The 144,179-nt window shown below is 35.5% G+C and overlaps 2 protein-coding genes and 1 non-coding gene across 8 annotated transcripts; all 3 read left to right on the top strand.

Annotated features, from left to right (window-relative positions):
• Positions 1-3,949: 3,949 nt before the first annotated feature.
• Positions 3,950-4,031, top strand: Trnas-gcu. Its single transcript has one exon. It is a non-coding gene; the product is annotated as a tRNA-Ser (tRNA).
• A 25,489-nt stretch (positions 4,032-29,520) lies between these two features.
• Positions 29,521-74,003, top strand: LOC115453231 (dedicator of cytokinesis protein 1). Of its 6 annotated transcripts, none has more exons than XM_037439974.1 (38): positions 29,521-29,680; positions 36,988-37,159; positions 42,558-42,660; positions 42,802-42,947; positions 43,575-43,698; positions 44,171-44,377; positions 44,585-44,679; positions 44,940-45,077; positions 45,558-45,681; positions 46,355-46,564; positions 47,229-47,327; positions 47,735-47,911; positions 48,372-48,564; positions 49,168-49,316; positions 49,595-49,758; positions 50,215-50,416; positions 50,760-50,890; positions 51,315-51,489; positions 56,312-56,416; positions 57,544-57,732; positions 58,084-58,304; positions 58,595-58,833; positions 58,975-59,127; positions 59,357-59,663; positions 59,946-60,117; positions 60,399-60,647; positions 60,945-61,107; positions 61,380-61,523; positions 61,636-61,734; positions 61,851-62,015; positions 62,218-62,367; positions 62,700-62,812; positions 67,017-67,138; positions 67,419-67,484; positions 68,440-68,521; positions 68,855-69,031; positions 70,814-70,937; positions 71,478-74,003. In XM_037439974.1, the coding sequence occupies exons 1-38, from the start codon at positions 29,635-29,637 to the stop codon at positions 71,741-71,743; spliced, it is 5,961 nt and encodes a 1,986-aa protein (XP_037295871.1). In that variant the 5' UTR covers positions 29,521-29,634; the 3' UTR covers positions 71,744-74,003. The 6 variants fall into 6 exon arrangements, with proteins under 6 accessions (XP_037295871.1, XP_037295872.1, XP_037295870.1 ...); XM_037439975.1 differs by having other exon boundaries at positions 44,168-44,377; positions 70,826-70,937; XM_037439973.1 differs by having other exon boundaries at positions 44,168-44,377.
• A 20,984-nt stretch (positions 74,004-94,987) lies between these two features.
• LOC115453312 (sodium-coupled monocarboxylate transporter 1) lies at positions 94,988-125,587 on the top strand. Its single transcript, XM_030182002.2, has 10 exons — positions 94,988-95,145; positions 109,737-109,951; positions 118,001-118,143; positions 118,889-119,091; positions 119,403-119,534; positions 119,857-120,216; positions 120,408-120,538; positions 120,849-121,099; positions 121,436-121,566; positions 121,733-125,587. The coding sequence occupies exons 2-10, from the start codon at positions 109,744-109,746 to the stop codon at positions 122,118-122,120; spliced, it is 1,947 nt and encodes a 648-aa protein (XP_030037862.1). The 5' UTR covers positions 94,988-95,145; positions 109,737-109,743; the 3' UTR covers positions 122,121-125,587.
• Positions 125,588-144,179: the final 18,592 nt, after the last annotated feature.

Raw genomic sequence — 144,179 nt, 5'->3', positions numbered from 1 at the left:
CAGTCCCAAACTCCCAACTTTCCATCTCGTGCGAAACGATCGCACCGATGGCCCTAAAGGTGGCACTCTCATTTACTACAAAAGGTCCCTGCATTGCATACCTCTCGACCCCCGAAAGCCTGAGCAGCATTGAGGCTTCAGTGTGCAGGCTTTCTATGACAGGACACCCGCCGATCACTCTGATCTCGGCCTATCTCTCTCCCAGTAAGGAGCTTCACTCCAACGAACTTGTAACCCTACTTAGTATGGGGGAGTCCGTCCTTCTGGCGGGCGACCTTAACGCCAAGAACACTCTCTGGAACTGCAACTCTACCAATGGTAGGGGTGCGGTACTCGAAACTGTCTTGACGAGATTGACATGAGCATTCTGGTTCCTTCTGAACCCACGCACTATAGCTTCGTAGACGATAGTTACAGACCAGATATTTTAGATATAGCACTCGTAAGGAACGTATGTCTCAACGTGCGTTCCCTGCGAGTGTTACACGAGTTAGATTCAGACCACAGACCTGTGATCCTAGATCTAGGCCCCCATAACGGTCCCTCAGACACAGGTCCTAACGACAGGGTGAAAGTGTCGACGAATTGGCGGCTCTTGAGCACCAAACTCGCCGATACTTCATCTAATGCTCTCTTCTATTCCGCCCAACATCGTGACTCGCGAGGAAACGACCGGCGCGATTCGCTCCTTCACCAACCATCTACACCACGTCTTGAGCGAAAGCTCCGAGAGGGTGCCCGAGACCGGCAACGGTCAAGGGCATCTTCCCGATGACGTGAGATGGGTGCTGAGGAGGCGAAACGCAGCACTAAAGGCCTGCGTGTCTGACCCTCCCCGGATCGACGGCGTCTCGCGCGTTACCTCCAACGTGAGGCCAGACGTCGCGTAAAGGACGCCGTCGATTCGAGGTGGGAGCAGCACTTGTCGGAAATCCAACCGACCCACATGGCCTTTTGGAAGCTGGTCCGCTCTTTCAAGAGAAAGGATGTGGCCTCTTTTCCCCGCTCAATCGTCCGAATCAACGCCCGCGTTTGACGACGACGAGAAAGCGGAATTATTAGCCTCCACCCTGCAGTCTCAATGCTCGCTCGAAACAATTCCCGTAGACCACGATCATCTTGTTGCGGTAGACACTTTTGTCGAAAGTAGGAACGCGATCCCTTCGCCGCCTATTCCGCGACCATTTCAAACAATCGACCCGGACGTCGACGCGCCCCCGACCCCTCGCGCCGGTGACGATCGAAGAAGTCGTCACTCTGATCAAGGCACTAAATAGGCGAAAAGCCCCGGGGCTGACGGTATCCCCACTAGGTTACTGAAAATGCTACCGGGGCATCTGGTCAAGATTCTTGCTGACATCCTCAATGCAGCATTCCAGAACTGCTACTTTCCTGAGGCCTGGAAAGAAGCAGTCGTGATAGGAATTCACAAGCCGGGTAAACCCGCGTCAGAACCGGCCTCTTATAGGCCCATTAGCCTACTTAGCACGATAGGGAAACTTTATGAGCGGATCGTCCTCGACCGTCTCAAAATAGTAGCTCACTCCCACAATCTGCTCCCTCCAGAGCAGTTTGGTTTTCGAAATAGGCACAGTTGCGTGCATCAGATACTCCGCATCACGGAGCATGTCTATTCCAGATTTAAGTTAGGATTCTATACCGGTGCTCTCTTCTTCGATATTGAGAAAGCATTCGACAAAGTGTGGCACAACGGCTTGTTGTACAAGCTGTACACTCTCAACGTGCCCACACAGCTCGTGCACATCATACGAGAGTTTTTGTCGAATCGCGGTTTCAAATATCGTGTCGAGGGCACCCTCTCCTCTCGTCATACCATCTCGGCCGGAGTCCCGCAAGGCTCCGCGCTATCACCTTTCTCTTCTCGCTATATACTAGCGATATTCCTAAATACAAAGACGCCCATCTGGCGCTCTTCGCGGACGACACGGCGATCTACGCTTCACGTAGAGAACCGGAACATGTGGTGCGCATTTTGCAGGCCGCCGCCGACCAGCTCGGCGAGTGGTTTCGCAAATGGCGCATCACTGTCAACCCTCCAAAGCCAAGCTATCCTATTCCATAGGAAGCTTCAGAAAGAAGCGCCTAACGCTTCAGTTAGATTGTCTGGCCAAATCATCCCTTGGACCCATAAGGTCAAATATCTAGGTGTGATCCTTGATCAGAGGTTGACCTTCGCCCCACACGTAAATGCGGTACGCGCGCGAGCCGCATTCGCGATGGGCCAGCTCCACTGGCTCTTAAACAGAAAAAGTAAGATGTCTATCCGCAACAAGATTAGGATCTTTACTACGTGCGTTAGACCGATCATGACGTACGCGTCCCCGTATTCGCGCATATACCGCCTGCTCGACTTCAGCGTCTGCAGGTGTTACAAAACAAATTCCTCAGACGTGCACTCGATGCCCCGTGGTACGTTCGCAATCGCAACCTCCACGTGGACACCGATATGCCGACCATCAGGCACTTTATGCACATGGCCAGCAGACGCTATTTCGATAAGGCGGTCAATCACCCGAATCCGTTAATCCGACTAAATTCTAAATACACTCCATTTGACCGCGCCAAATGGAGAAGACCGCGTTCAGTCTTATCAGATCCAGAGGACGATATAACTCTGGCAATACGTAGAAAGCACGAGCTGCTTAAAAGCTCAAACACTCAACACGACCGCTGCTCCGTCCTCGCCGTCGAGGACCTCGCCGCGTCCCCGTCCTCCCGACCCTTCTGATAATTCCGGCCCGGGCGCCGATGTAAACATGTTAGACGGTTAGGTCGTTTTTCGCTCCTTTCGCGTTTCCATAATCGCTGATGTCCCCAAAACATCCTCTCTCAGTGGCCGTCCTGAGCCGAGGTCGTGACCCTTTAGAGGGTCGCCCTCAGCATGGTCACTTAAGGGCTCGCAGTGCCTAAAGCACGCACCCGCAAGACCGGTGTGTTTGTATAAGCCGGCCCTTGCCAGGCTAACAAACGTAAGACAGGATCAAAAAATGCGTAGTTTGTAGTTCGAGGCAGAATAAGAAAATTAGTACGAGATAAGCAGATTCGAAAATAAACCAGTGAACAAATCCGTGGCAGTTTTAATACAGTCCCCAACAGTCTCATTTCATTAATTTCGCTGAAAAAACGCTAAAATCACAAATTGCGTCCGAACGAATTAAGACGCATAGGTACTCTCCAGTATTATGCCAGTGTGGACACTGGGTGGGTGTATGGCACAATTTGGCACGACGCCAGCAAGTCAGGTGGCCTCTACCCAACGCGTTGCCAGGTAATGTGTCCGCAGTAGCACAACCTATATTTTTTTAATATCTGAAGCATGACATATTTTTTTGCTGACCGTATTTGCCATACCGTGAGCTCCCTTCTGTAGGGAAGACATAAATACAATCAGGGATCGTTGAGCCCGTCTCATAATATAAACCAAGCATGTGACACTCCCAACAATGCCTGCCATTCCGCGTCAGCTTTAAGAATGGAATTACGCTCACTTTTGATCGTTCGTCCTGAGTTTTACGCCAGTATTTAATGGGTTTTACAATGTAATTATTCTGACACTAATCCCATGTAAATGCGGCAATACTGGAGAGTACGTTCCAAAAATATAACACTAAAGTACAATTTCCTTACAAGTACTTTACGCAGGATTATGTCTTCTGAAGTAGGCATCTACTATACATTTTCAGCAATTAAAACCCTAATATATTAATTATATTCATTTCAGAATGCAGATTTAGAACGCAGGGATTTGAGAAATGGCTGAAAAACCTAACTCCGATAGAACTATTTTAGAGATAATAATAAACCGAAAGGACAAATTTCTAATGACACAAGTAACAGACTAGAAGTCCGTAAAGAATGTAAGCTATTATATTATCAAGGCAATTTTTTTTAGAGCATCCCGTTACCAATTTCCACGACAACCTGACATGACGAGGTGGCCGAGAGGTTAAGGCGTTGGACTGCTAATCCAATGTGCACTGCACGCGTGGGTTCGAATCCCATCCTCGTCGATATATTTTGTTTTCAAAAGCAAATTTGATTTATAACAATGCATTTTAATAACCTACAGCATAATTTTAAATGCTTTGAATAAAACATTTTTTGTTTTACAGATAATGCTCGCATAATTCTACAGTTCTTCGTCACGAATCACGACTCACGGTAATCATAATATGATACGAAGCATTAAATATTTAACATTCACAAACAATGAACTTGCATTTCTGGTGCGACTTAAATTCAATATAACGACATCTACCGGAAACCGCTTGAAATACTCTTTTCCAAGAGCAAAGCTGCCAACTTTTGTCCATTCCAGTATCGGAAGAGGCTAAGGGTTTACTAAAAATATTTTGATTTTATAAAAAATTAGTAGGCATGGATAAAAGTGGACGTACGGAGCGACATAGTCGTGAAATAACGACCAAGCTCCTTAAATAAAGATTAAAAAAAAAAAAAAAAACTGCCAACAAAAGGCGTCATAACTTTGCCAAGGAAACAGCAACGTGATTTACGACCATTTCACACTAGAAAATATACATGCGATACGACTAAAAACATTACACAGTTGTTTTACTGCATTTTTAACTCTCGTGGATGGATGTACAAGCTAGGTCCGCTGGCTGGCTCGTTTTAATCCGTGACCCGGCAAAGTTACATGTACTTATTACAACGCCTAATAAGGCGGACTGTACTGCTGGTATTTTGGTAACGCACTGATAAATGACCTTAAGTTTATAATATTATGCTTAATGCTGTTTGTTTGGTTTCAATAAAAGCTGAAAGGGAGTATACCACAACGGTTTATGCCTTCAAAATCTTTTCTAGAGCACCAGAATCGCTAATTATGAATCGCAGAATCACTGGTGGTAGGTCTCTCATTTGTGAGAGTCCGCCTGGCAAGATACCACGGCAATGTCTATTTCTGCCGCTCAGTAGCATTTTGTAGTCCCTGTTGTGTTCAGGTTTGAAGAAAACTGACTTAACATCTCAAGATGGCAAGCGCAGTAGAATACCAAACAATACTTTTTAATTCATGGTGTTGGAAGGTGTTTCTACTATTGATGGGCGGTCGCAACTCTTACTGTCAGGCGAACGGCAAGCTCGTCTCATCATTCATAGCCATAGAAAAAAATATATATATTCGTAAAATAATATTTGTGAAGCATAAGGTATCAACAACATTCCATTCGAATGTAACAAAGGCACCGAGGTCTCACAAAAAGAGCTATCTTTGGTATTGAAATCGTAATGCACTTGCTCGCCATTACGAACAGCAGTTGGACGGCTCTCAAACACAACTACGATTTAGACAGTCATGCCCGATAAATGACAATAAACTTGTCTCGTATTAAATTAATGAATCCCTTCCAGCCGAATTTCGGCACGATGGCCAGTCTCTACGGCGATCAGCCAGGTAAGCAGAAGGTATTATAGTGCACAAGTATGTGCACTATACACAAGAGCACTCTCTGCTCCTTCACTCTCATAGTCTGGTGAGACGGCAATCCGTCATGACCGAAGAAATAAAGCTCAGGACCAACGGCTTTACGTGGCACGGGAGTATCACACCGCCAACTGCCTAACTCCGAGCTGCGATTGAGTAATTTTTAATATGGAAAAATATAGAACAATGGGTGTTAGTTATCTATTCAATACGAGCGCAATATTATTACGAATTCCGTGCCAATTGCGAATAGCCAACTATGAAACGGAAGGCCATTGGTGAGATTCACATTAGGATGCAAGTTAACTTAGTAAATAGAATTTTAATGTAAATAATTGTCTGTACCTTTCCGAAAAAAATGGGTTTTTGGAAAAGCGGAATATAATGATTTTATATAGAAAATTTCTAAATTAATATTTAGACGGAATAATTTTATGAAGGTTCGTTAAGGCATGGTGACATCCATAAAATCATGTACTTACGTAGATTTTACAAGGAATACACATGAAATAAGCCTTCAGTGATTACCACCGCATGCCACGGCATACTCCACAGAGTTTATGTAAATATTCCCGATTTATGACCCCATAACGTCGAACCCTACGAGGCGCTTTTTAAGTTTATGTAACTGGACTCAGTGTGCCAAATTGGCGAATGTCCAGGGCACGTAGACCGCTCCAAAAGTAATATATATTTATACACCTTTCTGCTAAGTTTGGAAACACCACTCATGAGTTTAAGAAGAATTGAGACTTGATGTTAAATGGTTTTAGTTGCATGTTTATGGCGGCACTCGAAGATCAAAGCGATAACAATGTTTTCGGAAAACAATTTCTAGATGCGATTTATTACTGGCATGTTTATGGTTTATTTAGAAGTCAATAAAACCTTTAATTACGTTTAGGAGCTATAAAGTCAAATTTTATGGCTGCTTTTTAAATACTTCACAATATTTTAAACATTGGATTTGAAATAAAATTTAAAAATTCAAGTTCTATCTTATATCTATTTCAAGTTAAACAACTTTTATGAATATTTCATAAAATTCCTTTACTCATAACAATAAGGCCTGTTTGAATATCTACATAAAATACTTAAACAATTGCCGTATTTGTCACAATACAGCCGTGGTGTACTTTCCACGAGTCTGTTAAATATTCCGCACGGGGCGCTCGATGCTCGCTTAAAAATAAAACCAGGCGACACACGTAACTTGGCAAGCTCCAGGAAGGCCTGCAGTTTAACACTATGATTTTCGACTAAGGATTTGGGTACCGTGTGTTTACTTGGCCTATGTGTGAGTTTCTTGATTTGGAAAACATTTGAGCTGCTCGGAATTGGAATTAGATGTGGACATAAACTTTCATGTAACATGTTTAATATAATACTTGTTTTTAGCCCCTTTTTTAAATTCGATAATTTTTTCATATAATATACATACACACTCACAGCTTTTATACTTGAAGGGGTAGGCAGAAATGATGCAGTCAATTTCCGCCGTGTGTATTCTGTCCCAAGATGTGATAGGGGATGAGCCTATCACCATATCGGGTATAAATCCTAGACTCCTAGCTGATACTGAAGGAAAAAAACCAATATTAAAGGACAAAGGCCCGATCCAGAGATCAGATCAGAGACCTCAACATTTTATTATATGTTTGCAAAATAAAACGCATTGTGTGTTCTCTTCATAAAAACTTAACAAATCGTAAAAGTGTATCGATGTTTTCCAATCTACATTCATTAAACAGCAAACCTTACAGAAGAATTTAGTCTTTCGCAGGATTTGTGACATACCCATTGTGAAGAAATAATAGAGATTGATGATCCACGATGCCATTACAGGGGACCACATTTATTGGCCAAGGAGTGACACAAAGCATAGGCTACATTATAAATTGGAATACACATGGATTTTGATTATTTTAATCCACCAAAAGATTTTGAATAGTTCGAAATCGGGAGCAAAAACCAATGATAATACTAATAATAATAATAGTTTGACTGCGTTACTACCATAACCAGTTGTCTATAGTTAAGACAGTATAATGAAAAGCCTTTCACATCTTGTCACACTACACCAATTTTTTAGTTAAAATTCCATTGGAATCGTAACTTTCCTGCTGCGGTTGCCTTCGAAATATTTCGGTTAGAGCCGTGGCAGTGCCGTCCACGTATAGAAAAGAAACTTGTTTTGTTTTCACCTTATTTTCACATGTCGTTTTCCAAGTGAAAAATGGTTTCGGGAATGTAGTGCCATATTCTGTCATTTAATTTCGTATTTTGTATAAGTAACTGTTGGGGTACAATTTTCTCACATATTTTGCTACATACTTTCATAGAAATAACCGTACCAAGACGCACAATGTAATTAGCTAAAATTGTAGATAAGTTTATACTTTAAACTAGGTAAAAAAAAAAACAAACTAAAACCAATTAAGTATGTACAATTAGTAAGTTCGTAGTTGACTAACCTAACCTATTGTGTTGCTCTAAGTGCAAATGAAAATTTACTTGATGCTATATTTTCATTTAAGTGTTTTATACTGAACTAGGACTTGCACGCGGCTTCACCCGCGCTCAAAGACTTTCCCGCACCAAAAATCCGCTAAATCACTGGAGCGACTCATAGCGCCATCTGTCGGACTTCAGCGGCATCAACTTAAAATTAATTAAATTTTCTAGACTACAAATTACTGTAACACCAAGGCTATGTTAATCTAGACATGGTCTATCCTGCCAAATTTCATTCAAATTAGTTCAGCATTTTCTGCGTTTACTTCTATGCGATACAGACATCTACATAAAAAATCGTTTTTATGTTAGTAAGATGTACTTACTTACTTAAGTATAATATAAAATAATTACTAGAAAACATAGTTTTAAGTTAAGTGAAGTCACTTTTAAAGGCTAGTGCAATATACAAGATAATGTAAGCAAGCCGTACTCTAGGTAGATTATGCGGGGCTCAAAAATAATAATATATTCTAGGTTGTGTCAATATTATAAGTAACTTTTGGTTGAATTAAAATTTCGTGAGGCATAAAGTCACTTTATAGCTTAACATATCTCCTATTGCATATCTTGTTTTTGTTTTCAGACTCACATTACTATGTGACTGAAATAAACTCAGAAATTAGTGGAGAAACTATTGCATATCTGCCTACACCATCTGGAATTCTACAGGTTTTCAAAACCCTTTGAGTCCAAATTTGCTTGAACAATACCGCATCTAAAATATTTTGTTATATGTAACCTCGCACTCCAGCACTATCCCTGACATAAGATTTAATGGAGGAACCACTTGCATCTCTGCGTATACCATTTGGAATATGGGACCGGCCTATGCTTGATTTTGTACATTATTCTATATGTAATGGTTAATAATACGAAAAAGAAGCACTCCTGCGAAAACTGCATAACAATTGGTTAAAAAATGAGCGAGTAATTCATATTTAAAATATTGTAACGTGCAGAAGTGGGCGCGATGTGGGGATATCGCTTCATCTGTTTTTTCGCACGCGTCGTAATTCCCGATGACGTCACATGTGGATATTTCGTCTCTTTTCTGTTTCTTGTTAATTACCCCTTCCACCGAAATTCAAAGACTTATAACTTGTTGATTTTTTACCGGATTTCAATAATTCCTTCTGTGTTATAATTTATATTATGTAAATATTTGATAATAGTAAAGAACAAAAATGAGTCCGGTACCCTATTCTACAATTTCTCAAAAGCCGTTGCGTCCAAATTTGCTTAGACAATACCATATCTAAAATATATTATTATCTTAACATGCACTCCAGAAGTGTCCCTGTCATACGATTTAAATATCGAAAACTATTAGAATTCGATAGCATCATCCACAAAACCTCACTCAATCCCGCCCACGTTCTAAAGACAGAGTACACTTTGGGACAAGTTCAAAACAAAACAAAAGTCTGACGTTTGGAAAGTAAACAGTATCGTTATTTCATGTACACTGATTTGTTAAAGTCGTATACACACTATAAATTACATTTTGGAATATGATATTTACGAGCTAACCAAGTATAAAATTTTGTTACGTAGTTAATAATGTGGAATACGTTATCTTAAATAATGTGTATTGAAGACATTACAAATATTGGTAAAAATATCAGCTAAAACTTAGAGGCACTTATAGCACTCAGGAGTGATGTAGCTTCCTATTAGTGACAAAAAAAAACGGTTTAGTATTTCCTGAGATTAGTGCTTTCAAACAAAAAAAAAACAAGTTCTTCAGCTTTACATTAGTATAGATTTATAAAGAATATCAAAATCGTTATTTGTGTTATTACTTGTGTAACATTGACTCCTCAAATTTGGCACAAATAATAAACCATATTTTCAGATATATTATTACAATCTAAGATTTCATACGACTAAAACAATTATCTTCCAATAGAAAATTTATTATGGAGTAATAATAAACGGCAAACATAACAAAATTCCTAAATTATGTTATCAGGAACTAGGTAGGTGTTAATTTATGATAAGTATCACATGCTCGCAGCGTTAGTGGGTTAATTATTTGGACAAACACAAACCTACGATGATAATTATGATACCTGCAAACGGTTGGAAATAAGTCGAGTAACTTCGGGCACATTCGGTTATCTACGGAATTCAAGGATAGCTGGACAGCTAAGATTACGATTTCGGCTTTTGGGGGAAAAAAATTCTTTCATATCTGGCGAAGGTTGTATAATTACAAGTATTAAGATAACGTCATTAAAGATTAAAGAAATTTAAAGTAATGGTAACAAAGTGTTTTTATTCTGATAATAAAGACTCTTTTGTGATAAGAGGTGTATGAGAATGCTTACTTTGGTCATTAAGTATACAAATCTTCTTCTCTCACTTCATATATATATATATATATATATATATATATATATATATACTTAGGATTAACAAATGGTATTAAGGTATCACATAAGGATACCGAATAAGGTATAGGTATTCCTATACCTTCCATAGGCTATTAAATAGGCCTAAGAATCCGCTAGCATCTATACTTATAATAAATCTGTAGAGAGGTCAATTCTGTACATGCAATATATTTCCAAAATAACTATCAGGGGGTGATTAGGGATCGATACTGATGCCAAAAATGCAATTCATAAAATTTTTGTCTGTCTGTCTCTCTGTCTGTATAACCGTTATAGAAACAAAAAGTACTCGACGGATTTTAAAGAAACTTGGTACAATTATTTGTCATACACCTGTGCTGGTTATAGTATACTTTTCATCACGCTACAATTAATAGGAGCAGAGCAGTGAAGGGAAATGTTGGGAAACCGGGAGAAGTTACTCCATTTTTAAAGCTTCCGTCGCGTGTGCAACCTTAATGGTTAAAGCTACACAGAAATCATGTATGACGGAAATGTTCTCCTTAAAATTATGTAAAAAATATCCTACGACAGCATATGTCTATCTTTTATGGTTGACTCACAATAACACGTGTAACTCCCGATGGCTTAGCAGTTCGAAGTTTTCTCATTATATTTGTCTACTCTTACGTTTATAACACTCTCAGTCATCCCTAATTAAAAAAGTTAACATTATTAAATATTCCATAAAAAAGAATCATAGAAATCGGTATAGAAACACCAATGTTATACATGAGATACGCTAATAATAAGCCATCATGCGTGAACACTGAATCATGCTATATGCTTCCTTCGATTTCACCAGGATCCCATCATTAGACCCTGACCGGACAATCGGACCACCTGCATACCACCATACATTAAAAAACATCCCGACAAATTGAGCACCTCCTCCATTTTTGAAGTCCGAACTCCACGCGGGCGAAGCTGCGGGCGGAAGCTAGTATTAAATAAAAATATAAACTTGTCTGTGTAGTGTTAAATAATCAAGATCGGCGATTTCTTACTAAACCAAAAGCTGAACTATGTTTAGCATAAAAATATTTTGTGACAATGGTCGTCTAAAACATGTTCCGAAATATTGGTAAAACAATTCTGTATATATTTTGGTGATATCCATGAATGGAGCTGTGTTTTTGTACACGTTTTCATTGATGTTTTTCCTTTTTTATATTTTTGTCTGCCGTCTGTTGTATGTGTATTTTTAGTATTTTTTTATTCTATTGTCATTTAATACCCTTGTTTCTACTGTATTGACATTTTAGTAACACAACAAAATCCAGTCTTATTAATACGAATGTAACTGTTTCTCTATGGCTTCACGGCTAAACTAATAAATCAATTTCGATAAAATTTGGTATGGAGATTGTTGGATATCCTGAGAAGGACATAGGGAACTTTTTATCCTGATAAAAATATATAGTGGGACTTGGATCCCGGAAAAACTTTTTCTGGCAGGCGTTGCAGCGAGCAGAAGCTAGGTAATCTATAATCCGTAACGCATAGATGTTATCAAATGTGCTATATCAATAAGAAGTTTCCAACAAGCATTGCCGAAGCACCAATGCCGCCGTGATCATTTAATTTCAACCAAATATCTTACTCTAATTGAATAGGTATACAATTTTGAAAAGGGCACACCTCATAAACATAATATCTATATGTATATCGAGAAATGTACATAAAATAACAACAAAACTACTACTTTAGAAAATTTCCATTCCCTGAACATTTTACATTTTCGGACATGTGTCCTTTTCGAAATTGCGTATTTAATTATTCCTATCCATAATCTAATTTAAATTAAATTCATCCTAATAACACACTTATTCAGACACGTTGACGTAACTAATTATTACCAACATAATATAATTATTCAGGTAGGCTGATATCATAATTATTGACGATATCCGTACATTTTATGGGATAAATCACTAGAAATATACATGTGTTGTTTATGTTATCTTCTATTGTGAACGAAACCTAACAAAATATTTTCGATTTTCTCGAGAGGTAAGACAACTCGATCGCTGTATATCTCCTCAAATTTACCAGAGGTTGTAGACATTCAACACATTAGAAACTCAATGGATGTTTTTTTACCATAGTTTCTACGGAATTGGTGACAAATATCTGACATAGGAGTCCTAAAAAACATACTTAGATTTTTAATAACATAAAACATATTAAATACGATTATTAGTCTTTTTTTGGAATCGTGCCTGACATATCTATAGACAAGAAACAGAATACACAAGCGAAAAGTGAATGCTCTTCTGCCTACCCCTTCAGGTATAAGGGCGTGATGTCTGTTTATTTTATACATTTTTTTTCGCATAAATTTTACGTGGTTTCGTCCGTGTGTAAATACCTAAATCCGAATAAGTACCATCTTAGGTAAATAAAATTATATTTCACGCAGTAAATTTACTCGACAGTTGTGATCCTTTGTTGTAAATGTAGCTTAAAGAGAAAGTATTTCTATAACCAGTGAATTAAAGGTTGTGTGAACAGCGAGAGTTTGTACCAAAATGTAAAGTTTTCGATGCTTTATTAATAAATTCTGAAAGGGTCGCTGGGTTTCATAAAGTTTTTTCTCGACCATTTCAATTTCGACTTGGTGCTATTAAAACCGTGTGAAATATTGGACAAGTCCGATATGACATTGTTATATATGTACCTCGGTGGCGCTGACTGCCTCGGTGGCGTAGTTGTATTGCATGCCCGGTACAATAGCGCTCTGAGGTCCTGGGTTCGAATCCCGGGTCGGGCAAAGTGATATTTGGGTTTTTCTGCTCAGTATCAGCCCGGAGTCTGGAATTTGTGCCCGATATGGCGATAGGCTCGCCCCCTATCACATCATGGGACGGAACATACTTGGCGAAAAGTGGGTGCCCTAGTTGCGCCTCTGCATACCCCTTCGGGGATAAAATGTGTGATGTTATGTATTATGTTATGTATGTATGTATATATGTACCTACATTATGATATGGCTGCAGTAGTTTTACCTACAAAATTACGGTGTGGGAGACATGTGGGTAATTTGTTTTTTATTGCTTTGTATGGCGATTGACGAGACGAGCTTGCGTTTTACGTCAAGTTATGTCATTATGTGAATATAGTGATTGCTTATTATTAATAATGACATAAAAACAATACCAAAAAGGTATAAATCTAAAATATGATTACCTATGTATACGCGAATGTTCGACTTCGAATTAAAATTATTTTTCGGATTTGGCGCGGTTTTTTATATAACAATTTTAAAAGTTGGTTATATAAGTAAGTGTAAAATATAGGTAGATATTGTACTTAACTTTGACTTTTCGGACGTCCAACACCTTACTCCGCCTCTTGACCATGAAGGCCGCAAAGTTACCGAAACGTCAGGAGAAGACCATAATATAAAAAAAACCGCAATAGAAAGCGAAAAAATATTTTTATTTCGATGTAATAAAAAACATAAAACAACCACTACATTGTCTTTTGCTGTTCCCACAGCTGCAGTGTTTAATGTTCACGTACTTCTGTGTTCCTGTTTGAAAGGTTTTGCACCAATTAAAATATATAGGTGTTTATCGCAATAAAGAATTGCATGTCCCTTAATAAAGTACTTTACTGTCTATCAATGAACTCTAAATTAGAAAACATCTACACTTGAAGCAGACATTGTTTATAACTTACGGACTATGTCGCAATAATTAAGCTTTATCTCTGCAAATATTATGGTTTAGAAAAAAATTCAATCCTAAATTAATACAGCTAAACAAAGGCCTTTTGTTTTCTTGTTTAAAAATAAAATTGTGTGACCCTTTTTCTGAGTACGTTCCCTTGTACGCAGTACGCGCATTTTTAAAACAAAAACAATCTCAGAGATACATTAGCTTTCATGGTAAATTATGCGGTCTTAATTTTTTCCAAAGGTCACAGACGCAATTCTTTTATAAAATTTTTAATGAGATAATTACGGCATTGGAGTGTTTTCGTTTAATATTATAATGGAGTGCTGTGCTAGTGCCTTTTAAAGGTGAAAAGTGGCTAATACACGTGTATGGGCTATAAATTATTAACCGATCTGACTGTTAGCTACAACTTTTTCTAAACGGCATCAGTCAGATGTCAAACCTTCAAACCAGATATTCCGCTACGAGAAAGTAAGTAGTACTTAAAAATAATCATCATATTTGAAAATACTAATTCACAATCTTGAAAAGGCACGAAATGGTTCGTTTTTACCAGTCTCCTCACGTCTGAAATTACCTATTTTGGCCAAACGTTATCACCACGTAATGTACAAAATAGCCTTGTGCTAAAATCGTATTAATATTATTCCAAAGGTATATTATGACGTTATTTATATTGAATATTATCCACACGATCCAAAACTGAACAATAAATTAGGTGAACCGGGGAAAGGCGGTCCAATGCGATGGGTTTGCGGCGGAAACAACGGGCCGCGGGTCTCCGATCTCACATGCTCGAGACATCTCATAAATATCCTATTTAAAGGGAGCTGGTGTCATTTTATAAATTCTTAATGTGGAAACGTCGGTTTCGCCTGAATTGACTTTAAATAAAACAAAATTAGATTTTTGTTGATACGGTTTTGAAATGTAAAACAAGTAAAATTATTAATCAACTAGCTTTTGTTCGCGACGTGAATGAGTGCTCCTGGTTAAAAAATCCGCTATATATTTTCACGGGATAGAAAGTCTATAACCTTCCCAGAGTCTTAAACCATTTCCATGCCAAATTTCATAAAAATCCGTTCCATAGATTTTGAGAAAATCGATAACATACAGACAGAAAAGCGGACTTTGTTTTCTAATATGTATAGATGTGTAACTTCGTGGCGTGTTATCCATCGTTCATTATTATACTAAAAAAACTTTACCAGTAACAACAAACGTTAATGATTTCTTCTGTTTACGCGAATGTTAAACATTTAAATCCACAAAATAGATTTATTTTAACAAACATTAACTATTGGTTTGAATGTATGGGTACCCATGCACATAAATATAATATACCGTGTTAGACCCGAACACAATACTTTTAAGTGTTATAAAGTTTATTATGTAACTATACATAATTATTGTAAGTGTAAATATTACAAACACACACTACTAAAGACTGAAAAATTGCTATTTTTATCTAGATAGTTTTGATAAATTACTGCGCCATACTTCAGACGACGTGCAGTATTTCAAGACGTCCATATGAGACTGTGACGAATCGTTAGTCAGTTTTAAAATCTTTTCATTCTAAAATCGCTATTTCAAATGTATGTAATCGCTATTACATACGTTTTATTTTTTAAACAATAGTAGAATCTATAAAAGGGTTTTACAGTAGAGAAATAGCAATTATCAAGTTTTGATGTTTTATTTACTTGTAAAATACAATTATACCCATAGGTGTGTTTGTTGTGTGTACCAGTCATGTTTGTATGAATAATAAATATTCAATTTGTTATGAATACAATTCTTCTGAATGCAGATTGACAAACTGCTTAACTTGTCGATGACACGTATACTGTTTTCCTATATAATATTATGCAGTAATTTCAATACATAATTATATAGAAATATGACCTCCAGGCTTATTTCTTTCGATTGTAAATAAAAAATTAAAGCTTCTTCATTAGTACCATCCTAATATACCTCCATTTAACCCTCAAAAATAATGCAGGTAAAGCCGCAAACATAGTAAATATAATGTAATATGTTACAATTTGCCCCCAAGAATAATTATTATCAATGCCGATTCTTAGAATAGTGGCCAGCATGATCGGTATTTATGTCGCACGCAGCCCACACCTGTCATGTCTAAGAACATAGCGGAAATTGAATTGCTTCTATCCAGCTAAAGCGTTTCTATGGTGGAATATTCTTTGATATTTCGGTTATTTTGTATCGTCTCGTGCTGAGTGGACATGTGATGTTTATTGATCCATCTGTCTAAATACTTCTAAAGTGTTTGATTGACGCGCTTCGAAAAACAACCGTTCATATTTCTACGTTATTTTGTCGACTATGAAACTACCAGAATTGTTAGGGTTGCCATCTTTGTTAGTAGAGATTAGTAGAGATAAAATAAGTAATAAACTACAAATTTAATTTTATTTTTTCGCTTATGAACATAGTTTTCGTTACTTTTCACAAAACACGAATTAAAGCTTGTTTCGATTCGACGATGACAATTAAAAAGCATGTTTTAACAATATGCCATCAGGTTCATTTAATACTTGCTGCCATTTTGGTATCATTACTTGCTGCCGTTTCTCGCAAAAAATATTACGAACAATCCCATAGGAATCAAATCATGGAAAAAGTATTTTCGCGTAGGTACTTTATTTTTCTCATAAAGTATAAAGTAGAATTATCCGAAATAACATACAACACTTTATTATAAATTACGGATGGTAACTCTGATTGTGATTAATAACAGTATTTGTTACTTATTCTCACTAATATAAAGTTGAAAGTGCGATTGTAATTATTTTTACGTAGTATCGGATCGACGTGATCTTATATAAAGATAGATTTAGCCGGAGACTTACTTAAGCCGATTATTCCGGAAAATACAACCTCTATTTGACTTTTATTCCGGTAAAGATTATCACGCGGTTGCTTCGAGCACAAGCTAGTTTATAGGCTAGGGGCCCTATTCCGTCTACTTAGGCATATCCGTCTATGCGTAATCACGGGCGTTCTTATCGAAGAACAACTATGGTATCCGTGTAAGTAAAAAATCTCTTATTTACCTATACGGCTTTCAAAGCTGACCTTTAATTAGAAAGCCCCTAATTACAAAAAGACGCACTTGCCCTCATAGTCAGAATACATAGAGCGCTCTGACTTACAATTTTTAAGATTTATTTTCCCGTTTATTGAATTCCGTAGTGCCAATACAAAATGTAGGAAACATTTCATCCTATTTTTATTTTCGAAACATTCATTACAATGACAGCAACAGAAAGCCACACAGAGGAGCTTTAGATAATTACATTTTAAATCCACTACGACTCGTTTCATTTTTGTTTGCGTTAAATTAATTAATGTTAGAGATTGTAGTTGTGTTTGTTTTGTGTTGATTTGCCCCAAATTGATGTATAGTTTAGTTATCTATCTCAGGTTTATGCTAACATTGCCAAAATTGCCTACATACACATACAGCGTTAGTTGTACTAGCGTACAGCGTTAGCTACTTGGGTACAAAATTAGTCTTTTCGCTGAAATTGCCTATAACTAGTTATAGTTATAGGCAATTTCAGCGAAAAGACTAACTTTGTACCCAAGAAGATAATAATCCTAGATATATAGTAAAAATGCAATCTGTATAAGACGCAGATATACCAATTTTATTTAATGAGAAATACATAGAGATGTACATACGCACAAGGCCAGCGTGGTGGACTAAGGCCTAAACCCTCTCAGTAGTAGAGGAGGCCCATGCCCAGCAGTGGACAGTATATAACACAGGCTGATATTATCATTATTATTATATTATACAAAGAGAGAATATACTAAGTATTAATATAATATAGTACAAGCAAAGCCAAATAAACTAAGTGTAGCATTTCTGTAGTTAATACTATGCTGTTAATACTATGCATAATTTTCAAATATATTTTTATATTGTTTTATCATATTGTATTTTTAAAACAGCTATAAACATGAAATTAAACAATATTTTACCGACGTTTATACTCAATTCCAGCGGGAAAAAATCCAACAATATTTTTCTCGGAACGCTTCAATAGAGCAAATAAACCGGGATGAGAACTTTGCTAATAGGGTACCCGTATTACCGAGATCCTTCGAGCGGCCCAAGATTTAACGATATTTTAGCGATTGCTTTAACTTTAATGCAGTTAATTGATTTGAAAATCGAATGTTTATAATGAAGGTCAGTAGATCGTACTGTTATGGAAGTTTGTCGGAAAGTTATTGAAGTTTCAATTATTGTGATATGTGCAATTGATTTGATCTCTTTAGAATAATATTAAGCTGAAGAGTTTGTTCGTTTATTTGAACGCCCTTATCTCGGGAACTATTGTTTCTAATTGCTATTAATAAGATTCTATACCTATCCTTGTGTTCTATAAGTACTTACCTACTCTTATCTGTTTAAACGCACGTCGAGCCACTCAACATAACATCAATCAAATTAAAGTATGCATATGCTTAATAAGCAATATTCGTTGAAAGGTTCAAGCGAGCTCATTCCGCCTGAAACATAAGTTATTATGAGCACTAACACCGAAACTAGTGTGAAACTTCTCGATTCAACGGAGCTATATCCGTACAGCTTACTCCATAAATCAGTGAGGTTCGGTCACACAGGGATGGGCCGTCAACGACTAAGTTCTACTCGATTTGATGCACAAGTTGCTGTATTTTTCATGACCTCGCGCCGGCTAAAGCTACACGAAATTGACGGCGGCAAATTTTCGGTTAGTCCTGGGTGACCAAAAACCCAAGTTAGGCTACTGGGTAGGAAAAGCGTGTTATGTTATTTGTAGTCATGTAGGGCAGGACGGTCATGAAACTTGTTGATGTCTAATGTCTATAATATGTGAAACTGAAGAGTTTGTTTGAACGCTTTTATTTGAGGAACTATTAAACTGATTTTGATTTCTCTTGCTAATATGACGCTGTATTACTCCTGAGTGCTATATGCTTTTTTTATCCCGGGAAAATTGATCTCGGAAAAATTTTAACGCGGGCGGATCCGCTGGCAAAATTAAAAATAATACCCATGGAGGTAGAAATTTAAGGTGGCACTAACAACCGTCTAATATAACTTACTCACAGCAGTGGCGACGGATCCATTTAACCCGATTCCTGCCGGATTCCCTTTATCTAGAATCTAATTATCATTAGAACGATTTTCACACTGTGTTTATCTATTATATTACCTATGTGTTTTCGCCACTTACACTAATCAGAATTATTCACATACAAAACATTCAAGATATCCAGTGTTATTTCACTATTTCATAAAAGATCTGGGCGTCAGAACAACGCATAGTGTGAACAGGATCCTAACAGGAAGAAGTTTGTACCGTTTCAGACAGAGTTGGCAAATGATCGGGCGCTGCGCTGAGCCGATGTCTCACTATTGATGACTCCACCACGATTGAACTATTTTGTTTCGTTTACCTCTGCCACTGACGCTTGCACTGAAGCAACATCTTTAATGAACGCGGAGGAATTAGGTCACATTTTCGGAATATCGCCCTACCAGTGGGTAATGATATACCATTAATTTGTTGAGAAGTAGCGGATATATTTGTTGTTTGTTGTAAAATTAAAAATAATATTTATTGTTAATAAGTTTTAATGCCCGTTTTCTAAGGTGGCCTTACTATTTAGGGAAGATAAGTATTACGATAAATCCGATGTTGAGCAAAAATGTGTTTTTAAAGAAGTATTTTTGCTCGGACCCTAACTCTAAATATTACTTATTATTCAAATTTCATCGACCAAATTCAGATTATAGCAAAGACTGTATATTCATTAAATACTAATAAGAAATTTCTATTTTTAACAAGGGCAAGCATTTTCATTAGCAAAGTAATAAGAGATCACAATTTTATTGGTACAAACGATAGTAATTAAAGAAGGCCTTTTCGGGTAATGAGAAGGCAAAAGCTGAAATGAGGATTAAATTGAGCTTAGACAGCGAAAGTGAAACTCAGACGAGGACAAAAGTTGAGGAAAATTTGACGAACTGGAGAACTCGGAGAATATTCTCGATTGTTACGATGTTGAATCTATATCTATACTATTATATAAAGCAGAAGAGTTTGTTTGTTTGAAAGCGCTAATCTCAAGAACTACTTGTTCGAATTGAATAAATCATTTTGTATTAAATAGCCCATTTATAGAGGAAGGCTACAGGCTATATAACATCACGCTATGACCGATAGGTGCGGAGCGTCAATGAAAAAGGTTTCAAAAACGAGAAAAAATTATTCCTTTTGAAATCTTCTGTTGCGTGCGCTGCGTAAAGGTTTAAAGTTACGCAACAATCATATATGACTGAATTGAAAAGTACATACATAACATACATAACATCACGCATTTATCCCCGAAGGGGTATGCAGAGGTGCAACTAGGGCACCCACTTTTCGTCAAGTATGTTCCGTCCCATGATGTGATAGGGGGCGAGCCTATCGCCATATCGGGCACAAATTCCAGACTCCGGGCTGATACTGAGCAGAAAAACCCAAATATCACTTTGCCCGACCCGGGATTCGAACCCAGGACCTCAGAGTGCTATTGTACCGGACATGCAATACAACTACGCGACCGAGGCAGTCATAATATATTTTTTAGTAATTGAAAAGTACTAAAAAATATATTATAGAACAAAGTCCCCGCCTCATCTATCTGCCAGTCTGAACGCGATTTTAAAAAAATATCTTACGGATTTCGATAAAATTTGATATTGAAATAGTTTAAGATCGTAGGCAGGATGTGGGATGATTTCTATCCCCGAAATATATATAGCGGGATTTAAATCCCGGAAAACTTTATCTCGAAACATCACGCGGGCCGAGCCGCGAGCAACTGCTATTGCATTATTTTGAATAATAGAAGCAAATCTCAGTATTATAAACGCAAAAGTTTGTGACAATGTTTGGATGATGTAAAATGATGTAAAAACACAGAACCTGTTGACCGAGCTTAAATGAAAGGCAAAATAAACCATGCACTTGATTAACATGTACATAACACAACTTTGTAACAGTAATATTTTTAACCAAAATTTACACGGGAAATGATTTCTCAAAGATCTGACAAAGAGATGAACGCAAATATAGCTATAGAGAATCGGTAATGCAATAAACCAAACTTATAACGTTAGCAAATACCAATAACAAACCAACTAAAAGACCAACTAAAGTTTCCAAACCAGATATACAAGACACCGACGAGATTTTGGCATCGCGCAAGTTTGAAGAAGCGAGTGAGGAGCGAATTGTAGTGAAACTTACACAGTATTGAATAACTTGACGCCGGTAGGACCTAATGAAATCTTCTTGGTTCAAATATAGTTGTAATGAGATTTATGAGGCATGTAGCTGGCAACATTTAATGTGTTTTCGAATTCCGAATAGTCTGGCTTTGGCTTAATAGCTCTGTGCTTTGAAGGAGTTAAACTGTCTGGTATTTCACTTCTAAGCCATCAAAAAATCATTAGCTCAGAACATTAGAGTTCAAAACGTAGGTTATCAAGCCAGGTGGATGTCTTTAAATACACGTATACAGTACACTCTTGGTTTTTATGTCTTATTATATTTATCCTATTACAAAAATTGCACTTTTGTCTACTTATGCCTTTTATTTCCGAAGAGGTAGGCAGAGGCGCGATGAGCATACTCACTTTTCGTCATGTGTATTTCGTTCCCTGGCAAAGTGGCGAACGTTCCGCCATATCAGGCACCAATTGCAGAGTAATCCAATATCACTTTACCCAACTCGGGAATCAAACTCGAAGCCACAGCAGTCGAACCGCAACACAACTACACCATTCAGCAAAAACTGCACTAAAAGGAATTTAGTATGAAACAGCTTCGGTATAGCACATATATGTAGAATGACCGCACCGCGGCGCGCTTCGTTACGCTCACACAAAGGGTAGCGATTGCTGATTCAATTAGTTTAGAAACTCTGCCCGAGACGGATGCTAACGCTTCGGCCACACTGTTTGTGTATTTAGTGTAAATCTTGTACGTTTGATTAATGCTATTACTTTGGGAATGTAGATTGTTCTTGTGGGCACGGTATTGGGTAGAAAGTTATTACAGTTTCGAAACTTCAATCAAGTTCAGGCAAGTAGTGGAGTACGAGCTTGTTTTGTAGTCAAATCCTCCGTATTGTTTACTTTTTTCTTGATTAATTATAACTGTCTTAAAGCGAAATACTGCTCTGGTTTATCATTGTTAAAGTGTTTGATTTAAAATTTGTTCTTGGATGGTATTCTGTTGAAAAATCTGCATCATTTATAAACTTGTCTATTCCATTGTGGATTCCGAACTATAAGAGCGGGTGAAGGTTTTAGTTGCCAAACACAACGTACGCTAGATGGATGACCTATTAATGTTCTCGGAAGTTGTTCGAAGAGAATATTGGGTAGCGCTAAGCGTTTAGATGGGGAATACCAGCCGTGTTTTCTTACCTGCAGCAAAATGTTTAGCATCATATCGCAAAGGATTAATTATTTTACCGCTGAAGGGTTGTGAACTCTCTCTAGCTCTGACGTTTTAGTTTGTACTTACACGCCTCGCTATATCAATATAGTAAAGGACCATAGTTTATGTACACTCATTAAAAACGACGAAATATATTACAAAAAATAAGTATTTTTTGTACGAACGTAAGAAGTAAGTATGTTTAGTTATATTATTAAGTAATAATATAACTAAACATACTTACTTGATGGGCGGGTTGATTGTAATTTTGTGGATCGCTGGATAAATTAAGTGATTTTGTGACAGGCAATATTCCCTTTATCAAATCAGTGAATTCAAAGTTATTCGACCGATAAAAGTTATCTCACGAATAAAAATTGAAAAATCCGTCCATAATTTTATTGGCTATTGACAGAAGAACCTTCGCCAACGTAATAAGACGCCGCTCCGTTCCGATCTTTTAAACGAGAAATATACCGCATTTTCTTATACTCTTTTTAGACCCACAAAGAACAGTAATAACAGAAAATAAACAACATTACAAATGTACCGACTTCCTTAAAGAAATACCGTTATGTTTGTACGAAATTCATTTAACATTAAATAAAAAGCGCTCCAAGCAACTAAGTTTAATGTCACAGGTCTTTGGTAAAATTAAATGTAAATTTTTAATTACGTTCTACGATAAATATTTTTAACGAGGATACGTGCTGGATATGCTATCTGGGATCTCAATTCTTAGGTCATGGTGTTATAAACTCCGTGGTGACTACCTAAGCTCAAATGTCTTCATTACAATATAGAACTCTTGGGACGTGTTACAAACTTATTTCACTTTTAAGTAGGATCTTGTAGACATTTAAAGTATTGAACTATTTAGTAACAATACTTGAGCTTTCAATTGAGCGCCTGTCAGCTGATTTGGTGCTGTATAATAATCAAAACTCAGCTGTCAAAATTCATCACATGCTGTGACTCAAGATATAACTTGAGATGTTGTTGCTATCTGCTTTTTACATAGTGTTAATTAGACAGCGCCTCAATGCGACCCTTAGACATGAGATGTTTCTTTAATCTTATATCAGTGGAAGTAGGAATTAATAGGAAGATAGGTGCAAGCACTATGTTGATTAAAATTTTGTGAAGTGAACATAATCATATTACCTATGTTGAAATATGAATCATTTATTTTCCAAAAAAATTGGCACAGTATGGTTTCTGTTCAATCAACTTTTGTAAAATTTATTAACATGCAATATTTATGTGCAAAATAAATGAAAAAGTATTTATTAGTTTAGGGAATGCAATGCATAAAATAATTGTTAATGTTAGGTTGGAATTTGGATGTCGATTTAATTTTAGATTATGATGTCTATTATATCGTTAATTTAAAATGTCACAGATCATCTTTTCGTACTTATATTATATAAATTCAAATATGAAAAATGCGTCAAATAATTCATAATAATTATATTATTCTTAATAATTATATTATGATACGGAAAGTACTTAGTAGTTAATTTAAATTTTTCTTTTATCCACATTTCAATGGCAGTTCCCTAATCTCAAGCGTAAAATAATTTTGCCGCTGTAACTGCTTCTACTAGGTAATTAATGAAAATTATATTCAGTGTTTGTTAGCGCTTTGCGTTGTGCCTATTTGTTCTGCCTTGGCTTACGTTCTTTGTTATAGTGTTTAGAATGTTAATTAGTGGTACTGTGCTCATAATGTTTATGAATACAGTTTCTAGAAGATTTTTTATGTAAGTTTTTCTTTATTTTAACAAGTATTTAAAATTATGGGTGCTGTCAAGTGTCGGATAAATAGTAAATCATGAGGCGTAACAAGGACATTTTAATTTAATAATTTAATTTGTAATCAAAATTAATTTGTTTAATACTATTTTGGTGGCATGGTTTCTGGATTATTATAACAGCGCCTGGATCTGCATTATTATTGGCCAAAAACTGTCCCGCGTAAACCGCAAATTACGGGCTGTATAACAATCAGCTGGCTTTACTGTCGGCCTTATATTATCAAGAAGTCATATTAGTAAAAATAGTAAGTATCTCCTATTATATTAGTAGTCATGTAGGCCTACGTAATTGTCTATAGCATTCATGAGTTGGGTGGACCGGCACCACTGTTTCATGGAAAACCAACGAACCGGGAGGCGAACCGAGCAGTCGCCCAAAGGCTCGCGCGGAGCCTTAGAGAACCTTTTTTACGATACCGACGAAACTAGTAAAACCGGGGAACTTTTTGTTTGCTCCGCCCGGGGCCTTGCATTTTTTTTTACTTTCGCCTGGGGCTCGCATCCTTTAGGGCCGCCACTGCCTGTAACATCTCCTTCTGGTATTACGGAGTTTTTAGATGGGAGAAATCAGTAGCCTAACATTGATTGAACTCGTTAAATGAAGTTATCTACAAAAATGTTTATTCGCTTTGGTTACTAAAGTAACGATATCAAGAAAAAAAACTCTTTTACTCACTATCAAAGAAATGTTTACTTATTAAGATTTTTTACACATTTAATAGTCTTAGACCGCCACAATACAGTTAAAATATTTAAATTATCTTTTATCCTTACTTCTCAAATTATACCTTATGTTGAGCGAGTGAAGAAGCGAATGTGGAAAATGGAAATATCTTGAATTCTTACAGGCCATGAACATATTCGGGCGCAAACTGCGAGGGTCCATAATGACAATTTGTAGATTAAATGTTGAACTTAGGGAAATTCAATCGAGTGTAGGTGAATTTTCAAGTTTGGATTGTTGGTAGGTTTATTTTAATGATATTTATTTTTATGTTAATATTAACAGTAAACATTTTGCTTGCGGCTCCACCCGTGTTAAAAAAAAATATCTGGGATAAATATTTTTCTGGGATAAAATTTTCCTATAGAGCTCACGAGTAATGTTATTTCCGAATAGTAAAAAAACAAAAAAATAATAGGTTTAGTAGTTCCTGAGACTAGCGCATTCAAACAGATAAACAAACTCTTCAGCTTCACGTATAAATATAAGTATTTATGAATTATATTTATATCGTAAATCGTGAAACTACCTAAATAAGTATAATATTGTAAGAGTGTGTAATATTTTTGTGTAGGTACTTTAGAAGAGAAAATAAGCCTGCATTTTTTTAGTTATATTTTGGTTAAACGACTTACTTATTATATCTTAGAATATATTCATTAACTGTTACATTAATTCGTTTGTTTTAGACATTAATAGGTACCTACTATCCAATTGAGCACGTAATGGGTACCTGCCTATTGTTAAACGCAGCTTTTTAATCAAAATATTCTTCTTTATATATCGAATCAAAATTTTCTCTTATATATTTTGAAGACGCCGAATTTAAGTATGAAAAATGTAAGGAAAATTCCACGGCAGGGAACGTCTGTCGGGAACACTCCCTGTGCCAATCAGTCCGTGTGATTTATAAGCACCTGTACCTCCCATTCTGACGACCTTAGAACTATATCCCTTGAAACTGTTCATATATTATTATGTAGGTAAGTTGGTATAGGTAAATAACCTGTAATAGGTTGTGTTTAAATACCTACCTATTTAAAAAGCAGTAGCGAAAGGCTATATAACCCAATTCCTGTCAGCTTCCTTTTATGTTGAATTTATGTTGAATCTAATTAACATTGGAACGATTTTTGACCGCATTCATGCATATTATTATCTATTGTGTTGTGCGAGGTTCCCTTTCAGGAAATTTCACCTTTCGCCACTGTTAAACAGTTTGTAATATAAAATGTCACACAACACAACATCACGCATTTTATCCCCGAAGGGGTATGCAGAGGCGCAACCATGGCACCCACTTTTCGCCAAGTGTGTTCCGTCCCATGATGTGATAGGGGGCGAGCCTATCGCCATATCGGGCACAAATTCCAGACTCCGGGCTGATACTGAGCAGAAAAACCCAAATATCACTTTGCCCGACCCGGGATTCGAACCCAGGACCTCAGAGCGCTGCCGTACCGCGCATGCAGTACAACTACACCACCGAGGCAGTATAAAATGTCAGGCAGTTAAGTATCTACTTATGATGTTTATTAAAAAAATTTAAAGTGTTAACATGCTAAATGACCATACTTAAAGCTGTTACACAATGAAGATTACGATACCGAAAAAAAATTTTGGTTGGTATCCTACTATTTTACATCTTAGTATATTCAGATACTTTATTTTTAGGACGCCTAAGTAGGTAGCTTACCCAATGTACTTACATTACTATATAAGATAGAAATTCATCTATAAAAATAAAAAAATAATATTTTATGAGCTCGCACAAAGCCAGACTGTTTCAGTTTCAGCGCTTAGCATTGTAACTGAAATCTGAATATTAAAGAGAGTATATAATTTTACAATCCACACGGCTCGTAGTCACATAACAACTGATTCAGCATATTATGCAGTGCTATTAAAACTTTCTGCATTATAATGTCATTCAAATTCATATTATTGTATTTATCCGGCAGCGCCTGAACAAACATGAATAGCAATGCAGCGAAATATGCATATTGCTCGTCGAGTTAAACGCGTTTCGCAATTTATGCTCTATTTGTTCTGCCAACTTCATGTTATGTTTAGTTAGTTTGGGACAGTTTGTCTGGTCAAGTTGTCTCTCTTTAGAGGAGTTTGGCGTATACGTAGGTAGGGACACTAAATTTAACGTAATAAGCGACTAACCCACAATCAATATTTACGACTGTATATGTAGTTTTCTATAATGTTTCACCTGTGTAATGATTTTTTCCTAGCTTTTACTTGGGAGGAGGCAAATTCCTGATTTTTGGTCCAAATGGCCCAAATTGGGACTTCTTTATAAATAGAATGTGCCATATATTTTAAAAGAAGTAAAAACATATCAACACAATACACAATACAAGTAGCACACCGAGTCAACATACTGTAAGTAAAATTATTGGCTACTTCGGAATAAGACGTTCATCATCCTGTGACATTAGGTACTCAAACGTAAGATATTAAATGTCATACCTATTGCCCACTTTTTCTAATATAACGGTGCATGCAAGCTGCTGCTTGGCTGCAGAATATATACTTAGTCATTGGAGACTTATACAGTACTAGCTTTTGCCCGCGGCTCCGCCCGCGTTATAAAGTTTTTCAGGCTAAAGTTTTCCGTTATAAAAGTAGTAGTTTCCCGAGAGCCCATGTTCTTCCCAGGGTCTCACTGTCTCCATACCAAATTTCATCTTAATACGTTGGGTAGTTTTTGAGTTTAACACGTTCAGGCAGACAGATGCAGTGGAGGACTTTGTTTTTATAATATATTTTTTAGAACTTTTTAAGAGGAACAATCCCGTCATACATCATTGTTGCATAACTTTAACCGTTTACGCAGCGCACGCAACGGAAGCTCTCAAAACTAATAAATTGTTCCCGTTTTTGTTTTTGCAACATGTTTCATTACTGCTCCGCTCCTATTGGTCATAGCGTGATGATATATAGCCTATAGCGGTCCACAAATAAAGGGCTATCCAACACAAAACGAATTTTTCAGTTGAAACCGTTGGTTCCTGAGATTAGCCATTACTGCTCCGCTCCTATTGGATATAGCGTGATGATATATAACTTAGAGCACTCTACAAACAAAGGGCTATTCAACACAAAAATGTTTTTTCAGTTCGAATCGGTAGTTCCCGAGATTAGCCATTACTGCTCCGCTCCTATTAGGTATAGCGTGATGATATATAGCATATAGCACTCTACGAACAAAGGGCTATCCAACGCAAAAAGATTTTTTCAGTTTGGACCGGTAGTTCCTGAGATTAGCCATTACTGCCCCGCTCCTATTGGGTATAGCGTGATGATATATAGCCTATAGCAATCCACGAATAAAGGGCTATCCAACGCAAAAAGATTTTTTCAGTTTGGACCGGTAGTTCCTGAGATTAGCCATTACTGCTCCGCTTCTATTGGGTATAGCGTGATGATATATAGCCTATAGTACTCCACGAACAAAGGGCTATCCAACGCAAAAATAATTTTTCAGTTTGGACCGGTAGTTCCTCAGATTAGCCATTACTGCTCCGCTCCTATTGGGTATAGCGTGATGATATATAGCCTATAGCACTCCACGAACAAAGGGCTATCCAAAGCAAAAAGAATTTTTCAGTTTGGACCGGTAGTTCCTGAGATTAGCGCGTTCAAACAAACAAACAAACAAACAAACTCTTCAGCTTTATATAATAGTATATAGATTGAATAAGTAGACGGAATCTGGGGAGAAACCTGACACATATTAGACATAAGATAATTAAAAAGCCAGCATTTTATGAGTTATGGTTTATGTTTAAAATATTTACACGGTTTATACATAGTATATTTTTATTAACTTATGGCATTTACCTACTGACTCTGTTAGGCACGGGTTCCTTCTATTGTTTACAGAGAGAATATTGATAACTATGTGGTGTCCAATGGACTGCGCGACGAAAGATCTATGGGTATAAAACCTAAGGCACAAACTTCGGAATTTCCGAATTTACACGTGTATCATTTGTCAATTATTATCGCGTGCAGATATATATCGATACAGATGTATCGTGTAGCTATTGTAAATTGACCAAAACGAGCAAGTCGCTCGATCCTAGCCTAATAGTATTTAACCAGATACGACAGCCTTTATACTAGCAACACCATATCATTGTATTTTATTTGTATGGTTTGTTCAAGTAGTTATTTAGATATGGGGTTAAAAACAAATTTTAAAGCCATAACTTTAGAACAAAGATTGGAGTTGTTTCACGAGCTTTTTCAATGATTTTTTAAATACTTTTAAACGATTATAATCGATCCTTACATATAGACAATGATATCGATTAACTAATATAAAACGTAATTTTATATGGTAACATTAGAAAAGATCGGGCAACATTATAATATAAGTAAAATACTGGCAACACTAGTTACAGTTGTCATGTCAAATAATAGTTCGAGATAAAAATGACGAGCTTACTGAATTTCGATTAAAAATAAAATAAGAATTTGTAAAATCAGTCATGACAGTTTGGGAGAAACTTGATAATGGGGAATGCTACGCAGTTGGTAAGTTTCTTATTAATAATCAACATAAATTTGTTACGTAAAAAGGAAAAATTGTTATCGAAACTCTTCCGATTGTTACCTCCCGCGAAGTCAGATAAATATAAACATTGTCTCAGATCATGACAAATATCGCATGATGAACTATCACTAATAGTTTCCTTGTATAGTTTTATACTTAGCTAACATTATTTATTATACAACATTAAAACATTTTAAAACATTACATTGGCCACTCCCTTCTGATAATAGTTTTGTTGATAACTAATTTTATATTCTCTGTGTTAAATAACTCTCCCCTGCTACCGCTTTTATTATCTCTAGCTGTGTTATGGATGAAATTGATAATAGTTGCCACGGAAGAAGTCTGTTTCCTATTGTTTCATTGATATAGTTCAAAGTGCTCTTAGAATATTATTTTCATGTTATTTGTTTTTATGTTATTATTGAACTCTCAGCATAACTCTGTTAACTTTTGGAAAAAAATATTTATTAGTATGTCTAAATTATTATTTAAAATTGCAATTAAATGAAATAATATTCTGTGGATGATAAGTATTATAATTGAGTGGTAATTTTTTATTTTAAACTAATTATATATGTGCAATATTGTAGGAATATTATATTAGAAATTTATTTTCATGATTTAATTGAAGCATCATGTTTCCGAAATATGTGTGCGAATGAAATTTCTGATAAGAATAAATATTTTATATCTGCATTCTTGAGTTGAATCATATATTATGATTATTTATTTTTACACTACACATACTTTATGTACTATAGAAAACCCCCAACTTAAGTAATCTAATATTTGCTTCATACTTTGTGTTTAAGATCACTTCCTAATAGACACAGCAAACAAATCCCGAAATCATACATTCATAATAGTATGTATGTGACATAGCTTGCCTTGTTGAATGAACAGAGGTCAAATTGTAGAATGATGACTCGCTTACTATTGACATTGTAAGGAAATATAGTGACTCAAACTTTGATTTTGTCATTGATAGTTGTTTTGTATATTGTTTATAAAATGAAAATAGTTATATAAAACATACATGTTCATTTTATAGTAAATATTGTTATTAAAATAATGTATATTTGTGTGTAAAAATGGTCTTATGTCTATGGATTTTTATTGCATTATCTTTAAAATTATAAATATTTTTCATAAATTTTATTATAAATAAGATTTTACAAAAGTACACATGTCACATTTGCACCAGAGATTTTAGTAGATCTTAGTAATTTTGTAAACTTATGTTTGAGACTCAACACAATTGCGAATGTCTATGTTTCTGCTTTTACAAATGTTGAAAATTAGTATATAAGCATATAAATATTTGCAAATAATACCTAAATATAAATGTTACATCTCTGATGACATGACATGTTGCATACAATATAATAATAACAGAGCATATGTTTTCTCACATTATCCTCAAACAATTAAAATATGAACTCACATCATTATTTTATGCGAATTCAGACCCTCCAGAACTATAGCTTATTACAGTATCCCACAATTTATTCTCCCAATATTATTAATCAAACAAGTTGGGGCTTTTTAAGTTTATTAAAAAATAATAAGAACTGCATTTTTCGTTTTGTGTTTACAACCCCTATGAAATTCCAATGAATGTCATGTATAAAAAAAAAACGCATTTTGAACACCCCATTGAATCCATTGCCACCAAAATAAAAAATATTGATGTAAACATACATATGATAGCACAGTCAGGGTATAATGGTTAAATAATGAGGGCCTGAAAAATGCTTATTTTAAAACTTTCCACAACTCTATACTGTACTGACTGGCATTCAATAAAGTGAAACAGTTGACTGTTTATATTTACCAAGAAACCAAGGATAATATAATTAATTTCCCTATATGTAGTTTCCTCTTCAAGTGTGTATTGTGTCTCTTCAATACTAGTTTACAAAGTGCTACTTGGTCTAGCAGCTTTTATGTGTTTTGAATAGGGGGATGTGGATTCGATTTTTGGCAGTGGTTTATCCATATCGGAATTCCTTAGAGAAATTAATGTTTCGCAACTGGCGTAACATCATCACGAGACTTCTAGTCTGAGTATTGTTTAGTCTCTATACTGTTATGTGTGAAGAAGGATGACACAACTTATGAGACTACAAACTAAAATGCCTTTAATGGCATATTATTGAAAATATATGGGTCAGTCAGGATATTTTATTTCATAAAATGTTATTTGTAGTTGACTGCCTAAGTGGCGTAGTTGTAATTGTACAAGGTACGACTGCTACTACCACGCCGATGTCCTGGGTTCGAATCCCGGGTCGGGCATAAAAATAATTGTGGCTCGGTTTTTCCATTAAAAAAAATATTCAGTCGCAGCTCGGAGTAAGGAAGGTGGCGGTGTGATATCCCCGTGCCTCGAAAAGCACGTAAAGCCGTTTTACTTGCGCCTGATTTCTTTCCGGTCATGTCGGATTGCCGTCTCACTGGACTATGAGAGTGAAGGAACAGAAAGTGCACCTGTGTAATGCGCAAACACTTGTGCACACATCTCCTGTTTACCTGCCTGATCTTTGTGGAGATTGGCCGCCGTTACCGAAATTCGGCTAGGAAGGAAACAATCATTTGCAGTTTCAGTTCGCGTAAATTATACTAACATTCAATAATAAGTAATACAGCTTAATTCAAGAAAGAATTAAGAAATATCCAGAAAAGACAATAGGGATAAAAATACACACGATGCTATATTGCGCTACTAGAATTCTTTATTTCTCATAATAATGCCGCAACATTATTTTTCCCAAGAAACATTTGTTTGAAATGATCGTGTGACCCACATAGTCTTGTCGGCGCGTTTACTTATTTGGCGCGTGGCCTTCCTGTATGAGTTTTAATAACGTTGTAATTAGCTAAGTGATCACATCAAAGTCTAAAGAAATAAATTTATCTAAACTCAATCGTTAAACAGTATCATAATAAAACTGGAATTTAAGTTATGTGTCGTTAGTATCCAGAATTTAAAGGGACTTTCGGTCCTACAACGGCCTGACTTGAAAGAAATAATTGTCAATTACATAAACATTTTCTCAGTGTTAGGATCCAAATTATGGCTTCTCCTTGATGATTTGGCACTCAGCGTATTAGTTTAGCTATGGCAGTTTATAACAGATATATAAACCTTTTTTGCTAAAAGGGTTCCTATGTTTATAATTAAAAAATAGATCGAAAATAGTAATGAGTCATTTTCTTCGTAAACATTTTAAACTAATTACACATTAGGCCCAATAAAGAAAAGAGTACTTACAAGTACTTAATAGCAGGGTTTTTGATACTGTCCCTTTAAAAGCTATTATTACTAAAAACGTAGAAACAAGAGGAATAAGCATTGTTTCTGAAGTGCTAATGAATCCTTAAAAGAGAACATGAATTTAAAATCGTTGTTGTGCTTGGTGGTAACATTTACGGAATTCGCAGAAAACTGACAGATTAGTAAAGTTCGCGTGCAGTTGTAAGCCGCCTCCTATTTCAGTCTTAATTTGTCTAAACATCGCGGAATGTCGTAATTGTATCATAATTGATACTAATTTCTTTCATATTTGCAATCAACCATGTTCGGCACACAGCATACCGGATGAGCCATAAAATTAAAATTAAATAACTGTCGCTGATACAGACGGTTACATACATTATAATATGTACGTATGTAAATACTGTATGTACGTTTATCGACGCTGTCGGCCTCTCCCCTGCACCTGAGGAAGTCCAATTAAAAACTGTCAAAAGCGGGAGCCCATAATGTGATTCAATCGTCGCGTCTATTGGTTTTAACTCGCCAAATTTGTTCGTGTGAATCTTTGTATATGTTTTACTGCATTATTCAATCAGTGAGTTACAGAAAATGTTTTAGTAGTCAATACGCGAATTTGAGAAGCTGTAAATAAATGGGATTCTTTTTAAGTGGCATCGCATGTGATGTAACGCTTATAGCAATTTAAGATATATAAAATATTCCATAACGTGATCAGTAAATAACTGATTAATTGATTGTACCTACACCCACACTGCTTGTTCTCATCAACTTGTAATTGATGTTATTACATCTTTTTAACGTTATCTAGATAATTTATCATTTTCCCCATGGTATATGGTATAGCATCAAATATAACTAAAATCCATTTTTCACGATTTTGTTTTATAATGTTTTTGTTGATCTCTGCTTGTCCTTCTCACTTAGTCTTTATCATAACTAATGGTGTCTCATTACACTCAAGTGTAGCGTAACAGGTGCGCTACGGGCTCCGATGTCTGTGTAGATGTATAAAACTGACAGATACGGCACTTTACGCATCAATTTTGTACCGTTGTAAATTGGATCGGATTTAGACGGGGTTTCGTGTTTGTAGGAATGTTGGTTGTTACTTTAATCAGGCTGCGGGAAACTGAAATTACTGCACACATACTTTAGATTCCTAGCCCAAAGTTTTCTTTCTTTTTCCTAGTTCCTATGTATTTCTATAGAATGAGTTCAGCAGTCTGTACATGTAAATTGACAATTCTACGATCTTGGATATGTGTATTCATTTAAATACGTTGTAATATTTTTAGTTTGGGTCTGCTGTGTTGCAGCTTTTGTTATTGTTTGTTCAAAGACATCTTTCTCTTTTTCGGTTAAAACAAGCAATGCTACTTTATCTTTTTCGCTTATTATTTCTCACCGGCATACATTCAGTCCCTAAATGATAATTGTACCGTAGTTCCTAGCTCCAATGCCACTTCTATCCATTCCCATAGTAGTGTCCCCACGATCAGCATTCGAGTCTCGTTCGCTTGCGATTTGGCGCGCGCGCATGTGTCGACGTGTGACTCACGCATTCCGCTCCCATTGTTCCTGTTTAATTGTTAAACCCGTAAGTAAGCCTGAGAAGAGTTTTTTTGGACAGTCAATTTGTTGCGAGTGTTTTTAAATATTTCGTAACCCGTTAATATGTCAAAAATGTTTCAAACGTTGCGTTTCTATGGACATTTTGTATCGTAGTTCAAGCTTAATCTGTCTCATTAGTGCAATGAAGTCCGTTCACACATTAATTAAGCGTTTTAAGTTGCAGTCATTTTTAAACCATTCAAAAATATTCTTTACAAATGTATTTCTTTCGTACTTTTTTTACTTAGTTCTCAACCGTTAGCTTTTTTGGAGAGTCCCCTAAGTAGTTTCTTTTTTATTTGTTTTGTGAATGGTGTTAACGAAGTGTCAGCATCTTTTTGTAAACGTCTCATTCGTTCGGGTACTTGAGTTCGATTTTTAAACGTTCACAATTTTTTCAAGTATCATTTTATTTCATGTATAACAAGAATTAATTGTCGTTATTATTAGATTGTTTATGCTTGAATAGATTTTTATAGTAGGTAGCGCTACTATTCTATTCCGTATTTTAGTTACTAAGAATGTTTTCATCATGTCTTTTGCTCATGTAAATCACTTTGGTTGGTCTAAATGTTTGTTAAAAAAAAATACCAATTTACAATTTGCAATACATTGATCGTTGACAAGGCAATGCTTACGTATGTCGGTGCCAAATTAGAAAGCGGTGCTGTACATGGCGCAGGATACCGTCGCCAAAGCATAAACGTTAACAGCACAATTATGTCATTTGCATGTGTTCTTAGTTAACGGTTTCATTGTTAGGACGGACTATGGCGTTCGCGAATAGGTATGCGAAGTTTTAAATGCTTCAGCTCTTGTGTGTCGACGTGTTTCTAAGGATCATGGCAATCTCATAAGGGACCAATTAAGTAACAGCTTGTTGCGTTTCCTCTGGCAATTGGAGTCAAAGATGCGAATACTCCTTTCCTTTTCTCCTATTACATCTCTTTAAGGCGATACCTCAAGGTCCATTTTCATACATTTTGTTTCACCTTTAATCTGGGTAACTAAACAAGTATTGGCAAGTAAAGAATTTAAATTCACGTCTAGTTAGTGATTAGTTCTCGCAGTTGAAAGAAAAACGTAAAAATAATTAATAATCATGGATATTTCTGCCTTTAAAATTTCGTCATATTAAATTTTAATTATCGCCTTAAGCGATATTGCATCAATGATCTTGCAGAAGATTTCTGTAACAACAGTGACCCACTTGGTACTTTGTTGATTGATTATATATCTATTATACAACATGGTTATTTTTAATGTTTATAGCTTTTAGACTGTAGCTTAGAGGTCATGGTTCGTGTAATTTGTTGGCTATTACTAGTATTGTAAACATTATTTTTAAACCCACAAGAGCAGTGACCACACCAATTAATGTATATTTACTCGGTTTAAGTAGTATAGTAAGAGTTGTGCGGTTTTAAAAATAAATCCTTCATAATAATAATAGTATACATCACACAGTGCAAGTAAACAAAAATTTAATAACATATTATTATGTAAATTGTTTATTAATAGTGAAAAGGAATTACGTGTGAGTCATTGCCTTTGCAAAACAATACACAAAGAATATTACACACTAAGTTTACTTGAACAGCTTTGACTAAAGGCTAATATTGAATTGTTCAGTATGAAAGAAATTCATACAGAAAAGTTTAAATCTATGGTCAGGAACATTCCATTTCATTCATTGAAGATCAGATGCTTCTTCTTCTTTGCATAAATTTGCAGCGAGTCCATCCGATATTCAGTCATTTATTTTACCATTGGCATTTTAGATATTTGAATTATATAGTATCTGCTTCGTTCCATTATTCTATGTCACCATGATATGAGACACCTATTATGATAGGCGACCTATTTATTAACCAGGCGATCATTAGCCTGATAATTTGTTCACCTGTAAGCGGTCACATGATATTTGTCATAATAATATTCCGTGCCTGGCTCGATTTAAAAGTTTATTACAAAAATATAAGGCAGTTATATCATTATTTCCTATTCTTATACGAATTTTAGACATCGAAATAAAACTATTTTTCAGATTTTATCGTGGTTTTTTATATTATTATTGATTCTGACGTTTGGAAAAAGGCAATTTGGTTATCATAACTATTACTACTATACTATATAACTATTATCGTACCAACTTTCGAAGAAATTGTTATTCCGCTTTAGAGGAAGTCAACTTATTGTTGTAATTTAGTACACAATAGGTACTAATTAAAAATTGTTTTTTTAGGTCAATAATGTTTTTAGTTCTATTATGATTTTTTACCCGTATGTAATATGCTTACGGGTAGATATTTCTAATAATTATTTATTTTTGCTTATCATCAAGGACTAGATTTAGATACTAGCCTTTTGAATTTAGACATTATTTTTTTCCAGCTATATACAACTTCAGCGGCAAATGCCCGTCGCAGTTGTCACTGGATGTGGGCGAGCTGGTGCACGTGGAGGGCGAGACTCGGGACTGGTACTGGGGAACGAGTCTGCGCCGTGACTCCCGCGGCGCCTTCCCCAAGAGCTACGTAGTGATCAGGGACTGCATCGTTGACAAGTGAGTGGATTTTGCTAACGTAAACTGGCCGTTAAAGGCGGGCATTAGGGTTCAATTTGTGTATCTGAATTCGTTTGCGTCGTAGGCGTCACTATGGTCAAAAAGATCCTCAAGATCAAGCATTGCCCATTAACTACATGGCGAGATTAATTTTAAAAAAACAGTGCTTGGTAAATGCTGCTAAGCCGCAGAAATTGACACTGCAGTAGCTACCTAAGAAGATTCTCACATACTCAGAACCTTTTTTATATGAGCACGATAAAGTGACCCAACTGCACCTGAGGGCAAGTGGAGTGGAGTCCAAAAGATGATTGCCCCAAAGTAGTCGACACTATGCCAGCCTGTTGGAACTGGATGTACCGAGGCTGATCCCGGAACGCGACACACGTGCGACACTGGCGGGTTTTAACACTGTGTGTACGGTTCTCGCTATCCGGGCGGATATGATATATATCCTACTACCAGCAAAGCTGTTAAGGCTGCCACATGTAAGATCTTTCGACTGAAATGCTGTATGTTTATAATGACTATTATATTATAGTTTAGAAGCGGTGTATCGCTAATTGGCCATAGCGAGTTAAGGTCGTAGGCGTCACTGATCACGCAGAATCTATGCTCACACAGTCAACTATATTATGTAGTTTAAGTGGTGTTTACCTTGACATATTGTAGGTAAGTACTATATTTCGGAAGGCAAATGTAAACAAATAGTATCCTTAAATGTATGCCTTTGTTAGGAGCGGACGTTACACTACAATGGATATAGTAAAAAGTGGTATTTACAGAAACTTTTATAATTAGATTTGTATAGTATTTATTAAATTTGATCCATCTCTTAATTATGAATATCATAAAGATAAAAAATTGTGAGTTTGTTTGTAAAGGTTAATTTCTGGAACTACTTAACCGATTTGGAAAATTACTTTACTAATAAGAAGCTACATTACTCCTGAGTGTCATACAATCCTACAATCCAGGATAAATATTTTTCTCGCATAACTTTTATCACGCGCGCGGACTTGCAGGCAATATTCTTAGCGTCGCACATTGATTAAAATTATATTATTCTCTTAATCAACTGATAGGTTGCTTTAACTTCGTAGTTTATCTAATACACAGTATTTTATTTTTATAAATAACTAGCTTCCGCCCGCAGCTTCGCCCGCGTGGATTTCGGGTTTCAAAAATGGAGAAGGTGCTCAATTTGTCGGGATGTTTTTTTAATTTATGGTGGTATGCAGGTGGTCCGATTGTCCGGTCAGGGTCTGATGATGGGATCCTGGTGAAATCGAAGGAACTTTTAACCATTAAGGTTGCACACGAAATGACGGGAGCTTAAAAAATGGAGTAACTTCTCCCGTTTTCCTACCATTTTCCATCACTGCTATGCTCCTATTAATTGTAGCGTGATGAAAAGTATACTATAACCAGCTCAGGAGTATGAAAAATAATTGTACCAAGTTAAGTTAAAATCCGTCGAGTAGTTTTTGTTTCTATAACGGTTATACAGACAGACAGACAAAAATTTTACTAATTGCATTTTTGGCATCAGTATCGATCCCTAATCACCCCCAGTTATTTTGGAAATATATTTCATTTACAGAATTGACCTCTCTACAGATTTATTATAAGTATAGATATGCAAAAGTAGCTCAAAAATTGTCCATAACGAAAACATGCATTTTAAAGTAAAACAAAAGAAATAATATCGTGAAGCCAACCAAATAACTAATGATATATTAAATTTTGTGACTGTTCAATTTAGTCGGGTCCGCGATATCACTTTTGTTGAGTTTCAGAACGCGACATTACATTATTATATTCTGTGCTCCAACGCACACTGCTTTGATGTTAGGAACACACCTACATTGCTTAGACAACAGTGAACTTTATACAATAGCAATAAAGCTCAAATTGACTCTACGTATTAGTTAGAAAACGTTTGTATGGGAAATAGAAAAATGCTGTTTTGAGGATTTTCCCGGCAATTATTCGATTTTTTCTCACCTTTTAAACCTTCCCTAGACCTCCACGAATAATTCAAGACCAAGATAAGATAAATCCGTTCAGCCGTTCTCGAGTTTTAGCGAGACTAACGAACAGCAATTCATTTTTATATATATAGATTCTGTAAAAATTGAAACGGGAACGCAACAAGAAGTTTAAAAATCTAATACCAAGACAATAAACCTCGTACGTCACGGCTTTTTTATAATATCAGCCGGTATGAACAGAAGCTTTGCCCCACGCTGAGTCCTTCAATATATCCCTAATAAAAAGTGACTATGTTAATATTTTATTACTAATTGAGCGGGTCGACGAACCGCGCGCGATAGCGACGGCTTGTACAATGAATCACACCCTATGCACGACATATTAAATGTTCAGTGAGGTGACTACGTAACTCCCGTGCGTCTGTTACGGGAATTTGATTTGATTAATGATGTGATACATTCCGGATCTATTAAGATCTAAACTTTGTACGTTGAAATACTTTAGGACCCACAGATATTAAGGGCAATCGATAAAGCACACGTAGATTATAATGGTTTTGCAAGTTATTTAAAATGGCAATATTGCCAAATGCAACTTTATTGAACGCGTGCTGGTAAAAATAACATTAAAGCGTACGTTCCTATCAGTACGTTCTAGCATAAAAACAATATTAAATTATTGTAATAGACTATGAAAACAATACTCTTCGACCTTCGCGTCGGTCTGTCAGTGAAGATTTTTGTGTATTGTTGTCAGATTGTTCCGTTTTACTAAACTTGTTACACAAGCTGCACGGTTAATGATGTCATTTGACGGTGAAAGTCGGTCTCCAAGTTGAGAGTATTAATAACGTTTTATGGTTCCAATATTGCCAGGTAAATAAATAAATATCGAACAGTTAGTTACAAGTCGTCTGTATTTTTTTTTCCATAGCATTTTTGACTGACTTTTATAGTAATGATATAGGTACTTACTTTTGCAGATATACTTTATAATTATAAAACCAATATTAATGTATACATAGTTATGAATTCATTCAAGCAGTACAGCAGGGAACACTCCTTTTATTATAAAAAAAAAAAATAAGTTATAGAGTAAGGGAACATAACATGACAAATTACAATAGTGCATGTAAATAAAAATAATCTGTACACTGTACAGAGACTTTACCGTGTTGTGTGCGTATTCGCGTCCCGTCTGCGTAATTGAAACATTATCGCTTCTGTCGCATTAGCTACTGTACGGCACGGCCGGTCTGGGACAACTGCCGGCTCTAATAACAATAATTATCATTATTTTTTTTCTTTTATTGCCACGGGATATTGGTCCTTAAAGCCCTCATAAGTTACTTTTGTCACGTGTACCAAAACATGTTGAAGTCATAAGAGATGTTTTTTTGTGGTTGGCGGGAATGCGACTGCGTGGAAGTCGCAATCCTGTGACACAGTTGCGCTTCCTGACACCTTATTGAGATAAAAAGTAGTTTTTACAGTGAAGCTATGAAAGTAATCATGGTTGGCATGAATCATGAAATTCATATAATAAAATTGTACTTTAATATTATACAATTGGGTACTACGCGAATCAGACTTAAGCATGATCCATTGCTGGACTATGTAGATTGGTCATTGAGGTGATGACGATTTGAAACGTCATTACTTCTAGTAAATCCCCGCATGCGCAGGGAATGTCCATCTAACGTAAATTATTTTAAGGGGATTTTATTAGAACACTACTATTATTTATCCACAAACAAAATGTGCACACTTGCCAGACACTTGCTATATTAAGGATAAAACAAAATGTAAACAAATATCTACGCAATGTTTAATTATCCCTATAATTGTTCGGTTAAATTGATAGATCTGAACAAAATATAAATTTAAAAAGAATGTTTCTCCCGAATGTAAACAATAGCTTTTATTACCAACACCTTAAGGACCTAACCGCGATATTCCATTAAAAAATAGGGGCGAGCAACAATTTGTTTTCGCACACATTGCAGTCTCAGTTGGGTCACACCACCCCAGGCTGCTGGTTGATAAGTCACTTGATATCATAATGATTTAGAGCCGCCTTTATCGACGTGTATTTATGATATTCTCGGAGTAATGAGCACCGATCGGGATCAATACAATCGGAACGGATGACTGCGCTTCATACATACACACATAATATCACGTCTCTATCCCACTGGGGTAGGCAGAGACTATGGATTGCCACTTTGCACCATTCTGGCATACTTCTATATTGCATAATATTTTATAGGTTTATGAGGCTGTATAATGTATAGGTATAGTGAACAATATTGGGCATGAGATGAAAGGTGTTTATTATAGTTGAGCCTTTCTGACGGCTCCGCCCGCGTGAACAACTTTTTCCGGATTTTATCGTGGTTTTTTAAATTATAATTTTATTCCGACGTTTCGAAGACTGCAGTCTTCACGTGGGAGGACTGAGGTGTTAGTCGTCCGAAAAGTCAAAGTTAGAATATCTCCATTGTATGATTATACAAAATTTTGTATAAGTAATAAATTAAAAAAAACACGATAAAATCCGGAAATATAGTTTTATTTCGATGCCTACCATTTAATTTATACGAACAAGAATATCGTTAGGAGAAAAATGATAATTCGTGAAGTTAAATTCCGTCTCGCTCGGATTCTAAACGGAGCAAATTGTCTTGTTTCTACGTATAATAAGGATACTTGTTCTTATTTAACTAGTCACTTTTAGTTCACGTCCTAGAAGTTGTTAACTGGGTTATTGTTCCGTGATAACGTTTGACAAACGTGTACAAAGTGATTATTTATGTAACGCTACGAACTTTGAGTAAATATCACTGTTACGAAGCTTCCTAGAGATTTACAATAATTGCTATACAGTTGTTAATTCAGTGTGAAATAGAACAGCTAACACAAGGATTGTGACTACACTAAATAACAAGGTTGAGGACATATATATTGCGTATTACAATTTACATAATTACAATCACCAAATTCTTAAGGTTTTCATTGTTTTTCGCTTTTCATTGCCAGACGTCAATTTTACTTTAATCGGTGGTAGGATATATTTTATATCCGTCCGGATAGCGAACGCCGTACACAGGGTGTTAAAACTCGCCATAGTGAACCACGTAAGTGTCGCGCTCCGGGATCAGGCCGTGTATGTGCGGTTCAAACAGGCCGGCATAATTGTGTCGACTGCTGAGGGGCAATCATCTCTCGTCAGTCAACATTTCATTGGACCCCACTTCACTTACCATCAGGTGCAGTGGGAGCACTTTCCCGTGCACGTATTAAAAAATAACTGTAATCATCAGTGATTTCCCGATTTCGCTTGGAGCTCTTGTAAAATTTTATCACAATGTAGAACAGAATGTAACATCAAGCTTGGGTTTCAGATGTGGGGAGACGGTGCTGGCGTCTTCGGGCGGCGGCGGAGTGGTGCACGACATAGCAGTCACACTGCGTGAATGGTTGCAACATTGGAAGAACTTGTACATTGTAAGTAATGGAAAATAATAAATAGTTTTTCTGTAACATATTTTTTCTTTGAGTGAGATCTATGTTCAGTAGTGCCCTTTCTGCTCTTGATGATGTTAATGTTATTGTACGAAAATAATAAGTAAAGATTTTATTTTCCAGAACAACGATGAGCAGTTCAAGTTCATGGAAGTGAGCATGCGCGCGCTGCTAGAGTTGCGTGCGCAAGCGGCGAGTGGTGCGCTGCCGCAGGACCAGCTGCGACGGGTCGCTAGGACCTCAGTCTTCACTATCGATAGAGGAAACCGGTACGTAAGATTATTCACTTTTATATGGTAGTGGAACGAGTTGCCGAGACGAATGTCAGCAGGTTCAAAACCCAAAGGTACGTACGGCCTCTGACTTTTCTAAAGTTAGTGTATTCTTTGTGAATTATTGCTTCAGAAGAAATCAGAAATCACTAACTTTAAGCGTGTAAGCACACGGCGAAGGAAAACGTCGTGGGAAAAAACCTGCATACCTGAGAAGTTCTCCATAACAATTTCTAAGGTACGCGAAGTCTGTCAACCCGCACTAGGCACGGATGATGGTGTACCTTAACTCTCTCAGTAGTGCAGGAGGCCGTGCCCAATAGTGAGACAGTGTATAATATAGGGCTGATATTATTTTGTATCTTAGCGTGGTGAAGAGACTGACGCAGTCCACCATCCAATATCAACTAACTCAAATTATAATTGTGTACTTGGGTATTGGGTGGTTGGCTTGCCGAGCCAATACACAAGGTTGTTAAGTGTATGTGGTGGTTCATAGTGGGGCAAAAACCTTATAGTCCTTACTAAAATTTTCACTACTGGTAAAGGATTCTCAACCTTCATATCTTTGCGTAGAGTTATTTATGAATGCAAAGCTATACTGTATTTTTGTTTCACATCCAGAACACTAGGAATGGAGTTGGCGGTGCGAAACGCCAACGGCCAGTTGGTGGATCCCCTCAAGATGTCTTCATATAGACTGAATGCCCTCCATGAGGAGGCCAACACTAGGATAGTCAAGAATAAGGTAAAGTTATGTTATAATGACATGATTTACATAAAATAAGTATATGGTTAATAAAACTTTTTTAAGTGAATAAAGGGCATATTCCAGACCACTATCGTGAAAAATGTACCCAATTATAATCTAAATCGTCTGCTTTCATTACATACCTCAATTACCATCACTCAGCGGTAAATCAAAAATGTCAATATTGTCAGAACCTAAAATAAATTGGCTTGTTAAGGTTATAGCTTAAGGTTCAATTTCGTCGTATTAAATTTTAAAGGCCGAAATATCCATGCATATTAATTATTTTTACGTTTTTCTTTCAACTGCGAGAACTAATCACTAACTAGACGTGAATTTCAATTCTTTACTTGTCAATACTTGTTTAGTTACCCAGATTAATGTGAAACAAAATGTATGAAAAATGGACCTTAAGCTATAACCTTAATGCAATATTTTGTAAATAGGTAAACTATAATGTTGTCAGCAGGAGTCGACGCCCGCGACGCCGCCGCCGGGCGCGGGCGCGGCGCGCACGTACACGGCGTGCGTGCGCGTGCACAACTTCGTGTGCCGCGTGCCCGAGGCGGCCGAGCTGCACCTCGCGCTGCACGACGCGCTCGGCAACAAGCTCACTGAACACCTGCTCCTGCGCTGGCCCCCGCCTCATCTCGCACCCACCACTGTCTTGTTCACGGTAATATATATTAGATAATTTTAGCCTGTGTCATCTGTCAGTTAGTTTAAGTTATATGATGTACCATAGTTCTATGATGTTTTACAAATAATTTTGTAGTATTAGGTAATGATCGATAATGTATTACATTTTCTAGGCTATTGAGTAGGTTGTTTGATTATGCATTAAATTGTATAGAAGATGTAACATTTGAATGTTTGTTCACAGGATTTTGGCAGTGATATTATGAAGAGCGAAAAGATCTATTTGGTGTGCTACGTTGTTCGGATAGGTTCCATGGAGCCGCAAAACGTTGATCACAGGTGAGTAGACAGAAAGAATAGATGTGTGAACATGGCCTTATACGGCTAGTCGTAAACGGTTACCTTGATAATCGTAAAGTCCAAGTGTCCAATAATGCTTGCCACAATTCTTTTATGTATGTCTGATTAAAACTGACTATAGTCTTACAATAAGGTGACAGATGCAAGATGCTACGCGGCTATTGTAAACATTTTTTTTTTGTACATTGCGATCTCAAAAATCTTTGAAATCGAATGTTGGATATTTGTGTTGTGCGCAGGCGCAGCTCAGTGGCGGCGGTGCCGGCGCCGGTGGCGGCGGGCGGCATGCGGCGTCCGTTCGGCGTGGCGTGCGCGGACGTGAAGCGGCACCTCGCCGCCGACGAGCCCGACAAACATCTACAAGTACCGTTTTATGCGTCAGTATTGTTTCATTATATAATTTATTTATGCACTGTTATTTCCCAATAATAATGCAATACTTCAGGATATAGAAAAATATATATATCGACGGTGGAAAATCATTTTTTTTTCGAAAAATTTTAACTTGTTTAAAAAAAAACAGAAAAATTAAAATTATTGTCGCGAAAAAAAGTTGCTTGAGTCAATCAGCCTTTCAATCGTCGATATGTGTAATATGAAGAAATAATATCTATTTACTAAAGATTTTATTGAAAAGAATATAATCAATGTCTACGTTTTATTTATCCTTTCTTTCAAAATGCCTACGGTATATGTTCCCAATAAAAAGGGAAAATTAAAAAAAAAGCATGCGGTATACGCTATATTCATCTACACATTTGTAAACATAAAAGCAAGTTGCCTTATTAGCTTTTTCTTTAAGGATAATTTAGGAAACAAAATCTTTTGCTGTAGTCAAACGTGTTAAAATATTGCAGTTATGAAAAGGAAAACTTGGATACGTTATTGAAGAAAGTAATCGCGAACCGTGACCTCAAAGATGCGAAACACTCACAAGGATTGTGGGTGTCGTTACAGTTGGTGGAAGGAGATTTAAAACAGGTAAAGTAGCTTCTCATTAATGCCAATTTTTTTAATACTAAAGGGCTTTTTAAGAAAGGATTCCAATCGTTAACGTCGGATCGGTGGCGAAAAGAAACAAATCAAAGTAGTTGTTTGATATACTTGAGATGACTTGTTTTGATTGGTTCATTTTAACCAGTGAAGAAGCGATAAAATTTCTATATGGTATACCGTTACTAAAACTATGAGTTACGGGTAACAATCGAATTGAAAGCTTTTTTGATTAAATGGTTAAAAATATGTTTAGTTCGTATTTACTAAATTAGGTCAAGAAGTTTACGTAGCTCATAACGTCGTAACGAGTTAATAAATAAGTAAGGAGTAAATCTTTAAAAAGTGAGCGTCTAAATAATTTCATTTTATACTCTCAAGTCTCAACTATGTACAATGGTACATGTGACGTTCAGCCACTAGCTTACGCAGCGCCACACATAGGCACTTGGCGTAGGCACGAGCCGGTTAATGTACGAAGCTTGGTGGCACGTTACCGCTCTCTTCCGCAATGGCCTTTGTACTATACTACTATTATCAATATAATTATGTTGTTACTTATGTAAAGGTATTAAGTGATTAACATGTCTGTAATACTAAGGAAAATACATCAATGGACTCAATGTATCCTTTCAACAAGTTTTTTTTTACTATAATTCAGATACGTGAAGAGAACCCACACATAGTGGTCGGTAACACAGCTATAGCCCGTAAGATGGGCTTTCCCGAAGTGATACTGCCGGGCGACGCTCGCAACGACCTCTACGTGACGTTGTGCAGCGGCTCCTTCTCCAAAGGCGGAGGGAAGACCACCGAGAGAAACATCGAATTGGTCGCTCGTGTGGTCGATAAAGATGGCCGAACTATACCTGTAAGTGATATCGAACTAATAATGAATGCGAAAGTGAAAATAATTAGTTGTTTGTTAGAAATAATATTTGGATGAAATTTGGTACAGTGATACATCATGTCGTGGATTGTAGGCTACTTTTTATTCCAGAAATTTACTACCATGATAAATTGTGGAATGTTTATTTAGATTCTGTGAATAGATGGCGCTGGTGTCGTACAGATGACTCATTGGTTGCTGCAGTGTTTTAGATACTTATGTAGTTGGAAAAGCTTTTCACGCTGGTAATGTCATGAGCAACACCTATTTTGTGATAAGCAAAAGAATTAATTTTATATGAAGTGCTTTTTGATGTGTACTTTTAGTGATGAGCAAATCAAGTTTTTAGCTTGATGGTAAGCGTGACAATTGGGGCCTTATTCTCTATGATGGTGTAAACTTGTAACACGGCCGTGTTACGTTATCTTAATGGAATTATCCGTGGAATGGCATTCTGTATGCCAATATATATTCTTAAACGCGACGAGGGCATTACGTGCTTGTTACGCACTGACTAAATAACGTGTGGCATAGAGAATAACGCCTCTGATCCTAAACAGAAGTAATATTTTTTAATAATTAGTTATTTATACAATAGAAAATATTTTTGTACTATTTAATATTGTGTTGTTTTTTTTTTCTACAGGGTGTTGTGTCGATTGGTGCCGGGTTTCCACTAATGAACGAGTACACGTCAGTGGTGTACTACCACGACGATCGGCCGCGGTGGCAAGAAGTGTTTAGGGTATGTTTTAACATTGCTTCTTACCATGTTGCTTTTTACTAACATTATAAATGCGATAGTTTGTGAAACAGATGAATGGACTAAGATAAAATTTGGCACTCATATAGAGAGAGATGAGAGAGAGAATGTCCTGGTTAAATACATTTCTCACATTTTTTGTCCCGGTAATTTCTATTGGAAATTGGAAATTCTTGTATTGATGCTGTTTGTATACAGCTTTAGTATACAATTCGATGTCATCAGCGCGATTTTATATTGCAGTATATTATAATCATAAAAGAGTCTTTCCTTAATTCATACAATCTATTTCTGATATATCATTTTTTTTTTTTTTTAAATCCAGGCCTTTTTGGGAATCGAATAGTTAGTCCACATAACTCAATATATTTAAACTGTTATGTGTCCAGGTGTCGCTAGACATCGAGCAGTTCAAGGTGGCGCACGTGGTGGTGTCGGCGCGGCACCGCAGCTCCAACGAGGCGAAGGACCGCTCCGAGCGTCCGTTCGCGCTCGCCTACCTGCGCCTGCTCACGCGCGAGGGCACCACCGCGCCCGACGGCACGCACAACCTCGCCGTCTATAAGGTCACTTTTCATCATCATTTCAGCCTTGAATCGTCCACTGCTGGACATAGGCCTCCCCCATTGAGCGCCACAGGGACCGGTTCTGCGCCGCCCTCATCCATCGGACTCCGGTGACCCTCACAAGGTCACTTTTGCTTATGAATTAATCTGACCTACTAATGTAGATTGTGTGATTAGAAATACTGTAATGGCCGTGATCGTGGTTGGTTGAGGCCAACATGTGACTGACACGTTGGCGTAGTGACAAAGGGTGAAAACAAGCGTAACCACTCTATAAGACATTCTACCAAATAAAAGAAATGGGTGGTAATAGTATTTTTCTAAGAGCTGATAGAGACTTGATATGCCGCATTTGGTACCAATTTTGACAAGTATAGATCAATCTAATTTTCAAACAATTATAATTTTTGTATAATTTTTGAAATGACAAGTTCATTTCAACATTAGCTTCTTACCTTAGATTGACTACAAACGCGCAATGACCACCGACGTGGAAACGGAAGCGGCGGCGGCGTGCCTAGGCTTGCCGTCCAAGAGGGACGAGCTTCCAGCCGGCGCCGAGCGGGGCCTGACCCGCGGCCCGCTCTCCCTAGTTCACAGAGACACCTTGACGATCGCTACTAAACTGTGCTCCACGAAACTGACGCAACGAGGTACTGTGTGCTCTATTGACTTGGGTACATGACATATTTTTGAGTGTTAGGTAATTGGTAATAAACTCGCCTCCTATGTGAGATCTAACGGCTGCTGAAATGTGGGTATTTGATTCCTGCAAACCCCTGAAAAGGGGAAAGGCCTGACGCTATCTATGATTGTTTCGGGGGCATAGTTGCATTGCGCCCGCGTACGCGTCCGGTACGACACCGCTCTTAGATTTTGGGTTCGAAATGTCGTGCAAAAATGATATTGGGTGTTTCTATTCAATATCTGCCCGCGATCTGGAATTTGTGCCCGATATGGAGATAGACACACCCCCCGTCACTTTATGGTATGGAACATACAGGTGAAAAGTGGGCACCATTATTGCACATTTGTTAAAGGCGTGATAATACTGTGTTATCTGTGTATTTTTAAACTATTAGACAATCAGACGCGGTAGCTCTTCCACTACCACGTGCCGTGGCTTCTCAATAATTAGCAACAGTAATAATTTCGCACTGTATCGAACGACAGTGCAGTGTGTTCGCCTCGATGTAATTTTCCATTGTCTAACACTCAGCTACGTCATAAAGCATAAATAAACGTTTAATTCCCAGAGGAGATCCTCGGCGTATTGAAATGGAGCACTCATCACGCCGAAGGCACGCTCCGAACAGCGCTCCAACAACTACTTCAAGTGCCCAGTGAAGAGTTGGTTAAATTCCTTCAGGACATATTGGACGCGCTGTTTTGTATATTAACACAGGTAATTGTTTTTAGAACAGAGTACAAGGTATTAAAGGACTATTGGGTGGAATATTAAAATTTACTTTGAATTATTACATAAATGAGATAAATCAAGCAAGATTTTTTCATTATAAATGTATGTATTTAATGTTATCGAATCGAGTTGCTACCAGCTATTCTCAAGTATGAAACGCCGCTTTGTTTCTAACTTCTTTCTTTTCCTAATATGAATATTATAGAATTTCTATACGACATTATTTATTAACACCTTTATTAAAAAATTATGAAAATTTTCAGGTAGAGGAAGACGATGAGGTATATTCAGACAGAAGCTATGGAGTGCTTGTACTGGACTGTCTGCTAAGGGTGATATCTCTTGTAGCAGATCATAAGTACCAACACTTCCAGCCGGTGTTGCACGTGTATATAGACGATATATTCTGCGACGCTATGGCTTACGAGTGAGTATATGTATATACTAGCTTATTCTCACGGCTTCGTCCGCTTGAAAGTTTTCCGGGCTAAAAGTGCCTTTATATTTTCACGGGTTAGAAAGCAGCATATGTCCTTTTCAGTATCTAAAACTATCTTCCATTGAAATTTGTTGAGTAGTTTTTAAGTTTATCGCGTTCAAACAGGCACATAGATGCCGCAGCGTACTTTATTATGAAATATATTTTTAAAAACATTTTAGGAGTAATATAATTCAATCATACATGTTTGTTGCGTAACTTACCGCAGCGCACGCAACGGAAGCTCTTCAAATATATAATTGTTTTATAATTGGTTAACCAAAGAGATACTTTCTTCTCTTGCTAGTTGACATTTTCCTTCGGCTTCACTTCACTTAACACCAGTTGCAGTGCGAGCCACTACTAAAATAAAAAAAAATCAATCAATTGTGTTTCTGTGTACAGACGGTTACTACCAGTAATGTCGTGGGTGGTGCGTGAAGGCGGCGCGGGCGGGGAGGCGCCGTCCAAGAGGTTACTCGTGTGCATGAAGTGTGTGGAGAGCTTGGTGCGCGTCGTGGCGCGCTCGCGACTGCTGCGTGCCGCCATGGACCACCACCACACCAACCTGCACCTCGCCGATCGGAGATTCAATAAGCTTTTCGAGGTGAGATGGAATCGATTAATGGTCGACAATAATCGTAATTCTTGTGGAGAAATTAATTTTAAACTTTAGCCATGTCATCGATCGCTAACGGAAATGGTGTAGCAAGAAAAAGATGTGGTCTGTTAATATGTTATTTATTTTGATTGGTGTGTTGTCAGTATCGAATACTATTGATTAGCTGGTGTATCAAGATTTTTTATTAATTTCAGCAGGTAGACCATAGTTTCTTTTTGAAGCGTTATACTTCCAAATTACCTGAATATAACAATATATATAAAATATAAAGAATAAAATATTCACATCCCTCGGTGATATCGATTAAGATTTCTCAAATATTTTCCAGGATCTACTCGAATCTCTAATATGGCTGATGCGCTGCGGCGACCACGCGCTCACTTGTCAAGGGTCAGCGTTGAAATATTTCCCTCACGCGGTGCCGCACGCGATCAAAGTGTTTCCAGAGACCGAGTTGTGGTAAGAATTATACTAAGATCGAACTATTGATTATCGATAAATTATTAGGGCTGATATCGATATTAAGTTTGATTTACTAGACGTTAGTATCTATAAGTAAGTGGCTATTAAATTTGTCGAATCTTAAAACTTTAATATCTTCAATAAATATCACGTGCGAAACATTACAATAGGTTTTTTCGGCTAAAATGATTGATTACGGGATCGTCCTTTTAGGCTTTAGTGTTTGTTTTAGAGGCTTCTGTCGATTTTGAGATTGTAAGACTATGTTTTATGGGCTTTGCAAACTCATACCACATGTATTGCAACAAAATTGTATACATGATATAGTTAACTGTGTGTGTGTTTATTTTTTGTTTTAGCTTTTTGTGTGCGTAGAAAAATAAATATTTTAAATGGTAAAAAATCCCAATCAATCCCACAGTGCGTCAATAGTCCGCGCGCTAGAAGCCCTCCCGCTGGGCCGACTGAGCAAGCAGCGCATGCTCGCGCTGCTGGAGCTGGTGCGCGGCCCGCTGTGCACGGCGCCCTCCGCGCGCGCCTATCTGTTGCCGCACCTCGCCGCCACGCTCCGCGCCTTGCTGCGGGACAAGGCAGAGGTAACACTCTACTTATGTTGTACAGGTTTTAGTTGTGAGTGTATCCTAGCATTTTTGTGATCTGATTATTAGTGATTTTAACTGATTATATGTATGAAAGTAGTATATTTGGGAATTTTACTTGTAAGCTGGTGTAATTGTCCCTTTGTTTTACTTTCTTTTTTATTAATATTTCCCATAAAGTTTAAACATTTTTGGGGGCAACATATCTTTCACTGGATTATCGATAACTTTTCCGTGGGTTTGATTTTTAAAAATTCTCTTTTGAATATTATAAAGATGTAACTTCAATGGATACATGAACAACTAAAACTACTTTAATAATGAACAATGGTGTTTTGGGAAATACAGTCTGAAATTGGAATTTTAGCTTTGCAAAGTCTTTTTTTTATAGCGCTTTATTCTTTATGCAGCATATTTTTTTTACTTTTATCCTATAGTGTACTGTGATTTTTCTTACTAAATTTGGACTGTATTTCCGTAAACTAAAAATATTAAAAAATGAAAAAAATAATAAATTGTAACATTTATTTATGCAATAAAATCAAGTTATATTGTACACAATTTAATTTAAGTTTATATTGTCTGTGTCGGAGTATATTGTTTTGTTGTGTTCTATGTTGTCCTTAAATAAGGTATGTTGGCATTGGCCAGTGTGTGTGGGTGGAGAAAGATTATCCTTTTTTTTATGCATACTTGTTGAATTAGTTTTTGAAATTTGGATCGATTTACCGCTGTTTTCAACTAACAAACCCAATCTCTTCTTTCAATCCATCGCAAAAATGGATCAATTGAAACAAAGTTTTTTTGACACGCTGACAAATGACTTACTTTGATTAGTTTATCTTTGCGGATCGAAGATTATGATTGAAACTGTTTATTGAAAACGGCTTGTCAATAACTATTATTGTAAACTTTTGTCATAGTCAAACGCAACATAATATGGTGGGACAAATGAGTGAATGATTATAGATTATCAAAGAGTATAACAATTTTTATTGGTTTACCATTTAACAGTTCTATTCTCGTGTTTAATCTGTCTCCACCCACATAGTTTAGTTCTGCTAAGGATCGTGAATAACACTTGTGTACGTCTCGTGTTCGAACCCACACTGTGTCATGGTATGTACGCACAACACCATAACAGTCGATCCGTGGTAACTATGTGGATATACTGTTGGAATGGGTGAGTTTTAGACGAGATATTCGATAAAAAAAAAAACTATTGATGGGGCTTTTTATGTTTTATGTAATTCATATATAGGCTAAAAAAAGCTTTTGTCATTAAAAAATTACATGAATACTTGCCGTTGATTTCAATAGACTATCGTGATCGCTCTTTTTCGATCGATCGCAAAATGAACCAATCAGAATAAAGGTTTTTTGACATGTGTTACAAATGACTTATTTTGATTGGTTTATTATCGGAATCAGAGCAAAGATTAACATTGCTATAGTTTATTGAAATCGACCGTTAGTAAGACACTTTGGTTTCGCGAAATTTTGCGTATAATCAGCGTTATTCCAAATTAAACTCAATCAAAATGTTTCCTAAAGTCCATTCTCGTCTGAAACTCGCCCACGTCAGTACAGAAAGCAGCGAGGCGCGGGCGCGTGTCCGTCTTGCGGTCACTACATGGAGGTAAGCACAGCACGTCGATGCATGCCGCCCGTATAGCACTTGTCCTTTGTTTATGTTGTACGACACAAAATATATTCAGGGATACCAAACTACAAATGAAAATGAACTTATAAATCACTGTTCTTAATCAGTGTTTTGTAGCTCTATCTATCTATACGGTTTGAGTCGATGACAGAATTTTAGAGACGAAGTGATTAGAGGATTACTGATTAAAAATGTAATTTGTGTAATTCCTAGTCAAAAAACGAGTCAGTAACAACGAGTAGTCAAAAAAAAATATCGTAGGAAATTGCAATTCTAGTGAGGAATAATGTAACATGAGTCATTCGATGACTTGAAAGTATAGATACATCGAAGACATAAATAGATAGAGATGAATACTTTTGATTAAAATTTATAAGAAGCCTGTATTTGATGTTTATTTAATTTAAATTATAATAAACAATTTTAATTTATTTTCTGTGTTCTGCCTTGTTGGCTTAATTTAAAACACCATAAAAATGACATATAAGTAAAAAAATATTCACATTTTATAATTTATAGAGTTTGAAAAAAATCTTACATCATTTAGTTTGTATTTGAATTATAATTAAAATGGTGTGAATAATATTATCATATTAAAGAAATCTGAAATTAATAAATCCTCTGTCTCTGTCAAAATTCTTATACATTTTCGAGTAATCATAATATTCTCATCGAATATCGAGCATTATTGACTCGATAAGTGACGCTTAATGTTGGTTGCATGCTGTAGTTAGATTGTGTGATACGCTTACAATAATTATTACGAAAGAAATGCGTCTGTAAGTTTTTATAATATTCAATAATTAATGTAACAAAAGATAATTTATTTACCTCACTGAGTAATTCAATAAAGAACAGAACTATTACATTTTTAATGTAATCTTTATTTTTAAATCATCGCGAATCTTACAGATGCATTTTTGTTATTGTCTTTGGGAATTTTACTACTGATAGAGTAATTTAAAATTTTACTTAGTTGAAAAAATAAATAACATGGGAAAAATATTTTTCATTGATACACATATAGATTAGTAACAAATTATAATCCATTATATCGTTTATAATGTCTCTATCATTTTAGTAAATAATGCATTTAAATTATCACTATTACCCCCGGTCGCACCCGCATCGTGAGATGTGCACACAAAATCGTGATTTTAACTTCACACAAACAAAATAAATGTCATTTTTATAATTCACTGTATATTCTTTCACATATTATCACATAATATTGGATCTATTATGTATATATCTATGACTAACACCACTATGTTTTTATGTGTGTGCGTGTGTGTGTGCATGTGTTTTCACGTGTGTGCGTGTTGTAGATCAGACAATGGTTTTCATAATGGTTCACAATGTCGATATCATCAACACTTACCGTATTACAGGGCTACCAATATTTTATTTGAACGACATCGTCATTTTTACTGAAATGTCCTTCACATGTTATCTCACGGTGTTGGACGACGCTGGATTGGATAGATTGGATTTGAATAGAAAACGACTTACATTTGTCTGCTAAGTTTCTTTAATGTATGTTACATACATTAGTTACATAAAAATAGTTATCAGTTATAATCTGGCATATATTATTTCTCCAAGGGTTTTCGCTTATTTCTACATTATGAAATACGTTACCAAAACGCCATTAGACCATGTTGTATAAGCAGAATTCGTATGAAACTACAGAAATTAATACGAGAAAATATGGAAATGATTTATTTTATAAATTGATGAATAAGCTCTATATAGAGCAATACAGATTTAATAATCCCAAATTGAAATGCCAAGGCGCTGGATAAAACAAATGCGGCCCATAGGCAACTCACACAAAATATAATAAAATAAACATTGTACTAACATTCGGCTATTTATTATTTTATTAATAGATTACATACAAATCAATTTTACATATTTATTTATTCGCTCTAGAAGGACCACTGAGGTTTTTGTTACATATTGTTTAAATCTCATTCGAATCGATTTTAATTCTAGGACCATACGAATAATCGATTAATAATTTTATCCGTGAATCATATCGAAACTCCTTCTAACTAGACGTGTGCTTGAGTGAACACCTGTTACTAATCCACTAAAATGTACCGTCACACGTTATCGTCCGTCTATGTTTTATATATTGGCTTTATTTAAGTAGACTATGGTATAATTTTTAATTTATCTTTAATAATTATTTTTATTTATGTCTTTATAATTGTATGTTATAAATCTTTATTTCGAAGCGATAACGGTGAATTACTTCTTTCAAAAAAAAGTAACATGCAACGATTTTTATTTCGATGTTTCAAAACAAAGTAACAAGCGAGCTTTTCGATGTCGCTTGACCACTAAATTGTGTGCAAACTCTTGATGTGTTGCATGTCGCCGCACTGTCGGGCTGTCACCATGACGTATATTTGTCAATGTGACAGTGACAACTGACAGTTTGTTGGTGTTGCTGACTGATCATTATAATTATTTTGAAGTAGAATTTGTTTAATTTATATTCGTCGTTAACTATAGCTGAAAATATGGAATATTTTATAACTTGCTTTTTTTTTTCAAAATTAAAAATTATAATGATCGGTCCATAATGTTGGTGTACGCTTGACGTCTGCCCGATATGACAAGATTACATTTTAACTCAATTTGGTACGTTACGACACTTTGAGTTGTATTGTCTTACAATGAAACAATGATTGAAATGCTAGATCAAATAGGGAGTAGTTTTGAGAATAAAATATTATTTATAATTTGTGGCCTGGCATAAAAAAAAATATGGATCGCAACCCGAGCATCTGATATTGGGTTTAGGTATTGCTGAGGTAAAATCATATTTTTTTTGATACTGATATATTTACAAAAGACAGTAATTGTACAATGCATTTTTCCGCATTTATTTTAATGTTATTATAATTTAATTGTTTTAAATCAGCTCAAATTGTGAAAATTTAATTGGTACCAGTTCTCACTTGTACCTGTATGAGAGTATTAAAATTCTCGAAATCAATTTATTGAACAACTAAAGAGATCAAAATAGCTGTCTACTGCTTTCTGTCATAACGAGTCGTAACGTGCCAAATTATCGACCATGGTCGCAAACCACGAATGTCGGGCACGCGTCCGCGCACGGCAGCATAATGTCGGGTGTGGCAGTGGGATCGCGAGGCGGCGCTCAAGTCGCGCTCAGTGGGAAAGGCTGCGCGTCTACTCGGCGAGGACACCGCGCGGCTGCACGACCACACGCACCACCGGCAGATCGTACGTATTAGAACGCTTTTTAAACGATAATTTATAAAGAACGAATCGGATTTGATTTGTACTAGCTTCGTTGCGAACTAGTTCGTTTAGTTCAACTCTACATTTGTGAAATTGGTTTAAAAGTTTTATTTCTTCGTTTAAAATTTAAGAATATGTATTGCCGCTGGAATTTAAAACAAAAATGTTACGAACTAATTCGCAGAAGTGAAACCATCGTTATATAAACAATATGTTTCGCGACATACGCTATACTAATTTCCATTAGATGTCGAATTCAATGGAGAACTATGTCAATATTTTACGTCAAACGATGTTTTTTTAAGTTATATTTTTCTTTATACTTAATTAATAATTGTTTTTATCTAATAAGCAACAGTTCCTTCATCGAACGCGACCTAATTCAGCTACTCATCCTTGTATATCAACATTAATATGTAATGCTGTATATTATGCAATTTATGTCCTAGGTAGGTATTGATTTCATGCGAGCTTTTTCAGTTTTATATTTTTGTATATTTTTATTTTGGTACGTAAAGTATTAACGAAAAAGCAAGCATGAATCGAACATGAATTTGATGAATGATTTTTAAAAACTAATGATTTATTTTTCATGCAGCATCGACGATGTGTCTAAGGTTGGTGGTAGGTGTAGTAAGTGAACGATTTTACGGGTAAATTTGTTGGAAAACATAGAAGAAAATTGATTTTTTTATTACTACAATTGCGTTGTTGATCTTCATACGCGAGCCTGTTGCAGGAAATGCCATCAAAATTTTATAACTGAATTTCATCTATATTTTATATCCTAACATTCCAATAGACCTGTACCTTCTGCTCAGTAATGTATAATATTGTAATGACACTTTATGATTTAATATTTAGTCAAATAGAACTAAATAACAAAGCCTGTAATAAAATATTTATAGGTACTAGTACATGCCTAATTAATTCAATAGTTCATTACTTTAATTTTTTATTAGACTTCAAAATTTTAACAGTATTATTAATCCTTTTTAATCAAAAATCGAAACTACATCAATCGCACAAACATTTCTAGATAACTGGGTATTATTGGGTAATATTCCCTCACTATCACACACCACTTATTGTTCTATCAACACTAACAGTTGGAGCTCTGCGTGGAGACACTCGGCGAGGTGATGACTCTCCTTGCGAGAGACGATGTCGGTCCTGTGGAGGAAGATCGCGCGGAGCTGGCCAGGAGGCTCATGCCTACCGTGCTGAAGACAGCCGCCTCGATGCTGAGGGAACGGAAGGATGAAGAGCACGCGGTTGCTGCTGATGAGGCTATGTTGGTAAGTGGAAAAAAAAGTAAGACTTTAACAGAATTGGGGTGGGGCTATCAGGATTTTCACTGCCAGGGCAAAGCCAGGACATAACATAAACGTTTTCGTTATATCTTGCTTTAAGAAAAGATTGTGGTGCCGATTTCATAGTTTGAAACAAACAATCAGTGATTTTTATGACTGGCCTCTTAGCTAGTTATTTATAAAATATTTTTTGAAACAGAGCATTCCGTGCCGAATACAATGCATATATTTTTATCACTACTATTATTGATGTAATCTTCGGGATGACACTACACTTAGCTTATAAAACAAGATAATCTTTATATTTTTTTACCATTCTGTGGCTATTTATTGTAGAGACGAATCATCGCTGTTCTTCTGGATATGGTTCACCAAGTATCCGAAGAGCAGAACGCGGTCATAGTTCGAGCATTGGAGGCCGAGAGCGTGGGCAGTGCGGGCGCGCTCGTCAACGACGCGCTCGCGCTCATGCTGGCTCTGCTGCAGCGACCCGTGTACCGACCCCACTGGGCTGACATGCTGCACTTACAGCATTATATTATGCTGCATGCGCTTCGGTGAGTTATATCTAGGACCCGAGCTAATCTTAACATTGGGTAATCCAACAGTTAGTACTTACCTCCAGTGTGGACGATATGTTATAGCTTTAATAAAGCAAAAACCGATTTATTAAAAACGGAATACGCACTATAGATATGTCAAATCAGTAAGCAAACTTTTTAACTTAACAGTTTCAGTGTGAGGACTTCGCAATATCATATCAATAATGAAAAACATGATAAGCAATACCGGAATTCTTTAATAGAAAAAGGTGGAATTATTTACGAATAACAAATATTAATTACAGATTAATATCAAAAACGTTGTGCGAAGTTCTGAGCGTGACAGAGCTGTGCGACACCGAAGCGGTGTCAGCTGTCCACTCGCAGTGCAAGGAGTGGTTCGCGGCGGGCGCGGCGCTCGCCACCTCGCCGCCGTTACAACTCGAGACGCTCTCGGCCGCCCGGAGGCAAAGAGTGGCGCAGCTCTACGGAGACATTCGGAGGGGGCTCGCGCACTGCATGTGTGATATGTGGTTTAATTTGCGTGAGTATTTATATATTTGACATCGGATATTGGTGTATGCTCTACATTCTCAATGTATAGAACTCGTGGTTATTTTTTGAGCATTAACCCATTAGTTATAAACCTAAAAGAATAATGTCAATATATTTTTTTTTTATACAGAAAATCACAAGCGCTCGTTCATCCCGTGTCTGGTGGGTCCGTTCTTAGAAGTAAGCTTCCTTTGCGACGAAGAAGTGAGGAACACCACCATACCGATATTCTTCGACATGATGCAGACAGAGTATAACCACAGTGTCGCTAACGGGGACAGCGGTAAGTTGGTTACAGCAATAAAGAAAATGACTCTAGAATTTCGATTAAAATAATACTTCTAGGTTGAATACAGCAATAAAAAATTATGGCTACGAAATTTCTACTGGAATAATACTTCTAGATATATTTTTTTAATTAACCATTATTGGTGAAAATTTTATGTAGCTTTAGGGATCAGTTTGTTTAATATGGTTGCAACAAAAAGATTAACATGCATTGTTTGTCTTAGTGGAAAGCCACCTTAAAGAACTCGAAAGCGAACTGATCGACAAAGTGGACGTCCTCGTCGAGCGTGGCCTGTGCGACGCGGCGTGGCGCGCGCGCTTCGTGTCCCTGTGCGGAGCGCTGTGCGCCGCCGCACGCCCTCCGCTGCGCGCGGCCGGCGCGGCGCTCGTGGCGGCGGCCGCGCGGCAACTCGACGCGCTGCTGCAGTACCGCGCCGCCGCACGACACGCGCCCGCGCCCTGCCGCATGCACCTCGCCACCGCCGTCCTGCACTTCTACCAGGAGATTGAGAGGCCGCATATGTATATACGGTAAGAGCGGATACAGCGTGCTTAAAATGTGGTAAAAACACAAGACTCCGTATCGTTTTATTGGAATTGGTTTTGAGACTGTGTTGTATTGACGCATTGGTTTCTCGATCAATCACAAACATCAAAATGAAATGACGCCCACTTAAAAGTCAAGTTTTCTTAGAACATTTTACGGGGGCAGACCAAAGGAACGATCGCGAGCGATCTCGAACGCGTGCGTGAATGTTTCATCAAAGTAGAATTTGCGATCCCAATCGCCAAAATGATTTGTTACGTGCGTAGTTACGTGCACAAGCTGGCGGGCATGCTCCGCGCGGCGCAGCAGTGGACGGAGGCGGGGCTGGCGCTGCGGCTGCACGCGACGCTGCTGTCGTGGGCGCCGGACGCGCTGCCGCCGCGCCTCAGGCACCCCGCGCTGCCGCCCGCCGCGCAGCACACGCACAGGGAACTCAAGGTATTATCACCGCAACGATTACAGCCTAAAAAAGGTCATTCAAGTATTTTGTATATTTCAAGCCAATTTTAAAATTACTCCAGTCTGTGTTCAGTGGTGTCCTATACTACCATTTAAAGTCCTCATAATGATTGGTGTTCACAGATTTTATTCTTGATAATAATATCTTGAAATGCATAGCAAGCATGTTGTAAAACATGAATAACCTTAAGCTTTGCAGAAAACTGACAGTTGTTATTAATAAATGCCACTTATATTAATAAAATTTACCTATTTCTCAGGAACACCTCTACCTAGAAATCGCGGAGCTACTAAACAGCGGACAGCAATGGGAGCTGGCGGTGGAAATTGTCAAAGAATTAGTATCGGTTTACGAAGAGGAGGCGCTCGGCTACGGACCGTTAGCAGAACTGCACACTCAGCTGGCCCAACTGTATTCTGCGATGCTGAGGAAGCCCAGATCACATCCTGGATATTTTAGGGTCATATTCCACGGGAAAGGATTCCCCGAGCAGTTGAGGAAGCCTTTGGTGAGATTTAAATTTTTGACCACTGTTTCCATTAATAATTTCTCTATTCAGGGATAGCGGAGATGTTATTACTCCTACAATAAATGTCGCCTGCATCATTAATGTAATGGGAAGCAAGCACCTTGCTACTAATTGAGGCCATCGTTCCTGAGTCACTAATTACCGCTTCGTGGATTGAATCAGGGTCCTCAGCAGTCATCACAACAACTTAACAATACAACTACACTACCTAGACACTCCTTTCTGTCTATAGTTATGTATTAATAGCAAACCTAATTGCTATGATAATTTTCGCAGGGTCCAAGAAGCACTATGCCATCTCAAGGCTTCGTCTACCGAGGTAACGAGTACGAACAACTGTCCGACTTCAGAGAGCGGATGCTGGATGAATGGCCTGATGCGGAGATACTGCTGAAGCTCGACCCGCCTGGAGAGGACATCACCGAGTCTGATGGACAATGTATCCTTTTGAATAAACAACACAAACAAATATTATGTGGTTCATGGTTGATTAAAAAAAACACAGACACACACACCGATTTAAGTAACTTATTGGGTTAAATACTTATTTCCATTAGGTGTAACAAACAAAAAAAAAATAGGGAACTATATTAGTGTAGAGATCAATATTTGGACTTTATGAGTACCATAGACATTTATTTCCGGGTGGGGATCGAACGAATGATCAAAAGTTCTTGTAATCGATATTTTCTTGACCATAACGCACATTAGATCTCCAGATAAACGCAGTGGACCCAGTGATGAGTGATAAATTGAAGCGATTGTCCGGGAAGCCGATCGCCGAACAAATACTACAATACTATAAACACAACAATGTAGACAAATTTTATTTCTCAAGACCGTTCCATAAACCAGGTGAGCTTCAGCCTTCTCGAATATGTTACACACTTATGGTTATTGTAAAAAATATTCAAACATTTCATAATATCGTTTGAGCATTTGTGGAATATATTTTGTCTCGTTACAGAGGAGTCATTAGGATCTAATGATGATTTATCGAGTCAGAATGAATTTGCGACGAGATGGCTCGAGAGGACAGAGATAGAGATTACAGAAAAATTGCCGGGTAAGTTTTGAATTTTGGTATTTATGTATAATGTAAACCTATTTTTCAAACTAGGTGTAGCTAAAACTGAATATGAAGCTGTATTCAGCGTTGTAATAGTATGTTTTTGTTACTAGGCATCCTACGATGTTTCCCGGTGTCTATGTCGCGCACGTACTCTATGGCGCCGGTGCAGGCCGCCACGGAGCAGCTGCGCGCCGCCAACAGAGAACTACGCGCATTGGCGCTGGCTGCGCGTGCGCCTGACGTGTCGCTGCAGCCGCTCACCATGCGACTCACCGGTAACATTCCACTACACCATACCGTATTACACTGCTAACATACGACTATTTCTGTACCCTCGTATGTTTAATTACACCGTTATTCAGACGAGATCCTAAGCATCAGAGGGCGCTTATATCCATACAATGATTCAGCTTTAGTGTGCCAGGGTAAAAAATAATTCTATATACAGCCAATAATAAACACAAATATTATCCGCAGGCATCCTCGATCCAGCGGTGCAAGGCGGCATAGTGAACTACGAGCGATCGTTCCTGACGCCGCAGTATGAGGCGCGTCATCCCGAGCACGCGACGGAGCTGGCAGAGTTGAAAGAGCTCATCGCTGATCAGATACCGTTGCTTAAATTCGGTAAGAAAGCTCCTTATAACATATCAATAATATAAGTAGATGAAAAAGTTGGTCATTTGATGGAAATATACACCTTTGATTATAATCAGTAACATCGGAAATTTAAGTACCTTGTCGAAGTTTGTTGGGCATAGAGACAATGAGGGTATATACAAAGTATAGGCGATTGCAGAATAAAAGTGTGATACATCAATTTACATTATCATCATGTGAACCTGTTGGCAAAAACCAAGCATAAAACTAGGTTACCCTCTAGTTTACTAAGGGAATATTGATAATATAAGCGGCATTGTATGTGAGCTATGATAGAGATAATACGCACGCATCGCCAGGTCTGGACGTGCACGGCAAGCGCGCGCCGCCCGAGCTGGAGGAGCTGCACGCGCACCTGACGAAGTGCTTCCGCAGGATACAGCAGCACGTGCACCAGCGCTACGGACGGAAGGTACGGCATGCACACCTACAGCACCTTACATTAACTGATTAGTAACTTTGCTAAATGTTTTGCAATTTTTAACCTCAAAAGTACTTAAACCTCTAGTGGTTCCATAGACTTATAATTCTTATAAACAACAGGATCGATTGGCATCGAAAAAGGACATTGTTCTGTGCCCATACATAATTCGCCCTGGAACCAACAGCAATGGAAAAATGTTTGTAATATTTAGAATCATTAATAAATTCTCATGACATATTATTTATAAAACGGACAAGCTGGGATATCGCATCGATCCAAAAAAACGATGAGATTTTGAGGTTATAATTGATAGTAAACATCGAAAGCTTTTCAATGTTCAAGGTAGATTAATAGTCCTTACATTTACGCTTTAAATATGCTTTTTATTGATATAAGTACCTATCTAATCTAATATATATAAACGCTAAAGATTCATCACTATGTAGCTATCTGATTATTTTTTACTTAAATCAGGCTATTTTAAGACTTGATTCATATATTTTTTTATAAGTAAAAAGGTACCTAATTATGTAGTTATAGTATTTACATCCTCTAAGAGTACCCTTCAGATTTTATTTATTTTCTATACGTACGTCGTACGTATTCCCCGAAGAGACAGACAGAGGCGCACTGTTGAGCATTCACGCTTCATCAGAAGCATGGCATATTTTACACACTTTTGGTAGACTCTTAGGGCATGTAGGCTTAAATTAAACAAATAAAAAAATATTTTTAGTTCGTATTATTTATTTCCTCATCACCTACATTGTTTTATAAAATATTATCTGAGTATTGTGCAGGAGGGTTGTTGTTATGTTATTATTTATCAATTCAGTTTTGCCAATCACAATTACCGAGTCCGGAGTTCCAACATTCTATTACAGAGCACGCAGCTTCTACTAACATTGTTACAGCTGAAGTATGTATAGGCTCTTGGGCCGTGGTCCAACATGCTGTACATATAAGATCAAGGGCTACAACCTGAAAAAAAAAAAAACAAACAAACACATTATGCTCAAATTAGAATGGCAATATATTAATATTGTGTCACACGGAAAACAGATTTATGTATTCAAATCTTCCAGCTGAATTAAATGTAAGAAACCTTCAAGCATATGACACACATTTTTTAATCAACAATATACTTGCTAGTTTGCTCTTAAGTTGCCACAGCCACATGCTAAAGTATGTAGTAGGTAGTATACAGACTCTGTTCGCTGTTTCCACGCAGTTACCAAGAACAGGAACTGAGGAACGAACTAGAAGTTTGGCGGCAGTTAAACTTGTACGATTAAAGAAAAATGTGCTTACCAAACGAGGCGCTGTCCATTATTGTATACAATGGCGAATCTGCTCGTTCTCCAACACCATGGATCCGCCAGCAGAGCCACAATTAATGCAAAAAGTAATTTCCATTTCGTATCCCCTATCAATGCCAGGTAAATTGTTACATCAGTTCACAAAGTCCAGAAATCACAGCCAGTGTATGTCGATATCGTAATCAATCGCACAGAGTCTTTATAATAGCCGAATCGTCAATGATATAGTGAGATTCAGAGAATTATAATATACTAGCTTTTGCCCGCGGCTCCGCCCGCGTTATACAGTTTTTCAGGCTAAAGTTTTCCGTTATAAAAGTAGTAGTTTCCCGGGAGCCTCTCAAACTGTCTCCATACCAAATTTCATCTTAATACGTTGGGTAGTTTTTGAGTTTAACACGTTCAGGCAGACAGATGCAGCGGGGGACTTTTGTTTTATAATATATTTTTTAGAACTTTTTAAGAGGAATAATCCCGTCATACATCATTGTTGCATAACTTTAACCGTTTACGCAGCGCACGCAACGGAAGCTCTCAAAAGTAATAATTTTTCCCCGTTTTTGCAACATGTTTCATTACTGCTCCGCTCCGATTGGTCATAGCGTGATGATATATAGCCTATAGCACTCCAGGAACAAAGGGCTATCCAACACAAAAAGATTTTTTTCAGTTCAAACACGGTAGTTCCTGAGATTAGCCATTACTGCTCCGCTCCTATTAGTCATAGCGTGATGATATATAGCCTATAGCACTCCAGGAACAAAGTGCTATCCAACACAAAAATATTTTTTTCAGATCGATCTGATAGTTCCTGAGATTAGCCATTACTGCTCCGCTCCTATTGGTCATAGCGTGATGATATATAGCCTATAGCACTACACTAATAAAGAGCTATCCAACACAAATAGAATTTTTCAGTTCGAACCGGTAGTTCCTGAGATTAGTCATTACTGCTCCGCTCCTATTGGTCATAGCGTGATGATATATAGCCTATAGCACTCCACGAATAAAGGGCTATCCAACACAAAAAGAATTTTTCAGTTTGGACCGGTAGTTCCTGAGATTAGCCATTACTGCCCCGCTCCTATTGGGTATAGCGTGATGATATATAGCCTATAGCACTCCACGAACAAAGGGCTATCCAACGCAAAAAGAATTTTTCAATTTGGACTGGTAGTTCCTGAGATTAGTGCGTTCAAACAAACAAACAAACAAACAAACAAACAAACAAACAAACAAACTCTTCAGCTTTATATAATAGTATAGATTATATGGAAAGTGAGAGTCTAGTTTATTTGTCTCTGATGAGTGAAGTGTGAGTGACATTAAATTGAATTGAAAAATGAAGTAAGAATTAGGGATACTACTCGACTAGATTCTGGATCGACTATATCGATCATTTATACAAAAATCGATTTTATTCAACATAGGGTTATTTTTATTCGGAAAAATATTTAGCGGGACCCTTATCCCGGAAAATCTTTCACACGGGCGGATCCGATAGTAATTTAATATGGAGAGAGTTTGACGCCCCCGGATGGAGGGAGAGAGAAGAACGCTACTTTTTATATGTATAATTCATAAATATTTTGTACGGAAGAAAAATAAATGTTCGTATAATATATTATGCTCTGTTATCTGTACGAAGCCAGGGCGGGTCGCTAATATAGAATCTAAATAAATAAAGTAAATCAATATGAATTAAAAATTAAAAAAAACTTTTTTTCATAGACGACTTCATCTATAATCAATTTAGTCTTAAAACTTATTTATTTGAGACGCATCCACTGCTCGATTAAATATTATTATAATAATTAAAGAACATATAGCCTCACAAATCGAATATATTAAAATGTTTCAATAACTAACTATCGGTAATTAGATTTATCGTTTTGTCGAACCGGTACATCTCTATACACAATTAGTTGTAAACATGTCGGCGACTTTGACTTTAAGGCGATACCTCAAGGTCCATTTTCATACATTTTGTTTCGGCTTTAATCTGGGTAACTAAACAAGTATTGGCAAGTAAAGAATTTAAATTCACGTCTAGTTAGTGATTAGTTCTCGCAGTTGAAAGAAAAACGTAAAAATAATTAATAATCATGGATATTTCGGCCTTTAAAATTTAATATGACGAAATTTTAAAGGCAGAAATATCCATGATTATTAATTATTTTTACATTTTTCTTTCAACTGCGAGAACTAATCACTAACTAGACGTGAATTTAAATTCTTTACTTGCCAATACTTGTTTAGTTACCCAGATTAAAGCCGAAACAAAATGTATGAAAATGGACCTTGAGGTATCGCCTTAAGTCGTTACAATACTTTTATATATTCATTTTGGATGTAGCAGCTTGTCCGTTTTATACACATATTTGCAAATAATATAAATAAATACATAAATAATTATGGTGCTAGTCACACCTTTGTTGGTTCTGGGGCCGTTTTCGACAATGTCCTTTACTTATAAATTATATTTTTTCTGACGACTGTAAATATATTTAAAATCAGTGAACCTATACAAATACAGTACAACCAGTAAACCTATACAGATTTTAATGTCTTCAAAAATAATGGACAGCCTCCCAAGAAAGTTTTTTCGTAGTCGTAGTTATAGTAGTAAAGGAAGTTGTCGTTGCCTTATCTCAAAAATCCATCGTGTTAATCATAAGGGGCGTAACTTGACCCAATACGGCGACTATATAAAACGCGCATCTTTGCCTAATAGAAAGTACTAGGCACATACACAGCTCTCCAGCGATTCGTACAGTCGCCTAGTTGCTCTAAGAAAAAAATATAACACATTGTGAAATGGTAACACCATACCAAACCTTATTTTTGTGTAATTAGAATTCCTTTTTGCACAGAATTGCGATATCGACACTGAATCGCAAGAGGTGCAACTGCGGGTGACGGTGCGGGACAATGTGCTCTCAGACTCTACAAATTCGAGCAATAATCGGATATCAGACGTCTCCACTGGCAATGAGTAAGTTCTCTTATGATTGTTACTGGTGGGGGAGGTGAAGGGGAACGGCGTATGTCCGATATGTTTTGTAGACTGTACACGAAAAAAATGTGACAAAAATTAGCATTGATTGCTACAGTTGCTTTTATTATTAATTCGAAATTAGGTATAGGTAATATCCTGTGTGACGATAGATTTCAAAAACATGCATTTATATTAGATTTGATGTGTATCAAACAGAACGAAAATACAATGTTTTATGTAATAGTTTGTTCATGCTTATTGTTTTTTGTTATTTTAGCAGTGTGTCGTCTAAGAGCGCCGGAAGATTTTTCAGTTTTAACAGCGCCATAAACCCTCTATCAAGGTAATTAACATCAAATTATTATAAAGACAACTCCAAACCGATTAGCTTCTATTAGGAAATTTCGAGAAATTTGTTTAAGTAAGTATACTTCATAAGTTATATTCGCCGTAGAAAGTAACCCCCTTATTTATAGACGTTATTTATCTAAGGACGGAGTATCGCTGTGATAACAAGTCTGTTTCTTAGCTTTGTTTATCTGACATCTTGCTGTTTGTTCAGCTTTGTTTATCTGACAGCCAACTAGATTAAAGTTGTATCTCAATATTAGCCAATCACAACGGCCCTCGCACTGCAAGAGCTGCCATGCCGTCAGCACTGAGAAACATTTGTTATCACAGCAATGCCCAGTCCTTAGATAAATAATGTTTATGAATACAGGAAGTCTAAGCCCAAGCAGTTAGACGACAGGCTGACATGATCTAAATAAATGAGTGCGTTATGTATGTATTGTTTTGTGTTGCGCGTCTTCATTGGGAATGTGAAAAAAATATTATGTTGTAATATCAGTTTGGGGTCGGTGCAACATGTCTATTAATAATTTGTAGAGAATTAATCTTGGTTTTACAATCGTTTTAACATTAATTCAGATGTATATATTTTTTATTTTATTGGCAAAGTTCGGGTTCGATCTCCGGTATAACAGTCGAACATTTCTCGATTCTCGACTAGTTGAGCACTAATCGCATTTTGTGCCCAAAGATTTAGGGTATGCGATGCGACACCGCCTTGAGTTATTTTCAGTTTTTCTACTCAACATCAGCCTGGAGTCTAGAATTTGTACCGGATAGGGCTATAGGGTAGTCCCCTACTTCATAAAACGAAACACACACGCGAAAAGTGGGCGTCATGGTTGCATCTCTACATACCCCTTTACGGATGAAGGCGTGATGTGTGTGTATATTTGGGAAAAAAGGTGTGACCTATTTGGATGTTCTTAATGATGATAAAATTGCAGGAATAGCAGTGGTGGTGTGGGCAGTTACTTTGGAACGCTACAAAACTCTCCAAAGAGACGAAACAAACGGCAAGTCAGAAAGGTAAATGATTCATGAACTATTGTTACTAAGAAAAATATATTATAGATGCCTATGATCTATTTTGGAGTAGGTTGTACTGATTGCCATAAATTACCCGAAGACCAATGATCAGAATAGAAAAAACCGAAAACGTGTCAAAAAAACAGAGTATAGAACAGTAGTCTTTATAGAGGATTTTATATACCAATAATAATAAGTAACCAGTTACCTTTATTTAGTAAATGTAACCTAATATAAGAATTTAATACAGTTTAAATAAACTAATACACGGAGTTACATATTTTCATGTAAAAATATATTACCATTGTAAACGTTATTTATATCTGTTAACAGAGCGAAGTTGGCACGCAAGCGAGCGGCACGCAGAGCCAGTGGTACACGTCGCACGCGCAGAACGGCACCACGTCCCCCGCGACATCGCTATACAGCCCGACGTCGTCCGTGTCGGCCTCCACCCCCGTCCCGCCGGACACGCCCAGCCCCTCACCGCTCAGAGAGCTACGACAGGAGGTATGTATCACAATTAACACTTTGAAAAGTATATAGCATTTGAAAATATTGGACCGTGTTGTACAGTAATCACCCAATCCTTTTAATATTATTTGTATATCTATAAATATTATAAAAAAAATCCTCTTTGCTGTCTGTCTGTATGTTATCGATTTTCTCAAAATCTTCTGAACGGATTTTTATGATATTTAGTATGGAGATAGTTTAAGACCCTGGGAAGGTTTATAGGCTATTTTCTATCCCGAGTAAATATATAGTGAGACTTTTAACTTGGAAAACCCACGTGGATGAAACCGCGAGCAAAAACTAGTATAATAATGCAACAGCATGCAGTGTCTCTATGTTGAATAATAAGAAATAAAAAAGAAACTGGGTTTACTAAAGAAGCCAATAGAACACAAATCAGCGATGCTTTTATTCTTTTCTGTCTGTTTGTTTGTTTGTTAGCGCACATCTCCGAAACAACTAAACGGGTTTCCATGCAGTTTTCACAGGTTTACAGGGTATCGGAAAAAATGTAATTTTAAAGATATTTGCTTATTTCTTTATTTAAAACTGTTTGAAATTCTAGTAAATTATAATAAAAATGGTAGATATACTGTAAAAGCTCGCAAACTGGGGACTCGGAATTGTCCTAAATAAAACGATAGCATAAATTACGGTTAAATGACAAATACTAGGCTGTCTTTTGTTTGTCGCGTTTTAAGTACGTCAACTCTTTTGTACGACACGTCAATGTGTTTGTGTGTGTACGGAACACTTTTTTCGTTTAATTTCTTAGAATATGGGATAATATTGTATAACTAATAAATATTGATCAGCATGTAGGTTGGTACATTTCTGCACAACACGGTCCAATTTGAAGATGATTGTTCTAGCCCATTTTTCAGTGGTATTTGCATTGCCTACTTAATTAAGTGGCAGCAATTAAAGATTGGACTAAGAGGCCTTTGGTTCGAATCCCAGGCTGTGGGCATAACTAACTCTATCTACCCGAGGTTGGATGCTGTAGAGGCATTGACGTAAGATAAATCCCGTTTAGGCCAGAAGAGTCAAATTGTTTCACTTGGGGAAATAAACTTACTGATTATTTTAGGTTATATTAAAAAAAAATGTTATCAAGTGCCATACTTTGAAATGACTTATACTGTAAGTAAGAATTCTCGACCTATGTTGTGGCACATTAGAAAACGAAATTAGTCACTTAGTAGATTTTGGATGATATTGAACTGGATGTACGTTTGATGCTTGCTAGTGGGGGACTTGCTTGGTGGCGGGTACTTGTTTAAATAGAGTATACAGACTTAGTTATGAAATTCTGGTTGAACATTTCTGTTGAATATTAGTGCGAGCATATATATACACTATCTTACCTACTTTGCCGTGCTAAGCTCAAAAGCGGTAACTCTCAAAAAAAAGAACAAAATCTTGATTTTTATGTCGTCAGATAGCTTAAAGAAATACCCATCCAATGAACTTATTTAAATAACGGTGTCTTGTTTAGAACTTGTTTAAAAAAAAAAACCTTAGAAGAGTTTCTCTATCTCAGTTTTACATACTAAACTATAAAACTCTATTTACAAAACTTCGATTATCTCGAAATAAGTTTTTCCTGACATACCGTTTTTGCGCTTAGCACGGCAGTATTATAGTGAAAGAAAGCTTAAATTAACATAAGTCCCGCATGTGACCCTCTAACCACCCTCAGCGTAGTGTTGTAACTAACACTTGTATGTTGAAGTAGTTAGCCTGTACAGATGTTATGCAATCAGCCATGTGCAGCGTTGTTTGCAGCTGGTGACGGAGCGGCCGCTGCGCGCCGACGTGGAGCGCGAGCGCCGTCTGTCGCAGCGCACGAGTCTGCTCACCACCTCCTCCGCTCCGCCCTCCAATAGAGACTCTATGGGTGAGTACCGCACTCTTTTACTTAGCTAGTCTGTTTCAATGAATACTTAACATTGACGTATATTCTATAGACACGAACGTCCATATAAACTGCTTGTTTAAAATCAGGAGTTAGAACTAATATTCGCTGCAGCGCTAAAATATCAATCATTGCTAAATAAACTTCTAAAACATGTAGCGCTAAAGCGCTTCAAATAGCTGTCAATATTGACACCATTATAAAGTCAGTTTGAACGGATTGCAGTTCAATTCAGTTCAATACAGTGAGTGCTCGGAACGCCACATCTAGTACGTAGTACATATATATCGACGATACTTAATATATCGATATAATCGATACACATTATACGCTAATCGATTGTTATGGCTTTTATTTAAATTAAAATATTTTGGCAAATACAGTGATTTCTTGCTCTTGTAAAATCATATACATTGACATCTTATTATATCACGAATCACGATGTATACGAAAACTAGAGTAAAATAATTATTAGTATCGACTTCCTAATATAATATGTTGTAACGATTACTTCACCACCAGGCACAACAGACTCCAACCAGGATGAGGAAGAGCCCCCGCCACTACCAAAGAAGTACGCGCACCGAAGTATGGACCTCGATAACGACACGAACAACAACAGTAACAACAATACGACAAACAATGGTGACACGCCAGTGCCAGCCAGGTATAATTACGACACAGTATGGGCGCCTCGTGGCTCCTTCTTGTACACTTCGCTGGCGCATAAGAAGAGCAGTGATAAGGCGCCCACACCACCGCCTAAGAAGAAGAATGTCCAACAATAAGTTCTATAGCAAAAAGACTAATACAATAGAAAAAAATATCCAGCATCTGATATTAATGCTGGCATGATAGGAATATTTATACAAATAAAGAAAAATATTTTCTATTTACACCGATGTAGATTCGATTTTCCCGAACCAATGAAGGAGTGTTTATTAATTTCGGTAGAGGGGTACTGTCTTCCATGTAGAAAGTACGAAGCAATTATGGAAATTCATGTAATTAGTATGTGTATATTTATATAGCAATATTTGAACTAAATATTTGTGTATGATGTGCAAACATTTAGGCTACGTTCACACGATACTCGTGTTAGGTTGGTTTAAATTACCGGTACTATGAAATGGCAGGTTGTCAAGTAAGAATCCCTACATTTTCCGATGTTGAACTGCGTCCACTGTGGCCTTAAAACAAATTTGATACAAAACATAATCGATTTTCGTTTTAATCGATGATAGCGAAACTGGTTTGGGAAATATATTTGTGTGTAATAGAGCGGTGCTATTTACAAGCAAATCGGATAAACACATACAATAGTTATTTATTGTCATTAATTCATGTTAAACCATTCATCAGATGAGTATTTTTTTTCGTTAATTCGATAATGTAGTTATATTTAAAATTTAAAAACATCACAATTAACAGTTAGTATCGATTAAAATGTCATAATTATTTGCAAAAAAAATCGATATGTGCAAAACGTATTTTCAGTTTTTCTTGATAAGAAATTACGACTTGGATTAAATTATTAGATAGCTATATTTTCTCTGCTTTTGAAATACTGGAGTGATTTGTTAAAGGGAGACTTAAAAATACTTATTTTTTATATTATCATGGTTTAAATACACATCAAATACCTGTCAATAAGTGCCATTTTAGTTAATATTCCAAAGATAAAATTCCCTCTATAAACATATTTTTGAATATATTTTCGCGGTTATAATTGATATTTACAAGATACCAGTCAAAAGCAATGCGATCGATATAATTTGGCTCGTGACGTGATTTAATAATTTAATTTACTGACACACGTTAGTAATCACGATTATATTGTATGGTAAATTCATATCGATTTAGATTTATCGATAATCAAAGTTATCTTGTACAAAACATTATTGGTGCTTAACCAATGCGGAACTAGCAAAATGATGACTCATATCATTGGTTTGTAACTTTTTTATTTGACTAATATATACCTCTATCTATCCTGGTTTACAGAAATTGCAATAACGTAATCCACTGCCTACCCTACCCTACCTAGGATATCCTAGAATACCCTAATAGTGTCGGCCAAAATGTTCAGTTACCCTATTCAGTTACCCCAAGTACTCCAGAAGAACAAGTCTTTTGAATTCCTCTATTGGTTAATCATTTTACTAGCTCCGAAAAAAAGGAGAGTGGAAAGCCCGGAATATAGTAATATCCTACCGACGATCGACTCTTTTCGAATGGCTATATCGATATTTGTATAGTTATTTATAAGAAGTCTTTACCATGATAGTTCTTTATGACACTATAATTTATTTATTTTGTATTGAAACTTATGAAAATGTCGTTTTCTAGTCAAAGACTGTGTGTTACTGAAAACGGCAAAACAGAAAAGACGTAGTAAATGCTCGGCATTATTTAATCGATATACAAATATAAAAATAACAATATAGTATGTGTGAAAGTATGAGAAATGTGCTTAAATCATTACCTTAGGAACTTCATACATGCATATACATAGAGAATAAATAATACTCTGTGGCCATAAAGCACCAAATATGTATAACATTGTTTATTTTGTACATTGTATATTGTATCTTAAGGACACTTATGGAGGCACTTGGTAAACCTAAAATTTTTGAACATGTTTCCGTTTTTTAATCCAAACTTGCCAAATTAAAAATATTGTAAATATCTACATGAAATTGCTTTTTAATGTTTAAGAAGCGTGCTATTACCAGTATTAAATTAGTATACGTTGAGTTAAAGTCGACATCAATTCCAAATCCGCCTTTATTTTATTTAGGCCATCATTACTGTCACATGTTAGTTATATTTTTAAAAAAACTTAACACATTCCCGCCGATTCTGAGTGATTTTGAAAATATAAGGTGCCTCCAGTGTTGTTTATACATAGTGTTACCGATATTGTAGTCGTAAGTGATAGCGTAGTCTGTTGTAGTTATATGACTGACAAAGTGAATACGTAGTGAAAATTCGTATAGTGCATTTCAGATTTGTGCCTATTGATATTAAAAAATAATTTTTCGTTAATATTGTTTTATTTTTTAACTCGCCTGTATTAAAATTAAACTATTTTTCGCATTTTTTCGTGGTGTTTTTTCTTTTCGCGGTAAAATCCGAATAGTTTAATTTTAGTGTCTAAAATTCGCGTAAACATAAGAAATGACCTATATGACTTTATCAGGTAAGGTATTTTCAATAAGGTAGTGATCGGAATTAGAGTGATTTATTGCTCAATGCTCATCCCTAATTACGTGGTTCGCGAAGTTTTATTAATCATCGCAGAACCGCTAACAAATTCAAATTCACTTTGGATGAACATTCTTTGGGAAAATTAGTATTCAGCATCAAATATGCCGGTGACAAGATAGCTTTATCATAGGATTTTTCGACAGTTGACATAATTGTGTCGACTGTCGAACAAAATCATCTCTCGTCAGTCGACATATTGGACCCCACTCCACTCACCATCAGGTCCAGTGAGGTCACTTTGCCTTACACGTATGAAAATAAGACTCAGGGTCGATTTTAGTAAACGACACTAGATAGATCCCAAAAATAAATAATCAGATAGCATGTTAAAAAAATCTATTTGGCCCATTTTCGCTATAAATCTGTCGGTTGCGATTGCGGTCGTACATTGAAATCTGCTGTTAGTAGTTAATGACTTATTTGATTTTTATTATGATATTTTATCGATTAATTTATAAAGAGTTGATGCGATAGACTCGTTGGAAACGGAACGGATTGTCGAGACGAATGTCCGCGGGTTGAAATCCCAAGGACACACCTCTGATATTTCTAAAATGATGTGTGTATTCTTTGTAAATTATCACTTCCTTTGACGGCGAAAGAAAATATCGTGAGGAAACCTGCATACCTGAAAAGTTCTCGATAGGAACTTTGAGCGTGTGTGAAGTCTACCAACCAGCACTAGGCCAGTGTGGTGGACTAAGGCCTAATCCCTCTCACTAGTAGAGGAGGCCTGTGCCAAACAGTGGGACAGTATAAGGGCTGATATGATTATACCGAGTAATTGTAAAGGAGAATGAACTACCATGCCCTCAATTTAAAAAATCACATAATATTTACAAAGATTTAAACGTTTTCGTTCGCGATAAGATTTTTATTTTACGATGTCACTGTGTTTCTGTTATAATTGTTTAGTTTCATTTCAAATTGTTTGTCTAATTTGCGCAACATTACTTTGGAGGTTGGTGATATTTGTTCGACTCTACATTAAAAACAATATGTCGTGTTAGAGTGGAATGAAATCAAAGTTTTTGTCCAGTAATCGATGATACTTATTTTTAATTTGGCGTCTTAAAACAGGTTTAGTAGCTTGATAGTTATAATTGAAGAAGCCGTTGCTATTATTTTAAGGCAGGCGTGCCCTTAATAAAACTCAGCCAAATTGTTTCTGCGGTAAAGACTAAATTGGAATGAAAGTGGAGAGGAAATATTGTGTAGTTGATATGGTAGGAGTTTCTTTACTACACCCGTAAAGACTGAAGATCAATGGTGAAATTCATGGAATGGGGCGCCTTAGTGCAAAATCCGGCGATTCTTTTTTAGGTTACAATTGGTATTGTTTTTTGCAAAAGCTATCTGTTAAATAAACGCTATGTCTGTCCACTAGTGTCCGGAGGTAAGTCGGGCCTCTTTCTATCGGGCCGGGGCGCCCTTAGGCCGGAGGCCCGTGATATTTCACTCTACAGTTACGTCCCTTAATAGTAGGTACATGGCCCATTTACCACTGGCGAAGGATCCATATAACCCGATTCCTGCCGGCTTTCCTTTAGTAATTTATGTAAAATATAATTATCATTAGAATGATCTGTAGACCGCATTTATTCATATTAGTACTAATATATTGTATCGGTTTCCCTTTTGGAAAATTTTGACACCCTACAGTTACATCCCGCAATAGTAGGTCCATAGCCTATTTACAATTTACATTATCAACCGCAAATCAACATCAAGGCTCCTCCCCCCGCGGCAATTCTTGTGCGCTTGTTCTCTATCCCCTCCCTTCTTCCTCCTTGCCCTGTGACCGAATAGTTGTGGGTGGTCAGCGTAACGTCCGCTGGCACCCTCAGTGATACCGGTAGGGCCCAATAAATCTTCCTAGGGACTGCCGTGGTTGCTAAGCCGGAGATCGCCTGTACCCCGATAGCAGGGTGATAACGATAACCACAGCAGCTCTTAAAAAAAAAACATCAAGGCTCCTTTATTGGTATGATTCACTCGGCAAATACAGGTTACTCCAAATGCACTAAGCTTTAGATAACACGTGTCAATATTAGTTAGCGGCAAGCATTACTGTCACGCAGACATTTCGTAAACTAGATTTATGGATTAACATCACATTTTATACCAGACATGCGCGGTAATTAGTATTCAGATTCTCTTACTCATATCTAAATGTAAATTAATTGTACATTTAAGTCTTAATCTCAGCATAGAAAGATAAAATACTGTTTTAACGATATTTATTTAGTTTCTTTTCAAATGACTACCCAGAACTTACTTTCTCTGAAAAGATTATGGAAAAAATAAGAATATTAGTTTGAATTTTTATATAACAAAATGGTCAAAAATAATGGTTAAATATTACTATGGATCAATATATTTATTTATGGTACAAGACAATGTGAGATGATAATACAATGGTACACTTAATATTATGTTAATTACAGGTAGGCAGCTTTGACTACAATAAAAAAACAAGTGGCGAATAATAGTTATTAGATCAATTAAATAAAACAATGCTTTACCACAAAAAAAGAAAATCAGTATTCAAATATGACCCCCGTGTACAGACACATCACAATAAAAACAGTTTCTAGTTTTTATTATTGACTTTAAACTTGTATGTAATTTCGCTATACAGAGACAATAAATTCGTCTGGACCCATTGCTGAAAATACGATATTTCAATACACCCAACAAATATCTACAAATACAAGTAAAACTGCGGTACAAATACAACGTTCGCTAATGTGTAAACAAATTAATTTTAACTATGCGATAAAATAAGTAAATCTTATAGTACGCGTGGTTTTTAGCCCATGGAAAACAATCCTTAACCCACTGAGATAACGTTGTGTACATGTTAGCTGTTGCCGAAAATAAGGTATATAATACCTACAACGGTACAGTAAGGAGAATATGTCACCATGGTAATAGGTATTGCTCTCGGGATGTTCTGGTATGTACCAACTAAAACAATAATGGGACTGTAAATTAATAATAATAATATCAACCCTGTATTAAGTATATTCTGTCCCACTGCTGGACACGGGTCTCCTCTTCTACTGATTAGGCCTTAGAGGGATTAGGCCTTAGTCCACCACGCTGGTCTTGTGCGGATTGGTAGAATTCACACACATTCATAATTCCTGTAGAGAATTTCTCAGTTATGAATGTTTCCTTACAATGTTTTCCTTCACCGTTAATGCAAGCGGTAATTCACAAAGAATACTCACATAATTTTAGAAAAGTCAGAGATGTGTGCCTTGGGTTTTGAACCTGCGGAATTTTGCCTCGCCAGTCTGTTCCACACCCAACTAGGCTATGGCCGCTTACCACGGTTTTGTTGTGGATTATATTGTTTGGGGCAGATAAATAAGATATTATTTGAACTGGATTATATTTTAAATATTACAAAAAGGCTAATGCTATTTTGCTTTTCGTAATTGGCTTTCAAATAATTTATTATTAACATTATATTAATATATTTATTCAAAAGTTTGTAAAATCAAATTAAATGGTATCTGTCACTGCAGGAATGGGCAGAAAATAGAATAAATAAATGTATAGAAAATCATGTAATTTGTATGAGTAAACTACACCTAAAAGGGAATAGATATATTAATAATAGGTAATTTGCCTAACTACGTTCTCTAATTATAAGTACGTATATAATTTTTTTGCATACTGTTGAAACGGTGAAACATGTTGCACGTGTAAGATATTTAACATCATAATTTATACCATGTTTTATGTAAAATAAATTGATTTGATTTGAATCTCTAAGGACGAATCCTTTTTTATGCGGACGCGGTAAATTGACTCGACTGCACCTAATGATAAGCGGCGTGCGTTCCAATAGAATGTCGACTGAAGAAACATGATTACCCCTCGATAGTCGACACAATTATGTCGGCGTTTTAGAACCGGATATACACAGGCTGATCCCGAAGCGTAACACATTTACGTGGGTCATTATGGTGAGTATTAACTCTGTGTATGATGGTCGCTATCCGGGCAGATATAAAATATATCCTACCAAAAGTACAAATAAAGCACCAAATATTAAAAACAACAAAAGAGCAACCAAGAAGTGTCTACAAAGTTAATGTTATAATCATTGTTGAATCATACTACAACCCTTTGATTCACAGCAGGCTCCAGCTGCACCAAGTAACAACTAAAAATACACATTTTATATAAGTTTTAATGGTCAATTTGAAATTATTTGCTCTGCCCGCCCCTTACACAGTCGAATATTTATCGATGACTTTAACCCGTACTGAAAGTTAAGGATGTCGTCATGGAACTACTTAAATAAAATTAAAATAAACGGACGTACATATTATTTATTACAGCTAGGTATCTACCGGCTAATCGAATACCAAACTTAATCTTAACCGCAAAACCCGCTAACACTAACTGTTATTTAATGAGTTATTTATCATTATTTATAATTATACACTCAATTATAACGCGCAGTCACTCTGTACAGTTAAAAATAACATTTTATCAATAACGTTAATAGCAGTTATTCGTTATTGTTATCGGCTATAGGAAAAAACCGTGTAAGACCTAACCGCATAAGTACAATTATCTAATTGGTTTTTAATCATACCACGAACGGAGTGGGTGCTGTTATCTCCTCTCGGACGATCAAGATTTCCTTTGAGACAAAAACATTTAATATGTATTTGTTTTTTTGATACAACCTCGTGACTTGTGTCAACGTACCGCTCATAACATGAGTCACGCATAATGGCCCGAATACTTTACGGGCTAAGTGCGGGAAAAGGAGCCTATAAGCAATAACTAATAACAATAAGAGAGAGGAATAAGCTCGACGTTCTTAATAGTTTTATTAAACACTAGAAAGATATTATATGCATCGGGATGTTATTATCTTCTCAGTTCCTACACCAGTGTAGTGATAGATAACTTGTCTATTGGCAGTGGCAGCCTTAGTCGACTTTTGACGCCAGGCGAAAGCAAAAAAACCGCCTCGAGGCCACGTGCGGAGCAAAAATACTGATCTGAGACCCTAGGCGGACAAAAATAAAAGCTCCCCGATTTTAAAATTTTCATGGATAAAATGCTTAAAATAAACGTCTTCCAAGAGACCGCGTGACGTTTCTATAAGCGCAAGATTCCAGGGGGTCTTCCGGTTATACAATTCGCCTAGGAGGGATTAACTTTACGCTTCGGTTTGATGTCAAGTTTGGGATGATTGCGAATAAGAATACGAAAACAACCAGCAGATGCAATATTTTGGGTTTTTCCACGCGGAAATACATGATTAGTCCGATATAGACAGTGGACATAATCTTATAGTCTTTTTGTCGAGACTTGATCAGTTTTGTGAATTAATTGAAGTAGATATCTATAATGTAATATAGACCACCATATGTATTTTTTTCTCTTTTCTGGTTTTATTATTTTTATCCCTGAAGTACAATAAAGTTAAAATAAATAATAAATTATGTTGAATTATTTTGATAATTAGTTGTTTTTTATTGCTTTGAATGATGAGACGAGCTTGCCGTTTGCCTGATGGTAAGCGGTACGACCGCCCATAAACAGTAAAAACACCATCCAACACATTGAATTACAAAGTATTGTTTGGTATTCCACTGCGTTCGCCATCCTGAGCAATGAGTTGTTAAGTCTTATTACATCCAGTAGTTACACCAGCTACAATGTTTTTCAAACCCAACACAACAGTGATCACACACTGCTGCTTGGCGGCAGATATAGACATTGCGGTGTTACCTAGATAAGCGGATTCTCACATATGAGAGACAAACCACCAGTGCAACAACTTTAGGAACTTTAAGTCAAAACAACTAGAAAAAAAATATTATGAGAGATCGTCATACGTCGTGTGCCTGGCACAACAAGTCGTGAGCGACTGCGAAGCTCACAGATCTATATCTTGAATGGTATCTTTATATAATACTTATTTACGAGCAAACGTAGGTACATTACTTGGTTACCTACCGTATGCGTTTATCTCAAAATCGAATAATTAAACTATAAACTTCATTTTATCAAGTAAACAAGCCCATGACTTTATATTGCAAGTGTCGAATGTACTTTAAAAGTTGAACAGGAAGTGAAATATTAAACTTAAATTCGCAACGCATTAAACAACTACACTATAGCTGTGATTTGTTTTATTAAACAGAACTGATAGTGACTTATTGTATCACTCAGAGTAGGAAACATGAAATACTAGTTTTTGCTAGCGGCTTCCTCTGCGTGAAAAGCATTTCTCGCTTCAAATTTCCTTAAATCATTATACGACTCCAGCGCCGCTTATAATACCAGATCTCATCATCATCATTTCAGCTGGGAATCGTCCACTGCTGAACATAGGCCTCCCCCATTGAGCGCCATAGGGACCGGTTCTGGGCCGCCCTCATCCATCGAAGTCCGGCGACCTTCGCCAGGTCGTCGGTCCATCTCGTGGGGGGCCTGCCTACGCTGCGTCTAATATCAGATCTAAACTCAATTATTTTCTATGGTAGTCAATTACCGGGATAAAAAATAGCTAATGTACTAATGCAGGACATGGTATACCTGTCAGTCAAATTTCATCCAAAACTGTTATAATGTAATAGTACTAAGTAATTGTATATAAGGACTTTTGAGCAACAGGACTGATCCAAGCAGTTTCCCAAAGCTTTCCATCATAGTGTGCGTGTGCACTTAAACTGCTCACTATCTTCATGAATGAAATAATTTATATCCAGTTGAAGAACAAATAAGTACTTATTGCTCTCCCACAAGAAAACTTATTAGTTTTGGACTAATGTATAATGATACCAGAGCAGAGATTTATAATTATTGGAATTTTTAATATCATTGCATTGTTCCATACTCTACATACTATTTAGTAGATATTTTAATGGGTACTGGCGGTATTCCTTCAATAAAACAGGGACTGTCGCCAAGATGCCTACAATCATAACAAATATAAAAACAGAATAATGTGTAGGAATGACATATATTATCGATAATTTTATCGCTAAGATATGTCAATCTAATACATAACGTTAGCGTTTTGAAAGAAAGTCATTTTGGCTACGCTCCCAGAACTACATACATAAAATTTTCCACGGTTTCGCAACCAGGCAATAAATTCGATTGTTATGCAATACTTATAATTATTTTTTCCTCGTGGTTCAATAGTATAATTGTTGGTTGGGCAACAGTATCGTGGTTACAGTGCCTATAAACTATAATATATTTAGAGATATATACCTAATAAATATCATTAGTTATGTCTATTATAATTGTCTATTCTCTTTTTTTTATATTACCTGAAAAGTATAGGTACCTATTCTGTAAATATAAAAGAACAAATAAACACTACGACCACCTCACGTGTGCCCTCGAAGGGTAGGCAGAGATGTAACTAGGCACCCATTTTCCGTTGTGTGTGTTTTGTATCATGATGAATCTAGGAGCGAGGACGCAAATTCTAGAATTCCGTGCCGATATTGGGAAGAAAAACCTAATGTCATTATCCCTGACCCGGGATTCAAACCGGTGTTCTCAAAGAGGAAATCGTACCACGTAATATAACTACGCCACCTAGTCAGTCGAGGTATTTTATAAATACTAGGTTTTGCTCACGGCTTTGCCCGCGTAAAGGAGTTTCCCGGAACAAAAGTCCTACTATATATTTTCCTGGTATGGAAAGTATAACCTTCCCAGGGTCTTAAACTATCTCCATACAAAATTTATAAAAAACCATTGAGTACATTTTGAAAAAATCGATAACATACACACAGACTGCTTTTGGGGACTATTTTATAATATTATGTAAAGATACCAGTGGAAAAGTGGATGTTGTACCAATTTATACCAAAAACGCATTATAGCACTTGTATAATTAATTAAACTATAGGCTCTAGGATCTTTATCGTCTAGATTACGTTCCCAGGTATATAGAGGCGGTAACGGATGCGTAAATAAACTATGAATAAAAACGTCTACCAAAAATGGTGATGCGTCGTGGCATGAAGTCAACAATATTCAGAATTTAAAGCAGGATTCGTTTCCATCCAACATCACTCACTTTTAGTTTACAATTATAAGAAATTATTACATGCACTCGATATTGTAGTCCCTATTTTCCTACGCTGACCTGTTTGATATTTTTTCGTAGCTTTATTACGGACAAAGATTTCGACAAAAAAATCTTCGCTGATATGTTAAAAAAAATATAGTTTTAATGCGGATAAAGCCTTCGACAAAATTGATCTTTATTTTCAGTTTAGTTCAACAAGAAATTAAACTAATTTTGGTTCGTACGATCTAAAAAATACCAAAAAACTACACAGATCACTTACAATCTTACTTATTTTAGCGTTAAGATGTGATTAAGAATTACTTAAATAGCTGTCAAAAACATCACCGGTTTCCTAGTTTTAACCTTATTAAGAGGCAAGATGGCGGGTTTTACAGCTGATCGAGTAAATTAGTGTTTTAACTAAGCATAGCTTTGCGAACTTTTTATAAATAATATGTACTGCTAATGACCACATAAATCACAAATTGCTTGGACGGTTTGGTAAAGAATAATTCACATAACACGCGGTAGTCAGTGTCAAGACTGTGCATTAAAGTCGCACTGGCTAGAGAAAAGCCGCGTCCAAACAAGGCTCATGTGATGTTGCAGATGTGACGTCATCGCCCTAGCTAACGCGTGGTGTCGGCGTGACCGGCGGGTTTAGGCGCGTGTGAGGAAAGTCTGCAAATCTTATTTAAGAGTGTTGTCATTTTATAGACATTTTTTAAAAACAATTAATTGATAGTTAAAGTTGTTGTACTTCAATTAAAATTATTATTATAATTGAACATTTAAATTATTATAATTCTAAGTCACGAAGACTTTGCAGCCTTCATGGTCACGGGGGACACGCCGGGGGTCTTCGAAACTTCGGGAGAAAACTATAATTATTAAACCGCGATAAAATCCGAAAAATAGTTTAATCTTAAATGTCACACATTCGCGTAAACATAAGAAATCATTATAATCCTTAGTTTTAGTTTTTAGCTCTGTCGAAGCCAACAATTCAAATATCATCGCGGTCAGTATGGACTTGGTATTGAATCAATAGGATAACTGAAGACATTTTTCAAAGCTCTGTGTACTGCAGTGGCGAAGAGTCGTGACGATTCCTACCGGCTTCTCTTTATGAATTAGTGTAAAATCTAATTATCATTAGAACTATTTGGAGACCCTATTTATGCATATTGTAAGTACTTATATATTGTGTCGAGTTCCCTTTGGGAAAAGTCTACCATCCACCACTACTGTACTGAATACCATGGGGTTAGGATAATAGCATCGTGGATTTACGCGATGAACACATCCAAGTTTAGTCACAAGTACCTTTTCATGAAAACAACTGTTATTACCGCTGTACAGATTCAGTTACAGTGTTTTATCGAAACAGAATAAAAACCAGTCCCCCGAAGGAGAGTGCTGAGAGGCATCGGGAAAGGGAGGATCCCTCCCGACGCCAGAGAAGACGTACGAGGCGTCGGGTGGACGACTGCCCGGCGTCTCCCGCCCCGGTAATCCCCGGGATGGACGGCAGCGTGGAAGGTAGGCCTCATGTTGCCGTTGACGATGAGAGTGTCCTTCGGTTGCGCGGGGCTTCTGAGCCCCCCTTCCCTTAGGAGACGGGCCGCACCAGGCGGCACTGCGCAAGGGCGGCTGCGGACAAAGACTTAGACACTTATCGGAGGAAACCCGCAGCCGTCCCTAATGCACCGAAGAGGGCCACCGCGGAGTTTTAGTTGGTATGCCGAGCGTTGTACGAGGGTATATATATAGGGTTAGGGACTCGGCCCGGCGGTCGCCTGAAGATCAACATCAAATCCGGGCAGCACAACGCCGGATCGTAAGGCACCGTGATTCCAACATAACCGCTCAGTCGCCCGCCACAAAGGCTAGTCGGTAGTAATAAAGCACTTTCTCCGCGAAACCAAAAAAAAGACCATCTGATTGTGCCGCTTGTGCCGATCTAGGTATTGAAATGCTGGTTAACATGATAATCCTGGAAGAATTGGTCGCAAATCGGTTGGAAGCTTTGGACAGATCCAAATGGAAAACTGGTTGAGAGGCCTTTGCCCTGCAGTAACAATGGCTAATAATAAATAGCAATGATAACTCGTCGGGAATAGTGCAACACCGTGTAAGTAACGAAAAAAATCCCAATCGATATTGATACTATACTAAACTTAGAATTGATAATACTAAAAGATTTTGACATTTCCGCGGTATTGCACACATTACATATTAACATAAGTTATCCGATGGACCCTTGAGTAAATATGCTTTATCTTGTCCCATTAAATTTTCTGTCATGTAATTTAGCATGTTTGTTAGAGAGAGTTGATCCTTATAATTGGGTCTATCGATTGATGCATTCAAACATTTTTACGGATTTAAGCTAGTTCGATTCCCGAGTGTGGCAAGCGTATTTAGAAAAATGTCCAAATGCAGGTTTATTTCTTTTTAAAAATAAAGGCATGTTTCCTTCGAGTAAAATTTGCTATCTCCAGTAATTAGAGTACTTTCCCTCCAGATGCGGTTCAAAAATTCCACTCTGTATATTGATCTTATTAAACTTAAATAATATTAAATTAGGTTGACGTCATAAAATGTACAAGTAGAAGGTGCGAAGATTTTTCTAATTATTTCAAATTCCTAAAATCGCGTCCGCTTTTATAAAAGTTATTTTTTTTCCGCCGCCAAATTATTTTGTCGCTGTAGACCTTTAGCGTTAATGCAGACAGATTACATGAACAATTATACGAATCTCTCCTGAAAACATTTATTATTGCACTATCTAAGCAAACTAAGGAAATTTTTTAATCATAATATTTATAAAAACATTAGCGTAATGTCAGTTTATGTGTAAGTGGATTATGAAGATCGTTTTTAATACAAAATACACTGTTCTAATATGGTTTCCATGAGCACACTTCGTGACAAATGTAAAAATATATTATTTTTAAATGACTTAATCATTGTTTGTACTTTGTGGCACTTTTTAAATTTATTGCTGTTACGATTACAGACATGCGAATTCATTGTAAATGGATAATTATTCGATTTTTAAAAACACTTTTCAAATGAGCATATAAGTTTGTTTACTCAAATTATCACTAACCGAATTCAAGCATTAGTTATCAGTGGCGACGGGTCGATATAATTCCATTCCTGCCGGCTTCCCGTTTATAATATATATAATACAAGCTATATATAGTAATATATAAGTATTGACTGCCTTGGTGGCGTAGTTGTAATTGTACATGGTACAAATACGACTACCGCGCTGAGGTCCTGGGTTCGAATCCCGGGTCGGGCCAAAATAATTGTGACTGGGTTTTCCATCTTAAAAATTACTTAGTCGCAGCTCGGAGTCAGGAAGTTGGCGGTGTGATACCCCCGTACCTCGGAAAGCACGTAAAGCCGTTGGTCCTCCGCCTGATCTCTCTCCGGTAATGTCGGCTTGCCGTCTCACCGAACTATGAGTGTGTAGGTACAGAGAGTGCACCTGTGTACTGTGCACACACTTGTGCACTATAATATGTCCTGCGTACCTGGCTGATCTCCGTTGAGATTGGCCGCCGTGGTCGAAATTCGGTTAGGAGGAGGTTATATAAGTATTAAAATAAATTATATTATTAAAAAATAATTAATTCATATTTATAGCATAGTCATAAATCTAGTTATAGTATTAGTACCTACATTTTGTGTCAGGTTCTCTTTCCGATAATTTCACCCTTCACCACTAGTAATGTATAAAGCTGAATATCGAAAGCCGTATTATACATTTCTAAGCTCCTACGATATTTTTCTGAAAATATCCTCGTAATATTACTTTTTCTTACTTAATATTATAAATGCGAATGTTTCTGTAAATTTTTGGATCAAACGCAGAAAACTGAACGAATTTATATGAAATTTAGCACAAGGGCAGAACGTATCCTAACACAGTCTACATTTTCGGTTACTTGCTCCAATGGAAAATAATAATATCTAATATATATTTTTTTAAATAGATGGCGCTGACTTCATCGGTGTAGTGTCGTAGTCTATATATATAAAAATGAATCCCTATTTCCCTTAGTCACGCCATCACGCGTGAACGACTGGACCGAGTTCACAATGATTTTTTTGTTGTGTTTGTTATTGCCAGGAAAGGTTCTTATGAAAGAAAAATATCAAAAAATTGCGTGTAAAATTAGAAAATTTAACGAAATTATTAATTTTATATAACTGTCAACTGTTTGAAATAACTGTCAGCGATTGACAGAATGCGCGCTGCAAATTCATAGTTAAAACGGGATAACGTCTGTCGGGTCAACTAGTATTAAATAAATCATGAAATCTTCTCATTGCTTATATTTATTCCTTCAATGCGCCTTAAAACTACGATACGTATATCCTTTTGCCGCACGTCTGGCGCATTCTATATCCTTGATAATACGACGAGACACGACGACGCGACCAAAGATCCGTAGAATAATTTATTGCATGAGATTACTTGACAGATTTTCCAGGGAATGTATTTTCTATCGTAGGGGTACAATAGAAAATCGATAATGTAATGCACAGGAGCGAGGCTTTAACGTTTACAAATACAGGGTTTTTTTTGAAATTGTGTTACTAAATGAAATACATAATTACCTTCTTGAAAATAACACTTTACTATAATTTATTCGAACCGTAGATGTGAAATAAAGGAGTATAAATTTTAAACAAAATAAATATCAATAAACATTTTATTTTACGCGTCCAAATGGCATTACTATTACTCTAAGAGAATGCGTAGCGGCGACGTCATTAGTTTCAATCGAAAATATAGTCAAGCGCACGCTACATTCGCACTGAACTACAAAATTATCGAGAAATCAAATGAGTAAAAATGGAGTATTTTTGTGAAAATATTTGTTATTGATTGATGATGTCAAAATGACTCTATATAACACTAAGCTGAATACACTTGGCAAATGATTCAATATTTATAGAGAAAAGAAAATTCTTGACTCGTACTGAGTAGAAAAACCCAATATCGAACCTGATACGGTGATAGAACCCGAGACCCCAGTTCAGTACTACATCTACGCCATCGAGGCAATATATTTTAACTATAAACACAAAAAACAAACCACACTTGGAATACATAAGGCACCAGAAAATACTGCGTCGGTGCATATGTGCATATGTATTGCTGGCGGTAGGATATATTTTATATCCAGCCAGATAGCGACCACCGTACACAACGTGTTAAAACCCGCCATATTGGCCCTCGTAAGTGTTTCGCGTTCCGGGTGCAGTGTCAACTACCAAGGGGAATCATCTCTCCTCAGTCCAAGTGTTAATGGATCCCCCTTCACTTATCATCAGGTGCGGGGTCACTTTGCCGAACACTTGTGATAAAAAATTTCGTTCCAATTTTGTTTTGAAAATAAAACCACAGAATACTACGTAGTAAAATGGCAATTCCACAAATGCCAATATTATAAACATCGCTAAACTTGACGTATGACATTATGCACTTTATACTGCTACTGGTGGTAGGTCTCTTATATGTGAGGATCCGCCTGGTTAGGTACCACCGTAGTGTCTTTTTCTGCCGCCAAGCAGTAGTGTGTAGTTACTGTTGTGTTCCGGTTAGAAGGACATTGTAGCCAGTGTAACTACTGGACATAATGCGACTTAACATCCCATCTGTCAGGATGGCGAGCGCAGTGGAATATCAAACAATACTTTGTAATTCAAGGTGCTGGATGGTGTTTTTACTGTTTATAGGCGGTCGTATCGCTTACCATCAGGCGAACGGCAAGCTCATCTCGTCATTTAAAGCAATAAAAAAAAGCAGTAAACCAAATTTATTGATACCTGAAACATGTTGATTATAAAATAATCAATTGCGTTGATTCATCTCGTGATAATGATAACGACTCTCACCAGACCTGAGTCAGGTCCTTATCTGATAACGGCAGTGCGTGTGTTTTCATTCATGACTAAGTGTTTACGTATATTCTTAATTTAACATAACGACATTTTATTTTTAGATCCACTAAATGCTCCTTAAAGTATAATGATTTCTAATGTTTACCTGAATATTAGACATCGAAACCAAACTGTTTTTTTCGTACGTTTTGAAGATTTTGCACCCTTCATGGTTACAGGACTGAGTTGTTGGTCTTCCGAAAAGTGAAAGTTACAATATCTACTTACTTTTTACAATTATACATAATTAAAATGTAAGTAAAGAGCGATAAAATTAGAAAACTAGTCTTATTTCAATGCTTCTTAGTTATTCTATGGGATAATTCTGCTTCTCTTTTGTCTTTTTGTAGGGCAATAATACGCCATTCAATAATATGTTTTAAACGGATCTTGGAATATTGGACTGACAATATTATGATATTGAATATTGCACTTCTTGTATGGTACAGATCAAACGAGATTTGATATCACTTGATGTCTACCGCCCAAATGAGGTAGATAGGGCGTCTAATATGTAAAAAATAAATGTATTATATACTGCAGTACCAGAAGAATCACTCAAGGTGTTGGATGGTGTTTCTACTGTTTACGGGCGGTCGAATCGCTTACCACCACGCGAACGGTAAGCTCATCTCGTCATTCAAAGCTATAAAAAAAATCACAGACAAGCTGCCGGCCGTAAAAAATGTCGAGATATGGGAAGTAACAGCTTATGGGCCTCTCGAATCCCTTAACCATTTATAATATTCTAAACATCATTTTGGAATATTTGGTCGACATAATGCCTTAAAAGTTTGTAGTCTTCTTATCGGAATCTTATTAATTAGCGTAAACTATGTATGTTAATACTCGTGTACGGTTATTCCGTCGAGTAAAAAGAATTAGGTATTTTTCCGCAAGCAAAAATTAAGGCCACTGCCTTGGTGACGTAGTTGCGTACACGGCTCACATGCAGTTTTCGGTCTTGGCTTCGTAACTTATATTGTTTCCTGTCCAATACTAGCACACAGCCTGATATTATGTGGGGTTAATATTATCAGGGGTTGTCCCCTATCATATTACACCAAACATATATAGCGAAAAGCAGGAGTGTTCCCCGGCCTGCACTCGAAAAAGGAAGAAGGCTGATGCTTCTTCTTCGTGTGTATAAAATAAAGGTAACCCGTGACTTACAGTCTGTTATACCGCCAGATTGGAGCCCAAAGCAGGCTTATATTAGAGTGGAATATTTTTGAGTATAACTTAATAATAGGAATCTCGAATTGCCGCAAAATGATGACATCATTAGAGCATAATATTTGCATTAAAGAAATTTCATATGTAATTTAAATTAAGAATTTAGTTCGGCTATGTGTAAAAAAGATTAGTTAGATGTTTGTTTCTTTTTTGATTATAGTCTAATGGTAAACAAGTGGTAGGATATATTTTATATCTGCCTGGATAGCGATCACTCTACACAAAATTATAAAACCTGCCATAGTGGCTCACGTAAGTGTGTCGTGTTCCGGAGACAGTCTGTGTAACAGTGGCGAAGCGTCTATACAACCTGATTCCTATCGGCTTTCCCTTTAAGGTTTATTAACGTTTGTTATAGTTTTTGTTTTCTGCTAAATTGGTCACGATATGTTTACTAAGGCAATGTATTTTTGCCTCGGCTTACCTTTTGAAAACATTTCACCCTACGCCACTACTGTGTAAACTGCTCCAAGAGATCAGCATAATAGTGTCGACTGTCGAGGGATAATCATATGGTCATTTGACATTCTATTGGACCCCACTCTCCTTACCATCAAGTGCGATGCGGTCTTTACCTGCACCTATAAAAAAATGTTGTAATCTTTATTCATTCTTTAAACTATAGCGGACTGAGAACCATTTAATTATTAATACTTAATATAAATTAAAGCAATAATGTAAATTAACAAATGGATCCGTGTAAAATTGTTAGTAGAATAGAAAGAAATAAACACAAAAAGTGACGTTGTACCGTCTAGATTTTAGTGCAAATATTTACCACAAATTACGTGATTAACGTCTCAGACGCGATGCACGTGGTGTGCGTAGCTAGTGCTACGTTGCGTAGGGGCTACGTAGGCTCTACGGCGGTGAAAGTTAAATTAGGAAATTCTTTAACTGTTATATAAAATGCAGCAGTGGCAAAGAGTGAAATTTTCTGAAAGGGAACCCATTATATAAGTACTACTAATATGCATAAATGCGGTCTGCAAATCGTTCAATGATAATTAGATTTCATATATATTACAAAAGGGAAGCCGGTAGGAATCGAGTTATATGGACCCTTCGCTACTGAAATGTAGTTACGTTTTTATTTTTGAAAGGATGGACATAATATTTCTATTTGTCTCTAGTAAATGATACAATCATAATTTGTCTCTGCCGGAATCAAATCGGTTATCTGTTACACCACTTTCTCTATATTATATATTGTATTTACTATTTAAGCTTAAAAGCGGCGATTGCCTAGTTGGTTGTGGAACGGTCTGCCGAGACGAATGTCCGCAGGTTCAAATCCCAAGGGCACACACCTCTGATTTTTCTCAAAAATTATGTGTGTATTCTTTGTGAATTATCGTTTGCATTAACGGTGAAGGAAAACATCGTGAGGAAACCTGCATACCTGAGAAGTTCTCTATAGGAATTTCGAGGGTATGTGAAGTCTACCAATCCGCATTAGGCCAGCGTGGTGGACTAAGGCCTTAATCCCTCTCCGTAGTAGAGGAGGCCCGTGCTCAACAGTGGGCAAGTATATCCTACAGGGCTGATATATTATTATTATTATTTAAGCTTGGTAATTTATAACCCAAAAAATCAGTAACGGGCCTCCTGAAGGTAATTCGTTGCTGTTTACGGTCTTAACTTATGAGAAAAAAAACTAAAGGTGGAAGATGTACATATAATCTGAGCGGTGTTTCTCGGAGTCTTGCAGCTCTATCCGCCTCTCTATTTTTTGGCTAAGGCGCTCATTCCAGCAAAACGATTCAGTAATCGTATTTTTAGATTTAGTCTAGATTAATAGATTTGATTATAGTAATGATTCATAATTCTGCATATTTCCCGCAGTAATTCGTGCGCCGCGCCGTAAATATATGGAACGAATACTGAAGGCCGTTTGCTTGCGGGAGCATCTTAAAAATATCCTTTAGCACTTAGAAATAACTAGTTTCGCGACTTCGCCCGCGTAAAGGAGTTATCCGGGATAATTTATTTTCCGACTTACTTGATATGCATCGTTATGTTATGACCAAATTACACAAAATCATTATAAATTGTAGCCTATGTGTTATTCTGATGTATAACCATGATTACTGTAAAGTTTAATCCAAATACGTTCAGTAGATTTTTCGTGAAAGAGGAATAAACTTTCGTATTTATAAAATTAGTAGGATGTAGTAGGAGAATATGGTGTGATGTCATTATTATTGAGAAAAATAGTATGAGACCTAAAAGTTTCAGAGACAAACTTCCAAATATGATCAAACTTCCAAATGATCTACATGTTATAACATAAGTATATAATAACCTCAAAACAGCACAAATATTTTATAGATAATTATACCTGAAGCACGCTTTACGATTTACAAATATAAGTAGTGTTATTTAAAGGGAAAATATCTGTATTACCTATATATTGGTGTAGATGATTGCAGCCGGCACACGACTTCCTGAATGGTAATTAAGATACATGTCACGAGATTATAAAATTTGTAGGCAATAATCAATAGAGATGAAAAACACGATGTTAAGAAGTAATTTGAAATTAAGCGTCCGGAATTTATTTCGCGTCTAATATGCCTAACAAACCATAAGATGCAGAAAATGCTCTAATTGCTGGAATCTTCTAAAAGATCGAAATTCAAGCTTAAGGACTCATTTGAAATCAAACGTTCGGAATTTATTTTGTGTTTGATATGTCGAATACACTCAATAAAATGCAGAACATGTGCTCTAATTGTCCGAATCTTCCAAAAGTCCATGTGGTAAAATGTGACATTTTCTGAAATTTGTTTGTTTGAACTCCCTAATCTCAAGAACTACTAAATTAATTTTAATTTTGTTTCACTAATAAAAGCAATATTACTCCGAGTGCTTTAGGCTACTTTTTAATCCAGGAAAACATTTATCCCGCAAAAAATTTCACGCAGTCGACTCAAGCATAACCTAGTAATTCATATTAGCCGAGGATCGTAACTACATTTTTTCTAGTGAAAATTTTTGTTACTAACTGTAAGCCGAATTTTAAGGAAAAGAAATGGGAAAGATCAGTTTAATGACGCACACTTCACGGGATGCGACAGCGTGTCACGCATGAACGATTTAAAAACTAAAAGAAGAGCATGCGTAAGAAATACCTACAGGAAATAATATGTATGTACTGACAGTAGCAAATATTCATCTACTCAGAAACTGGTTAATCAGAGCGTGACTCACACTGCTATTATCAGCGTGTTTATATTTATGTATAAATATAACAATATTACATAACGTCAGTAAATTTCTTACCCTCTAGCGAAGGTTTAATTCCTATCACATGAGTTCCATTGAAACAATGATGTCTTATTGAAGCGTTGTTAGGGTGACAATGCTGGATGGATTTCCGCGACACTGCTATCATAGTATCCATAGATATACAAAATACATGAAGGTGACAATTCTAGTATTTTTTTTCACGACAAAGTTAGATACCATGGAAATGCTAAATAGTTAAGGTATAGAACAGGGACTCAAATTTAAAATTTTTAGATTGTTATAAATCTACCATCACTTCGGAACGAAAAAACGGTTCAAGAAGCGGCCTAAGCAACACGAGCTTTCAAAATTATACAAATATAAGCACGTTTTTTTTCACAATGTTATAGTACATCATGAGCAATGTCCTTATAAAATTTGGCCAATCTGTAGAAAGTGGCAAAATAAATAACGTCACTACCCGTTTCTTCTGTAAGTATCCATCCATTTACTAAAACAAAACTATTGACAGATCGTTCGCTTTAACTTCCTCACTTTTACTAATACTCACTTGAGAAATGGATAGGAACACATTATTAATTTTAAGTCAATACAAAAATGTTACTTTAGGATCGTATGTTTGTTTGATTAGAACTATGCGTAGAAATTATGAAAAACTGTAAGACGTTTTAAACTCTAATGAACCTGATATTATTGAATAGCAATGATGATTATAAACGTCAAAAATCTAAATAATTAATGTATTTCTATCTCAACAATGAATGATACATAGGGTCAAGGTGTACAAGATACAAATTGCCTCGTACCAGGAAATTGTATCACGGGTTTTATTCCAAATACATTACGAGTACCTTTTAAGATATCTATGGGCTTTTAGTAAAATTAGTGTAGGTAGTTTAATAAAATGATTACAAGGCTTGCAATTATTCAAATGAGTATGATTAACATATAAGCTAGCTGTAGTGTATGGTTGGATTTTTACTCAACAATGTCAAACTCTACGTTAAATATTTTCTTGTGTCTATGTACAACTGTTATACATTTTTTTATTACTGGTGTTGCTCGCATCTGCGATCGCGTGAAAATTCTTTCCCGCTACTAAAGAGTTTCAATCATTGTTGCGATATATTGCTCTATCAGTACAACGCCAGCGCCATCTACTTCAAAAATAATCTTAAAAGTTTAACTTACCTCCTACGGGAGCAAAGTTCCCGGGATAAAAAGTAGACTATGTGTTAATCCAGGACAGGGTATATGTGGGTGCTAATTTTTATGAAAATCCCCGTAATTGTGTCTGACTTTACTTCTAACAAACATCTAAACATTATTTAACAAACAAACAAAACATCTTTCAACAAACAAACTTTCGTCTTAATAATATTAGTAAAATGGGACAAACTTACTAAGAGGAAAGAAGTAAGATAAAGTAATAAGTAAAATAAGATGACTGCAGTAATAGAACTGGTTATACTACTTATATCTATATATCTATACAAGTATACACGGTGAGACGTATTATAACTTGGTCAGTGTTATAAGTGAGTTCATTAACTAAACTAAATTATCAGGTGATGTTAAAATTTTAATCATTATAAATAATAATCCAGAACAATCCATTTCTCTAATTGATCCATTTTTTTAATTAAATTATTAATTTTTATATTAAATGCCGTTGTCGTTTGTGTGATATGTAATTGTTTATTTATAGGTAATTTAGTTAATAGTTAATTGATTGGTGGCGTTTAGATAAATAACTATCGTTAATAAATTGATAATTCGAATTTCGAACTCATGGCTCGGGTATATAAGATAGTTTTGATTATCTTTTTTATTATTATTCAACAAGGTTAAGTTTTTATATAAATCAATAGAGATGGAAGTACCATATATGAATACTTGACACGCATGTTCAACTTGTTATTATTAATTTATGAGTTGATGTAGTTTTCCATTCTCAGCTACGACTTTGTTATAAAAAATCTCACCAAAAAACAAGGAACATCTGTGTATGCGTATATATTACGGCATATTTAGACAAATACATTTTTTCATGTCAATGCAATTTAATTCCATCTCCGTATTATACTGCCTCTGTTGTCTAATTAAAAATAGAATAATTATACTTTAGAAAATATATCTTAACTTAAAATTATTAAGTGCCTTTTTCGAATTGCATTGAATGAAAGTCCATCAAAACAAAAACACGTGGTCGCACACTGTAAGTTTGTTTACAAAGCAAATATAAGTGCATATAAGAGCAGATGTGGTAGCCGACGGTAACATTCAGTGTGCCGGTGACTGTGCCGCAGAGCGCACGTTCGCGTAATAACCATTTGTGGAGAGAAGCCAAATCGATATTATTTTTAGTGCTTTACGCGGAAGGTGTTTGTAAGTATTTGTTTATGTGTTAAAATCAATTTCACTGAATTTCGTGTCACAAAAATTTTAGGGTTTATTTTATAATTTATTAGTTTTGTCAAAGAAGAGAAGGGATATAAAACATTATTTTCCAGTGAATGAATAATAAATTTACTATAGAAAATAAATAATAGTCGACTAGTAGAATATAAAAACAGTAGGGCTTATAATATTTTGTATAAAATTAGATTTGATAATAATTAAAATAATAAAGTCTTCCAAAAAATACAAAACGTTCAGAAATAAAATAGATTACGAGCTGCTTCATTAATATGATTTAGATGTTAATTATGTACTTATAATTATTACTCAAATAATGGTGGGAATATTTGCGTAGAATAAAATATTATACAAAAACTGGAGGTTGAAATTTGAATACGCTATTTCGTTTTGTTTTGCCGCACGCGTTTTTTTACATTAATGAAATCTTGCAGTGATTCATAACTCTCAACTACAAATATTTAACGACATAGCTAACTGGATTGCACGTTTATTTGTACCAGCATTGTCATCACTACTATCTAGTTACGTCTTTAATTGGATCTTTAAAGCTTTTTTTATAATTATACTAGCTTTTGTTAGCGGATTGGACCGCGTGAAAGGGGTTTTCGGGATAAAAATATACAATTTTTTCTGGGATAAAAAGTAGCGTATATTCTTCCAGAGTCTGAAGCTATCTCCAAACCTAATTTCATGAAAATCGGTTTAGTAGTTTTTGAGTATATCGCGTTTAAATAACCGGACCGTGCGGTGGATACTTTGTTTTGTAATAAGTACGAATTTTGTATGTAAGCTTTATCTATCACATTAGTAACTACCTAATAATATTGATCGAGGTATATCATATAATATACTTACTGCGAATCTAAAGCTTTTAGGTTTTATTTCCAGGTTGCGAATTTTGTGTAAACATTTCCTTAGAAAGTAGAGTTCCATGAGTTTTGCATTACTTATGACCTTTCTTTACTTTTCTATACCATTTAATTTATCATGTCTTCACAATATCTTGATATAAAAATTTTAGAGGACTGAGTATAAACGACAGGATATATCTTAGATGAATAGATTACATGTAAGATCACCTCGCATTCAGTGCTTTATGCAACCAAACTAACCTGTAGTATTATTATTAGAATTGGGTTTATAATTTACCAAGAGTTTTATTTATCTAGTACATTTTAAACTATTACGAATTATTGTATTGGAATTAGGTTCGTAATTTATCTCGTTTGATTTATCTAGTGAAATTTTAAAACTTATACATTTTAACCTATTACGAATTGTAATTATCGTAATATTAAATTAACTCTAACAAAAAGATAAATAAATAATTTACGTTGTTCTGCACAAAAATACGCATAAAGACACGTCATTAATGCGTGACGTTACGAAGTCTGTGAAAACCCAATCTCGATGTACGAACAATATTAAAATAATTACATATTATTATGAATACTGTTAATGATATGACCCCCCGGATGGTTTCCTATAAAATCTCGTGATGGATGATATAATTATTTTTGTTAGGTTCTGCCCCGTTTTTGGCCTGTACCTACACATTATATATACACTTTAATTATTATTATATATTATATCATTATTATAACTATAGATCAAAAAAAATTTTTTTTTGTGATCGAACAAATTTAACAAAATAAATATTTTAAAATTAAACTACTTTTTTTATTTTATCGCGGTTTTAATAATGTATTCGTTTTTTCCGCCGTTTCTACGTGTTCCCCCGGCCACGAATTCTGCAAAGTCTTCGAAGCGTGGGGAGAAAACTAAAACATTAAAACAGCGATAAAATCCGAAAAATGGTTTAATTTTAATGTCTAACCTTCGCGTAAACATAAGAAATCATTCGAAAAAAAAAATTAAAACGCGCTTTTACGTTACATGTCTAAAATTCATCTGCATATTTTAAATAAATACACGCAAAAACTCATATTTTTTTTTATCATGAATAAAATTATAATAACCTAAAGAAAGGATTTCTGATAAATCAGACAAATATTGTTAAATTACATAATAAGTTGTCTCGTCGCTCGTTCGAGGTTGGCCCTCGTCTACTACATAAAGGGTTTAAACCTTATCCACACTGGCCTAGTTACTGTCTCTACTATATTTTCTGCAATCAAAATCTCCAAATCACTCTGTTGATATTCATAATTCGTTGCCCCGTAACTATAATAAATATAATAATATCAGCCCTGTATTATATACTGTCCCACTGCTGGGCACGGGCCTCCTCTATTACTGACTAACTAAATAATTATTAATAATCGTTTATTCCCACTTCGTGCCCAGCACTCACACTATGCCATACAAAGACGAGATTATAGTTGTAATAATTTCAAAAACAACAAAAATACCGCATTATTATAGAACAATCTGAATCACGACTACATTTAAGATTAAATTTCGTGATAAAATGAATATAAAATACTCTACACGGCAAACACAACGTAGACGTCTTCTACACATTTACATTATAATCCTTAAAAAGCTTACTAATAAGGTTTATTAGGATTTGTATGTTTCGATGTTTGTTAGAAGTAAACCAGGAACTGCTGGAGAGATTTAAAAGAAATCTGTCACAAAGTTAAATTATGTCTTGTATTACAATATATGGTCATGGCCTTAATTCCGTCTTCGGAGGCATATTCGTCTTTCAGCAATTCCGGGCGTTTCAATCGCAGGACAGTTTTGATACTAATATAAGTAAAACACTGAAAAATCTTCTATTTACCTATATGACTGCAAAAGCTCTCCCTCCAATAGAGTGTCAGTGAAGGCATAAGGACGGACTTGCCTCCGTAGAAGAATTAGGCCTCTTGACTATAGGTAAATAATTATCTTAGGAAAGGCAAGATGCAACCGAAGCCACGTGCAAAAACCAGATACCTATTTCAAACTACAATGTTGTATATACAGAACTCATTAATGCAATCGCTATAATGACCGGAGAGCATCGTGAATGTAATTAGGAAGGGATTTCCTTTGTAAATGTGAAAATAAGTCTAGTGAATTTAACTAAGAAGAACTCCTTTGTAGGTGAATAAAATAGATCTATTAATAAATTATTGACTTTTAGTTTTTAAATTTCAAGTTTATTAATAAATTATGTTTTTAATTGCGTATTGTTCTATAAAATGTCGAAATGTGTTTTTAAACATTGCTGTTTTAACCATGTTCAATTAATAGTTTATAAAAAGATAAAGACGGAATTCCATAAAAGAAAAGATTTACCAAAACAACTGGCTTTTGTTTATCTTGGTTAGATTGTTCTATGAGGTACTTTTAACCTCTTTCACGATTGACAACATTGACATCTCAACCTACCAAATACGTCACCTATAGTATCACTTCTACTAATACTAACAAAAACAAAATCGTAAACAATGCGAATGAACGCACCTGTAAACAATAGTCGGAATGTATGTCAATACTATGCTAATATCAAACATTGAAGACCTATTTCTCGCAACGCATCTGGGCATTATTTACCATCAGATCCAGCCTCTTGTCGCATATAAATTAAGATATAACCACAAAGACACTGTCAAATAAATACTTTAGCATTGTTAATTGTTAATTTGCAAACTGATACGAAAAAGGGATTGTATAATTGGCATTACGTTACTTTATATTTATAAAAAATTCGAACGAAAAATAAAGGGTCCTTGCTAGAGCTAACAATGGTTATCATTAGATGGATAACCATTCTTAGCTCTAGCAACCAGAAAACAGCTAATTTCACAAGTTTTTGGCATACTTCGTTTCGTAACCTTTGTTTCGGCAAACGCGATTTCTTTGAGCTGCAATTCTGTATTGGGACTTTACACTATGGAACCATTAGACATCTTCCTTGTTAAATCTGGCTACCAGAAAACACTTATTCCACAAGTTTTCGGACTGCTTTTTTTCGCAACCTTTATTTCCGCAAACACAATTTCTTTGAGCTGCAATTCTGTACTGGGACTGTCATTCGGGAAACATTAGACATAATCTTCGTTGTTAATTCTGGCCCTCAGAAAACAGCTTATATCACAAGTTTTCGGGCTGCTTTCTTTTGCAACCTTTATGTCCGTAAACACGATCTTATTGAGCTGAAATTCCATGCTAAGACTTTGCTTTAGGAATAATTGTTAGAGCTCTGACTTAAAAGAAACATCACATTTGACAACTTTCCGCTCTGCTTTCGCAACCTTTATTTCCGCAAACACCATTTCTTTGCACTGCAATTCCGTACTTTGACTTGCCTTCATGACATATGAACCAAATATAGACAGATTGTATTCTTCGCACACCTGGCAACGTGCCATCAAAACTCGGGGCTACCCGTATCGATCCTCGAATATCTGTGTATCGATTACTTGATACTGTTAACTAAAGGATTTGAAATTTAATTGGTATCTTGTCTGAATTTTTGAGCCCCGTCGAGGAAATGTTTCTTAACTACAAATCTAGCTTTGATACATATTGATTAAATATAGAGACAGATGTGATTTATTGAATATGGATCAGTTTGTGTTGTATAGATTGGGTACGTGAGTGACTTCATCATTTATTTCAAGGATAGGAATTCTTATCGTCAGACGCAGAGTTATTTCATACCAGTTGCTGTAGCAAAGAAAGTATAATTTTGCTTGAAACTGTTACATTACAGTTTATTGAAATGCTAATGTACTGTAGCATTTAAGATTCTATTAATTATGTAAAATTACATTTTTAAGATAGGCTCGCTCCCATCACATCATGGGGCGGAACACATATGGTGAAAAGTGGGTGTCGTGGTAGCACTTCTGGGTACCCCTTCAGAGATCAAAACGAGATGTATAAGTGTATACATATGCCATAGTTATGTTTAATTGTTGAACTTAATAATCTTGAATTTTAATTATATAATATCGATAGAATAGCACTTGATCATAAGATTAACCGAGTGAAGAATTCTGTTGCCACTTGTCAGCATTAAAACAAATATCGTTATATCATTAAAGTATAAAATAAATATCGATAAGTTTCTTATTGAACATTTAGAGGTCTCACTTGAAAATCAAGTACTACTTTCTTGTTATGTATTTTAGTATTAATAATATATTGTTTTTGCACTTGTATTTTCACGTGAATAACCTAATTCAAGGAAAATCCGCAAATATCGAGTAATAATGTAAATAAGTATACAGGTATAAATATAGTTGTGAAAGCAATGTTTACAAACAATGAATGCTTTGAATTTCAGAGGTTACTGACCTCTCAATGGACCCGGAACACAAGGATTGTTTAACAAATTGGAATCAGCGAATAATTTTCATTTAATTCTTTCAAAACAATTTATTATATTTACGATCCGAAGTTTGAAAATAGAACGAAGCGAGCAAAAAAAACGAATATTTTTTTTGTCCATTGTAATTACTTAAAAAAACTGAATATGACTGATTCGTAGATTTTCATTACGTACAAACTACTTTATGTTTAAAATGACGTCATCGAATATTAAGACTACAATTACTGGTATATGAGTCATTTTCGTGTTATAAAAAAGATAAAAGTAAATGATCTTGTGGTTATTTTATTCCAGTTTTAAGGAAATATAAGAATATCGGTATCATATACCTTTGCGTAATATGATTAAAAATAGATGGCTCTAAAGTCTAGTTGCAGCGTGTATGGGCTGTGGACTGGAAACTCCGAACTTGATAACAAAACTGCCAGTGTAAGGTTATTTGATTTGCTCCAGAATGAAACACACCAGGTCTTTATCTTCAAAGGGATAGGCAGACGCGCAATTAGTAGACCATATATATTTTGTTCCAGATGTGACTGAAGGCGAGACTATCGCCATATCGGGCACCGATTTTAGATTCCGGGCTGATACTGAGCATAAAATCAAAATATCAAATTCTCCGAACTGGGCTTCGAGCCCGGGACCTTAAACCAATAATCCTAACGTACAACTAAGCCACCGAGGCCCCTGGGAATGAATCAGATATTGACGTCAGGCAGTGGTAGGAAGTAACCCTGATTGTTTCTTCACCATCCGGGAAACACTATGCCGCATCATCTCCATATTTAAATGAGTCAAGTACAGGAAAATAGGGAAATGTACGTTTTTTATTCTGACACAGCTGTGACTAAATTTTATCTATTGGAAAGTACAGGGCATTTCACATATGCTGTCAGCTAACGCAACCATCTTAATAACACATAACATTAGTAAACCGGCTAGCACCAACTTTTTTTTATAGCAAGCTAAAGTGACTCCACTTCGCTGATTGTAAGTGCAGTAGGGTCTAGAACTGAAAAGGGATGTTTACCCCTTGCTTGTCGACACAATTATGCCTGTTTGAAACCAGGGGCCACAGACGTCTTCTACAATTGTTAATGCTAATAAAAAACAAAAATATGTATGGAAATGACAATCTAGCAATAAGTCTGTTGCTATGTCATTCCTATAAGGTTAGAGAGGCTTATTCCGTCGACGGGGGCATATCCGTCTTTTTGTAATTACAGGTTTTCTAATCGAAGGACAGCTTTGATGGTCGTTTAGGCAAATAGAGGATTCCTTTACTCTCTTATCTACACGGCTATAGAAGCTGTCCTTCGAATAGAACGGACGTAATTGCAAAAAGGCGGATAAGCCCCTATAGATAGAATAGTACCCCCTGACATAACATTTTTTTGTTCGCAATATGTGATAATGATTGGAGAAAGGCGTGTTGGCTGCAGCATGAGATATATTCACTTATAGGAAAATAAGTCGGATATCCTCCCAAGATTGCTTATAGTAAACTATTTTTGATACAATTGTTGTCACGTATTTGCAACTAAAACAAAATCTGCTTTATCTACATACAATAATTACTGTAGTCTGCATACGACGATGGTTTATTGTCATATTAAGTCGACTCCATAGTTACATGTTAAAGACCACTTATACTTTATATGCATTATTCATTTGTATTTTTAAGAATGGTTCAGGGAGCCGACTTATTTTTTATTTTAACCGAGAAACGCATCATATCACATGATATAATTATCATAACCTATTGTATTGAGGAGGAGGCCAATGTCCAGCAGTGGCCAAAGATATAGGCTAATGATGATAATGATGAGGACGAAACCCCAAAAGATGGATAGACCAGGTTTCCATTAATACAGCATTTCATCAGGTAGAAGACCGAAGCCGATGGAGAGATATCACTTTGAAAATAATTCAGAGTCACAATCCTCAATAATTAGGGACCGACTGGACAGAGATTGTGTTCTATTATTTGATGTTCTTAAAACCAGAAATCTTAATACATAATAGGTCGTCTGTAAATATTTCGCCCACTGGTGCTCTCGAATTGAACCATCTTCAAAAAAGACCAATTTTTGTGGGTGTTCAAAATTTAATCCATATGTATCTATTTATATTTCAATATTATTTTTCCTGTTATAATTAATCCAAAGAACTCCGTAGTAATATTGTTTCGATCAACATATTACGTAAGTAAATAATCGTAGATTAATAAGCACTTGACGTTGATTCGCGATGGGCATCTCATTGTTATAATAGTGACTTGATTGAAGTTATGAGTGTTCAAATCCATATTGCGTTTAATTTTAAGCATAATAAATCTCTAACATAATATAATTTACTGTTTCTTTTTATTTTCATTTCTTGTGTTGTTAAATAATAAATTTGTTGTTAAAAATATTATCGCATAATAACGGTGGAGCCAAAATTAAAAAATTTAATTGAGGAAGCACTTTATTTTATCAGTCGGTGTATTTATTACATGGTGTTAGCCTGTTATTGCAATTAGTCCAGATCTTTTATTGTAAGTAATATTGTTAATTTTGAAAATATTATTTTATAAAATTTACCACAAATCTAGGTAAGACAACCTCAATAGGAACTAAGGATAAAGAATATCTAAATATTATATTAAATGCCTTATTTGATGCTTCCTATTGTCCTTAAAATAAATTTCATAGCGGTTTATTATATTAAAATTTTGATTAAATGATTTATTAAGGTAATCTTCAGAGTAGCTCAACTGATGATCTTATGAAGTTTGATAGCTATTGAACCAAGTCATCTGGGTATAGATAATTAATGCTACCCATTCGAAGTCGGGGCGGGTCGCTAGTCTTAAATAAACTGTGGCATGGTTTGCCAGCATATGTGTTCCCCCTTCATATAACTTGGGGTCCTTCAAGCGGAGCGTGAAGCAATTATGCAGGCCGCAATGACTGTGCCGACCGTCTGGGGATGCTTGTTTGTTTGCCGGTCAGCACTTTTTTTGGACTTCACTTCGCTTACCATCAGGTAAGTGAAGCTACTGTCGAGTCCGCATAAAAAAACTTGTAAAGTGAAAAACTTGTCTATACTCCAAATTCCATCCACATCACCACGGAGGCTGGCGATCCACTACAATACGTTTCTGCCGACATTTTTTACCACATACTACAAAATTATGGAACCAATTGCTTCCAGCAGCATTTGCGGACGGATACGACCTGGCGACTTTCAAAAAAAGAGCGTATTCCCAGATAAAAGGCCAACTCATCTCTATACTCCCTGGTATTACAGATGCTCATGGGCGACGGTAATCACTTACCAACACGTGAACCGTATGCTCGTTTACCCCCTATAACATAAAAAAATACTAGATCTCAGAGCAGAACTAAACGGTTGTCATGAGTTATAAGTAGGCGTAACAGACGCATATTAATTACCCAGACACGCTAAACAAGCTAATCCGTTTACGAAGGTAGAAGCCCACTAGAGTACAAGGTTGCGAGTTCGATTCCGGCGTCGTACAGAGATTTAAATAGTGGTTATTGTTACATATTGCAATCTTACTTATGTCATGAGTGCGAAAGATTTATAATGTTTGGATATTTGTCAAAGGAGAACGCAAAAACCATTATTTGGATGTTATTTGGAAAAGACAGACCTTCTGAAACACGTCCATTTTATCCTGAAGTAGACAGACTTATATTTTGAAAAAGGTTATTCACACAAGCAAAGCCGGGAGAAAGACTTATTAATATCCACTTTTATACTCTGATTACGATGTTCTTTGTAAAAATTAGAATGTAATACGTCAACAAACATAATAATTATGTTACTGTTCGGTAGTGTAATAAAGTGAGATAATCACTGGTAAGTGAGGCCAGATTTCAGGTCGTCCACTCAAAACTTATGTCGGATTTTGGAATCATAACAACATACGAAAAGCCTGGAATTGGAATTTCTGTCTGATATGGTGATAAGTCACCAAATCACATGGTAGGACAGAACTGTAAAGTTAACTCGTCAAATTGTATCATTTGTTGTTTTATCTTTTTCCTCATATGTTTTCTTTTGTTTGTTATTTCACGTAACTATGCTTTACCCAAAGGTACACGTTGTTTACTGCGACACACTTGTTAACTTGCTATTGAAGTTAGCAACTTGCAATTTTTCCTTATTTCATGTAATGTTTTCTGTGCCAAAGTGAATAAAATCAATATGCATATAAAAATATTTAAAAAAAAATAATCACCCCTTCGATGGCGAGGCTCCCAAACCATTATTATTATAACTCGACTGCTTCTTCCAGAATAGAAGCAAGAGTTGCTATCTCATATTATTGTGTAGACCGCACATATATAATTGATAATAATTATAATAGCATAAATGTATTAAGCAAATGAGTCAAATGTTTAATCCAAGACATGTATTTTCAAATAACAACTCGGTAAACAATTACATATTTTATATAGGTATTTATCACTTTTAATATTGTATTGTTTTATTCCTCCATATTTTTATATAGCTATGTACATTTTAGTTTCTGCATTGTATTTCTGGCCATCCAAGGTTGACTAAAATATCTATGGTGTTATTTCTGGGTAGACACTAAAATAGTAAATATTTTTTGTAAATATAAGTACCTAAATAGGTAAACTAAAGTAATGAAATTTTGGTATAACAATAATAAATTATTTGAATATGAAGTTATCTACCAAAATAGTTAGATTTTGTGAAGGCTTATTCATATCTTGCTCTTAATTAAATTTCAAGGACGTCTGTATATATTGTTTCCAGACTTATAAATAGTCTACAGAAATGAAAGGCACCATAGACAGGCATCGAAAACTATCGTTTAGGGATACGAACAGGAATAACATGTTCTGGTCTTTTAAGTCACCGCTTGCCTCGCATAATTATCTCATCCGGATTCTCAAGACAGGTTCCTTCTGGAACAGTATTCAAGCTATGCTAGAATAGTAAATATGGTTGAAACATTAGAGTCGATATTCGTTAAGTTGGATTTAAGTTATCCATCGTAATAATAACCTGGCTGGATGTAAAAGTGAGTCAATTGTGCAATTTTATCGTTCCAGCTGTCATATTTAATTTGTTGGTGTATTATATCCCGAGAACAACTTTTGTCTGATGATTAGAAGGCAGCCCTTGGTGTTATTCAGCGAATTCATTAATGATTAATCTTTCCTCATGTACTTTCCTATACGTCCATAATCTATCGTAACATTTGCGTACTTATTACGTCAATTTTATTTCATTCATGACTAATGATATTAGTAGAAGGAATCTGCAGACACGTTGGCGTATATTTTTTTAACAGTAATTTTTATGCAATAATTAACGTCTCGGCTGGTTCCGTACGGATAGTTCTAATAATTATTGATGTCCAGATTCCTTCTGTTGGTTCGATCGCTTCCAAACTTTACGGGATCACCCGCTAACTTAATTTGATAAATACCAATTTTATTTAAGTCTCTTGCGATTTTGGAGTCCAAAGAGAACAAACAAATATTAAAATATTTATAGATGTCATCTGGGATCCGAAGCTGGGTCCCTCTGGCCACAGATCATATACGGTCTCAATAGGTTGATGAAACGAGCATGCGTTTTGCTTAAGAAATGAAGTTTATATTAGCAACAAACACAACAGATGTATAGTTAGTAATAGACTGGACATCAGAACCAAATTTGGTGTTGGTACTCCAAAGATTATTACTTATTGGGTCGTTGTCTTATTTGAAATGTCGGTGTGACAAGATGTCACAGCGTTCTTAGATATTTATACAAAAATAACATATTTACAGAAAATATGCTAATATGCTCATAAAAACGTGCAAAACACGATATTTAATATTGGTATTTTGCTATTTCAGTAACCATCATATGAGGTCAACATATTTCTGTCAATTTTCCCAATATCCCCTCTATATAGTCTTTATAAGAGTTATAACTCTTTTATTAGAAAAAACATGCAATTCAGTTACAATTTACTTCTCGTCCGACTAGTGACAATAGTATTTATTGTTGATGTATTGGCTACGTTCACGTTTCATATTACTAGAAAATGCCAGATATCTCGTGAATGGCAGCTAGCCAAACAACTTGGCATCACAAGCGCCACTTGAAACTGCCAACGAAGAGCGCTGATGGCATCTCTAGTTGGGTACAAATAGGAGCATCAGTCTCGGCCGGCATGATAATTGCGATCAGCGATGATTATAGATCAACTGTATGCCATTTATTACACTCATCGTCTTGGTCTTGTCACTAGACTCTAGTGTCTAGTGGTATGCTTGAACTGAGTTTTTGGATTCGATTTTTACCAAGTATTTATGAGGCATTTTGAGGTTTCGAACAGATCTATATAATTGTATCGACTGGCGAAAGGTAATGTTTCTTCAGTCGACACTATGTAGCCCAAACTCTATATAAAAAGAGGCGTAGTGAGGCCACTGCCAACCCCAAATAACACTAGCTAGAATATTCCTCGTATCGGAATACAACACAATCTTTCACATAAAACTATTTTTCGAATCTTATCGCGGTTTATATATTATGATTTTCGTTCGACATTTCAAAGTATTTGCAGCCTTCATGGTCACGAAGGGGACCGAAGTGTTGGTTGTTCGGAAGTTAAATTTACAATATCTACCTACATTTTACAATCATATTTTTTTAATTTTAATATTCATTTAGACAACACAATCTCCCTCAAATACATTACTATAGGAATCTGTTTTATAGAATTTTAGTACTCGCTAAGATAATCTATAATCGATGATGTACATAGAGTAAAGTGTTACAATAATAGACAACGTTTTTGAAAGTTAACTCATGACTGATACGAGCGCTGAGTACGGAATACGTAATTTTTCAACGCCTCCATAATGGAATAATTTTCTTAAGTGCTCCAACTGAATCACTACATTTCATACACCGTTTTACATTTCAAGGACTAATCCATTGGTATTTTTACGTAAGTCCTTTTGACGTCATCGGATCACCGGCATCTATTATCCCACTGAGCAATGTCCGTTGCAATAAAGTATATTTTTCTAGTACACGTTGTGGATATATACAATAGCAAGTAATTATTGTTTACTTTTAATTTTTGTTTAAATATGACTTTATATTCTCTAATTAGCGTTCAAATAACAATTATATTTCTTTTTGAACTTATCTTGGTCTACCTATCTTGACTTTTGCTCGTTTCACGTGTGGGTTTTTTTGGTAAAGTCGTATTTCTTAATATCTTTTCACTTGAATCTTAAATATTGGAAGCTATTGACTGCCTTTCGTGGGGTAGTTTTATTGCGTGCGTGGTTTCGACTACCACTCTGAGATTTTAGGGTCGGGCAGAGAGATATTTGAGTTTTCTGCTCTATCAATTTGGAATCTGGTATTTGTGTCCGATATGGCGATAGGCTCGCCAACATCGCATCATGGAAAACATACATGGCGAAAAGTGGGTGCTCTGATAACACTTCTGAGAACGATAAAATCGTGTTGTGTGTATTACTGATTTTATGTATTTTGCTGCTTTTCGCACAAAAGATACTATAGTATGTTTCTCGGTAAAAAGTTCACAACGTCTGCGCATACTTAAGGATTTATAAGATAGTATTATATAAAGACCAGAAATTTGTTCTTAAACATTTTTGGGAGGTGTCTATTGTAGGTAGCACCCAGTACTACATACCGGTATAATTTTATGGCCATCTTTATGAGTGTATTGTGAAATTCCTATCGGTTTTACATTCTTCGATAGCGTTCTCAGCTAGGGTTGGCACGAGAACCTATTTGTAAAAATATGAATTTTAACCATCAAGTCTTCCGAAGATTGTTGTGGTGTATTTTGTAATTTTTTTTCATGCAATGCAACAGAATGTAACAGAATGAGGAACTGCGTAAGTCTTAGATCTCATCAACAAAAGTAGAAATGTCTGGAAGTTTAAATTATGATATACTACACTGCCTTCATATATCGATAATCGTATAACGATCCCTATTTAACAAACATTATTCTTTATACTAGTCATAAGAAGAGTCTCATGATAATTCCTATTGGCATTCTTCAAATCAAAATATAATGCTTGCACGCTATTGCTCGGCGGGAAATAAATATTGCGGCGACAGATGGAAACAACAGACCCATCACCAGAATACACAGTTCGATGATCACCCTAAACTGACCTTTGCCCCCAAAACTGGATCAAAAGCGTCATGACCATACAAGTGTTAACAATGACGCGTCAGTGGACCGTCAATTATCACCAACCTATAACGGACTTCCATATTCACTCGCTAATCATCACGGCGCGTGATAATTTACAGTTCACTTAAATGGTTATTGTAAAGGTTTTTCTGTTATGGTTTCTCCGCTTTTTTAATATTTCTTTAGCTTAATTATTTATGTTTACGCGAATTTTAGACATTTAAATAAAACTATTTTTCGATTTTTTGTAATATTATAATCTTCTCCTAAAGAATTTGCAGCTTTCATGGTCACGGAGGGACTGAGGTGTTAGTTGTCCGAAAAGTGAAAGTTACAATATCTAGCTATATTTTGCCTAAATAGCGTTCTTTTAGCTTTCAATTCAAGATCGGGCAGTGATAATGGGGTTTTCTGCTTAGTATAAGCCCATAGTTTTGCCTGGTAATTGGCATTAGGCTTCGTTACAATTACTGCAACTATAAATTTTATTGGATATGTCTTTGTCCTACAAAGTCAACTATCTTTCTGTCTACCCTGCGAATTTTATTGTATCATCAAACTATATTAATTATGTGCTATTACACTTAATTTATTACAGAATGAAGGTATCGTACCTACTGCTAGATAATTTATGCTGTCTACAAAACGAATTAGCAGTTGTATGATCAAATTAAATTAATTGCTTAAATTATAATTTACCTCCAAATTTGACTTTGAATTAACACTGTAACATAATAGAAATTTAAAATTAGTACATTTTCTTGGGTTAATTAAAGGTATACTTCATACGTCATTGAACATCGGACTTGATTTATAAGCTATCTCATAAAGATCGATAAATATTAGAAATTTACGAAACAAATTTTCATTGGGATGACCATATATAAGTGGATTTGGTTTGGAACGCACTAGGAAGCTCGCAATTTCCTAAACAAGATCGCAAATCCATTTACTAAGTAAACATTTAAGAAACATCAACAACAACAATAATCATCAATGCTTCCACAATTTAAAATTTTCTATGTATTGTTCCAGATTCAAAATGAACACAGGCTGGTTGGCTTGGGAGTGTGTGGTGTTTGCGGTGTTTGTGTGTGCAACGTCCTGCGCTCCTCTCTGGAGCAGGAGAAAAGATGCTGCGGCAGGAGGTAGTGCTAAGCGCGCCTACATCTTCGCCGGTGGTGGAGTATCGACCCTAGCTATGATGCTCTCAGTGGCCAGGGGAACGCTTGGAGTCAGATCGTTTTTAGGTAAGTCATTACGAATTCAATTTTCTGAGATTTGTATCGAGATTTTAAGACATAAAGTATAAATCATGAAGGGAAGATAGAATACTAGTAAGACGTATTTAGGAAGTTCACTAGTCATGTCTACATGTAGTGCCCAAACAGGCCGGCATAAGTGTGTCGCCTCAAGACAATATCATCTCTTGTCATTAGATATTATATTATCTGGACCCCACTTCACATCCAATCAAGTGTACTCGAGTCACTTTGTCGTGCACGTTTAAAGAAATCAATACGGTAAATATAATAAAAATTTAAAATATGCTCAGAAATAAAAAAGCAGATAATGAAGGTAATGGCGTTTGCATTGTAGAAACCATAACCTATGCTAGATCAACTGGATATACTGTCGTTAATCATCATAAAACTAGTTTGATTGTCAATTGGATCATATCTTTATGTATATCCAATGACATAAATGAGTTTTAAGAATAGAAACCGCAAGTAGACAACCGCAAATGTTGACGTCACTTGATTAGATGAAACAATGACCTGTGTCGCACAATTTATGAGTGTAGTTCATGAATTTGTTAGTTCTAAAATTGTGAAAACAAAAGTTGTTAATGGCGACTCCGTTCATAAGCGTTCCCTTTCCATGAGACATTTTTAAGGGACAAAAGTCCTACTGTGTATTTCGAGGATAAAGGTTAAGTACATTCATCTAGGATGGCATCTCTAGACCTTTTAAGGGGCAAAAGTCCTACTAAGTCTTTGAGGATAAAGGTTATTCTATGTACATAAATCTAGGATGATCTGTCTACATTTTTATAAGTTTCTGCGTCCACTTTTTAAAAACATCCGAACATCTTCACATTTTGAATTTAGAATATTGAGATGCCTTGATTATCATCATCATCATCAGCTGCACGATGTTCACTGCTGAACATGGACCTCCCTCAAATATTTCCAGATCGACCTATTGTAAGGGGCCCGCATCCAGCGACCTCCTGTGAATGTTATGAGGTCTGATTATACTGTAAGAGTAAAATTCCACTATGAAAACTTCACCATATTAACCAATTCAGAAATATGCGAAGAATTAAAATTGTTGCGTTCCATTTCACTATACGATATTATATTAGTATTGTAAGGTCGACATTGGACTCATGTATCCTCAGATGTCGTAGGTGTTAAATATTCATGGGCGTTATTTTTTAATTGCATTTGTTTTTTTGGCTGAAATCTTGACTAATACTTCCTGGTATCAAACACAGATCTCACAGCTCATCGGAATCATACATTGTATCTTCCGATGGCGATTCAGATGTTTGCAATAACAATAGTTGTTGTGACTTCTTCAAAGTGTTTGTTTAACAATGCATCCTAAGAAATGAGCATTATGTGCTCTTTTACAATAGCATCATTCGAGCTATCAAAAGTTTTGTTTTCAAACATAATAACTGCTTTTAATATGTTGTTTGATGTGGGTTTATTAGGAAAGTAATTCCTTAATAGGTAATTCTGTTTACGTGAAGATTTTTTTTTAAATATTTTAAAACCTACTAAGACATTCCTTTTATTACCTCTAGTATTTAATATGTTCGGTATTATTTTTACATTAAAAAAAAAATACTGAAAATATTGGAATGAATATTACCTAACATTTAAAACAAAATTAAACGAATCAAATCAAAGTTTATATTATGTTCGAAATATAAATAATGAATATTATAATAAATCCGCGAATAATGAAACATTACTTCACTCCCTAGACCATGAAGAATAAAGCGTTACACTATATTCATACATTTAAATATAATTTGAGTACAGTCGGTAACAAAAAGGCGACCTTTGATTGACAACATAGTCCAAGTACTTGATGAATCGTGAAACGGAATTCCGCGAAGGTTGATAAGAAATAAACAAGGCACGTATTAATTGTAAGCTTACATTGTAAATAGGGTTATGAATATTTTACTGGTGGTAGGTCTCTCATATATGAGAGTCCGCCTGGGTAGATACCATCGCAATGTCTATTTCTGCCGCTAAGCAGCAGTGTAAAGTTACTGATGTGTTCCGGTTTGAAGGACATTGTAGCCAGTGTAACTACTGGACATAATAAAACTTAACATTTCATGTCTCAGGATGGCGAGCGCAGTGGAATACCAAACAATACTTTGTAATTCATGGTGTTGGATGGTATTTTAATGTCTATGGGCGGTTGTATCGTTTACCATCAGGCGAACGGCAAGCGCGTCTCGTCATACAAAGCGATAAAAAATATATATATATTTCTAGAATAATAACAGCCGAATTTGTGCTGTAAATTAAAACGCCTTTAAACCGCATTAGCGTTATTTCTTTTTGTATTTTAGAAACAATGTATTTTTATGCATAAAATAAACTGTTTTAAGTTATTGTAAAAAAATAATAATAATTGCAACTAAAATGACTATGAAATGAAGCGATAAATAACAAGCCAGTACACAGTTACATTAAAAGTAACAAAATTGTAATTTTTCTTACTATATTCTATTAGAAAATAATAACATTATGGTGTTTCTAATAATACAATGTTTTTAACATAAAAATAAACAAATTAAGTTGTAATATAACGTGGTATTTATGACAAAAAATAATTACAACTTACTATGTTTTTACCATGCAATTAACATAAAAACTCCGTTACCGAACGAAGAGATAGTATTTTTACTGATCATTTTATGACGTAGTTAGAAAACATTGTAAAATAAGTTACAATTCTTTCGAATGTGTTGATAAAGGATCATAAAATTAAATGCTCTGTTAAAAATTGTTAGAAGTAATTAATTCTATTGTGGGATATTTTCTATTTTTTTTTGTATGCGTGTACGTCAAAGTGAGCCAACTAACTGTACCTTATGGTAAGTGGAGTGGGGTCCAATTGAATGTCAACTGACGAGCGATAATTGCCCCTTGGTAGTCGACGTAATTATGCCGGCCTGATGGAAGCGAAATATAAATAGGCTGATTCCGGAAGCACTATTGCAAGTTGAACTATATTTTTGAGCCACCACAAATGCCGTCAAAATACTTTATTTATTTCATAAAAAAACCTTTTAAAATTATTGATACGCAAGTTACATTATTAAATATAAATGTTAATAATTTTATTAAAACCGAAATAACTCTTATAGTACGGTATAGTTTATGTAATAAAATATTAATATGCAAAATAATGTGTCCGCCTGTACATTGTATTGTGAGGCGGAATAATGCAGTACAAATTTCACACGATTTGTGTGTGATATAGGGTCGCCATAACTATTTGAAGCTAAATCGGGACATTTTAAAATTTCGATCACGAAGATGAGGCATGGACAAATCCTGTTATATTATCACACAGTACTGCTACACGCAATAGTTCCCGTACTCCATATAATACCTGATGCATGTTACCTATTAACTATGATTCTACTACCTATTAACTATGATTATGTATATAGACCGTTATGACCGGAAATATTCTAAATCTTGACATGTCCCGATATACCTGGATATATGGCAACCCTAATCTAATATATTCGCTTTCCGTTTGACTGCACCTCGTTTACTTTAGTTGAATGTTATAATGAGTTTGTTTCTCGTGGCGACAGGTTATGTCATTTATTCAATTTAAAGTTGTTCTTATTTGTTTTGACTTTGGAACTGCTGTTCCTATTTTGATTTTTCCCTAATGTTAACGGCTATTTTATTATACAAGTAACGAACTATACGAACCAACCAGCTTACGTACGTACGTACGTACGTCGTACAAGCCCTGTTGAATCGGCCTATTGCTGTAGACACATATGTTTACAGCGTGGGTCTACCCCTTATTAAAACACGCTTTGAGGTTATTCTGTCAGGGATCTGAGGAAATGCCTTATGGTACCCCAGATCCGCCTCTAATGCGTCGACAAAGACTACTAAGATTTAAGTCGGTATGCCAATGAGTATAGCACGCTGGTAACCCCGACATTCCCGCGTTGGTTCCTCGGACTAATGCGGAGTTATAGAGTGATTACACGTCAAAAAATAATAATAAACGCGTTACCGTGTATGCATGTTCACTTTCCATTGATTATTTTGGATATTTGTATCCCAACATAATCAAGTACTCCTTGGGAATCCTTTAAATAGATCTCTTTTTAACATTAAATCCCAAAGGCCACCAAAAGTATATTTCTCTTTACAGAAGTTTCACATATGCAACAATCAAGATTTAATAAATTTTTTATAAAATAAAGATGTATTGATGTGCAAATTCTCTCTTTAATTTATCTCAATTAGTATAAAACGGGTTTCATTTCACTATAACATTCATTAAACTTAAAGTAACCAAGTGAGTTACGTAATAAAACGCATTGGGTTTTCCAAAAACAGAGGATGAAAAAAAAAACATTTCCTACTTTGGACATTGTTTAAAAAAGGCTTCAGCATTTAATTTTACTATACTTGTAGTAGAGAGTACGATAGAGAAAGCATTGTTTTTTTTTCACTAGATTTTTTTTTATTCTTCACTAGAATAATATTCAACGCTGTTGTTCTGGCTATCGGGGTGTGACGTCATTTATTTTACAAACGTTTTTGGCGCTATGTAACTATGCGGAACACAACTTTTAACTAGTTTCCATGAGCAAACACAGATCAGGTGATTTGCTGCAATAAAACAAAATAAATGACGTTACATTGTTAAAAACGAGCTCAAGTAAATATTTACATATTAATTACTGTTATATATGCGGTTTAAAGCTGTAAGGTCGAAAATTGTCTTTAATAAATATCAATATTATTGAAATTAACTACATGCATTGCATTACAATAGGTAAGTGATTTTTGTTAATGAAATTATACAAAATTGGTACTTATTGTAGACAATAAAAGTAAACAGGATATTATGGTGCGAGCCATTACCTACAGGGAATAAGATAAATACTTTAGCTAATGGCTATAATACTTTTCAATTCAATTATATTTTTTTGTATTTTGCTCCGTCGTTCTTAGACGAAAATTTTACAGATTTCAAAATAGGAAAAGTCTCTGATAAATGTATATAGGTATGTGACTATTGAGCGGCGAATTAAAATGGTATCTCAAAATAGTCTAAAAATGCTACGCATGAATTCAAAATGACAATAATATGAATGTATCATAACACTTTTTGATACTGCTCCGTCATAATAAATTTATAGTACCTTTGGTGAAGTGCCATGCGTCATCGGGATTTACTCAATTTTAACGTCCACTTATTAGGCCTTCAAAATAATTGCGATGAGAGTTTCGTACATCATATTGGCCGGAGATATTTTTTTTTGCGGAAGTTAAAATATCAGTCTCCGTTCTGTTAGTTATGTAAAGTCAAAATGTATACTAAAATTATAAATGAATGATATGAATTTTTTGTTCACCTTAGTCGTTAAATATAATTACAATATTCAAATAAATAGAAAAGGATTTTAAAAATAAAACCAGGAAGAATAACATTGCTTCAAGAATAGTAAAGCAATAAAAATAATACACCGAGGAAAAAAATACCCATATTTTCAGTAAATATAGTGATTATTTTAATGACTGTAAAGACTATAATTGCGGGAACAGCGAACTGTGTTTAGGGTTAAAAACTTGAAAGAATAAAATATAGTATCAGTACCCGTATATATTTATTTAAGAAAAAATAATTTTATTGGTTGGTAATTACACAAATTAAAATAAAAATACGATTGCACAAAAATTTTACTTACGAAACATGGTCTGCCTAAAACAAATTTGCGTTCGATTTTGTACAAAAATAGTACTAATCAGATTATGCCATCAGATTAAGAAATTATCATAACATTTTTGATGCACATTTTTAGTTATCGAAATACAACTAATTTCTGCATTTCATTGCGTTTTTTAATTTAATTTTCTTCCAATGTTTCGAAGACGGCAGCCTTGATGGTCATGGGTCGAACTACATTATTTTAATGTCTAACATTGGCGTAATCATAAGAAATCATTATGCACGTTTTTAGTTTTTCGTTTTGGAGACGTCAAATCTTTAGCCTCAGTCCATGCATTAAAAACGCTGGTGCCACGCGACTGTTGCGTGACAGCCTACAATATATTTACATTTAAGATTGACAACATTTTGGTTTTCGGCCAATTTCTCTGAACGCGTTAACGTTTCCCTGAAGTAATTTTCCTTTGTAAATGAATTCGTCATCGAGGAAAACTCGTGTGACTGACTCTTATTTATTTTTAAACTACTTTTCTTTAAGCTAGCAACATCTGACCTTTGTCATCCATATTAAAAAATATTGTTTATTATCAAATGGATCTTATTTTTTTATTTCACGGTGCCAGTTTTATATATTTATAAATTAGGTGAATTATGTTTAAAAAAATATTATAGCATGTTTATTGAGAATCGTGAGCTTCAGTAGGTGGACTGTTCAGAGTTCAAATGCATCCAATGAAATCTGATTTATTTAATTGACTGTAGTATTTTATCAAGGCCGGTATTCAAAAACACTATACTATGCGTTTGGACTTTCCTTTTAATTTATTTACGTTGGTGTTCTTATAGAGAGACCTTCCAAATAGATCAATAGGATTTTCATCTCCAAATATATAGTCAATAACAATTAATGTTGACCATTGAAAATCGGTACTGACAACTGAAAATCAGCGTTAACTTCTGAAAAATAACATCGTGTTCTGATTTGCACCTTTTACTTGTCATAGCTATGACCAGCCACGTGTAGAATCAGACTACGCGATTTATTATTAGTTTTATTTTTATAATGATTTGTTATTTTGTTAATTATTTTGCTTGTATTAAAACGGTGACTAATAAGTAGGTTTTATTTATTTTTTAATTACCTTTGTATTCAGACGAGCAAGCGGCTCGTCGCCAATAGACTCTTGTACCAGAGGCACAGCAAAGCCATCTACCACTCTCTTTAAACCCCGTTTAAAAAATCATAAGCGTTCGAGGAACATAGTAACAGTATAGTAAAAATAAAAAACTACTACAGACAATATATTCAAGTCATACAACGTATCGCATGGTCCTTGAACTTGTATTGTTTTATCTCTTGGCCGTCATGTCGTGGGAGGAGCTGCGCCTCGCCTCTCAGATAATATCTAGATCTAGATGTACTGATTTGACCGATATAGTGCTAGTATGTTTGCTACAGGAGGCAGATGGTATCGGGTAGAACAGTCGGTTACGCTTTGTTTTTGTTTTTTTATTTATCTTAGAAATTTGGATACAATCATAATTTAAAATTAGTGGTGATCTTTGCACTAGGATAGCAGGCCTGTATCGAAAAGAAATTTTTTGATGGGAAAAGATATTTTTATTTATTTTTTACGAGAGAATACGAGTATATTTGTTTTATATACGTACCTATATGTTGATAATCTTTATAAGGAAAATGTTTATACACTTTTTTAAGCGCATTGCGCACACTGAGTGAGATTTGGCACAATTAAAGTTTATATACAAGAAATGCAGAAAAGAAAACATATGTACATTATGTGTTTCAAATATATGTATTAAATTCGATAGCAATCTTTAACCACTAGTATTTTTGAATATTTTAAACGAGCTCCACGCTAAGTTTTGAAATTAATAGATTAACTTTGGCAGTGGCAGCTAATGTGGGCTAAGTGAGTATATTTTGCTAAATAAATAAAAAGAGAATTAGAACTGTTTAAAGCAAACGTGATAGAATACTCATACGATTAAAGGAAACCTGTCAAATGTAGGTAGCATGAATTTGGACATGTGATGCGGAAACGTGGCCGGTCATTCAGTAGATATAAGTAAACGTGCACATAGTAAAAAAATATAAACTTATTTAGCATCTTTACTCAATTAGTATTGTTGGTAATTGTTTAGATTTTTGTTTTATTTGAAACAAGTTCGGCTTACAATTTAATATTATCTTAGCAATAGAATAAGTGCAATTATTCTATAATAGCTACTAATATCTTAACTTATTTTTATTTGACACTTTAGTTTTGATTAAGTATTATAATAAGATTTGTTTTTATTAATTACAGGTTTTCCTTCTGAACTGGTCTATCGAGGGTCGGCAATGTGGGAGACACTTTATGGGATTATATTAGCCTTCCCTCTTGTGTGCTGGATCTTCGTGCCAGTCTACTATCGACTTTCAACCAACTCGGTGTATGAGTATCTTCAGGTGAGAATTTTACGAGTTTTTTTTAGACGCTTCGGGTGTACTAAATTTCAATGAAATATAAAAAGTTGTATAATTGTTAAATTGATTATTAAAGGCTTGTTTCATAACTTCTGAGTAAATGCTATTCGTCAAATGTACACGACCAGATACAAAGGTCACTCTGTCATTTATGCTTCCAAATAAATGGTAATAAAATGAGTACTATTTACATAAGCTTTACCTTCTTGAAACTTGTGAATGTCATTGAATGTAGATTTCTAATGCATCTAAAATTGTGGGTCATGTCTCAAAGCAAATTTTATTGTTGCTCATTTAATTCGAAAATACGTGTCGAAGTAAATTAAATAGAATTAAAACAAACAAAGGAAGGAACTGAGTAAGATTATATTCTGTTATTTTAGACGCAGTAATTCTCTTATCTGGAAATTACTTAATCCAAGCAATCATCAATTTGATGATTTGTTTTTGATTGCAGCAAATTTTACAAGTGTTACTATGACGAATGAAAATTAACTGTGAAATTAGACATTTTAGTTCAGTTATTTGCGCCTAGAATCGATCAGATGCTTCCAGTAATATGAAAAGATGGAAATACACGGCTAACTCAATAAATTGCTAAAAGATATTCAAATATGCAAAATTACATCAGCATGAGAGGCGTGGAGTCAGTTTTTATTCACTCAAATTCAATTTTGCCAGAAAGCGCTATTATTGTAATCTCAATTTTTTTAATTGTGAATTTTAGATGCGCTTCGGTTCAAAGAGCGTTCGACGCGTCGCAGCAGCAACTTTCTTGGTGCGTCAGGTTCTGAACCTTGCGGTGACGGTGTACACACCCACAGTAGCTTTGCATGCCGTTCTGGGTCTGCCACATTGGGCGTCTGCTGCGGCGCTTACTGCTGTTAGCATAGTCTTCAACATATTGGGAGGGCTCGCTGCTGCTATAAGGTACATTGCTGGATAATAATGTAATCTATCTCGGAAATGGTAAAACTTAAATACTGACTATTTTTTGTAACATTTATAACTTCTATATTTACATTTATTTTAAGTTTGTTTACTCTGTCTGTTTCTTCTTCAAATACGCTTTGTTCCTCAATTATATGAGAGGGATAGTACAAAACACTTTTTTTGTATATTAAGTTTACACAAAATATAAATTGTTATAATCGATATTGATTCGATATTGCACATATTTACTAATTACCAATTGCATCCAATAGTTTAAAATTTCAATTTGCATTTTAATACTTTTTCAGAGCTGATGTCATCCAGACCTTAACTATGGTGGTGGTGAGTGGAGCATTTATTGTACAAGCGACTGTTAAAGCTGGCGGGCCTGAAGCTGTACTCAACGATAATATAGAAGGAGGAAGACTGAAGTTCTTTCAGTAAGTTTGTGTTATGATATTGCCGCCATAAGGAAAAAGAAATGTCTGCAAAAATTTAATACGGAAAAGTAAGATGCTGTTAGATTCGTCGTTTTACTGATTAAGAAAATGTATTTAACTTATTTTGAAGGAAGAGGTTAGGTACCCTTTTTTCCTTATGACGGCTAATACGCCCTATTTATATTTATATAGGAAGTTGCATAATATGTGTTACTTTTTAAAGATTGTTCGCAAATGACAATAATATGACTACACAGGATATTTATTTTTTTATGTCCTTACATTTAACTGCATCATACTGATGTCTATTACCCCTTTCCAGATTTACATGGGACCCGACAGTGCGAGTCGATACGATGTCAGCCCTTGTCGGTCAACTCTTCATGTCAGTTTCCATCTACGGCTGCCAGCAAACCTTTGTCCAGCGCTATTGCTCTATGTCTAGCGAGAGTCGTGTAAGGAAGACCTTACTTGCTAACGTCCCAGCTGTCTCGATTCTCTTCAGCTTGTCCTGGGTCGTTGGGATGGCGTTGTATGCCGTCTATAAGAACTGTGATCCTCTGGCTACGGGAGAGATAAGCGCTGCTGATGAAGTTCTACCTTTTTATGTCCAAGACCAGTTTGGATTTCTGCCAGGGATGTTGGGGCTGTTTTTGGGAAGCTTGTTTAATGGAGCGTTGAGGTAAGTGGCTAATACAGATATATAGTTACAATACTTAATCAAATAAAATTTGGACATTATTTTTTGTCCTGGCATTTTAAAGAAATAGACAATTTTAAAATATGATTTCTAATATTAATATACCGTAGTCCTATATAAATTAAAACATCGCATTTTCATGATAAACCTAACACGAGACATCTGTTTTCCAGTTTTCTTGTATCGAACGTGAACTCTCTGGCGACTGTGACGTGGGAAGACTTCGTATCAGCTGCACCTGCCTTCCAAGGCATCAGTGATAAGCAGCAGTTGACTATTATCAAGATTATAGGAGTTATTTACGGTGACTTTCTTTAATGTTATAGGTATCTACAATGTTAATTGAGACGTGAAAATTACGGAAAATTTTAAGGACGACAAACACGTCTAAATACTCAGTTACTATATCTTGGATACAATGCAACAATTGTATATTTAGGAATCAACACACACCCAAGTACATTCAACCACAATTATACTAATATACATTGCAATAGATACCAATTTATGACTAATATAAATTAATATTCAATGTTCATTGTGGTGTAAACAATGGCAAAGTAGGTCACGAAACTTCCGGTATACTAATTCCAATTTCATTTTTGTATCTTCAGCTCTGGTAATCATGAGCCTGTCGCTTTGCGTGGGCTTGGTTGGCGGCGTCGTCGAAGGATCTTTACTGGTGACATCAGCTACATCAGGAGCCTTGCTTGGCGTGTTCGTACTGGCCGCGCTGTGCCCGCCAGCGACGGGAACTGGTGCGCTAGTTGGTATGCTTGCGTCACATGCACTGACGTCATGGATGGCTGCAGGAAGATTGCTGCACGTGAGATCTGAGAAGACACTGTTACCTACTTCTACTGAGGTAAATTTTAAACTAAAAGAAATTTCTCTTATTTCTATAAGCGTCGTAGGTACATGACGTAGGTATTGTTTTATGATCTATCTGTTTCAAACAGATTATTTTGTAGAATACTTTGTTTAGATATAGCAATCTACGGATTACTATATCAAAATTATTATCGTTACTTAACTAGGATAATAAAATCAAAATCAATATTTGTAAAATTGTATATTAGAATTTTATGCCATTTGCCCAAGATTATTTTTATAAATTAGTTTTCGTATCTTTCCCTTCCATAGTTAATTTTTGATATTCTAAAGTAAGCATTGAGGTGATATTTTGATTTTACTATTTCAGGGCTGCCCTAATATAACAATGACTACATTGAGCAGTAGTGTGGTCGGTGTGAATCACACTCTTGCGCAACTTGCCCCTATTCTGGAAGCTTTGAATGTCACTCAATCGTCACCACCTGTCGAGTCTTACATGTAAGTATCAATGAGTTACAGCAATTGGGAATTTGTTTATCCAAAATAGTCTATATTTGTACTAAATGAGATGATTATTTACATTTTCGCATATAAAATGATAGATGGCGCAAATATGAGGAAAATCTTTAATTTTTAAATGGTATAATGATTTGTATATTTTCAGCACAAGCGGACTTCACCAAATGTACGCAATATCATACATGTGGTACGCGGTGATAGGAACAGTGACTTGCGTCGTAATAGGAAACATTATTGGTCTCATTTCGAGCAGCGAGAAAGATCTTTACGACGAACGCCTCCTTCATCCTGTAGTACAAAGTATATACAAAAGACTACCGGGTAAGAAACGCACCTTCAGTGTTGAAAAGCCAACTGTAGAAGTGAAAGATGAAAAGGATTCTTCTGAAAAGACCGATGAGACAGTGGTAGTGCCCGCACCTGAAGAAAAGCCTTCAGAAGACAAACCATCAGTATTCGTAACGTGTAATAGCAGATTATTCGAGGCTTATGAAGTAAGAAGATCGCCGTCACCAGCAAGGACCAGATTGTGATGAGGGTAGTAAAAATATAAGTGGTGATGACTGAACAAGCTAATAGAGGGCGTTACGTATTTAGCTGTTGTTGCTCAGAAATGCCGATAGATGGCGTTGTATAGATATTTAAAAAGATGGGCTCTTATATTATTCAAGAAAAAGGTTTAATATTTAGAGAGTTAAAATGGATCCAATAACAATTCTATTTGACTTGTATGATAACTTTTATTAAGTGTCATAGTATGAGTTTATAACTTGCGAATGGATGGATGTTTGGTAAGTAAGTTACTGCAAACATGTACCTATTGTAGATTTATAGCTATTAGGTGATAAATTGTTTACTTTATGATTAATAGCATTTTATTTAGCTCATAGACAGACAATTATGTCGAATATTTTCATATAAAGAGGGATTACAATACGGAATTGTTATAAAATTCTAATTATAATAAAAAAAAAGGTTTGTATTAATTCATTATGTATCTAAACATATTTTAGAACTAAAAAATCTATTTTTATAAAATATCAAATATTATATGTGTTATATTTATATTTGGGGATCAAATCCTTTAGAATTAAACCCTCTACCTATGAGATGTATCTCACAGAGAAGCTATTGTATTAGTAGTTATGTAATCATGTTATTTAAATACAGGGTCACTTTTGACATTATTGAATGAAACCACATACTTATCTTAAACATATAAGTATGTGGTTTCATATAGAGTAGTGGTAATGACGAGTACGTGGTTTCATTTATTAATGTAATATCAAAATAAACCTGTATACGTTTAATAATTGTAAGTGTTAAATCTTAGATAATAACGGGACTAAAGTTCCTCAACGGCTGCAATAATTGTTATTTAGTAGTATTGCTCTAGCGTAAGTTTAAATAATGTTTTATATGTTAGCTTTGAGTATTTTTTAATATAATTTGCAGACAGTGGAGGATATTTTAAACTATCCCAGGGGCCTTAGCGACAATCGCCTTTTCTTGCAATCGCTAACGCTAATGGAAAACATAAAATGTTTAAGAATTACATATCCTAGCGATAAGTATGGCGCTCGGATAGTGCCTTCTTAATTCATTATTTTGTCCACCGCTTATGCACGCATTATGGAGGATAGTGGATATTAATATTGCTAACTCTTCCCTATCTTTCTATTTGATTAATTTCGTTGCGGGATAAAGAGATTAGTGTTCCCTGAGACTCGCCGTGCCTCGCTCGGTGTTATAAAATGCGTGCCACTGCTGATTCCGGCTTTCAGGAGGTTTAGTGGCGGATGTGAAAGCGGGAATGTCTCTAAATATTCCCATGCATATTTTATTTTCTGTAGCGTTAATGATTGTTGAAAGGCGTCATGACTACGGACCCAGATGGAGTAATACGAGCGTAGTATATTTTAGTAAATAGCACTAGCTGCTAGTTTATGGTAATATTGAACATGTGGAAATATTAAAGCCAAATAGCAATTTGGATTCAATTATCCGCCGATTTCAATAAATGATCTCATTCGTTTTTTCTATCGCGAAAATGGACATTACTTTGACATAACAAATGACTTGTGTTGGTTAATTTATCTTTGGATAGGATCAAAAATAAAGATTGGGATCCTTTATTAAAAGCGGCCGGTAAGTGTGCATTTTCCCTATGAATTAAGTGAAACCTATAGAATATTGAAGCGGCGATAGCCTAGTTGGGTGTGGAACGGACTGCCGAGACGAATGTCCGCAGGTTCAAATCCCAAGGGCACACACCTCTGACTTTTCTAAAAAAATCATGTGTGTATTCTTTGTGAATCTATCGTTCGCTTTAACGGTGAAGGAAAACATCGCGAGGAAACCTGCACATCTAAGAAGTTCTCTAAAGGAATTTCGAAGGTGTGTGAAGTCTACCAACTCGCACTAGGCCAGTGTGGTGGACTAAGGCCTTATCCCTCTCAGTAGTAGAGGAGGCCTGTGCTCAGCAGTGGGCAAGTATATAATACAGGGCTGATATTATTATTATTATATTATTATAGAATATAATGTTTTAGGCTAATGTGTATAGTGTATGTAGGTCAAGTGTATTTATATTTAAGGTATGTATGTATATTAAAGGTTTAATAGCACTATTTTATTTGCCATATTCCAATTATTAAAATATTAAGTTATATTCTGAATATATTTGTATATCAATTTTTGAAACAAAATGTAAATCCATTTTAGCTTTCGGATATCCATTTTAATTTTTTTAAGAACGTTATCCGGTTATTTAAAGGTCAAGTAGTACAAAACTTGTACGATAGTGTAAAAATGAGTGATATACATGGGACAGTCTGAATGAATGATTCGAATTTCAATCTAAATTCGGGTCATTCATTCAATAACGTGTAAGTAAATAAAATGTATTCTAATTGGTCCATTTTCAAGATTAATCCAAAAAAAGTTATGTATTATAACTCATCGGTTCATTGGACTAATGCTGCAAACACAATCTCTCTACTATATGATTATTGTATCAATTATTTGTGTTGAATATGTCATTGTAACAAAAGTTGGAAATATAAATATTCTAGATTTATTAAAATACAGCTCTCAATTCATTGTCAATTATGTTATTGTATTGCCATCCTACATTGAAATCTAGTTATAACTGTTACTAATGACAACATGAGACAGGAAAATAAATGTGATCAACAGAATATATATATTTAAGTCACATACGTAAGATATACAAACTATACAAGCAGGAAACGTCTACAGAATAGATATCAACCCTATAAGATTCTGTAGAGCCTTAACAATAAATGTTTGAAGCATATTTTATATAAATCATTACAACTTGTAAAGTCATCTTGCTTGACGTCAGCCCGTCGAGGATATGTTGATAATGATGATGTATGTGATAATAATTACGCTTGTATATAGTACTTAATATTGGAAGCGATTAAATTAATCGCTTTTATTCATAAGTGTTTAGTTGTTAGCAAATTGCCCGTTAAAAATTACTTTTTACCCGATTTTTTTTAACACGTAACATTTATTTACAAATGACATTGTTTGAAAATTTTAAAAAATAATCGCTCCTACGTTGCTTTATGATTTTTTGTAGCATCTGTTCAATTATTAAGTCATTATCAAATCAAATTATGGATTCTCAGTATCTTTAAATATATTGAAATGAGTTCGTTAATAAGGTTCTTTACCTTATTGGTGGATAAGGGGAAGTCCCTTTTTACTTGACTGTTTCAACCATGATTGCAATACAATGGTCGCACGGCTTTTGAATTTTTAGAGTATATCGCGTTTGCTTAGATGTGAATTCCAATTATAAAATGCAGAAAATTAACTTGTACTGTACAATTCAATGATATGCGAAATAGCGGGTTACAGGTCATTTTAGCAGGCTTAAAATATCCAAACTATTTAAATGTATGTAAAAATGTAGAGAGGGATTTTATCCCATTTTTAAATGTTTATGTAAATATACAAAAACATTACTTTTGGGGGTTTTATTTATGTTCTTAACTTTATCTCTATTTGCAATTCTTGGCCATTACGTAGAACATAAAATCCTAGACCCCGAGAACAGCCACCTACCGCACCTAATCGTGACCCTAAACCATCCAGGAACCTACCCAAAAACACATAAAAAATCATCAAAACCGATCCAACGGTGCAATGACGTATGAACATAGAGAAAAATTATATATATTAATCCGAAATAAAAAATAGCTGCCAGTTAAATTCATATTTGTTAAACGGGCAAAGTTTAAATATTCGTTAATTTTTCTCAAATTTTGGAATTTACTGCGCAATTTTCTTAATTTTTCTTTCCGTACAAACCAAATATTAGAAAACTTAAAAATTACTGAAATCGATCAAGTCGTTCCCAGTAATGGAGTGACCTAGAGAAATAGTGTTTTACTAGCTTTTGCCCGCGGCTCCGCCCGCGTTATAAAGTTTTTCAGGCTAAAGTTTTCCGTTATAAAAGTAGTAGTTTCCCGGGAGCCTATGTTCTTCCCAGGGTCTCAAATTGTCTCCATACCAAATTTTATCTTAATACGTTGGGTAGTTTTTGAGTTTAACACGTTTAGGCAGACAGATGCAGCGGGGGACTTTGTTTTATTATATATGTTTTAGAACTTTTTAAGAGGAATAATCCCGTCATACATTATTGTTGCATAACTTTAACCGTTTACGCAGCGCACGCAACGGAAGCTCTCAAAACTAATAATTTTTCCCCGTTTTTGCAACATGTTTTTATTACTGCTCGGCTCCTATTGGTCATAGCGTGATGGTATATAGCCTATAGCACTCCAGGAACTCAGGGCTATCCAACACAAAAAGATTGTTTCAGTTGAAACCGGTAGTTCCTGAGATTAGCCATTACTGCTCCGCTCCTATTGGTCATAGCGTGATGATATATAACTTTGAGCACTCCACAAACAAAGGACTATTCAACACAAAAATATTTTTTCAGGTCGAATCGGTAGTTCCCGAGATTAGCCATTACTGCTCCACTCCTATTGGGTATAGCGTGATGATATATAGCCTATAGCACTCCACGAACAAAGGGCTATCCGAAGGCAAAAATAATTTTTCAGTTTGGACCGGTAGTTCCTGATATTAGCCATTACTGCTCCGCTCCTATTGGGTATAGCGTGATGATATATAGTCTATAGCACTCCACGAACAAAGGGCTATCCAATGCAAAAAGAATTTTTCAGTTTGGACCGGTAGTTCCTGGGATTAGCGCGTTCAAACAAACAAACAAACAAACTCTTCAGCTTTATATAATAGTATAGATTTAATACATTTTAGCTTTATACATAAAAATGTATTAAGTATTTGCATTAAAACTTCACAGACTTTAATAGCATCAAAACTTCATTATCATATATGGAATGTGTTAAAAATCACAGGCGCCAAGTATAATATGATACGGCACGCTTCTTATGCAAATGTGGGGAAGCGACACTTCCCGACAAACTAATTTGTGTTTCAATGAGACTATATCGATTTTACTTGAAGAATATTAATCTTATATAGAAAAGTATCGTAGAAGCGGAAGTTTATGCAGTAGTGCTTTGGATGCGTATAAGGTCTTTATTCGTTTGGCAACGATGCTTACAACTGAGTTTCATTTTGTCAGAAAGCACACAAAATTTGGTGTACTAGAATTCAATAATAGGGTCGTGTAATAGAGAATGGTCTGTTTTTTGGGGACGGACAAGAAAACTATTTTAACTGAAGTTTGTGTGTTTATTCTTCGACACAATGATGTCGGTAACTAAATATATGGGAAACAAATTTTTGAAACTTATAGTTATTTCTAACTAAAACCTCCGCTATGTAATTCGAAGGCAACAATTGCTGAACTTTACTGCATAATAGCCAGAAAGAATAGAGTAAATATCACCAAGAAATAATATTCCCTTGTTATTAATTATGATTGTTTTCTTTCTTGTTCTCTCAGTTTAGTTGCGAAAGTTAGTATTTTATCGTCTACCTGCATTAGGGGTTCGTTTCCTTATCCTAGATTGCTTTCTTTTCCTTAATCATCTTGGTTATATCTAAGTATTTGTTTGTAGGCAAATATGTTTTGAACTTGAATTAAAAAATTAAAGTGATTTTAGTTAACTTTTTTTGAATAATTAGACACTTACATAATTTTTTTCTTCATTTAGGTGTAACATGTCTCGGAATACTGAAATTCAAACAAACTTCAAAACATTGGCAACCCTCAGCAAACGAATATAGATAGTTTACCCTGCAAATATCTGTATAGGGCCTCACCAGCAATGTAAGTTAATATTAATTTATGTAAACAAAAATAGCAGATTAAGAATTTAAGTCAAGCAAAAATGGATTCTATGTTCATTGAAAGGTCAGAACACAATAACTTATACATTCGCAAACATATACAGAAAATAAATAGTTTATATTTAGTCTTATGCTTTGAATAAGGAACCCTTAACTGATATTTCTGCTCGCGCAACGAACAAAACTATCCAAACAAATAGTAAACGGTGGGAGGTCGGCTCCGCGTTTCCCTCAACTCATTTATCGGTCCATCCCACGAGATGTAGTGTTCTATAAATTTCATTGTCGAGCTTCGGTTTATCGAAGTGAATATCGAGATCATGTTATTGACAATTTGAGATATACAAGTTTCTCTTAAATTGGCAGTGTAGTTCTTAATACCTTTTTAGTAAGACTCATATTAAAGATATCTAGCTACTTTTTAGTGTTGAATAGTTTTATCACAAAATTATCTTTTACTGACGTTGTCAATAAAGTATAACTTTCGGAGTATATTTACCATATTAGCGAATAAAAACGAAATGTAATACAATATTACATATTTTAATGAATAATGCTTTAATTATAATACCTTATTACAATAGTAAAAAACATGATGTACCTCTGTGTTTTTAAGCGTCAATGATCATTTACTACCAACTTTATCAACGGACACATCCGTTTGCCTCCTCCATTCCTTACAGTAAAACAAAAAATAATCCTTGTTTCATTCTAAAATCGATTTAACTTATTGGCTTCCTAGCCTCAGCTCTATTTAATTCAAAAGCCGTTTATACTCCATACTCCTCGTTTATTGTTAATTAACTATCGACAATATTAAATAACTTGCCAACTATGCGAAACGCGCTGGATCATACCTGGTTAGAGATTGTTTGAGAACTTTATAATTTAAGGTGCGGTTAATTGATTAGAAGCGATATTTTAGTTTTTGCTAATAAATGTTCCCTTTTGATCTGTGTCAGCATTTTAATGGTCTTTCGCTTTGCCCTGCTCCGGTTTTCAATCTTTATATATTATTTTATAGTGTAATTAAGTTTTTGAGTGAAACTTGCATATTTTCTAAAAATCATAGAGTATTTAATTATGGTAAGTGACTCATAAATATCCAAAACAAATGCGTTTTGCGGCTGCTATTTCACTGCCTCTGAGGTTTTTTCTCGCCTTTAATGTCCCCTATTTCCTAATTAATGTTGATAATGAATTCTTACCAATAGCGATAACTTAACTTGATTACTTGAGCGATGAAGGAAAACGTCGTGAGGAAATCTGCATACCTAAAAAGTTCCCTATAGAAATTTTTATGGCGTGTGAATTCTACCAATCCGCACTAAGCCAGCGTTATGGATTAAAGCCTAATCTCTCTCAGTAGTAAAGGCGGCCCGTGCCAAGCAGTGTGACAGGACAATACAAGGCTGATATTATTATTATAGCCACGAGAAGTCATTCAGTCTTAATACTATATGCTTACAAATAAAACTGATAGAAAATATACCAAACAATAAACTGAAGAGTCTGGTGCATTGAACGGTCGGTCTATTAAAATCACAATGGTCGTCGAGAAACCTCTCTTCTTCATCTCTTGGCAATTTAACAAATTGCCCCAATAACGATACTGTATCGGACAAAACAAAACTTTCAAGATCTTTGAAGATTCTTGTAGTATTTTCACATCATTATCTTAACAAGAAAATGCTTTCCGCGTTTGTTCTGTTGCTTTTATTTCTATAAAAACTAAACAATTTTGTTTTTAAGACTTGGTCGGGTCATTCGTTGGCTTCTGTATTTACTTTACAAACACCAAAAGAGTTTCATTTATTAGTTTTAATCTAAAGGAGTGTAAACTACTTCGTCGCGCTCGTCTCTTCTTTAAATCGTTGGATTCCATGATATTCCATAATTGCACTGCCAATAATATGGTATGTTGTTGCTTAGTAACAGAAATAAACTAAATGGTAGTATATAATTAGATCAGCCGCCTTAGTAACAAGAGCCCGTGACGTTTCATTGTGATTGGTCGAGAGACTGCCACGTGACTCCCGCGTTGGTTTCCACCAATCACAGTCAGAACAATTAAACGACACGGACCTACGTGTCGTATTTGTAACGCACCTTTCTAGGTAGAGCTAGTAAATTTATAACATTCATAATTATGATACTGGAAATTGCAAGCACTACTACAAAATGCTTATATAATGATTTCTTATGTTTACGCGTATGTTAGTTTCTGAAATAAAAGTAACTTGACTGTTATAGTATGAAATAATTTTTTTTTCGCAGGGTCCCCTGTGACCACGAAGGCTGTAAAATTATCAAAATTTCGCGAGAAAATAATAATATAAAAAACCGCGATAAAATCCGAAAAATAGTTTTATGAAAATGCTTATATTCAAAAATAATCGCACTAAAAAAATAAACTGTTATATAAATGAAATATGGATGACGTTAAGGTAACATCGTGCGTTTATCTTTAAGTTATGCAGATTATAAAAAAAAACAGCTTGTCATTAGAATAATGGTTTTTTAATGTATGTAATAGGTGTCGAAGTCATTGTGGCCTTTAATATGTTTATCCTGCGATGGCATCGTGATAATATTTAATGCTCATATCTTGGTAATACGTGTATGTAATTTGGTACTAAAATTGAAGATGAGAGCACTACTCAGTGAATTATATTATTTAAAATATGATAGTAAGATCCAAAATTTATTCAAGGATAGTTTCTGTCATTGACTTGGAGAATAATCTGTTCTATCCAAGTTTCAATTGGGTATACATATATTTTATAATATGTAGGTGTTATAAGTTATATGTTATATTAGGTAAAGCCAAAGACATTAAACAGTATAGTTAGTTATAGACTGGAGATCAGGACCAAATTTGTGCTCAAAATGTTATTTACCAATTGGTACCAGTCGTCTTATTTTACATGACAGTGTGATAAGATGTTAAAGCGTATAGCGTACACAATAACATATTTACAGAAAATAATATAAGTACTTATAAATACAAGCCAAAATGTCTATAGAACGAAAAACGTTATGACAAGAATAAAAGGGTCTGCTAAATAGATGGAATTTAAACTAAAATGTGGTTAAAATAAAGTGTGAGATCTTTCACATAATTGTCGGGAATTGTATAACGGTTCAAAACTTTAATAATATGCATAAAGTGCTATACACAATATGTCGGTGGAACGAGCGCCGGTTAACCGGCTTTTATATCATGTAAAAGGGCTCTTATTACAAAGGCACCAGAGAGTGTCATTTCAAATTATATGGACATGGCATTTTGAAAAAAACATTTTGCTTTTTTCCTGATTACTTTTACGAAACTTTTTGTTGAGTTTAACTTACCAGACCAATAATATATTCAGAAATATATTTTTTTTTATAATGTATAGAAAATTATGATGAGCCATCATATTTTTTCATCTACTATAGTTATATATTTCATGTGATAGAATTTAGAATCAAATATATGCAATGAGCTGAGTCATGGGTACGTAATATGTTTTTGAATGCACAATTATTAAACATAAGCATCAGTATATTTTCCCTGCTTAAAATTGATAAGCTAATTTTAAGTAGGATCAAAAGCACTACAGTCTGAAACATTGCCGCATCCAACCATCATTAAAGTCCACGCGTTTAACTTGATGTATAGTTTTAATTAGAGAGGCCGACCGTTAACTTCAGTTTCGGACACGCGAAATATGGCATATTAGCCGAATCGGGTAATGTGTTGGGCTATGCGTATATTTTCGGCAATATTGCCGTTTTATCCGAAAGTTTTACGGTTTCATTTCGGAAAGAGTACTAGTTGTGGTGGAATGTTATGTTTGCGGTGGTGTGATTGGAGATTGAAGTGAAATGTAACTGCCATCTGGGATTTTTATCCAGAGAATTCAAATAAAGTTCGTTCAAAAATTCGTCGTATTTTTATTGTATAATAGTAAAATTGTGCAGTGTTGATTTTGATAACTATATAATGGATAATACAGATCTACTTTGCATAGCAAGCATCATAAAAACAACGTGCTTCTAGGTGTTTTAATAATATAAAAAAATTCAAGAGTCTAGTAAAATATTTCTAAACTAATTTCAATCAAAACGCAGACTCGTATTATCGTTGTAAGCATAACATTTCAATATGAGTTGAACAATTTCAAACAAAAACAACTCAAATCACAAAACGCTGTGTTCAGGGAAGTAGGTAGTCAGCAAAATATCCGCTTTCAGGCGAATGTCTATAAAGATGTCTTGTGCGAAGCGGAGTGTGTATAGGCCTGCAGAGACGTGCCGTAAAATCGCACGACGCCCTTAGGGATGAAGATATACGGATGCGTAGAACTAACAATGTTATAGCCAACATCTAAAGAACATTAGTTGTGTATCAATATTTCAACGTGAATGGGGCGAAGTATTTGCTTACTTATTATAAATGTAAAATATATTGTAGATTTTGGTAAAAAATAAACTTAGGTGATAGAAGAAAGGAAGAAAAATCTCGTCTTGTGGGAAGGGAATATAAAGAATATATAATTTTATTATTAGCTGGGTACCTCAAGACGTATTATGTATTCAGGTACTCACCCAGTGATGTGATGAAGTGATGATTATAAATTTAAACCATAGACAGACAAGTCCAAAAATTATCAATATTATGATAAAGCAAAAAAAAAATAAGTCAATATCTATGAAATTAGAGAATATAGATTCACCAAAGGGTACGTAGTACGTTATAAAGATAATGTTAAACTGCCAGGATAAATTCGACCTCTAAGTTGAGTTCAACTTAAAATAGGAAGATAAAGTACTGACTAACCTTCCCGACAGTGTGTATCAACCAACTAAGCAAGAAGGATTTTATTTATTCACCCAGTAGGGATGGTTTAAGAGGTTTCGCCCTCTGACACTAACCGGTTTACTGGGAGTTAAAATTTACATTACATATCGACTGTACTTCAGGTCTAAATGTATTTTGTTGTAAATCAGAATTACAATGTAATGGGTCGTATGTTTTATATGAATGAATGGAGGTGCCATGACGCTCGATAAGTTTAGTTAAAGCTCAGAGTGCATAACAGTGATGAATACCTATGGCATCCTGAGTCATTACATTTTAAGTCTCACAATGCCCGTAATTGGATAGAGTCCTATAAGCAAAAGAATTGCTTGCGGATCATTTCTTCGCTGAAAAAAGTAATGAAAGTATCTACCCAACTCATGCATGTTCTTTTTCAGGTGCCTTTCCATTACTGAAGGTTAGCAATTAGTTGCTTGAAACTCTCCTTGTCCGTGGCTTGTTGAAACAGTTTTGTAACTGTTTTTATTCTTGTACACTCCTTTCTCCTTCCTACACTTCTTTTTCCAACTATTTTCCCAACATCATGGTTCTCAATAGACGGTACCCATTATGTCTCAAGATATGACCTAGGTACGATACTTTACGCTGTCTTATCTTAACTCTGCGCTCTTTTGTATTCGGGCCAAAACTTTAGTGTGAGATGTCGTAGCTGTCCAATTTAGGCGAAGCATTTTTTTGATAGGTCCAAATTTCGAAGGCTTCGATTCTCATCATAATATGCAAACGTCCAAAACTTATACCATCATAAAATCTACTTATCAATTCGAATCCACATGCAAGTGGACGCTTCACCAACCTTTAGAATGCACAGAACATTTCATAAAATCGAACCACAGCATCCGATATCGCTGCGAGCGAAGATACCGATATAATGATTATTAAAGAAGTCAGAGGCAGATGGTTCAAAGCCGCGCAGTTCAATCAAATTCCGGTGGAGGGATGTTTTCAAACGCCAGCGTGCGCTCGTAAGATCTATAATGGTCATGCATTTATGAATTTTGGATATGGCTTTTGAGTTTGGAATTTTTAGTAGTTCATATTGATGTTATTCGACTAAAAGGTGGTTCCGCTGGAGAAATATTTAATGCAATCTATAAATTATGCTTAAGTTTTAAGATGGGATGCGCACTTAACAGCAACCATTTTTAGGAGATCAAAATATGAAGGGCAATATTTTATAAAACTTATCACAAAGTTCTTCTTCTTCTCTAGGTGATAATTTTAAGTAGTACTCACTAATTTATTTGAACACGGTTACAGTTGGCAATGGACGACAAAATATCAGCTTCCAATCATACAAAATATTTCATAAAATCATATCGACCAAAATATTTTGTTTTAAATAGAAGCTCAACACTGACTCTCTCTGGAGAAACATAATATAAAACCAGAAAGAACCATTTTGATGCCGTTGGTTTTCACCATATATGGAATGGTCGTTATCCAGCTGGTATAGAGCACAGGTAAATTGTATGTTCTTTGCCAACCAGCTATGAAGTTTACTGGGTACCTCAATCATGGACACACTAATGTACCCCTTAAATAGAACTCTGAAGCTCGGACATGCAAACAGAATTCCCTATAAATTCTCGTCCATAATTCAACTTGTGACTTGTACATCGTTGGTATAAGTTAACTTTGATTAAGCGTTCGTTACTTTACACTCTTCAACACAAAGATGGAAGCTTACTGTTAGTTCATTTTTCCTTTACTTTGATCACATCCACGCAGGTGGAGTGCTAGTCGTAGCGCATATTTTTTTTTTACTGCGTAATTGTATGGGGTATAAGATCGACTACTGCGCCGAGGTCCTGGGTTCGAATCCTGAGTCGGTTTAAAATAATTGTGACTTAGTTTTTCCATCTGAAAAATGACTTAGTCGCAGCTCGGTGTCAGGGTGTTGGCGGTGTGATAATTCCGCGCCGCGGAAAGCACGTAAAGTCGTTAGTCCTGCGCCTGATCTCTCATGTCGGATTGCTGTCTCACTGGAATATAATAGTGAAGGAACAGAGAGTGCCCCTGTGTACGGTGACTTGGCTGTCCTCGTAAAATTCGTGCTGGCGTTGACCACTCACGATCACATGAACCGTTAGGCTGTCTAACTTCCGAGGCTATAATGAAAATACATAGTCGACTAGCTCTGTTGAAAAATATACTTATCGTAGACCTACAACAGCCACAAAAGTGATTATTAAAAACCCAAGAACGTTTATTCACGTTGCAAATAACACCACACCTCAATTGAGTCAGTCCGTAGGTCGGTTACAAAGTAATCATTTAGATGCAGTTTTCTGTAAGTTTCTTTTGAACGAGTTTTAATAAGAAGATCTTTAGATTGGAACCTCCAAGTTTCCACGTTTCTCATTACGCAGCGAAGTTTTATTTATATTTAAATAAAAACTTATGTGTACGCTTTCAGAGTACTTTATGAACATGAATAAATTGCATAAAATGCATTTAAAATACTTTGTACTCTAAGCCTCTCTATACAGTAAAATTTTATTAAAGCAATAGAGCATATAAATTGGTCTATTTTCAAATATAGCGATCATTAGAGATAGTAATGTTATACTATTATTGTTTCAATATTTCTTACTAGGCATTGCTCGCGGCTTTGCTCGCGTGAATAGTCTTTCCTGCTACATAAGTTCCTATATATTGTAGCGATTCACAGCGTAACCAGTACGACTACAACGCCATCTATTAATAAAAATCAAATTAAAACATCTCATTATTTCCCGTGGAAGCAAAATAGCAGTATAAATAGCCTATATGTTAATCCAGGATCTATTTGTGTGATTTTTCTTCCACAGCTATTTTGCTGTTTTTGCGTTTACTTCTAACAAACATCCGAACATTTTTACAAACTTTCGCATTCATAATATTATTATGAATTTAGATTACATACTTATAAGTAAAATTAAATTAGAATTTAAAGCATTTCTCTAGCTATATATTCATTATGAAAGAAAAGATTTTGTTTTCATTTGTTCTGAGATTTAAATCTTGTGTGGTAATCAAACAATAAACTGCTGTCTAGGTTGGAAATAGTGATACATATATTGTTGAACTATAAATATTTCATAGTTGTGATACTAGACCTAATATACAAGAAACCTAATCGGTTCCAGCTCCCTAGAACAGTTTTACTGTCGACCGACGTCGAGCACAACGCGATAATGTTTACTGAAGGAAAATATTATTTTCTGTTACCACTCTTTCGCAAGCCAGACGTTTTCTAGTGCTCATAAAATATAAACTGAAACAGCTCTTTTTTCCGCCAGCACTTATATTTTTCGGCAAAAACAAGAAATAAAGTCGGTTTATACAGAATGGTAAGGGTTTATACAAAAGCTACTACTTGTTAATGAGTTGTGAGTGTTAGTAAATGTATTGTTTTGTTATGAAGTTGAAATGTTTACGCATTGTTTTAATGTAGGTACAGTTTTTAAAAAATCAGTTTTACTTTAGGAAAGTTCGCAAATCTGCTTAGTGAACACAAATTTACTCGATCAGCTGTAAGATAAAATCCGCCATCTTGCCTTTTAATAAGGTTTAAACTAGGAAACCGGTGATATTTTAAACAGCTATTTAAGCAATACTTAACCACTACTTAACGCTAAAACAAGTTTATAAGTGAGACTGATAGTGTTTAATTGCTCGGCTGCCCCAAAAAAAGAGTATTTATTTATAAATCGTTGGCTCACTACTACAATTTCGAATAATATTTATTTATGTCGTAAAAATAGGATTTGAAATATTCATTGTTCCTGCTTCAATAATTATCAATATCACTGGTGCTAGGTCTCTCATATGCAAGAGTCCGCCTGAGTAGGTACCACCGCATTGTCTATTTCTGCCGCCAAGCAACAGTGAGTAGTAGAGTGTTCCGGTTTGGAGGATTATTGTAGCCAGTGTAACTACTGGACATAATGAGACTTAACATCAAACGTCTCAGAATGGCGAGCACAGTGGAATACCAAACAATACTTTGTAATTCAAGGTGTTGGATGGTGTTTCTACTGTTTATGAGCGGTTGTATCGCTTACCATCAGGCGAAAGGCAAGTTCGTCTCGTCATTCAAAGCAATAATAAAAATATTATCATTCTAGATATATTATGTTTTTTTTTTTTCTGAAAAAGACACCGAATAATGTGATATATGTAATTCAATTTATGCGAAAAAAAATCATCAAAATCGGTTCATCCAGTCAAAATTTCTGACGTAACAAACATAAAATAAAACAATAAAAATTACAGTCGAATTCAGAACCTCCTTCTTTTTTTGAGGTCGGTTAAAATATAACGTGGTTTAGTCTCTCCGTAGTCTACCAGTCCCTCAGAATTAATAATTTTATTAGTTATTTTTCATCACCCCGATATACTTACTGTTTGTTTTAGTTTAATTACTTACTCCGCTACGTCCCACTTTCCACTTAAACTGTTTTTAGTATTTATGTTCAAAAAACATAATATATTTTTCTTAAAATGAACAACATTTTAGCACTAAGCTGTAAATGAAAAAGGGACTTAACTCATAAGACCGCGTTCATAAAAATGTTATTATGAGCACGCGAGGAGGTTAGTTCAAGTTATGGTATAACTTATTTTAAAATTATCTATTATATACGCACTGATAGATGCGTGACGTCACTGGTATTATAATGCGAGGGTGTGAATGAGATAGTTATATTTATATGAATACAAAATATTTATTGCGTTAGCATAACTAATTATACCTATCTACAGTTTTTTTTCGAAATCATAATAATCTCAGTGTTTTAAAAAAATAGCTAAGCATTTATAATATTAAAATATAGTACAAAAGAACCGTGCAATGTATTTCGACAGTCAAGTACAGTCATTCCTTATAGCATACCTATTTATTAGGTAGGTACAGTTAGACCCAAAAGTTGCTGAACAAATTCAAAATTTCAAATTGACGATATAATATTGTGTCCTCAGCAATAACCTTTTTCTCAAATAATCTCCAAATATTTACACAAACAAAAATAACTAGAACGTGTATAGCTTTAGACATTGAATTAGTTGAGCAGCTTTTGTTGCTGATTGTACCTAGTCAGGACTCGGGACTCGTTCAATCTATGCCACACGTAATCGTTATGCTGCATTTGGCCACTCTCTGGTGGAAATGAAGCCATTTGTTACTTATATTTAATGCGAAGCGGTAGAATTTGATTGAAAACTAAATTTGAATTAAGATAGCTAAAATTGCTGACTGCTTCGGTGGCGTATTTGTATTGCATTAGTAGTATGGCAACGCTCTGAGATTCTGGATTCGAATCCCGGGTCAGGCAAAGTGATATTTGAGGTTCTCGGCTTAGTATCAGCCCGAAGTCTGGAATTTGTGCCCGATATGGTGATAGGTTCGCCCCCTATCACATTGTGGGACGGAACACACTTGGCGAAAAGTGAGTGGCCTTGTTACGCCTCTGCATCCCCCTTCGGGGATAAATGCGTGATATGAATGGTAGTCAAATCATGCATGTAATTCAAATTCGCCATCAACGTGTTAATTATACACACATATCTTCAGATATTTTACGAAGGAGTAGTATACACCCACTTTTTGGCTAGCTTATTTTCGTCCCATGATATGATGATGATCTTTAAACAACAAAAAAAGGATCTTTAAACAATATTTGATTTTTCAAATTTCAAATATTTTCAAATAAAACGGAATTTAATGTAATGTAATTTTCAGTACATCTGATTTTGAAACCCCGTTTCCAAACTTCGCGAACTTAAACTCTTATTAATAGTAAACAGAGCATGAATCCACAGTTAATCAGATTAAACAAACCAGAAGTGTAAAATTGAACCGAAGCGTATGAGCTCATTATCCAGTACCGTCTAACATTTTTGTTCGGATAGTTGTGGAGGTATTCCATGCAATCTGTCCCCAGTATTTAGGCAATATGCATCGATCTCACGCACAGGTAGTCCACGTTAATATTTTGCTTGATGATACGGAATGTATGAAATTGATTAGTGGCGAAGGGTGCAATTTTCCAAAAGGTAACCAGACACAACACAATATAGGTATTAATATGCATAAATGCGATCTGCAATCGTTCTAATGATACTTAGATTTTATATAAATTACGAAAGGGAAGCTGGCAAGAGTCGGGTATGAACTCTTCGTCGCTGAAATTTATTGTTAAGGATGAGCTTGTAATATTTATTGCATGTTTAAAAGAGTAAAGAAAATGGTGAATCTAAAATCCATAACGGCTTTGCCACCTTTGACGAGTGGAAAAGGTGGTATTTTAATTTGATAATGTTTGTTCCGATATAGTTTTACGGATGACCAGTGGAAAAGGCGATATTTTAATTTAATGGTTTTTCATGGATTTTGTTTTTATTTTGGCATTAGTTGTCACCGTTTAAACAATTTCATATCGATTTGATGTTTTTCGTTGGATATATTATTCATATTCTGTGAATCGTTTTTTCATTCTACAATATCACACTATAATGAAATGCCATTAATAAAATCACAACACATATTCTTATACCTAAGGAGAAATAAAAAAACATAATCCCGCCTTTGAAACGCAGTCGGGTAAGAAGGATATCGTGTAATGTTAAATGTTGCGGAAAGCGTATCCCGAGCTCCAATGTTAGGGGCTTTTAGATGGAGCTAGTGGTCTCTAGCGACATATATTTTGAAAGTACAATAAACCTTATTTTGTGTTCTACAGAAATATATACGACGTTTCAGTGATCTATCACTAAGTTCTCTCATCTAGTTCTAAACTATGCTGTAGACATATTTTTCTACAGAATGAGAGCACTTGACAGGACTAGTACGAATATATTAGGGAAGAACGTAAAAGTGAGATCTGGAAGCTCAAATTTTAGTTAGATTATTAAAATAAAAATTATCTCTCATAGCCGAATTTCGGCCACGCCGGCTCTGTTCCTTTACACCAATATTCCGCTGAGATGCCAGTTCGATATGACCGGAGAGAGAGTGCAATACACAGTGCACTCTCTGTTCCTTCAGTCTCATAGTCCTGTGAGACGGCAATCCGACATGATCGGAGAGTCATCAGGTGCAAGACCAAAGGCGTGCTTTCCGAGGCACGGGGGTATCACACCGTCAACTTCCTGACTCAGAGCTACAGTAATTTTTAAGAAGGAAAAACCCAGTCACAATTATTTATTGCCCAACTCAGGATTCAGACCCAGAACCCCAGCACCGTAGCCGTACAACGTACGTATTACAACTACCAACAACTTACAACAACCACCGAGGCAGTCACGTGTTTGGCTAGGTATTTGGGGTGAGCCACAATGCTTAATTCTTATTTCCTTCCTTTAAGGCTAGTTTAGATAGGGTTGATAAGGAACCTTAAACCTAGTACATATAAAATAAGCAAAAGTAAATGAGTACCAAGCTGTTACTTTTTTTTTATTGCTTTGTATGATGAGACTAGCTAACCGTTCGTAATATTAATAGCATTTTTAATTAGACCACGTACAAAGTGGGGAAATTTTAATATGGCTTTGAAATATGTAAATATGTCTTTGAAATATATCTTATGTGTGTTGAGTGTTTGATAACTACATTATAACATTTGATATCTTCAAACCATTACTAATATTTGGATTCTTATTACATGGGTTATATATATTTGGACACCTAAGAAATAGAAGTTGTTATTTTTTTTAAAAAAAGAAGAAGCTAAATCTATAATTTCGAAAGTTATTATGAATAGGAAATATAATTTTATCTCGGAAAGCGAGAATATGCTTTTATTAACATAGGAAATTATGTCTTTAAAAATGTACAAGCATTGTACAAGACTTTCTGTTAGCCTCAACGATCATCTATCATTCGGACATTTAATGAAAAGAATATCCCCATTAAAACCATCTTTTGGATGTTTTAAAATATGCTTTTTAATAAGACTTCTTTTAACATCTTTATTTTTCTCGTTAACCTTTTCTTTTACTTTATGAATTTAATACATTTGGCACGTCCGAAAACGCGAAAGTAAAAATTATTTACCGGAACATAAATCCAATTGTATGCTTTTCTTTGAGACTTTTCTAGAATAAAAAAAGATACTTGTTTCTACGCCGACTTCAGTATGTGAAAACATTTTCGCACATTTCGTGTTTATAGTATCAATAGGTGTTGCTCGCGGTGTTCCCCGCGTTATAAATCTCTGCTGTCATAGAGGTCCCTAAATGACTATAATAAACTATAACGTCATTTGTACGCCGCCAGCCACCATCTATTTCCACATTAAGTTCAAAACATCAATTATTTCTTATAGGAGCATAGTATCGAGATTAAAAGCCTATGTTATAATCCAGGAAATAGTCTATCCGCGTACCAAATTTCATCCAAATTCGGTTTTCTTACATTTACCTCTAATAAACATACGAGCAATTTCATAAACTTTCAAATTTATTAAATTAGGAAGATAAGATAATATTATTAAGATAAGAAGTAAGATAAGATATATGTGGATCCAGAATATACTGGATACAGATATAACGAGCAGTGCTTTGTATAATTATGCAATAGATACATCCAATGTCAACATTTATTCGACTTTTAATAAAGGACTTCTTGATCTATTTAGAAGGTTCCAGAACACCACAGGCTCCAATATCTAATAAAGCCATTAAATTAACAACTAATTGGTTAATATAGCTTCATAAAAGAACAATTTCGTCAATCTATAGATTGGGTACCATTTCGTTTTATGTCTTCGATGACCTAACAAAGTTCTAGCCACAAATAATGTAAGCCAGTCAAATTAATAATATTGAATCGTCCGAGATGATGCAGTATCGCGTGGTTAGCGCTGGAGGGGGCAGCGTAAGTGACAAAACATCAGGGTAGTATCCTATGTTTGATTTAGTTTATTATTGTATATGTAAAGGAAAATAATATGAAAAAGAAATTATTCTGCGAAAAAAGCATCAAAATTGGTTGAAAAATGTAACAGTTATTAATTTTTGAATTATTGTTGTGAGCAAAAGTGACGACTTGGTGGGGTATCGCGCTGTCCTTTTCTCACTCATGCAGCGTTATGGCCGGTGGCACTGGGTGACGTCACATTTCACTATTATTGTAATTTGACAGCTTCCCTTTCTACCAAATTCTAAAACTTTATAAGTTATTTATTATTGCGTTGATTTTGAAAATTATTTTTCCAATACATTTTGGATGAAATACATTTTTGATAAACGTATTTAAAAATTCGCAACTACCCTATTATGAACCTATGATTGATAATCCAAAAGGTTTTTTTTTTTGTCACTTGTGTGGCTTTTCCGGCGCTGGTTACGCGGTATGCATCCCCGACGAAATACTCGTATTACCAGTATAAAAAGGGAACTATGGGTCTTATATACATAAATTACGTACAACATAAATGTGCCTTTTTCTGTGACGGTTTAATTCTCAATAAAATATAATAGAAATATATTAAACTTCACACTATTGTAAATAATCATAAACCTTTATTTTCAATATTATTTCAAAAATAGGCATACATCAAACAAGGGTTGGACATCACCCTAAGAGCTGAAGCGTTTACGAGCCGGCCCGGTATAAATCCTTTTAATGCTTGCAAGGACGTATAATGGCCTGTGAGAATTGTTAGGACGTGTTTACAGTGACACGATTCTCCAAAAAAGTGCGATAGCGTGTTGAGATCCATTTTCTTCACCAATTAAATTTAAATTTGATTGTGCTGTTATTGCTATAAGCAGTAGACGACTATGGAGGTATGTGATGCTTATCATAGTCTATGAAATATTTTATAACTTAAATTAAAGCTTGTTGAAGTATTTTTCTTATCTTAGTGGAAGAATTTGATAGAATTTGGAATATATGAGACGTCTTAGCTATCGTCCCAAGTATTTTAAAGCTTATTATTAATTAGTTCTTTAATCTTACAGGTTCTCTAGAAATCTTTAGGGGATGCCTATGTTCACTACTGGGTATTCATGAGGTTGATGGCGGTATCTTGGTATGCTATGGTGCTAGGCATAAGGTCACTGTAGCTTGACAACTCATATGAAAAAGATAACCAAAATATAAAAAAATATACCTTAATGAAACTGCAGCTCGGCTGACATATATTATAAAAGCGCCGTCCAATACAGTACATACTCTTTGATATTTGATCACTTTGTCGAATTTTCGTGTATATTTAAACATCGTTGATGTTATTTGCAAAATGAATTTTGAAGAATCCGTAAAGCTTTACACTGTTTAAATACAAAGGATTTGTAGTACTCGATTTTTAATTTGGAGCGACTATAATGTCTGTTTAAACTTAACTAGATATTGACAAAGTGTAAAAGATAAAATTACTTTTTAAAATAAATTTCAAACTAAATTAAATTCACTCGATCAGCAGCGGCAAGATGGCGTAGCATACATTGTATGGATATTTAAATACTTGCGAACTTCAATCATTATATTATATGCGATTATTTTTTATGGTCGAATGTCACGGTGGCGTAAATGTGTTACGGTACGACTGCTGTGTTGAGGTCTTGAGTTCCATCCTCGAGTCAGGAAAAGTTATATTGGGTTTTCCTACTCAGTATCGGCTTCGGATCTAGAATTTGTGCCTGATAAAGCAATAGGCTTGCCCCTATTAGATCATGGAACGGAATACACATGGCGGAAAGTGGGTACACCGGTTATCCGAGGTTAAAAGGCGTTAGTGTGTGTGTTTCAACCGCCTCGAGAAAGCCAGTCGATGCCAAGCTGGTCTAATTTGGCATATGGGAAAACAGATTATAAATCAAGTATATATGTACTCAAATCAATCAAATAATTCCTAACTGAGTTCGAAATTCGAACCCATACTATTGATTGTATAAAATAAATGTGACTTACAAACTCGGCTATTCTTCTACATAAGCTTCTTAACACTGAGTGGTGTGTGTGAGTGTGAGTGTCTTACTGAGTTTGCAGTGCTTAAACTAATAGTTGTATAAACATTAAATTTCGTAGACTTCGACTGCAGACAATTCACTCCTATGATTAAATACCTACCGATATATACCTAGATATAAATTAGAAGCAATATTATAGTCAACGGGCCCTGTTCCGTCTACGGGGGCATATTCATCGTTTTACAATTACGGGGGTTCTAATTGAATAACAGCTTTGGTGGTCATATAGGTAAAAGATTCAAAAATCCCTTATTTATCTATACGGCTATGAAAACTATTCTTCGATTAAAATTCTGGTAGGTATTGCAAGAAGTCGAATTCGCTCCCGTATATGTAAAAGGGCCTCCTGATTATATAATATGTATTTAATAAAATGCTAGTATGAATGCACCCTTACCCGTTTTATTACATTCTCTATTTGGAAAATGGGATCGTAAAATGT

The sequence above is a fragment of the Manduca sexta genome, chromosome 18 (genome assembly GCF_014839805.1).
Source record: "Manduca sexta isolate Smith_Timp_Sample1 chromosome 18, JHU_Msex_v1.0, whole genome shotgun sequence".
NCBI lineage: Eukaryota > Metazoa > Arthropoda > Insecta > Lepidoptera > Sphingidae > Manduca > Manduca sexta.
The sequence above is the reverse complement of the archived record's forward strand: the minus strand, read 5'-3'. Positions and strand labels throughout refer to the sequence as shown.

What these genes read in the sequence shown, in the direction of transcription:
- LOC115453231 (XM_037439973.1), top strand. Translation starts at nt 29,635, where the DNA reads ATGACAGTTTGGGAGAAACTTGATAATGGGGAATGCTACGCAGTTG. An exon ending in ACAACCTCGCCGTCTATAAG is followed by an intron (nt 47,912 to 48,371) that starts GTCACTTTTCAT and finishes TTCTTACCTTAG; the next exon opens with ATTGACTACAAACGCGCAAT. An exon ending in TCAGAGAGCTACGACAGGAG is followed by an intron (nt 69,032 to 70,813) that starts GTATGTATCACA and finishes AGCCATGTGCAG; the next exon opens with CGTTGTTTGCAGCTGGTGAC.
- LOC115453312 (XM_030182002.2), top strand. Translation starts at nt 109,744, where the DNA reads ATGAACACAGGCTGGTTGGCTTGGGAGTGTGTGGTGTTTGCGGTGTTT. An exon ending in TGGAGTCAGATCGTTTTTAG is followed by an intron (nt 109,952 to 118,000) that starts GTAAGTCATTAC and finishes TATTAATTACAG; the next exon opens with GTTTTCCTTCTGAACTGGTC. An exon ending in GGAAGACTGAAGTTCTTTCA is followed by an intron (nt 119,535 to 119,856) that starts GTAAGTTTGTGT and finishes ACCCCTTTCCAG; the next exon opens with ATTTACATGGGACCCGACAG.